Raw genomic sequence first — 121896 nt, 5'->3', positions numbered from 1 at the left:
CGTACTCATCAGATCAGAGACTCGGGAACCTGTCGTCGGAGAAAGTCGTCAAAGATGCGGGTGGTCGAGTTACGGAGATTAAGGAGATTTTGTCGATGCTGCTACGTTCTGAGTTTAGAATTATTTTAGCAAAGATTCCTTTTGCATTGGGCAGTATTTGCAAAACGTCAAAGTTCACGAGTTTTCGAGCTTTCCTAAATTTCCCATGAATGTCTCGTATACTTTTGATCGAATTTGGGACAGAATTCATTGGATTTCACCATTGACTGACAACTGATGAAGCTTACCATCAACAAAATTAGCTTCTCCGGTGTGGACTAAAAGAATCGATTTAAATTCCATCCACTTAAATTCTTTTCCGGGTGTCCCAAATCGAAGGCTCCTATTTTACCGTCAAGGCAGGATCAAATTTTTGTATTATTCGTCGATACACTGTAAAAAGCTTCTCATTCAAAATGGCGTTCTACGTTACCGACCGTTGAAATCCATCGGTACAGCAGCTTCGATAGACTGGAGATAACTCCTACAGTAAGCACGACTTTACTGGATGACGGTAGCATTAGTGACTATACCAACTAATGGTATGTTCATCTAAATTATCTTCCGAAGATAAAACAAATTTCTCATTTAACAGCCACCAGTTACTCAAATATTTTTTTTATCACCTGAATACAAATTCAGATAAACTCACTGCTCAACATGCGAAAATAATTCCACTTTTATTCACATTGTTCAACATTGGCAGGGATCCTCTCATAAAACTAGAGTTGTTATGAAACCTCGAAGTGAGAGTTATTTCTGAAGCTGCTATAGACGTATTTTGATTGGTTGTCAATGTCGTGCTCGACGTTCGTTCATGTGCGTATTTCATATCGTAGAAAAAAGGAGGAAACACTTGCAACACATTCGATCGCAATCGTGTCAAATAAATTTATTTAGCGACATAAGAGTGAAGTGATAGAGGAATTTAGTAAGAGTGACCTTACGCAATTACTATTCGAGTTCTGCTTTGTAGTTCAAGTCATTCAAAGGCAATATTTTCTTTGTGACTCAACGACTTTTAATTCTGTTTCCATCGTGATCTCTTCGGATCGACTTCGAAAGAAGCGAGTCAACTGGAAATCAACCAACGAAGGTTAAGTAATCAACAATAGATTCAGCTGTGTCCTGATGACATTTGGAAAATCAGTCGAATGAACTTGCGAAGTGGTTGTGTTGAGAGATTCGATATAATCTCGAGTTGACTGATACCAAAGTCGGTTAAGGTGATGCAGGAATGTCTTCCCCATAAACCTCGATCTGGATCCGCTCAAGTTTCCTCACTGACAACAAGAGTGCTTTACTCTGGGCTTTCTAGAGATTCCTGTTTTATCGACGTACAGATTCGCTTCGATGTTAAAACATAGTGTTGAAAGATCTCACGGAAAATAGCGCTAAATTTCGCATAGACCATTCTCATGTCATACGTACATCCGGATTCCTATTCGATTGCTACCAAGGAAAATATTTTTTTGTACCTCATCCCCGTGTCACTTGGGCACCAGCCTTTATTTTCTATCAGTTCATTCCAGTAGATGTCGTTATCATTGAAAAAAAGGTATATTGCTAGGTGTGGGGTTCGAACCCACGATCCCAAATGGGAACCAGAACTTAAGTCTGGCGCCTTAGACCGCTCGGCCAACCTAGCTGTGCCAATTTTTGAGATCAAAGTTGCAAATCAACATCACTGCCAATGTTGACATGTAGTTTGGGAACTAACTTTCAGTAATTTAACTCTAACTAGGTGAGTCACAAACGCGCGCTCCGCGCCCGTCATCTTCTTGCAAAGCGTAACTTTTTATTTATTTTTACCAGAATTCATTTACGTTTAATAATTCAATTCATTAATAACTACTGAACAACTATTGAAAGAATGTCCAATTCGAAGAATTTTCGAGAAATCGAGTCGAGCAAAACGATATCGACAAAATGTCAAATATGGTTTGAATTCCAAGCTGTTATTTTGACAGGACGAATGAACGTTGTTTTTTTTCGAATGAATTTAGCCCCACAATGGTCGTGTTTCAAGAACCAATCGAAATCGCGGAAAAGCGATGACAATGAAGAGCTAATTCACGCGTTACAACTTTACTCTATAAAAAGAGACAGTTATAAAGGTACGTTGAGAATTTTCTTGAACCTGCAGCTAACATTTGAAACGCTGCTTCATGATTTTTTGGCATTTCACACAATCCAGGATACTTAAAAATTTATATTCAGAACTCAGAACTCAAATTAGTAGCTTTTTGGAACTAAATTTTGAGTCGGAGTTACACAATGTTTGGGACCAATATTTTCAGTGACATTTATTCTGAAGAAATAGCGTGGAAGGGTTCCACGAGAAACTCGCAGCGAAAAGAGCGCGTGGACGTGAGATAAATAATGTTACATTGCTCAATGGAGATTACCGGTGATCAGCAGATGTTAATATGCTTTCGCGTCCCTTGGAAATACAATAGCCTTGTAAGGGGAATGGTGGCGGCATCCGAGTGGAGCTTTCATAAACCGAATTCGAATGGAGCCAACTTGATGGAAATCCTAGATCGTATCGTTATAGCTGTCAGGGGGTCTGACATCGGATTGCTCGTATCCAGCCTCGCCCTGCTTGTCATCATTCCCCTAAAACCCCCTTAGATTGCTATTCGAATGCGGTCCTCAGTGGCGCGATGTACTTCAAGTAAGAAGGGGGTGCATTTGAACTCTGGAAGATGGTAATAAAAAATGGCACTTACCAAACAAAAAAAAATTTATGTACAAAGTGAAAAATGATGCAAGGGTTAATAAAAACGAGCCGCCAATTATTTCCATTTTTTCTATCCCAGTCGAACGTTTCCCTGCGTTTCAACGATTTCCCTCCCAACCGAATACGAATCGAGTCAAATAACTAGTTGGTCATTACGAATATGGAAAAGACGTCTGCCTCCGATCACGTTACAACTTGTTATTGTGGCATAATAGAAGCCACACGAGTCACCGCCAAGGGGCAAATATGGGAATTTGCATTAGCGAAAGAGAAAAAAAGGTAAAGGACCGAGTGCTGCGCCCTACTGCGTAAAATAATTCTTACACGATTATTTTGTATCGTTCCCAGTTTCTTTGGAGCGTTTGTTCCGTGTAGCCGAGGCACGTGGCCTGCTTTTGCAGGGTTGTGAAGGCCGGCGACCCAACCAGCACGTGCCGACCAATCTAAATCTAATAACGCAAACAGCCTCACAATAACGTTGTTCCTTGCAGCATTTTATATCGCTGCTGCCAGAGGTAATACGACACCATGCGAACTAATCGCTCCGAAGTGGTACTCCAGTGAGAGCAAGAGAGAATGAGGGAGGGAGGGAGTATCCCGTTTCACTGGTTTCATTGGGGCCGCCCCCCGTTACACCCTCTCTCCACAGTTTTCTCACTAAAAACACTGGGAACACAAAATTTCGTTCATGGATTACCGTTTTTATTTACTTGTTTGCAGTTTTTTTTCCTGCACACAACGCTACCTACGTGTTATAGAAAAAATGTGTATACTTCGTGAGTGTACTCACCCGCCTTGACAAATAGATCATCCTGTCTAGATAATGTCACCACTAAGCCCAGCGATGACACACGCGATAAACTCGCGTGCATCCGTCAACAAAAATGATCCATTGAAAAGCCCGAATGTGAAGAATTCAAATCTAGAACGTTGTTTATCTGGTGGACAACAAATATCGCTAGTCAATTTCTCTCAGTATGAAAAATTCGGGAAAAACAAGAGTGAAGTCGTATGTAACAAACTCTCACAAAGGTGAGTGCGAATTATTTCGATTATTTTTAATGAGAAGGTCTTTTGAAATGGAAACTCTGCAGTTTGGATGAGAAGTTTTCAAGGAAAACTTCTTATTTTGATGAATTGACCTAAAACGAATTTTACTGTGATTTTGTTACTTTTTTCGGGCTCTAAAAAGCACGTAGTGGTCGTTTAGCGATGGGATTGGATAGTCTTTGGAAATAAAGAGAATAAAATCGATTAAATAATCAACAGGTTTTATGTTGTTTTTCTTTCTTTTTTAATTTTCAAAAATGTAAGTTTAATTTATATTAATATACATCGATGACTGGATGAGTGTGGGTATTTTTTTTTTTCGTTTTTTTTTCTCTCATTTAATTCATTTTTCATAGGTCTCGTGAAAAATAACGACACTAACAATAAGTAGTTGAGATTTCAACGGAAGAAATAATGAGAATCAGTTTTTGTTGGAGAACTGAACACGAACGAATGAATTGAATGTAATTTCGAGGCGTGAGGGAGCTCGTGGACAAACCGCGAGCACTCTCGAGCGTCGACGATCAGAGAAATAAAACCCCAAACAATGTTTACGTTCAATGATAGCTTTTTTCTCTTTCTATTTCTTATTTTTTCTTCTATTTCTTTTCGTCAACGAAATAAGAAAGTTTTGGTGCCTTTGGATTATCGCAACCACCCGGTATTATCATTCGCCGGGTGAATCTCACATTTCTTCATCGTATACTTTCGTGAATGATGGCGGGTAAATCCGATTCGAACCTGCTTGTCATACAATTCGATTTAACTACAGTTTAGATTCTCCTCAATTTTTACCACTTTTTGAAACCCGATATGCTTGGTGAAAAATTTGATCATAACGGTCGAGACAGAAGGGGCTCAAATGTTTGATGAACGAGCATCGTTCTTCGAACACTCAATTCAATTCAAATCATTCGACCTTCTAAATACAACCGTATTCGAATAAAAGCTACGGGCGCTCTAAGATTATTTACATCTCTGTATAATAACCGTTTAATCTACAATCCCTCTAAATTTTTTGTCCTCTTATCTCGTTCGTTTGTTCACCTTCTTTCGATGTGTTCCAACCCACAACAATACATTGCGCTCGTTCATCCTTCATTTCTTTTCATTTTGTTTTTTTTTTCTCATCTTTTGTACATCGCAACAATATTTACAAGTAATATACAAGTTACAATTCTTCATCCCTTACAGTTAAATACGATATTGGTTAGTCCCTTTTTATTAATCAGGGGGAAGGAGCAGGAGGGAGGGAAAGAGAGAGAAATAGAGGGAAAGGGGTTGGATGAAATGTGCGGAAAGTCTTGAAAAGTTAAGGTTCATTGAACACTTCTCTCCGGAATAACAATACAAGGAAGAATCATTACAGATTTTCATTTGTTTCGATAAAAGCGATATGTCCATCAAGTCTCCGAATTCCCACAATCCCCGATATGTATTAATTTCCTAATTTAACATTTCTTTGTAGACGGGAGACCTCCAACGGTCACTTTTGCACTTGTTTTTCGTTGGTGAGAAAACTCCGTAAAAAAATAAACAACGTGTTAAAACAGGGAAATAAAAAAAAAAACAATCACATTTTCAGAGTTAATCGATGAACATCGAAAGATGCACTCGCATTTAGCGTCCGTATATTGCGAAAACTCAAAGGAAGTTGCCCGTAGCATCATCTTCTTGAACAAAGATGACGGAAAGGAAAGGACACTCGAGGACCGTCATCCTCTTTTGTATTTTTGTTTTACCGTCTCTCGCATCAATGCTCGCCCCCATTGAATTGTTCACACGATTAGCAAAGTCGGTACGCGGAGTTTTTGGATCGCGCGCAGATTCACTGAAACTCGGACGAATACCGAATTCGCTAGGTTCTCGATGATCGATGAACGGTCGAAAGTTGAGGACGTTGATTGGTCGTTCATCCGAATTCGAACGAAGCTTACGTCTCGTAGTGGTGTTTCCCAGTTGATGCAAGCAGAGGACTCGAGGCGTCCGTGTAGCCCTGACTGCACGCTGGCAACATAAACGGGTTCACGTTGAACGACGTGTTGACGACGTCTCCTAACCCTGCAACATGGCCACTGTCGATTATACGGTTAGTTGTCGTCGTCCTTACGTGGTTTTACTGTAATCGCAACTATCGCTCAGACACATCAGCGAATCCCGATGAACAAAAACCCACACAGACACACTGACAAAATACGCGCACTCACACGCGAATAAAAGGTATTACAAAGCAAGGCTGGAAGATCGAACGAAAGGAGTGATGAAAAATGGAAGACATGTGATCCATGCACTTCTCTCCGGCTACAACACTATACGGGGCAAACCATAATCGTGGCATCGTCAATCGTTGTGTCCAGAGGGGCAACACGTGCCGGCTAAACGACTTATACACAACTCGCGCTCCTACTATACTCGGACAAGATGCAATTTACGACTATAACGACACTCATAGACGCGCAAAACGCTTTCGATCGAACGAGCGAGATCTCTAACGAGCGGAGATCACGTACCTATCATTCGTCCCCCTTTTTTTTCTTCGACTGTGTTAGAAACCGTTTTTGTCCGAGTGTTGTTCGTCCGCTCATGGAGCCCGGTAAAAAGATGTGACAAAAATTTACGCTCGGATTGAAAATCCCTTTCGTGCGATCGACCGAGCTCAGCCGGGAGAATGTAGCTCGTGCGGTTAAAAAAATCTGGACGTTCTATGGAACGCGATTCCCAGTTCTTCAATCCCGAAAACTAAGCAACGCTTCAAAGGTCAGCAAAATTAAATTCGTAAGTGAGAAAATTTCATTTTTTCTGCCATGACATCCAAAGGCAATGTTCGCACCGTCTATCCTCGGATTCGGATCATTTGGACGATTGTTCATAAGACTTTATGAGACTATGAACTGCGCGAGTCAGCTCGAACTTTGAACATGTTGGGTTTTTTTGAATTATTTCTAATTTTGAACTCCTTAAATTGACAAGCGACGATGGAACAGCAATTTTTAACAGTAAAACCAATCAGAATGCCACGCATAGATAACTCTCTGCACCAGCAACGAACGAAGTCAATTTTTCAACTCGACTAAATAGCACAAAATATCATTTGAAGCTGATAAACATTTTGAAATAATGGCAAAACACGAAGGGATCAAGCTTTTTTGACGTAAGTTCAAAAATTTGACTTCATCCACGTAACGAGTGCGTGAGCAAACGAAAAGATATACCTACATTCAGAAATCCGAAAGTCGTTGGCAAATTGTCGGATAATTCTTTAATCGCGGTACATTAAGGTGTTGGTGATATCGTGATGGTGATGATTGTGGTGGTAGTGGACGGTTAGCGGTTACTGGGCAGCTGTAGCGAGGTGGTGCTGTGTGGACCAGTGCGGTGGGACTGAGGTGGTCGGTGGTCGGACTACGGGGGCGAATGCGCTCCCGTCCCCGGACGAATAGAAAATGCCATATTGTTCGTGCGCTAAAACGTAAAGTAAAAACCACATGGGGCGATCGTAAGTGCGTGCAAACAAATAATGTATCGTTTCATCTAACAACGGAGTGTAACAAGAAGTAAGCTTCATGCGTGCTTCAGAATATCATGCCTTTGGAGGGTCGTTGAGATAACCAGAATATTTATTTACACTAAGATTGAGGGTAATTTAGACTTTCTACAATAATTGCAACGGTTCGTGTGACAGCGTCACAATATTTTAGAAAATTTGGTTTTTCAACGTTGGAGAACACACCCGAGCGAGACTTAACACCAAAAACACGTATCCCACTCGCAATATTTATCCAATCTGAGAATTTGTAAACTTACGTGATGTGTAAAGAGTCGGGCTTCCGGTATACGGATTCGCCGTAGAATAACTTCCATTCGTGCTATGACTGTGAGGCGTACTGGCTGAACTTCCGCAATAACCACCTCCGGTAACGACACCTCGCGGACTTGCGCTACTGCTTTGCCTGTAGACGTCATTGTTGCCACCGACGCTACCGTTACCTCCGTTTCCGCCGCCACCACCGCCGTTGCCTCCACCTCCGCCACCCGTTGTCACGGAACTACCGTCTAGAAATAGAAACCTGCCCGTCAGACGAACTCGTGAGTATCCGATCGCATTGAACCGAAAATTCACTATCATATGGCTAATGTCTTGCAATTTTCGTCGCTTCATAATCAACGTTTTACTACAAGCTTATTCGATTCAATAAAATTGAAACTGTCAATGCTGGTGTCTCCATCATCGCGCATTTAGAAAGTTTCGATTTCATTCGCAGCGGTTCTTGTAAAATGACTTTGCCCCTTTGGTATACAAATCGGAACTTCAACGAATACAAATCGAACGATTTTTCATTGCCCGGAAGATTGAGTGAAATTGCTGACGTACCGTCGGTCCATTTGGCCGCGCTGCCGTTCTCCTGCACAGTTACAGCAAGTTGACCCGTGTACGAATTAAATCCCGTTCCCGAACTCGACGTTGGTGGCGCTGTGGGATGACCCGAACCAGGACTACCCGGTGTACCCGATATGGACGTATTACCGCTCCTCGGCATGCTATAAAGTACCTCCGCCAAATCGGCTGCTCTTTTCAATATTATTTCTTTTGGTAGCTTTTCTGGATCGCCCGGATGCCGGGGGACCAGTTTTTGTAACCTCTGGAAACCGTAGTCGATCGTTGGTTCATTGAGTGCTGAACATGGACAGAAAAAAATGATTCGATTGAAACGTTCATCTTTGGCGGGAGCTCAGTGCTCGTGAAATTCTTTTGGGTCGTGAAAAAAACGTTTCTAAGAACGTGGACGATTCGTAAAAATGTAGTGTCAATTATTATTCTTTGAATAATCCTCACTGATAATAAATATTATTGTATCGTGGATTTTGCTATGTAAAGATGCTTCGGTACTTACAAACATAAACGAATCTCCCGGGTGAACCTTTGCAAAATTGTTTGGTCTTATAGGACAGCGTTACCTCGACGACTCCAGGTATTTGTCGAGGTGGTGTTTGAACTCTGATGGCATGATCGGTTATTAACTGGAGATAAAAGTTAGCCATTAGCATTAAATTTCTATCGCATTGCGAGAGGGTCCCTTCTTGGTCAGACCGTTTTGATCGTATTGGCCATTACGATTCTTGAACTTACCTCACTCCAGACAAGCATCGATCCGAAGACTACTTGCAGCCCGTCGAAAAAGTGTTCGCCGATGATAATTACGGTCGAGCCTCCGGACGTCCAACCCTCGCTTGGCGATATCGCTTTTATGCAGGGTGTTTGAAGGGGGAGTGCTGGATACAGGCCTGAAGAACATTTTTTCATAAGAATTTTTCCACCCAACGGAGGAGCAGACAATTTAGTGATGAGACGATTCAATTATTTATGTGTACGAAACACTTTTTAGGAACGTAGTTTAATACGATGAAATTAAAAAAAAAAAAACGACCAAAAACGAAATGCGCGTGAATTTATTGAAGTGTCAACGACATAAGTCGCAAGTTTATAAATAGTTTATCGTATCGAGGGACTCGCGGGTAAAAATCGAATTACTTCGGAGTGGGGAAAAAAATTGAATTTTCTTTGGAAAGCATAAGTGGAGGTGAACAGGATGAAGCACGAACGCGATGGAAGTAAAGAGGGTGGAGTGAAAAACGAGATGAAATCGCAGGAGCGTTTGTTCGAGCGTCCCGTGACTCTTCCGCAAACGGGATAGGGTGAAATTATCAGAATATTCTGTTTATTCGGTCGGGAAGCGAGAAAGTAAGGGAAAAGAGAGAGAGAGAGAGCGAGAGCATCAGCAGAGTGTGTGTGGCAAATATATTTTCTCTGAGGTGGCATGAGGCGAAAGGGTGCTTTTTGCGTTGAAACACGAAAGCGGTGCAGAATCAGAGGAAGCGAGAAAACGAGGTGGATGCCGGGAGAGAGTGAAGAAAATGGAACGAAAAGGAAGGATGGAAAGGAAAGCACATAAAGGCTGTTCAGAGGTGGTGTTCGCTCCACGATAGGAAATATAGTGCGAGATGTGTGTATATACAGGGTGAGAGTCAGAAAGCAGGAGGGAAGGGTTATAACAAGAAGGAGGGATGAAGAGGGTGAAAGAGGAGGGCAGCGATCGGGCCGCCAGTGTCTCTGCTTGGAATTTATAACCCAATGATATCATTTTGTACCCCGGCGAAGCCGGCAAGCCACCCCAGTAGTCAGCTCCCGCCTAGTGGAGCCAACCGAGAGCGGGAGAAAGAGAGAAAGGGAGAGAACCTACTAGCAGAGTGGCTGACATCATGGTATATTGCCTTCAGTGACGCTCAAACACTTTTCGCACACCATAGCGTATATATTTGCGCACTCACTAGGCAGTGAGAGAAAGAGAGTGAAGAGAGAGGGGAGTACGCGTTATACGTATACGAGAGGCTCTTGTGGAGCACAGCACAAGGCCAAATGTGGGTTCATAGGAAGGTGGGATGTGCGAATAAATCACGAGTGCTTAACGAAACCGAGTGAGACCCAACCGTTTGTCTCTCTTTCATCTCTTTTCATCCGACTGTCTCTTTTTCTCTTTATTTTGCCACAAGAAAATGAGAAAATATAGCCTTTCGGATCACATTACTCGTCAAGTTCAAAGCGAATTTTTACACTTGCTAAACGTTCGTTGTTCGATTGAAAGTTTGTGCGATAAGACTTTAACTCGTTTAAAATTACAATAACGAAATCAAGCTGTGTGCACAACTTTTACGAGTTATCGAAGAATCTTACACGAGTTTATTCCATTCGTTATGAAGAGATCATAAGAAACATTCTTATTTATTAGAATATAAACGCAGAGCGAGTGAAAAAGAGAAGTAGAAAACAGTCCCAAACGAACGCTCTGACGAATTACGATTGGTGGAGATGCCGCCACTCGATAAATATTCATTAAGCAGTCCAGGTTAAAGTCTCAATTGAGAAAAACAAAAACTAGTTTATTCAAATTCGAATCAATAATGATTTAGCATTTTTTGTTGTCTTCCAAAACTTACGACGATCCAGATAATATTTCGAATAAATTAATTTCATGCACTCGCCACGAGTTCGACCATCGTGTATTATTTGAAGCTTCGAATTTTCGCGTACACGCTCCAGACAATGGTAATAGAGCGCGGGAAAATCCCGAGGAGGTGTTGGAAGGGAAAATTTCGCGCACGCATCGCTCATTGGCATTCCCGATCGGGTGTTCCGGGGTTGAGAGTAGAAATTCTCGCTATATGTACGGGATGGTGAAACACGTCGAGTAGGGAAGTGCTCTGCTCAGTGGAGGAATAGAGATATAGTCAAATGTTGTGGGTTTCTCATCGTCACACCGCGCGTTGGTGGGTGCTTTTCTCTACCTTATATAATACGATGTACATTCATGGTATACAAGAAGACGAGGGATACGGAGAGGGTTGCAGGAGCTCGGGCCGCGAGATAGCTTAAACTTAGCATTCACAAACCAACGCCCGAGCAGTGGTGCGGTGTGTGCGACCGAGCGAAGGAAGTATAAAGTCATGGCAGAGATGATAGCAAAAGGGCTGTATACATTCGGAGTGGTGATAAGCAAATGGGCGTAAATGTCGTACCGGGTGGATGGTGGAACCGTGCGAATTGAGGCCTTATTTTGCTGCTAGTGCGAATAATATCTTTATACATATAGAGATGGGAAGCAAGGACGAGAACGCCTTGAAGGTTTAGCGAGGAGGGCCAATTTCGCGCCCGTTCTCTTGCGTCTTTGGGCACTCGTCGGTAGCAGCGAACCAGACAAAAGCAAGAGGAAAATGGAGAGAGAGAGAGAGAGAGAGAGAGAGAGAGAGAGAGAGAGAGAGAGAGAGAGAGAGAGAGAGAGAGAGAGAGAGAGAGAGAGAGAGAGAGAGAGAGAGAGTTAGGGCGAAAGGAAGATATAGAGGGATAGGAGACAGACTGAGGCAGGACCAGCGGGTAGAAATATAAGGGAGAGGAAAACCGTAGCTACGTGGACGAGAAAGAGAGAGAGAGAGAGAGAAAGAGAGAGTCAGGGTGAAAAGAAAGCACGGATCTCAGGCTCTGTCTTCTCTGCTACTTCTTCTTTAGCTCCTTCTTGTTTTTCTTCCACTCTTTTTCTCAACGTCCCCCGCACGCCCAGAAAGAGAATGGGACGGTGGGTCCTTCGTTTTCTACCGCCTCTTCCCATTGATTTACATCTTGTCTTGGTGGCAAGGAAGGGGTCGAAGGAAGAAGAGGAAACCTGGCTCTTGAGAAGGAAAAGCGAGTTCTCTTTCTCTGTATATGTGTGATGCCTGTACATATAGCTGGCGCTACTCTGCCTTGGAGCTGGAGAAAACGGCGAGCGATATCAGCCGTTTGTATGCGCGGCCGACGCCAAACTTTGCTGAATTGCCCTATGACTCTCCTTATACTCTCTCTATCTCTCCTTCTTCTCCTTACTCTACCTCAATCTCTGTGTCTCCCTTGCACACTCTTTCGTCCATGCAAAGAGATATATTCATCCCTTTCTCAAGCTTTCTTTGCTCCCTTTTAGCTTTTGAACGTGCACCATACAGACGCCCATCACATGGATATATTTACATATGGGGCGGTCCGACACAACCGAAATTCAGATAACAGGAATTCTATAAAACACCAGATACAAAGGAGCTTCGAGTAACTTGGAGGGCCACTTTCACTCGAGGTGATATCGGTTAGTCACTTTAATACCACGCAAAAGAAATGCTCTTTTTTTTCATTTACTCGGAATCACTAATTCGTTAGTCAAATGAAAACAAAGCAGCCTGATCGTGGATCCTTCTCACCTTGCTTTTTTTCAGCAGATTTTTTCCAAAATTTGTGTCATTCGAATAACCGAGCACGGAGCTTACCCAAGGAATCAGCTGTCATGCAATCAATTTCCTCCATCAAACATTACTCTGTCTGCTTTACACGAAGCGTCCCATAGAAATGGTCTCTCCCGTTTCTCGTAGTGGGTGGTTTTTTCTCGCTCCTAACATCGGCACAAGCGCTTCCACAGGCATACCCACACGAGCACACACATTCCGGTACGTTCACTCGTAACAGTCATAGCGAACAGCAGCTCACTCGGGTTTTATAGTGCAGCACGTGTGACACGAACCGTCCACGAAAGTATAGGGATAATGCTGGTGTGTTGAGAGATTACACGTACAACGATTGCTTCTACATAGGGAAAACGATGTTTCATTTTCACGTTGATTCACTTTGCTGTAGCTCCATTTACGTTACACGTATTTGGATTGTTTGAAATCGAGCCAATTCAGTTTATTTGGATGAATAATTTCTTATTGTTTCATTCATTGGGTTTTCAGATGTTCATCATTTCGACTGGAGACATGTTTACGAGGATTCAATATTCCTGGATAATTTGCTTTCACAATTAATTATTATAGCAAGGTTTTTCTCAACCTCGACTCCAAAGTTTGTGAGATCAAGTGGATATTGTGTTTCGTTTTTGGTGAGTTCTTTTTGGTGGTAAGTGCACAGCGTAATGACTCGTGATGCAATGTTTATTAAGGTACTTACTGTTGTATTCGCCATGGTCACTCGGGTCCAGTCTTTTTGCTCTCCTTCCATGTTTACTGTTGTTGTGAACGAACATGTTTTCCGAAATAGCCAGGTGGGGTCCTTCCACGCAAACTTGCGTCGATATTATAACCTGCGATGAGAGAATTTTCCATTGTTAATCAAGAGCACAGAAAAATATGCAGAGGCGGTACAAGACTGAGATTGTTTTGAAAAGGCTTTAGAATATTTTGAGTCAGGAAACGCTTTTCGCGGCTGTATCTCGCTTGAAAGTTTGGTCAAACTCATTTGAAAGAGCGAGACGAAAAGTGGTGCCGTTTGTATACGTCTGTAAAACCGCTGAGCTCTTTCGGCCCGTTGAATAACGCTTTGCCAACTTCACATCGTGTGCGAAAAAGTCAGTTGCTTAAAATGTGCGAGTGCCGCTCGCGTCCGTGCGCGTATATAGAGCGAGGCACACGTACACACTCTCAATTGAGGCTAAGAGCGTGATATTTGCGAGGCCGCCGGAGTGAAATTTTAATTCGGCAACTTTTGGCAATAAGCAATTCCGGAAGAGATTCGGAAGTGCGATAAATATTTTAATTTTTCGTCCGTGGTTTCAAGAGCGTGGCAAGGCAAGGACGTATACAGTATGTGAACGCGACGACTTGTTCTCGTTCTCTAAAAATACTATATTTTTGTCCGTCTGTGTGTGTACGTTATTGATGAACAAGAGGGCGTAAGTCAGAGAAGCCGACGCGTTTACGCGTGCGTGAATTCTGACCTTATTCTGGATTCAAAAAGGCCGTTTTTTTAGAATTGGGAGAGAGAGAGAGAGAGAGAGAGAGGACAGCGCTCCGTCCTGTATACGCCCACGCTCGGTGATTCTCAGCTTTTATCCTTTTTGGTAATTTATTTTTGAAATTCTGTCTTTCATTTCCGCGGCCATGCCAAAGTACCGCGTTCAAATACATCTATATAAAAATGTGTTGAACTTCGCTCCACAGAATAGTGGACCGAGGCATCTCCATCCCTCTCGCTCTTACTCTCACTATAATATAGCTGGAGCGATGAAACAGGATAGGGGGCAGAAGAGAGCACGGCCAATGCCGTTCCGCGCTAATTGCCAGCCCCTTGGATTACAAGTCTCTCCTCAGTTATACGCGGGATGGGGCTCTCAACTCCTCCACGAGAAACATTAACTGGGATCTGGATGACTATATACGTTGACTTCCACTGAATACTGGCCTGGATTCCGGTGCTGGGTTACAATTATTAGCCGATAAGTGTCTGCGCGATAGATATCGGCCGTTACGGCAAACTCAATAATGCGAATAGTATTTGATCGATACGATCAACCGTGTCAATTGATTTTCATGATCGTTTGATTCGTTATTAAACCGTTTCGAGTTAACTGGATCAATAGACGGTGGATAAGTATCACTCAGCTTACCTGGAATCGTCTCATGTCCCTTGGATTCCCGGCGTTTTTCAGACAGTTTTGATTGCACTTGAGGAAGAATTTGAGAAAAAATCTGCAAGCAAAAAAATGGTAAACACGAGATTAGTTTTCAGCGAGCATCGGTTCGGGGGGCTTAAACGGTTGACAAGGTGTGCTTAACACTGTTCAACGCCACGGGAAATTAATTAGAGACGCAACGCTAAAGAAAAAGGGAGTAAGATAAGGAAACTTGGAATGGTGGCTTGAATACTGCATAAGCCAATCGCCAAACCTACCCGCGCGCGCTTCTCACTCGACTCTCGGCTGCATTATTCAGCATTTCTCTAGATTAAACCCCGTTGCCACGTGTTTCTCGACCTTTATAGAGGACCGAACGATGTTGCATGGCATGTACACACCGTGTTTTGTACCGTGTGGTTCACAGTTAAAGTATTACACTTCAGTCCTCTTTGCAATACCAGACAAGAAATTGGTGGATTTATTTGAATCGAATACTCTATATTTTCTACATTTAATTAATGAATCCTGGATACTCAAAGCGTGTGCGTGTTGTAACAAATGATTCAAGATACTTTTCGTTTAAAAAAAGCTCATCGATCATAGAAAGTCGACGACGGTTTTCACGAAACGAGAGCACGAAAGCAGTTGACGACCGTATTCCATGTTCAGATCGAATAGATCTTCAGCCAAACTGTCAAAATTTTAACTCAACAGCTGACAATGAGTAAAAGAACGAAATGTAAAATATTTGCGAAGAAGTCAATCATGATGTGGGCCTTTCCAGAATTCACCAAGCGGACGGTGAACTGGTGTTTTTATCCTGATTGTATACCTGTGTCTATTTTTCGATCGACATGGCATCCGAAAAGGGGTGATTGCTATCGATATCGTACGATAAACTATGTAGAAAGAGCCTCGCACGTCAAATTCTAAAGAAAAACGGAAGTAACAGAAGATGTGAAGAAAATAGAGGATGAAGAGAGAAGGCGAAACAGAGAATAGCGATAGACGCGTCGATACGTGCGAATATAAAAGGAGGCAAGTGTAAGGTAAAAGAAGAGAAAGAGAGAAAAAGGAAGGGGGCGGGGAGGATGCGCACTTACGCGAAGCTCGTCTCGGAGAATCGAGGAAAAGCCGGCGGCTCAATTTTCATGAATTATGTAGAATATCGAGGTATATTGAATTCGGTGAATTTTACGGAGGGGTTGCAAGGGGGACGAGAAAAAGAGGCGAATGGAGAAGTACAGAGAACTGCGGGTGGGTGAACAGCAGCGAGGATGCGCGGAGGATAGTCAAAGCGGATGAGACCAGAGCAGAGCTCGAATGGATACAGACCGGGATATGTGTGCGAATGGAGAAAGCGAGACGAACGGAGAAAGCAGGGAGTGAGGGCTGGATTCGAGATGTGGCGGAGACGCGCGTTCGAAACAATCAGGAGGGCGGAAGAATCATGAAGAAACGGACGGAGTAGAAGAAAGAGAAAACGGAAGATCGACGTGCGTGCGTAAAATGAACCGGCCGAGAGAGGGGGGAAGAGAATGATGGGGTGAGAGTGAGTTGGTGATGAGAAAAAGGGAGAACGTGGAATGTATTTGGGGGTAGTTTTGGGGTGGTAGCTGTTGGTAGGCCTTCCTTCCCTCGGGACGCCATTGTCATTCCCCTGCGGAGTACGTCCGCGGCTTCGGGAGACGACTCCATGGAAAAAATCAAACGCGCATATACCTTCGAGTCACGTCGTTCCTCTTTTTATTTGTGTCGCGGAGTCTGCGTCGATCATACATACGTACAGACGAATCACTATACACTGTATTGACGTTCAACCCTTCATTCTCTCCTTCGACTGGAGAATCTTTCTTATTTAGATATTCCTTTTGTCAGGTAAACATTTGCACGGTCGTAAGTGTTTATACTTTCATGGATATGTCTATATTTACAGTCGCTGAATTTAATTTACTTTGAGGCCTGAATAAAGGACTTAAGATCCTATCCAACACAGATGCTGGAGATGAACTTACATTCGAGCTATTGTAAACGCGCTTATCGGAGTGGATGATCGGATTCTAAACACGGAAATCACCCTGAGCAGTCTCCCTGCTGCCTTCTCTTCCTCCCTTTCTCCACGACATTCTCGGCTTTATCGGAATCTTATAACACTGAGAGAAATCGTGGAACGTTGACTGTACTATTTTACACAACTTTACCCTTAATTCACGATAAAAGTGTGTTCAAAAGATTCAGTTATGCTGAGCAGCATATCTGTCATCAATATCTGAAATCTAAAATTATTGTTTTCACTGCTGAACATCGAAAACTCCATTTTCATGAAGCCACAAACCTCAAGATTCGTCAGTACGTGCTTTACGGTTTGTCTTTTTTATCTCTGTTTGGAAAGATATGATTTTGCTTTTAGAAACATGAATTTCCGGGAATTGGGAACCACTGCCATGGTATATGCAGGGCAAAGGAATATGTGGCATTGCTCTCGGGATTATTGTCTCACTCAAATGTCAAACTCAGCCTGACGTATAGAAATACTTTCATATGTGGGTATCGGCGAAGCACATTCATGAGAGTGAAAAGAGCTTGCAAGGTAGGATCGTTGAGAGATGAAAGGGATTCCTTGATGATCCAGTCTAAAGGATTGTTAGGATTGGACATCGGAAGGAAAGCTGAATGAGTGAGAGTGATTGAAAAATTGATTTAATGGCTGTATCGTTCGCTAATATTCGAAAAGACTTATTTGATTATTCTTCATGTGTTTCCAGGCTCATGTGAACCCACATTTTTGCGTATAGCGCAAAGCCTCGCGCCCGCGAAGCGGCAGGACTCTCTAATCATTTGTGACAAGTCTCCCTCGACGTCGCTTTCGTTGAATCGCACAAGTGAGAAAGATAAATATACACGCGCGTACGGAGATTCATATGCGTACTGAGACGCGCTTATACCGTGTCGTTTTCTCCATTCTTTACTCACGCGAATTCAGGATAGAAAAAGAGCACCGAAAGTATTGGCTGTTAGGGGCTAATGGATTGCGTTACAGGACTGATTCAAATGCGAACTGGATTTTATTCCATGAAACCCCATCATTCTCCTCCCGAGCACGGATCTACGACGGAGAGCTCGATGTTACCATATATCCGAGGCGATAGCTGAGAAGCACATGCTGATAGCATTTTTTTCTCGAACTAGTTTCTTAGAGGAGGGGCCCGAAACTCAATTTCGAATGTCTATTAGATTTTTCTCCTCCATGTACGCGAATACCATCGACACAGAGAATGATAGCGAGAGAGAGAGAGAGAGAGAGAGAGAGAGTTCGAATTCTCCAAGATCCCTTTTTTACGCTATACCCTGTTGAAAACCCCATCTCTGGTTTCGTGGGGTGATAAGAGTATAAGAGTCGTACGAAAAAGAGGATCTAACAAGTTTCACGTGACAACGTATTTAGGAAGCGAAAATACACGATGTTCAATAGTCGAGACAAAAATGTGAAGACAGACGCGAGGTGGGATGCGATTGAAAGTGATACTTTGAAAGGAATCACATTTCTGCGTGATGGAAAAATTGATTTTGAGCAAAAACTCGACAATGTCATTTTCCAAATTATACAGATCTGACTCCCCCTCGAAGTATACACTTGGCTTACGATAAGTGAATGTGCTAGAAAATAATGTTGGGAAACTAAGTGTCGATGAACGCCATTAATTAATTTTTTTTCCGCTCCCGTTACAATACAAGTTGAGAGATTTATGAGGAAATATCAGTTCCATTATTTCTCCGTGTATTTCCGTCCAATGTCGTTATATACAGAGCTCCGTCGAAGTGTATCGATGTGTTGATATCGATTGATACTTATTCGGCATCGTCGGCTGGAAACCGCAATGAAAAAAACATTGGAAAAAAAAAACGCAACAGCCAACTGCATGCTGGCGTGTATATGTTCAGCAGAGGGTTGAAACATAAAAAAAAGTGCGCGGAAGCGAAGTATAGAGAGGAAGTTTCCACACCCTCGCGAGTAACGCTAATTGGTACACGCTGGCGAACCAAACAAACGGGCGTGCGAGGGCCGATGATTTATTGCAAGGTTTGATTGAATTGGTTCGACTTCGTGTTTGCCCGCGCGCCTCTCGTCGATATTTAACTCCCTCTCCCTCCTTCTCTCTCGCTCTCGTCGTCCTGCAATTTGCCGGATCAAGGCACGCGCGTAATTTTTTTACTCTCCCTTCCTCCCCATGCTCCCCGTCTCCGTCTCTTTCTCTCTCGCTTTCGCTCTCTTTGCTTCTCCCTGTCTTCTATTCGCAACGTCGTTTACGTTCGTTTTTTTTCGTTAATATTTTTTTTCCCGCTGCTATTTTTTTCCACAGAGTTGGCTCGTTGCGAAATGGACCAATTCCGTAGCCTGTGCTTTTATTATCTGATCCTCGTTTTATATTTTCTATTCTGATACACTCCGAACACGCATGCGAATAAAATTTTGCACAAATGTACGTTTTCGTCTCATAGTACTCCGATAATGTTTCCTCGCTGCTGTTTATTACCCAGGAAATGTAGCGTCGTTTCCACAAGCAAAAAGTAGTATTCAGAACGCTGCAAATCCATCTTGATTTTCAGGGGATCTCGCCAACGTGAAAACTTGCCTCTTCGAATCTCACGATTCAATATTACTCTTAAGACAATAAAACAAAAATGGCTATAGATATGTGCATACATGTACAAATTTACCGCGAAAAAGGGCGAAAAATAGAGGTTATCGGATTCTCTGTTCTTCCCGGGATGGATAACTGTGGCTTAAGCCAAGGGACTTACGCGTAATAGTTCCAAATAGGGTGGCGTAACGTGGCTGGTTTGGTGCTACGTATCAGAAATCCATTTTCCCTGACGTTTCGTTCGAAAATCTTTAATCATGTTTTCAGCGAGCAATGTGGTGTGACAGAGCTATAGAGGAATCTACCCCCTTTATATACTTACTACGTATACGTCTACTGTGAGAATAACCCGGGGGTTTGGCGCGCGGGGATACATTTCGAAAGAAGCGACTTCGGCACAGGGATTTCTGAATCGTTCTTACTCGTCTCGCCACGGCATATTGCACGCTTTTCTTTGTTTTTGCGCCCCTTCGATGTGTAGCGAGGAAGCTTAGTATACTATGTTTATAGCCGGAGAAGAGGGCAAAAAAACTAAGAAAGATGCGAGCGAAAAGTATGAAAAAATCCAAGGGAGTGGGGCGGCCGTTGTCGCGCACCATTCGCGTGCGTAGATCGATATTTCCCATGCCCACTTTCCTCTCTTTCTCAGCCAAATTTTTTTGTCAAGAGACACATTTTATTCTCATGAAAACTCGAATATACTTGTATACTGCAAAGCATCACTGGATAAGGGTTAACGAAGGCCAGAAGGGAGTCAACATTTTTATGGGCTGGCAGGCAAAAAGCTGACTCCCGAAAGTAACCGAGTCAGCATTCAGCCGGAGCTTCGCGTTCGCGCTCGTGTCTGACGGAGTGGCCTAATCACCTATTAATCCGGTTAGAGTATCCGGCCTCTGTCTATTGATCGATTGATAATAATAATTCATCGTCTGTCCACAGCGCTCGTGAAATTTGTTCTGCGTTTCGGCCCTGGAATGATGTACGAGAAAGTAAGAGATTGAGAGGGAGAGAGAGAGACCGGGCCCGATGGAGGCCGCAGTGAAGAGGGATCAAGTTTGCAGGAAATTGCGAAATTCGATGAGAAACGAGTATATTAAATGCCTCTCGAAACGATCCAGCATATATCTGGAGGTCGTGGTCATATTGAAGTACGACATCACACACGGGAATAAGCCAGGAGGCCGAAATGCATAATATAGATGACCCAAGACGTCAATTAATAAGAATGTGTACGGAGGTCGGAACCGGCAAGCACAAGACTCAACAAGCTCCAATCCTATCACCATAACGCATACAGGCGCATATACATATATACATGCGCATTTATATGTATACCGTGATAATGTAACGGTATAGGCGAATCAACTCATTCCATCATACAATGTGTACCTTGCATATACCTTAACTGGGGTTAGTAAGGAGTTAGCGAGGTATCAGGGGATGCTTAATGTTTAACCAGCCTCCATTACGCCTCTTCGTGCTAGCCGGTATCGCGGATTCACTCTCATCGTCTTCTCCCCATACTTCTCAGACTCGCTCTCTTTCCCTTCCGGTATATCCTCGCCGCTCGTCTTCACCGTCGTCAGCTTCTTTAGCAGGAAGTATTATATAGATTGGGAAATGGCTAAGAGGGATCGGTTACATGTACTTCGCGAGGAAGGATCAAAGCTGAAGGCCTTAAGGCAGGAAATCAATTCTTTCCCGGTATCGAATTCCTCAAAGATTTTGTCATCGACCTTGCACTTGATCCTTGTGGAACGGAACTCCTCGATCATCCCTAGCATTTCCCAATGCTTCTTAATTCTTCCTGGCTCTCGTTCGGGGCTACAGGTGATTAGTAGTTTCTCAGCTTTCTCAGCTGAGTTGCCTCCGTCTCAGTGTCTTACGTTTCACCAAATGTGATTCGAGCTCGTTCGATCTTTCTCAGGATTCAGTGTCCTCGAACTTTTATATTACGAAATTAGAGCGCAAGTTACGGAACTACATTGATGGAATGAAATTCGAAGTTTCTGCATATTCCAAGCAAGATAATGTACGAGTTTACGCGACAAACGAATACGTGGTTGGGGATGATTTTACTGGTGTTTTTATTTTTCATTAAAACATTTTTTTTACTTTATTTTTTTTCATTAAAGCTTGAGGAGAAAGGTAGAACCCACGTTTCCCTCTGAGGATGGTTGTTTGACCTCCTCTCACCGTGAGGCCCGACGTAAATATTATCCGGGTAGCGGGACGGGAGAAAATGGCGAGGGGGAATGAGATAGAAGGAGAGAGGCAGGAGGAGTATCTGAGAGTAGGGTTCAGGGGGAAGGGAGCAGAAAGATGGAATAAATTTGAGCTTGGCCGTGTATATACACATGTATAGACACAGATGTATAGAGCTGAAACGGGTTCCAGTGTCTCCGACACTTTTAAGGAAAACCTCGTTTAGCCGAGTCGCTGGGATAGCGGCGTGGTATTCGTAAGAGAGATACAATCAGCCCGGCGATTTCTTCATTCAGTTCAAATTCTCTTTTCGTTGTTGCTCGCGGTGCGCCGTACTTCTTTTCTCGCGTATACGTGAAAGTGGACACGTGTGTGTGCGCGCGGTATTAGCATTTGTATCATTTGTATCCAGATTTCTGAGAAATCTTGAAAGTTTGTCGCACGTTGCAGTTTTCTCGACATCCGATTAAACGGGGAAACGGTTAGTTGTTTAAATTCATTGTAGCAGATGTAAAAAAGGTGATCGAATTCGCAAAACTTTGGTCCTACAGGCCACGCATGATACTCAAAGGCATTTTATACACATCGGAGAAACTCATGTGCGATGGGGAAATAGAAACGAAAAGAATACTAAACACGTTATCACTGAGTAACAAAAAAGAGAGGCGAAAAGTATTTTGCCTAAGTCCTTGAGACAGGCTACGCAGGAAGGGTCGAATTCTTGATGCTTGCCAACTTCGTTCGAGAATTCTCTCTCGTTCTCTTCCCTCCCCTCTGCTTCCTTACTCCTCTCATGCTTTTGTTAGCATATGCTTTCTCGAAGAGAGCCACTACTAAGACGCTACATAATTCATAGTCGAGTAATACGTCTTAGGCGAGGCGAGAGAGGAAGGTGCATGCTTCAAACGGTTCGTATTTCTCTACTGTGTTCTCTCTGTGTAGGCTGAAGCTCAGACCTTCATGATGTGTAACTAGTCCAACCAGCAGTCTCGAGTAATACTCATATCTATATACGGCGAATCCTTGCATGGGCTTGCACTGGGGTATCTTCATCGTCCTTGCTACATTTGCCACCCGTATATCCCCCTTTAATGGTAGTTTATCACGTAAGCCACGAGATGTGTGAGAGCCTTGTGACTAAACCGGAGATCGTCCGGCTAACTAGGTTTGCCCTGCGATTCATCGTGGCGTGAACAGGACGATTACCTCATTCCACAGATACCTCGTACTTGGATCTCTATCTCGGTAAGTTGATGAAGGAATGCTCGATTTTTCGAGAAACTTTAACGAAAGCTCCAAATAAAGTGGCTTCGAAGCTCTTACGATTGACGCAGATCTCATCGTGAGAGTATCATCAGGACTCGAGTGTGGTGAAACTCACCTCTGGATACAATTATTTTCCCAAAATGTTAGGGTATAATAAAAAAAAAGGCTGTTCGAAGGCCCAACATGTCGACGCGACGATTTATTCCAGATATGCGAGTCTTATCACAGTTTCACGTTTATACATCTTGCGTCCTCGGGTCGAACTGACGAGAGCGTTTCCTCGTCGTTAATCCTCACTCGAATCGGAGCAATACTCCTTCTTTCGATGTTTACCACTCGGTATTTTTACGAATGCCAATACGATCAAACACACTCTCACACATACGTAAATTCACATCACAAAATATTAGTAGATTCAACGAAGGATTGAAGAATTGTACGATTTCCTCTGCGGCGCTACTTTTCGGATGATTTCAATCGATCCGTTTGTGTACTTTTTGCGTATACGATGGGAACTCGCGTCGTTCGATTTACAGGTTGTAAATTACGTCACGAGGCGAAGTGGATGCGGCTCTGAAGGCTCGGCTTCGGCCATTTTTTTTCAAGCTATTTGAAGGAATGGAAAAACGGGCAAAGAAAATGTCACGATTCCTCCGAGTTTCTCGTCCTCGTAGAGGCTCGTGAAACCTTCGTGTTCGGTAGCATTAATACGAGAGAGCAGTAAAGCGTCGAGGATATGTCCCTGTAAGGGTGTTTTGCCAGCAGGCCGGGCAGGACTGCCAGCTCGCCCTTCTCTCTCTTTCAGTCTTGCGGCCTCCCTCGTGTTAGTTCCTCGAGACACACACACACACACACACACATACACAGAAATGTTGGATGAAATTTTGCGTTTCCACAACGGATATACGGGATACGTGACGTGTAGGAGGAGGCGAGCGCATGCATTTCCGTACCGAGGCGGTTGCTTGCCGCGGAAAATTGCTAAATTGCGACGGTCGAATTATCTCGACGCCTTGGGCCACGTAGCATTCTCTCAGTCCGTATACGAGCCGCGTATGTGTAAGCCGAAGCCTCGCGGCTTTCCTCCGTCCACGAATGCACCCTCGGACATTCTCTGGTCCATTTCCATAAACGCATCGGTAACCAACTACCCGACACCGTAGTACACCGTGTAAATTAACTTACAAACGTCGAGACGTGTGCGCGAGAATTGTTCAGCATGTTGCCCAATGTTCGATCCTCCAATGGACCAACCGCATATCTATACTCGTCTACATTCTACATATCCATGCATGCTCTACATACGTGCACATATAATACACATAATATGTATAGCAGCGTCACACATACGTATGTAATGTAATAGGTAAACGAAAACGTATATGTCGTCTCGAGTTTCGAACACATACGTATATATTTTATGTACGCAGTTGAATACTCCGTACCGTGAACGATTTATTAATGTCTGCATTTAGATACGGCAAACCCCTGGGGGGGCCTCGGGGACCGCTAGAACAAATCCCCTCTTCGACTTGGTCCTCGCTCTCCTTATTCGAATGCTATACACACGACGCTTCGTACAAAAAACAAGACTGTTTTTAACGTACCAGCGGCACACACGACGAAGCTGCTACGTACGTATCACGTCGGACGGACCGACAGATGTGTTTCTCGAGTCAAGCCGTAATACACATTTGTCGGGACTAATGGGACCTCGTAATTAAGCCCGACTCCAAACATCCTACATGACTTCTTGTTTTCTACAACAGTTAATATGCTTTATCGGGCCACGATTTCTGGGAGCTGAACATTTTTGGGATATGAAAATGGGAGGAGCTTAGCATTCCTAGGACAGCTGAAATGAGCGCGTGCGAAGTCGAATTGGCTTTGAGAGAGAAAGCTGCTTCCGGTTTAAGGGAGGAAACGGTAAATAACGAGACGAGTTTTAATGGGAAGTGAAATTTTTTCATTTGGCGAATATTTCGTTAGCGAAATTTGACTACGGGTTTTGACTACTGACCTGAATATATCATTGATTTTTAATAATTTGCTACTATTCATTTGCGGGAACGTGAATATATTCTGTTTTTATTAAAATATGAAAATGCGGTGTTCTAAAGGCAACTTGGAAGGATTTAAAGAGAAAATATGAACGGTAACGCGAGCATCAAGCGTTTAAGTCAATCTATTATATGTTAGAAAGCTGTCGTGTTGGCCCGTTGTGGGTCGGCATCTCACTAATAAGTTACGAGTTCGTTGACGCAAGCTCACTTAATCCCAGCTAACTTTGTTGCCTCATAACCCCCAAGCAAGCCTCCTGCTTTCGTCTTCCCTCCCCCGTCGTCGCATCGTGAGTTTGTCGAGCGAGGCTAAAATGTGATTTTAATAATTCGCAGCTCCTTTGAGGCGAACTTTGGGGAGTCGCTAACTGGCTTACTCGAACTCTCGCCCGCGTATACAGACTACAGTTCTCGCGAACGTTTCTTGCTCCTTGCACACACCGCGAACCCTCAACTCGCGTTTCCCCATACATAACCGCTTTCAACTGCTCCGCGAAATGCGGGACTGCGAGCAGGAAATTTGTACAGACACAGCTTACCCAGTTCGAAACTCGGTAAAATCCGTGACTATCTCTGAGGAAAGTACACATCCGCACGAAATACTTTGTGTCTATGTGTACGCGTTTACTCGTCCGGTTTATTCTTTCCTCTTCGACTTGGCCTTCGCCGTACTTCTGGAATGTTCACGTATCGCGCTATGTATCACGATTTCTTTGAAAAACTTTTTCTCAAGACTCTGTTTTAGAATCGCTTTGTAAGAGTTCGATCAGCTCAATTGATTTTTCTATCCCTCAGCAGCAACGGCCCGCCAAAAGAGCTGAAAGAGTTGGTTCATTTTATTATTTTTTGCGCGCTCTACGTATCGAGGGAGCAACCGATTCAACTGGTGAACGTTTGGAAAGCATTCGTTTGTGGGGATTCATTAAAAAAAATGTGCTTCCTTTTATTTGGGAATTCATGACTTTATTATTGTACTTTTTCGTAACTTTATTCTCTTTCTCTTACGCCATCAATTTATATGGAAAAAAGCAAAAACAGAAGACAGATTCCGCCCATGCATGGCGGACGCGTGGTAACAGTGAAGACAAGAAGCACACGCCGGACAAATGGTCCGCTCAACTTTTTTCTCCTTTTTCACTCTCTTATTCACTCTCGTTCTCTCGGCTTGCCATGTAATATTAATTCTTTTATCCGGATGAAAAATTCGTGGTTCCGCCAGCAGAAGTGACGGGGAGGGACGGGAAAAGCGGAACAAAGTGAAGGATAAGATGGAATACGGAGCGAGGAAATTTCTCTCATGTGGAAATCGATAGAGTCCGCGCGCAACCTAGTTCCTGGTGTACAAACTCACCGACGTTTCATCGCTGTTATCCCCCTTTTTTGCCCTTTAAGTCTTGCTCTTCGAATCAAGCATTGTTATCGAGAACGACATTTCAGGTCTATAAACGAATTAAATCAATTTACCTTGGACAGATATTCAATCACCACGAATATATTTCCTCACTTCAAAAATAGAATATGAATTTCTGCTTAAAGATGCCGTACTTCGTATATCAACTTTTCGTTCCGAATGAGGATTTTTCCATCACAAGAATCATCGAGTCTCAGTAGTTTCGTTTGTATCCTGGAATTCATCCAATTCTACTTTTTTTCCATGACACACGAAATTGGTGTTTCCCACCAAGAACGTTTCGGAGTTTTTATTCCCCGAACAAACATGCCTCACGTATTTCGAAGCCTCCGCGTTCAAATCCGTTGATCTATTATTTTATTTAGTTCCGGATTCGAAGTACATTTACAAAGAAAGTTTTGTCTTCGATCTTTCAAAACGTACTCGCAGCTCCAATTCCGGGTCGCTCCATGACGGAACTTTCGTTTCATATTGTTTTCCGTATTACTATGAAAGTTGATTATTGCAACGGGAAGATTTTTAGGGACGTTGTAACGTCAAGAATTTTCATGATTGGCCAAGAAGAATATAGACAGTTTTAGGAGGTAGCAGTTAGGGCGAGAGAAACTCCGAGCATAGTCGCCATGCTAGTCACACATTGAGAGAGGAAGAGAATGTATTGAAGAGAGGATCAGGACGGAGAGCGGGACAGAATACCGTTGGCGGGCCTTGAGTTCCTCGGGGGTTGCCATGGTGATATCATGGGGAGAGGGCGTTCGCCCTCTCACGCGCAACCCTCACGAGATGATAATGCTACCGCCGCGTGCTTTCTACCGATGTTGCTGCTGGTCCTGCTACGAGCAAGAAAGCAAGCAAGCAGCATCGCGCGGCCACACCGAGAACATCGTCGCGATATCAGAAACCCCAGCAATAAAGGAAGCGTGCAGAAAAGCTTCTCGTTCTCGGGCGCACGCGTGTGCGAACGAGCCAGCAGGATAAGGGATGAAAGTCAAAGTGAGAATGGAAGACTGAGCGAGGGACGGGAGGGAGCTAGAGAGAAGTAGCTTCGAAAAAAAACAAGATGGAAAAAAGCGGGCCAACATTTTATGCGAAAGCGATTACTGGGAGAAAACAATTTTATCGAAAAGTCTTTTTCTCAAGCACATTTTCCAAAAAATCTTTTCATTCAATAAATTATTTCTGTAAAAGTTTTCCTCAATGTTAAGTGATAAAGTTGTACGAAAAGGATCACGCAAAGTACGTGCCACATTATGATTTCCCTTCAGTTTATGCAATCACATAATTAATTTTCTTTTTATGGAAACGCATTTTTATTTGTTGGGGTAACTCTGCTCCCATTTATGTGGTTTCCTTATCGCTGTTTACGTATCTGTCAGTTTTTTTCGTTTCAATGAATACCAGTCCGGGCTCGTTGGTCCTTTTTTTCTCAAGCGGAGTCGAGGGTCGTAAGTCACGATGGAAATTTATATCGCGTCTCTCTCTTCCGCCCCACTTGCGAGGTGGGCAAAAAAATGAAACACGGAAAATCGAGATGTTTACGACGTTCGTTCTCGTCCGCTCTTTTTTTCTCTCACGTGCGAGTAAGTCAGGCCCGTTCGACGAAGTGTCGTCGTATTTTCGGTTTACGGCGTCGGAAGATCCACGACGCGTCTATACACAAACTCCAACGCAATGGGGTTGCCCAACTCGCTTTCGTCTAGGATTCTCATAGTGGAAAAAGACGAGTCTAATACCTGAACGCCTCACCGACCTCGCAGCCAAAGGACGATGCTTTGCGCAGGCAGCCGCCAGCAAGGGCGAGTGAGAAGAGCGAAGGACACCGAGAGAAGCTGCGAAGCTGCTGGTCTACCGGGCTACGATCCTGCTGCTATCCAGTCCCAGAGGTGTCGTTACAATTAGACATCGCTGCCAACTGGGTATAGCCTCAACCGCTAAATAACTTACCGGTGCTGACAACCCAACCGCACACTATTATACGTTTCACTGCCACTACTGCTCGTTCACTCTACGTAACACCTACTCGTCTCGTCTCCGCATGCCTAACTAACGTGTCTAAACGCTACTTGCAAAGTGTCTCGTGGAAACAGTCTTGTCACGTCCTCAAGCTTCAGGGCTTTTTCCATCTCTCGTGTCTCGCGTGAATTCCCGTTTCGTCTATGCTAATGCAGACGATGATGAATCATATTACGATCAATTAGAGGGCTCAGGATTGCGTGAAAGTGTAGTGATGAGTCAATCTCTTACTGTCCCTGTTGAGAGATAATGAGCTCGATTGATGGATTGATGGAATGCAGAAATTTGTTTCTTACATAGAGGTCACGTGGCCAAAAATTGAAAATTCAGTGGCAAACTGAGCGCAGTAAATAAATCTTTTGAAAAGCATCGTCGATCATGACCGAATGAGCGTTATCAGCCGCGTGTATTTAATTTACTTTCAATTTTCGAGTTCTTGTTCCGCTTTCGGAGCAAGCCGGAGTTTGACGTGAGTAGATTAACGAGCACTAAGCGCCTCGGATCGTATAAATTCAACTAAGTAGTACAAGCGCTTCAAGTCAGACGGGGATGCGCATGCTCGTAGCTTTTGCCGCTGTACCTGAACCGGGATACGCGTCTCTCGCGTTTCTTTCCATTACAACGCAGCACTATGGGAAAAAACAGTAAATTATCCGACCTCATTCGTTATTCGCATCCTTCGCGAAGCGCGTTCAACAAAAACAACAATCTGAATACCCCGAAGGTTTTCAAATCACTTTTCTAGTGGCACAACCCGAAGTAAATACCAATGAATCAAGCAGTAAATCTGAATGTTCGAAAAGCTTCGTCGAATGTTATTTCTCGTTAGGATTTCCAGCGGATTGTTTATCGTTCAAAGATTTTATTCGTCCAGACGAGATATAAAGCTCCGAAATAAATTCTAAGTTAGTGTCATTATGATATACACATCCATGCGGAGCGTTGAGATAAAAGTGAGCTCGACGGTGTGAACAGAGTGTGTAAGTTTTTCACTTGGAGGCTGAAGTGTTTAGGCGTCGGGAAGCGAAAAGGAAGTAAGAAAGATGAGGAAGAAAAGGGACTATCCTAGGAAATACTGTATACAAGAGTGGAAGCAGCAAAGTATTAGTAATAGCCGTAGTAGTTGCAGCGGTAGTATAATAGTAGTAGAACTAGTAGTATAGGCACGGCGTCCCTGGAGTATTGACGCGTCCCGTGGGACCTGAGAGGCGATAGTCCCCTGGGATTCGCTGTCTCACTTTAACCAGTGGGCCCCTTAACGCCTTGTCGTGTGCTCCTACTTTGGTTCTTCGCTACAGGGAGCTCTCCTCTCTCCCTTCCTTCCTTTTTCTCTGTCTCTCTTGCCCCTCCCCTGTCCCTCACTTCCACCCTTCTTCCCTCTTCATCTTTGCTCCTCTCAATATCCACCTCTCACTCTTTCATTTCTCTCGATATACCCCCTGCTCTGTCTCCTTTCCTCCTCTTTTTCCCTCTCGTCGCACCGTCTTAGCAAAGCTTTGTTTCTCCTTTGCGTCCTCGGCTGAAGCAATGGACTCCGCGCAGCACGATATCGTACGACCCGCCTCTGCCTCTTACGAGGGACAGAGTTGCTGGGGGAATAGCTGAAAGAGGGTGAAAGAAAGAGAGGGAAGAGAAAGCGCGAGCGATTGAGACAGCGAATGCCGCGGAGCCTACCAGCTTTCGAGAGAAATGGAGATAATACAGAGAATGTGAGCGAAAGTGTTTCGTGACAAGGTAGAAGAGAGACGAGACCAAAGGATGGAGGGAAAAGTAGAAGTGAGAAACCAAACTTCACTCCTGGTTGAAAGAAGCGACCCCGCACAACTCGTAGCAAGCGAGTTTCGCCAAGATTGTACGAAATTATACGCCTTGTATTGCAACCCAGTGAGCACAACCCAAACTCACCCTCATTCTCCCTCAGCTTACTGCTGTTTCTCCTCCCACTCGCCTACACTCTCCCCTTCCTTGGAGCAATGGGTAATGCGGGTCAATCAAGCCGAAATTCATGGTGGAAGAAAAAATTTACCTTCATTTTATTTAATGAGCTGAAACTTCAGAGGGGATTTTCTCATCACATAAAATCACAGCAAATTTTTCAATCAATTATTGCTGCAGCATGCTCTGAGTTAATAGTTTTTTCATTCGTTGATAAAACCTTCAACGCGATTCACTGGGTACGGTGGAGACGAAAAGTCGATAATTAATTAATTAAAAATTGGCCTCTATTTGGTGTTGTTACTAACTTACGATTAAGAAAATATTAAGTCAATGTCATCAGAAAGGGCCATGGAATCCATATGAAATTTCGAACATCTGACTTACTTATTGTGCTAATAAATAATTTGAATATTTGGGCTGCGTCGAGTTAATCGTGTAAGAGTATGGCAAATCTGCAAATTCGAAGCGATCGTCCTGCTAACTTTATTGCAGTCTTGATACGAGCGAGCGAAATAGAGCACATTGATAGATTCATGGAAGCAAATTTGAAAAAAATAAAACTGCAGTTGATCGGCTTGTTCAGGAAGTTCTAATAATACTGAAATACGATCATGCATACAAAATTTAATATTCAATATCGGAAGACACGAAACTGATATTTTAAAAATAATCAACAGATTGTAAAATTTAGTAGTGCGTATTTTTGAATTTCACATATTTTTCATCACAATTTTTAATTTTCATAATGAAGCTGACTCGCATTATCCTCATTCTAGTATTTAACAAGCATCTCCTTGTCGAGTTTTGTCGAGTTTCCTTCTCGCTTTCTCTCTCATTTTTCCTACTGGTATTTCTACTATTATTCGAATCTTTATAGCTATAGAGTGAAGTTTGCCTCACTTTCCGCCTGTTATGCTTCGCTTCCGAGGGAATTATCCACGGGAAACTTAGGGCCCCCCACTTGTTTCCCATTTCCATATTTGCCCCTTGGTTTTTCACTCTCGAAAAACTCGGACGGGTCTTTCTCGACCGTGTAAAACGCCTGCGCCCCACATCCACGTTTTCTCATGCATACATGTATACACAGTCGTTGAGTTGTACGCCAAAAGACTGAGAGAGGGAAAAAGAAAATGAAAGTGAATCTTGAAAGGTTATTCGGTACACGCGGGTAGCTCTTGCTCTCCAAAGCACGGCGCGACGTTTTAAATAATTAAGGACCTCACCGCGCTCCTACGCGCCCTTTTCGTCGTCGAGAAAAACGAAACTGTAACATCGAATATGATATTCGAAACGCACGTGGCACATGCCTTAAAACGCGTGCCATCAGGAACTTGTCATTCTCATTTATATTTATCGAAAAACCAAAGAGTTTTGAGAGACAATTTATTTTTTGTATTTTTATATTATATTCAAAAATTACGTATTTTCGCCTAAATTTCAGATTTGTTAATAATTTGCAGACGCAATTAGTTGAAAAACTCGTTCGTTTTCACTACCAAATATATTCAGACGAATTATCAGTATTGAAGCAAACCGTTCCGAGCTTTTTATCGTCAGATCTATCGTACGAGTTCAAAAGAAAGCAATTTCAAGTGATAAACTTAAAAAATTGATTTGCCGATAAAATAACTAATAAGACGAGCCCTTTAAAAATTGTTATGCGGCGTGTCAGTCGACAGCCCATTTAAATTCTCTTTAAATTTCAAGACTTTCTCAAGAAAATTGTTTTGTGCATGAGCTACCTTAATCCGTAATCAATTTCTGTGTAATTTATGTCTTTTGGAGGTACACGTTAAAAATCACAAGATCCATAGGTGCATGAAGAAAATGAGAAGCATGTTATCGAAGCAGAGAGAACAGCGTAAGTTGCGAGCAGGCCTCAACGAAAAATCGAAAGCCATGACGCGTTCGATATTCGTATGTGCGACCACGTTTATACGTTCAGATATTGGCGAGAATAGGTGTAGAGCGGATGTACAAATGTATTCATGGCTGGCCAATAAAAGGGCCCAACTGACGTGAGATTATGCGTTATGTCAGGGTAGATTGGTCCTTTTGTTGGATAACTAGATGTATAAATGCGCGCGTGAGGCTGCGCGAGTGCCTATTTGAGATGAGTTTGAGAGGAAGGAAAAGAGCGAGGAAAGTGAGAGTGAACGAGCGTAGCATAGGGCGACCCACGTGCGTGTATGTTTATACTCACCTACACGAACACGCAAACGTACAAATATACAGGCACAGAGTTATATAAAAGTTATGTGTGTCTATATATATTGAATAGTGAGAGCGTTAGAGGAGAGGATAAGGGTGGTTCACTGGTCTCGAAACGGAGTGCACGACCCTCCGTAGGATCACTCGGTCGGCCAGCAACCCCCCTGAAGCCAGGTCCACGCTCTCACTTTCTCCTCTCCGTGCTACACATACGCGTAGACTGATTCCCTCGCATTTGCAACTTGGCGAGTTTCTATCCTCATTTGAAAGTAACTTGAAAACATTCTACTTCCGGTAATCAGTTGTTACGGAGATGACGCACGAAAAGCAGTGAAGAATTGTAGTTTTTTCTCATCTTCCGATGCTGCGGGGGAAGATTGTTGCAGTAAAAGTATCGTCCGAACGACCCTCCAGGCTGGACCGACGTGCTTTCGCACGAGCCAGGCACACACATAGGTCGCGTTGTAGCTCGAAGGCGGTATTGAGTGAGATGTATAGTTATAAGCCCGATGGGAAATGCGTCGTGTGTGGGAGGGAGAGAGAGAGCAAAGCTTCGGAGTCTCATGAGACTTCCATTTTGACTCTGGGGATTAGGCGTGACTCCGCCCACCTACGGCAAAAGTTTTGTCAGGGTTATATGTACAAGAGAAGAAAGAAAAGAGAGAGAATCCGAGTGAGGGTAAAAGTCTGTGTGCGTCGCTATGTATAGGAGTGTGTCTTCTCGTCTTGTGTGTAGTGCTTTTTCCCTACAGCCTAAGCTTCGTGGTAGTCGCCGTCGTCGTCGTCGTGGGTACTACGATGGCCAGAAGCGAAAGCCACGAGATATTGATGACTTCTTTCTCCGTCGAGTAGTGGAAGGGTGCGGGCAGCGATGGTGGGTTCACGGGGAGCTGGCGAAAGACGACGGCGGGGCGAGGGTGGATTCGGAGAGGCCGAGAGAAGGAACGGCCGGAGATGGTCGTCGATGGTTGTTCCTCCCTGTCCTTCGCTCCTTCGCTCCCTCTCTTGCTCGTACTCATTTCTTCTGTGTCTTGGAAAGCTGCGTAGTTTCTTTGCTTTTTTCCCAATACTTGTAGGCTACGCTACACAAAGGTTACTGCTGTTACTATCGGTTGCAGCCCCTCGATCTTTTTTACTCGCAACTAGCCATTCCAACGTTCTGACTCCGAGTCGAAAGTGTGCGCGCGATGGTGAAGAATATAGGGGAACGGAAAATATATGAACTCTTCTATCCGGAAAAATTACTAATCATATCAATCAGTACTGCGATGAAGAACTTCCAGTTGACAAAAATGAAATTTACATTTTTCAGTACTCGTCCATATCTGGGTTGAAAAGTAGCCAATCGGGCTCGCAGCTCCGATGGGAAAGCTCGAGCGTCGTTGCTCGTAGGAGTCAAGATGTCTTCAAACTCCCAAGGCTCGTCCTTGGATCCTACGACAAAATCGTTTCTCCGCAATACCATAAACCATTTAGACATCTGTACGGATCCGGTGAAGGAAGGAATCTCGTTGGTGCAATTTAGCTCAAACGTGAGCGTTTCTCCCCCTCTCCTTTCCACTGCTTTTTCTTTTTTATTTCCAGAACCAGGCGATTCGGATATTTTTTTGCACGTACACAAAAGGCCTGTGTACAGCGCGTGTACGAGATAAGTGGGGCGAGAGAATGACGTATATGTGTACACAATAAATAGACGAGATTCGGTACGTATAGTCGGTGGTTGGTTGGCGGACAACGCGACATCACAAGTCGAGAGAGTGGTTTGAGGGCTGAGGGGTGGCCATGCTTACCAGTCGTCGTCGTAGCCGAGCTAGTGGTAGTAGAGCGGGTTTGGGGTGGTGAAACTCCCTGGAGGCGGCAGACTAAATATATCCACCCCCGACAACCCCCGAGGGAGAATGTCAAGACAACATGGCCGACGCCGCCCGTCATTCTGCTATAGCCCCTGTGGTATAGCGAAAACGGCAAGCCAGTGGCAACCCTATGTGTACACTAGTGATGTTCGACCGCCACCACCACTACCAACACACGACGAACAACCCTCTGTTTCCCTTACAAGACTTCCAAAGACAACGTGGCAAAACCACAAGAAGGAAGCTCACACTGTATGGACGCTATCTTCTTATACACTTACATGGACCCAACCTATTAAGGTTCGTGTACTGACACGTGGACGAGAAAACAATACAACGGTAGGTGCGTGTATGGCTGAGGGTGTCGGAATGAAAAAAAGCATCAAGTGACAACAACTATTTTGGAAGCATCGCACAGGATAAAGGGCCGCAAGTGTAGATCCGATGGGCGAACATGTTGCTTGGCTTACTTTTCTTTTTTGTCGAATTAATATTCTCCCTGTTTTTGAAAATATTCGGTTTTATTTTTTGTAAATCACACTTTGGATGGGGAAGGGGAGCAAAGGGAGGTGATTATAAATTCCACAGCGTGCCCCGGCATAAATTTTTCTTCTACGTGATTCGATCGTCCTTATATTGGATTCGGAGCAATCCGTGTACGTGTCCTCGTGGGGGCTGCCTCGAGGAAAGAACGAATAAAACGGGCAAAAAAACGAAAGAACAATCTTGGTGTGTCGCTATAGCGGAAAAAACGAATAAGAAGGAGGAAAAAAAGAAAGCAAATTAAAAGTCGTAGTAGGCCAACGCGCTCGCCAACGAAAGTACTCCAGAGCCACCAGAGAACGCGGAGAGGGGCTGCTGCTCGTGGGATCGCTTGAAATTAGCCACCCTCAAGATTACCGTGAATTAACAAATTGAAAAAAAGTCCACTTCCCCTCGAGCTCTGCAACGTTTCTCCAAGGGTACGTTTCTTCAACTCTCCAACGTTTCTTCGACTTCATTTTATCCCTTCGACCCCACTCCAACCATTTCAGGTACTTTCTTTCCTCCCTTCCTTTCTTCCTTCTTTCTTTCTTTCCCATCCTCGACGACTCCGCAGCTCAATGCTATCCAACCTTTGTGAAAATATTGGGAGAAACGAATTTCATGCAAATGTTAGTGGCCACCAGCAAACTCGCTCGATTTTCGGGCTGGATTGAGATAACACAAAAATTCATACCAACGGAAGGGACGTTTCCTGACTATTTTCATTCATAATCTCGAAAATGTTGATTTCCTCGATCCTTTTAAACTTTGTTGGAATATAAAAACAAGTTTATTTGCCTCACGGACGAATTCATGATAAAGAATAATGCATCGTTATTCGATCGCAATGCTTCCAGGACAACGAATCACATTCCACGCAAACTTATGGGCCCTCCGACAAACGAACCATTTTCCCAGGATAAATGCATCTGCAAAAAACCGTTCGTTTCCTTCAAAGATCGATGTCCCTGTTGCAAACTTGCTTCAAAGTTGAAACGTCAGTGGGATAGTTGTGACAAGTTTTGTAAGACTTTGGTCGCGTGGCCAATTGCATGTGAAGCATTCAATTTCATTGAATACGAGAGAAAACTGAAAGTCTCTCATGCAAGCTGCGGTCTCTTTCTTCCCCTCGATATCGTTTCATCTCTCTCATTGTAATCGACAATCGAGGCTTCGAAGCATCGAAAGCTACGTGCCAGGACTCTGAAATCTTTTAGCTCTCACTACAATATGATATAGACATTTCATACTCCTAAGGAAAGTCGACATGAAATAACTGCAACGGTGAATTGTCTCCATAAAATATTCAGCGGACAGCAACCGGGTGGGACACCGAAGTAATCCTTGTACGTTGCTTCAAATTCTGGGGTCTGATCGTAGCTACCACAAATACTACGGAGCTCGTGTATATAATCGTTTGAATCATGAGCCTTCTGAACCTGAACCTTAGTCATTTCGTTTTTTCTTCGTCGTCGTAAGGTCTCGAACTCTGACCTTCAAAAAAATCGTTACAAGCTCCCTACACAACTGTGGCGAGTTTTATGAGTGGAGTTTTCTCGAAAAACTATTCTCAAGCCATCGATCTATCACCAGTTCATAATAAATTGAGACGTTTATGCTTATATAACCGTGACCCGGAGTGCGATGCTGTGTTAGAAATCACTGAATAAATTGATTGATCTGAAGCTTGATGTGCGAACCGACACACACAAAATTTATGAATTCTCCATATGAAGATTGAACTCTAATAATACAAGTATAAAAATAAACCACCATAAACATGAATATTACAATAGAAATCTCAACGTTTTTGAAATATCATTTCTTTCATAAGTGGAAAGCTCTCTCAAGCTTGCATTCTTTTCCATTTCAGAGGAATTTTGCGTCCAGGGAAGCGGTCTATAAGCGAGCCAGCGTAGCGATTTTAAATTTTAGTGGTTGAACTTGACGTCGCTTTTGATAGGGTCACCGAGAAAGAGTGAGGAATATCGGCGAAAGTGTGCTCTGACAGAGAAGAGATAGCAGATATGTGTCTATGTTGTATGCAGAGATCGCGAGTACGAGGGTGATGGAGGAACAGAAAGAGAGAGAAAGAGAGAGAGACGTAGTGAAATGGGTGAGTGGCCGTAAACTCCGGTGTCGTTTGCGTTTTCTATTTAGCCATTTGAGTTTGTCCGCCCGTATATGGAGAACGCAAAAGAGGAGAGAGGGTCGTGCACCAGGATGTTATATACAAGTGTATAGCTTTTCTATGGTGTCGCGTACTCTCACGGCTTGCACAATAGGCGGGACTCGATTCGAATTGAATTCTATACGATTCGGGTAGTTGGATTTACATCCTCGAATGCAAGAGATCTTTCTACGGTGCACAGCGAACGATCGTGTATTTTTTTTCTTCTCCTTTTTTTTTTACTCATGTCGACGAAGGATCCGAAAAACATTTTAAGTCGCTGTTTCAAATCTATGAAAGTGAGAAAACGACTCACAAATTACGTTTTAGCAATACGAAATCACATGAAATATTTTCATACTTTCGGAATGTGTCTTCAATCAGGTTTTTTTCATAAACGTAACTAGTTTTTTGAGCACTCTCGTCGAGGGGTCCGTTTCTGTGTATTGGAAATGCTCGTAGCATGTATGGAGTGACAGAAAAGCGTGGGCACATTTATATTGAGGGTTTCCTTCGATGAGTCAAAAAACCGTCTTGTCGAAAATTCTCATGAGTGGATAAAGCTCCGTTTCAATTCAATTCTATTCTACACAATGTAATACTATTCTACGACAAAATTAATTATTGTTCACAGAATTGTCTTTCGACTTTGCTGATATCCGACTAGCTTTAATCCAGAAAAATAATCATCGAACAACTTCGAATCTTTCGATTAACTGTCCATTGAACTCTGGCAAAAATCCCGAACATATTTCAACGCTTCATCAAATTTTTAGCGGAGCAACTCTATATCGCGATTCTTACTCAATATCACATTTTCGGAAAAGTGATAATTTCAGAAATCGATGAAACTTATAGAGACTGAGGGAAAAGCTGTCAGAATGACTCTCCCTTGGCCGAACCTCATAAAACGAAAGAATTCTCTGTAATGCGTTCAGCAACATTTCGGGAAACTATCTCGGCAATCTGCAGCAAATTGTTCGGCGGAAGACCTTTCCTGACAATTCTTCAATGTCGGTCTACATGTCAGAGATCGAAGTTTCGACTCGCCTCGATTCACTATCGCGAATCTTGATGAAAAAATCTGGAAACTCGAGACTCCACAGCTAAATACAATTCCAGTTTATGAACAAAAAAATGTCTCGTTTCGATCTAGTCATCACGCCTGTTCGATATGCAGCATTCCAGAAAGTCGAGTCGTGGCGCTCGAGGCGGAAGACTTTTGGACTTTGTCTGGAATGCCCGATGCAATGCACGAAATGAGAACCTACGGAGTTCGTACATGTTATGTACACATCCATGTATATACGTATTTCTCCATGTATATATTTATATAGGTATGAAGTGTACGTACAAGGGTGTCTATCGGAAACGCCGTTTGCTGTACATTTATTGCCTCTCTTGTGCTCTTCGTCTCCAGAGCGTACGCGCGGGCATCCCGGGTTACGACGTTATATTTGATATTGGATAGACTCCATATACGTATCATTGATGTCGTAAACCCAGCCGTAAATAATATTAAATAAATGTAATACCTTCGGCAAAATGCCGTTTAGCCGATATCGTTTTCGTACTCTCATGGAATATGTATTGTGTGTCGTATTATATTATTTATGTTCATACATGCATATTTATGTCGTCGAGAAAGCGAAATGTGAGTTTTTTTAGTACCACCAAATTCAGTATCGATCCATTACGATATTATTGAAAAATATTATGTGAATGAAAGCACTCAAGCTATGATGAGAGTAACGAACTAACGAATATAATTGGCTTTTATAATTCGCTCCTGAAGTTTTACTTGGGCCTTAACGTCGTCGATTTGATCTTCATCACTGTCCCCGTATCGAGCAATCGTATTAAGTGTTCTGATATTCTCTATGACATTGCGCTCTTCCAGTATAAAATCTAACGAATGAAAAGGATTTTAAAAGTCGTCGAAGCAGAATAATTCCGATGCACTATTTCGTCGATGCATTTGTACGAGATATTCAACATATTGTTACGTCGCAGTGTGCCAGTCATAAACCATGCTCTTATCCAGTCACCGCGCACAGAAGATATCTTGGTCCTCGTATCAGTTTGGCTACGTCACAAGTGTTCTGCTTTTAAGGCCATGGAGCTAGCCACGGTGACGTACGTCGCTATATAGCGGCGTATGTAACGTATATCTTGATGCAATAAATTGAAATAAAAAGAATCGTGTGTTGACTGCTCGAATCTGCTGCTGTTGGTGCTGCGTACGGGAGAACTCTCGAGAAGGAAAGCCTCGCTAAGTTTCCTTGTAAATACATCTGTCCTGAATACCGGTATTCGCATACAGTTCCGAGGAAGGCTGTTGCCTCCACTGCGGTTCTCTTCTGCCAGTAGTACTTACGCTCATAATGACCAGATTTTTGTACATCTATATTTATGTATTCACTTATATATAGGCGATATTCCTTGAGGCCCGTTTCGTTAATTGGGTGTATAATTTGTAATTCGAGAGTCTCTGAGAATCGTTGATGATGAGAAAAGGAAGCGAGAGAAATGGAAAACGAACGGAGTTCGGAAGAGAGCGGGCCGCGGTCAGCCGCTTCGCGCTGAAGGCAACGTGCATGCCGCTCGGACTCTCGCACACGTCGCCGCGCACATCCCAAGAAAGGAAATGTCTTTTGGAGGAGGGTGCGAGACACTCGATACAGAAATAAGAGATACTGCGAGACGTGCGACGAAAAACAGAAGCACGTTGAGGTGTCGAACGTCGAACGCCAAGGCGCCTGGCGTTTTCCTTCCATATTTTTTTTCTCTATACTGTAAACCTTCAATGATCCGCTGACCTCAAGTTCTTACCAGATATAGATTTGAAGAAAAAACCGAGAGGCACATACTCACATTTGTCAGCGAGCGTCACAACTTGGCCGTTCTCGTGTTAATTCGTTGCCCCGCATAAGCGAGAAAAACGGACCCGGAAAATTAGTCGTCAAGTGTTTTATGCATCCTGTTTCGAAAACACGCGTGGCCATGTGTGAACCGTTTTGGATATGCGTGTATATCTATATTTATCTGTAGGTACATTCATCACGAGTCTTATAGCGTGCGAACGATCTCATCAGTTTTATCAATACCGCAATAATGTACGTATTTAAATGTAGTCGATAAACATTTTTTTATCGGACGACCTTTTTTTGCTTGCCCTATGTTAAATTGTATCGTCCAAAAGAGAAGAGAGATATCGAATAAGGGAGAAAACAAAAAAAGAGAGAGAGAGAGAGGAACAGAGCGGGTGAGGACGGGCCAGATGCCGAAGTACCGAATCGGCCCACTCCGATAAGAGCACGTAATCAGCAGCAGACTAACGCGTATCTTTTTATTGATCACAATAAAATTCAGACCAAAGAGATTTTGGGAAAGATGAAAAAAATTGGTTGCATTTGGGTTATAATAACATTTTGATTTTCAATCGGATGTTAATCTTCGTTCAAAAAAAGTTGTAATAAAAGCCTTTAAAAAAATGCCTCAGAAAGGAGCATGTGCAGAGCTTGTGCAGAAAAGAAACAAATTTAATGTGAAAGATCAGCCATGCAAATGAAAATAAAACTAATAATACAGTTTCTTTTCGACCTCTGATCAATGCCAAATACAATTTAGTCGAATGAAAGTAAAACGTAATCGGACTAACGATATATTTCTTGCACCAATTTTTGTAATTGGAATCGATACAACTTTTTCACAGTTCACGTATGATTCTCACATACGGCATGCGAGCAACGTATATTGTAACCTTCTCGTCTCGTCTCGTCTCACTCGTCGCGAGCTTAAATGCCTCATAACTAACTCAATCCAGGCTTCTCCTAATTAAATATCTATCGTTTAATTAAGAATGATTTACCGTCGGCAGTCAGTGCAGAGAACGAGCCAGCCAGGCCGGTAGTAGTACTATACACAGGAGTCACATTGAGCGAGAGAGCATTGAAGCGCTCGTAACCACTCGATGCTCTCGGCAATCAATGCAGGAATTATCCTCATTAGGTCGATTCGCAGTCTGCTGTTGCTGGCTCGTCGGCTTCACCGTGAGCACGCTTGTGCTCTCTTTCTGTGTATCTCTCTTTCCCTTATTCTCTCCAAGTGTGTGTGTGTGTGTGTGTGTGTGCACATTTTACACAAATTTACTATTGATGGGAGATCGAGAGAGAGCGAGTATAATAAGACCGATGAATTTCACGAACGCGCTGAAAATGTAATAGAACGAGAAGAAAAATACAGTAGAAACCCAAGTAAATTGATAGCAGTCAAAGTCTGGTGGTAAGGGAAAGTCTTCGTAGTGATTTTTTTGTTAAAGTGGATAATGGGTAATTGGGTTCTCAATGTAATTGATTATTAACATGGAGAAAAGCAAATATAATTGGGAATTCTCTTGCATGCCTTTTTCCCCGCAATTGGAATTGAATACCGAATGTTAAAACGAGAGAAAAAAACCTCAAAGGAGAAGAAAAATAGTGATAAGTACCGCGGTTTCTCGATGCGAGGAGAAGACAATTTGCAGTGAGCAAGAAAGGGTAGGGATGACTTTGTCTCCCTGCAAGCTGCATGTATTTGTAACTTATGGATGTTCGACTGTAATGTGATTGCTGTGCCGGAGAAGGCGCAACCAGAGCGACGACAACAGCGACGGGAGGAAGAAACGGAAGAGAATGAGCGAGAAATAAGCGTTGGTGAAAGATGGAAGGAGAGCAACCTGGCGAGGTCCGCGCGGAGAACCCGAGAGCTATTAGATCGTGAAGCTGGTTGCGTGTGCTTGCTCGGTGAGCACGAGAAAAACTGGAATCCGCGCGGGCTTCTGACCGGGTCCTCGGCTATCCCAAGGGGTAACCAAAGAAAGAGCGAGAGAGAAAGGGAGAGAGAGTTTCTGGACGTCTTCTACCTGTGGAAGGGCCCCTTCTCCCCCTTGCTTTTGAAATTTCTTCTTTCTCTTTCTCACTCTCCCGTAAACTCCTTACTACGTACGTGAATCCTCGCGTTTCTTTCTCTCCCTCTCATCCTCTTATTCACCAACGATTTTACTCGTCTCAGCGAGACAAAAAGGAGTCGCTGACTTCGAGTGACAACTTAGCGAGCCAGAGCTCACCTCGCCCCGTCAGTCTTCGAGGCCACACACAGATCGCCCCGCACATGTGCCTCCGTTGCCTAGATGTTCATCGATAATTAATATCGCGCGACCCTCAGTCCGCATATCGATCTACATTTAAGAATGTGCTGCTGAGGTTATTACGATGCAGCATAATCTTTAAATATAGACGTATACATGATTGTCCTCCTGGGACCAAAGAAGTTTCAACTAAAGCGAAGAAAAGTGCAGACGCGAATAATGAAAATGATTAATTCCCCTCGATATATTCCACATACCCGCACTATTTATCGATACGAAACTCTCATCTTCGGTCGATAGTAAAAGGAAGATAATTGTCTCCCAATTACGAATGCACAGTTGCTCATCATGTGACGTACTCGCGATTCCTATTGCACGTAATATAGCGATGGGTGATCCGATTCCGGATGAATTATAATGACGAGAGTGGAAAAAGAGAGACTCCGAGCATTATATATTCGTCATACGAGAACTATCGTCATATGGTAGGAAAAAAATACTCACACACACGCACAAATCCACGCTCACATATGCTTTACTACAGTGATATAGATTTACTCCCTTTTACAGAGTATAAGAGTAGCTAATACGGCCATATGTCGAGCTGTACGCGCATATATATACAGCAGCGTAGTACACGCTGAGAAACTACGTTCGCCTGGCTGCTTTGCGCGTTATACCAGTCGCCCCGGGCGACAAGGGTGGCAGGAAGCACACAGCTAGGCAAACTACCCCTCCCCGAACACGCTTTATCCGTCCCTGAATTTTCGACTCTAACGTTGCTCTTCCTACCACCCTCACTCCTTTCTGCCTCCTCCTCGCTCTCTCTCTCTCTCTCTCTCTCTCTCTCTCGGTTTTTACACTCCGCGCTAACTGTATATATGCTGCACTACAAGAGCCACGGATAATGCTATTTCGATTTACATACATAGGTATCACGTGCTCGCTCGCCAACGATATTTCTTTTTCTCTTATTTCTCCGAGCCCAACCGAAATACATGCGGTGTAAATGGCACAAAAAAATCGTACAGACTTTATACCCATGAAATTTAGATTTCATACTTGATTGTACTCGTAACGTGGAGAAAATAATGCTTTTATTTTGGAAAACTGTGAAAAAACCATTTGTGCAATTAACATATGCAGGATTAATTTTTCGGTTAGAATAGAGTTGGAATTTTCACTGGGACTCATTTTTCGATCAAGTTTTCGAAAAGTAACGATATTTTTGGGAATGATTGATTAGAATACTCATTACTTCAAACTAAGTAAAACTCTTTTCATGCTTATCTATGAAATACCGATACATAAGAATTGTTCCATGGTAAAAAAAGACCAATACCCATACCTCTTATTCAAAAGACTCGAGAGTTTTTTTCTCTCTAAGCATAGTAAAAAATGTTTTCAGTCACTTGAAATGTTTATATTGTAAAGTATGCTCGGGCAACTTTACACATGTGATGCATAACACTCGAAAACAAAACGAAATACAGTTCTCAAGTGCATTACTTTTCGCTATCCACGTAAAATTAAAAAAATACTATTCTGTTTGTAATCGGTGCCTAAATACTTAGGAAATTCTTGAAAAATAATATATTCCTGACTATAAAAAACGAATTCATTTTCTCCGTGTACAGAATTTTCGAAATACTCAACTTCACATAAATTTCTAACTCTCGCATCGAACTCACGAAAAATTAACCAAGTCGTGTTTGCTCCTTAATTAAAAACCGATAGGATTATATTGAATGGTAACTTTTAATAGAAATCTACTTCGTCTAAACTAATCCTTTTTTCACAAAGCGTTGCCAGATACCGAATAATCGAATAACTCCTGAAAGTAAATGAGAAGAAAGTGGATATTAATCAGGAACAATCAAAAGTTAAAGACGGGATCGAGCTCGCGCTAAACTAACGAGGGAGACACCGAGTGGAGTCTTTTTTGTAGTGGGTACGAAAGACCGAGGGATATCCAAGTCCCGGCGCCAATACCACTGTGGCTTACCAGATGGGATTCTGGTTACGTTTATCCGGACTAAGTCCATAGTCCGCACAGCAGGACGAAGGGTGAAGCCGAGCTCACACATTCAATATTCTGACGGTATATGTACGACGTACATGTGCTTCGTACATGCGAAATGTTTCGTAATTGATAGCAAGAGCACAACAGGCTCGATGAGCCGTAGAAAAATAATAAGCCATCGCATATAGTAGCTGAGCTGTAGTGGGTAACACATCTGTACATGTGCATGTGTGTGTGTGTGTGCATAAATATTCGTATACTAACGTATTTATGTATGGATTTGATATTATTGGCCACTGTACCCGATGCTCTTTCTCTAAATCAACACGTCGACCCTCAAGATATGGAGGAACTTCACAATGTGAGGGACTCCACAGTACAAAAAGAGTTCCAGAATGCTGAACTATCAGGGCAGACTTCCTACACAGTTTAAACTGTCAAAATTTTGTTAATATTTTTGTAAAATTTTCTATAAAAAATCATCAAAGAATACGAAAGACTGACTTCTCATTGCTGGGACTGAGTGTGACTGGGCGAATTGTAGAAACGCAAATGTAGGCTTTGAGAGCAGAGGAAACTCGATGCATGTTCATGGTTTATGGACTATCGATGAAATAGACTGATACCACGTTTTGGTATACCGGGAATTTATTTCTCACAATTTATTCGATGGGAGGGTCGAGTGTTGGCAAATTGCGAATAGTTCGTTACAACAAATAATTTTCTATTCACTTTTACTCCTTTGCCATAAGACCTCACACTCGATTACAGTAATTTACTCATGTTTCTCGAGTCGAATGATGCTTCCTTTCTGAAGAAGAAACTCCCGAATGAAAAGCATATCGGCTGGCTTTCACAAAATATACGTGACACTTAATCAAATCTCAGTCCGAGGTTATAGCACGTTCGTCGAGGCTTTATAGATAGAGATGAAGTTGGTACATATAGGAGAGCGATGATGCGCCGGGAAGTCCCGTTGCCTCGCCGATTAGATTAGGGTGGATTAGCCAATCAAAAACTACAATACTCTCGGTGAGCGCGAATCGAACTTTCCGTCTCTCTCTCTCTCTCTCTCTCTCTCTCGACCCTTGTCGGACGTTCGTCCGAAGCAGTAAAGCACCTCCCGCAGCCCCACAGTGACATTCGATGCTGCAGGCGTTCTATATTGGATTTGCGCCGTCGCTAACGCGATCCGGAATCGAATGATTCGTAGCTTTCTCTCTCACCCTCGCGCTCGTCGGCTAACAAAACGTTGAACCATTGCTGCGCGAACTCGCTCACTCCGCGTTCGTTCGAACACTCGTTTATCCGCGAGACACAACGAGAGATCGCGATTTAGAAAAAAGGAAAAAATAAATATTTCGGTGTCATTTCCCATCATGAATTGCGTGACCTCGAAAACCGTCGAGGGCGATTTTACGTATCAAAAGTTCCGAGGAAATCCCGATCCCTTCATTCGACACAATTTTTTTTTCAAACATCGTGCACAAACGCTTTCACAGTTACGTTGATGAGAGAAAATGTATTGTCAACTTGATCGACGTGATGCTCAGAAAATGATAAAACTCCAAACTCCACAATGGAAAGCGAGAATGAATCCGTGCCATCTGGGAAGTTTAGCCCAGTAGTATCAAAACATTAACGCATCTTTGTCAGTCGATGTTTACAACTGGCCGGATAAAACAGCTCGAACGCTGCTTTGCAGCCCATGAAATTGTGGGAGTTACGCCTTTCTCTTTGTAAACGCTCCATTTCAAAAATACATCGCAGTCTTTTGCGATCGCTCGCACACGTCCATCGCTCTTTTGGCCTCGGACATGTGTACTCCGAAACATGATCCTATTCTCAAAGATACTCTATACCGATGGATGCAAACCCCCTGCGGGAAAGACCTACGAACCCAGGGATACATGTGTAGTCACACACACCTCGAAATGTACACACACATGCCACTGACGTGGTCGCATGGCAGGGCAAAGGCGATAGCTCGATGCCCTCTAGTAAAATGCGTTTCTCCTGTGACAAAACTTTCACGTCATTTAGACGGTAAGACCTTTCGGTGCAACCCCAACCCTAGCCCCACAGACGAAGGAACAATTAAACGAATTTGCATTGTATCTCTATCAAATTACCAGATTCGTATTATCGATAAAATTGGCAATTTAGGGGTGGGCGGACAGTGGCCCAGGGTAAGAGAATGGGGAAGTATGAAGAGAGGAAAAACGATAGGAGACTGAAGAAAAAAAGAGATGGAATTTTTTTTGTTGAACGGAGGGCGAAATTGTGCGATCCAGAGACACGAGAACGAATCTTCGTCCAATCGTACATATTTAATCACCCTCGTACTATTTTTGGTGTTCACACAGGAGCTATTCCAGTTTTATAGCTCGCTTATGTATCAGGGCCGCGCAGATTACAATGTTTTTGTTTTGATAAATTTTCGTGATTCTCCACTGGAAAATACAATCAAATGCTACAACGAGTCTCGTGTTTCGATAACTCGTAGTTTATGCAGGCAAATTATCATTGTTGAAAAAAATCTCTGACGTTCGATTGGATTACGTTGAATTTCAGTGGAACGGTATTCAATTGCATTCGATTCGAATGCATTGAATTGATATGGAATAAAAGCACGTTGTGCGGAAAAAGTCTGGACCAATGAGCTACTTTTATCAACGTCCTATTGTGGAATTTCGATGCACAACAAAGTGCTTTCACTGCACTCGAACCACAAATGACTACAAATGAAAATTGATAAAAATATAAAACTGAGAAACTTATACGATCGTGAAAGACTATCAAAAGAAAATAAAGCATTTTCTCAGAATAGCTCAGAATCTTCTTCCAATGTTTTGGGGTGCGTCCCTGAAGCAGTTGCAAAGTCCGATAGACACAGCATCCCGAACTGAGTATGTGAAGGGTGACAGGACGATTGTACTGTCACTGGCTCGTACAGCTTATTCTCGTCTTCTCTTTCCCTCTTTCTCTCTTTCTGCTTCTCCCTTTTCTCTGTCTCTTTCTCTCTTCTCTCATACAGACACCCATTGTAACTTGACACTCAGGGTGTATACGCCCCTTTCGAACACGTTTCGTATCGCAAATGCTATCTCGAGCCTGTCGACCGGGTTTCTTCGTATCCGTGCATGCATGTCGGGCTTTCGTCACAAAACTCTGCCACCGCTATCCTCCATATAAATTAGTCACAGAGCAACAGTAATAAGCGATAACAAAATACGAAATCGTGTGTAGTCATCATTATTACGTGCGTCTCACAACGAGAAAGTGCGTCGTCGCAAAATTATCATTAAGCTCTAGTGAAGGGACATCGTCGTTATTATTATCAGTGATCCGCCATTTGGTCAGCGTTCTCGTAATACAAAATTGCAAGGGTCTCTCTTCCCACATTAGCATTAAAAGTGTAGCACGATTGATATCTCTATGGATGAACTAAAGGCTGACGTGCACCGTGATTAATTAGTGACTCCGTTCTATACGCCCGACTGTGAAAACTCCATTTGAAAGAGTCCAAAAAAGTTTAGATCTCTATAAAGATACGATTGTTTCATAATCTCCAGCTCAGTTAGACTTTTTAACTCAGTAGTCGATTACATTAATCGCTATTCGAACTTAAGGTAATCTTATCGCTTCAGTCTTCTCGTACCACTGCTAATACTTGAGATTTGTAGTAATCAATAATATTGACATAGAACAAAAATTATTTCTAATGACTAAAATTTTCCATATGTCATCCTTTAAATGAATGTTCGCAATGAATTATAAAAATGAAAAGAAAGTCGGTCCAATGATTCGCGTACTATCCCAAGGTTCGGCAACATTTCTCCGTCTTTTTCTACTCGACCACTCGTGAATGACCTCTTTTCCGTTGATCTGTCAAATTGAGGTTAGGTCTACATTCGGCTCCAGCCTTACTGTCGCGTCTCTTTATCGTAGCGAGTTCATAGGAAATCCAATGCTGGAAGTTCGAATTAAACTTAAAATTCCATAAAAAATAGGCCGATAAGTGCAATTTTTTTTGGATATTAAGTACGCGAATTGCAGTTTCATGGATTTTATGCAAATATTTCCTTTTATAGCAACCGGAAGTTAGGCTTTTGTGTACCGTTTTGAAGTCCCTTCACGAAAACCACCCAATTTTAATAATTAATTTCTCTGAAATCAGGTCCATAACCGATCCTGAAATTTTACTCAGCCCTTTATTAAAAGTTTAAGTGCCGCGTAAAATTTTTTTTTTCAAATCTTATGAACTGAGCCTGGTGATAGGATTACCTTAATCGGATTTGAAATCGTTCTGGCACAATTTTCAGATTTCAAACTCTGAATAAAACCACAGCATATCCATCCACTGGTATAATTATCCTATGAGATTGGATGTAAAATAAAAATGTTCATGAGCACTCAACGAAACAAAGTATTTTTGTGTATTATAGAAATCTGGACCATTTTTGTCAAGAAACTTCCACGACTAGCAACAGGCCCTCCAGTCACTGTGCTTCCATCGTCCATCCAACGTCCACGTATACCGATATAGACGAGTCTGCAAACACGGTACACATTACCGATAATGTATTCGTACAAAGCGTGCGCGGTGGACAACAAATGCCGCGTAAACGGTAATGCAATCCACGTGGTTCTCGTTCCGTCGAAGCAAGCCATATATACGTATACATAGAGATATTTACTATATATAAGGGCACAGATGGTCGCCCCGGGCACTTACCAGTTACCACCCTGTGCCAACGTGGTCGGAGTAGCAACGCGCGAGCTCTTCTATCATGAAACCCGCCCGTAGCCTCACGGTCAAAGGAATCTTTAAGCCTTGCCGGCATCTAACCGTATTTATTCACGATACCAGAGACTAGTTAAACGTGTACTTTGGCTTGAGATCTTGTTGAAATCCACGTGGTAGAAATGTACAGCGAATGATAGCAGAAATACCCCAAGGGTTCATGAAAATGGGCAGCTCCAAGATTCCTTAAAACTCCAACTGTTTTTTTTATTTATTGTTGTTTTCACATTATATTGGCACGTTTTATCTGGATACGAATAGCGTGTCTGCTTCTGCGATTTTTCAGAAAATCATTCCTCTCGTAAAACTCATGGTACGACACGAGCGTCGAGGCTTCTGGGGACTTGATTATTTCTTTTAACTACATTGCAATAAAATTGATTGTATGAATTGAGCGTAATATGGAAAGAAGAATGAGTTTATCAAATTATTTTTATTGGTGTTATTATTATTGATATTATTGAGAGAAAATATTCAAGTAAATGAAACTTTTGAAAAGCCTGTACTTCGTAATTTCATTCATAATATTTTGGACCCAATGAATGGATAGACGAATGAATGAATGAATGGCTTGAGCGTTTTCACTCGCGCATATGGACCGACGGTGCACTTGAACTAACTTAAACTGCTTAATTAATCACTGATTAATGGAAAATGTACTTGAGCAATTAGCTTTCGGCTGGGATCAACCGCCGGTGAAGTGTTTGTTCATTTCGTCATCGTTTTATTCATGCAAACATAAACGCTCAATCATAATAAACCGTAACGTTTAATACCATTGAAATTTGTATGGTCGATATAAAATGAAGTATATCCGTTCGTTACACACTCTTCACTGTGGCCTCCCATCGAGGGCAACTCTATCGCGTCCTGGTTAGCCTCTCGAATGAATAATGGCCAGATCAACAGCAAGTGCTACGAGAGCAACAGATAAGTGTGATTTATTTTAATTTCTCAGTGAAGCAGCAAAGAGGGGGAAGAACCGTCAGTTATGTATATATGAGAGAAAAGTGCGGAAGAGGGCTGAAGTGGAGCGAGCGAGATTTTCACCGGGGAGTAGGAAAACCGAATGAATTATACCGCCAAGTTATTTTCAAGTTCGACCTGATTTACTGCCGCTGGGCTTTCCCACGAGGCCCAGGTATCAACCTCGCGCTCTAGTTACTCGCTCTATTTTAATGCCAAACATGTCAACTGTAGAATTTTTATCGAAAAAGAACCAACAATCCGTGCAATTTTTATCCGTTCTTGAAATGCTTAAATATAATTAAAACACTAAGATCCTATGAAATTTAATGTCCATCGAGTAAATTAAAATTTACATTAATAATGATAGTAGTTTACACCATCAGAACTTGAAGAGCTTTTAGAAGCTTATAGAAGTCAATTTCGTCGATTAAATGTTACATAATCATGCAATTATTGATCGAAAAAGCATCACTATGAGCTTACCAGGGAGACTCGTGGTCTCCTGAATCCAGAAGAGCCTCCAGGGCTTCGATGACTATTGGCTCGTGCAACGACGGAGAGTTCTTCGAAGCTTGCAGATTGTTTGGGTTACAAAGTTTTACGTGTACCCGTGCAACTTAGTGTGAGTCACCAGGCAGTTTCGTGGTCAGCTTCCACGCGAGGTCAGCTCCACCAGATTTGCCAAGGTGAAGGTTTTGTTTCAGTGATAACACTGACGGCTTACAATGGCCACCGACTTTATCAGTGTTTCGAACATTAATCATGAAATCACGGAGCCCGGCCTTCCCCTTCCTTACCCTCTCACCCTTTCTAGTTTGTTCAAAAGTTACCCCACCGGTCAGTAGTCTGGCATTCGACGAAGCGAGATTGTAGCATTTAGTTGGGAAGAGCTTATTATACACGGGAATATTGGGCCAAGAAGTTCATGTCAGGGTACGTGTGTAAGATATTTTGGTCAGTTACCAGATAACTGATGATACATTTACGAAACGACTCGTGTCTTTAACGATAGATTTATGCTGAAATGGGAGCTCGAGGTTTCGAAAGAGTGTGTGCGTTCAAGAACTGATCACGAAGAGAAATGGAGTCAACGAAAGTTTAAGCTCTCTATCGAATTCTCGAAAAACCTCTGAAATTATCAGAGGCTGAAGTACAGGAAAGCATAAGCTCTCGACGTATTAACTCTTTAGTACGAATTACCATTCACTCGATTTTGGGCTCGAAGAGCTCGAGTCTACCTCATGTAACAAGATTCCCCATAATGGTGGTGCACGGCTCATTGGGAGTTGCCAAGTTCAAAGTTCGGGACGAAGCGAATGTTGGAGTTGCCATAGATATATCGGGGGTGAGTTCGGAGCTCTGTTTTGGTTTAACCGAAAGTTACAGCCGATCTATTAGGCGTTCGAGTAAAGCCAGTTTCTGGGCCGTAAAAGACTAGTTCCGTGACGCGTGAGGCGGGTATTAAGCACGTCCACACCTAAGGCTCATATATCAAGGCTGAAACGAAGCACGTAAATTTTATGCAGAATCTTATATATAAAACACTTTTATTCTCCAATAGGACTCAAGAAGTGCAAACAAAAACATGCGGGGCCGAGGGAATGAGCACAGAATTCCGCATGCACTCCAATGCACATTCAATAGCTTAATTTATAATTCCTGAGACGAGTCTCGAGGGCGGTAAGAAGATGAAGAAGAAAGCAATAGGTAGAAGAAGTTGGATACGTTGAGAAGACGAAGAGAAAGAGAGAGAGAGAGAGAGAGAGAGAGAGAAAACAAGAAGACGCGCGCGGTTCTGGCGACAACCGCGGGAAGTAAGAAGAAGAGTCAGAAGAACGCGAATAAAGGAAAGAGGAGGTGGAGGATCTCGGCGATATCGCGCGCGGCGGCAATGCCCCACGGAGAGAGGAACCTACTGAAATCGTCGAATGCCGCCGCCGCCGCCACATTGCACAGCCGCGAATGCCGCGATGGAAACGCGCGCGGGCTCCGACAATGCAGCCGCCTGCTCGGTAGCTTTATATGGAGCGTCGTCCCCGTGGGTGGTCCTCCCTTGGATGTCGTCGAGGGCGTCATCCTGGTTAAGGTCCCGCCGGGATATCGCGGATCCCTGCAACGATCACAATCACTTGAGAACCGCTGTTGGGATTCTCTCTGATCTGACGGGAGCCCATCTCTCCTCGCGCCCGTCAATAGTCTCTCTTTTCATCTATCTTTCTTTCCTAACTCTTTGAGCTCTCTTTCTATCGTTCATGTTGCTCTGCCTTTCTCGCTTTCTCTATAACCATCCGGAACCTTCACTTTCTTTCAGTCTCTTCCTCTCCCCTCTTTTGTAGCTGGAGTGCCATCATTCCCGCATCTCACACCACCGATCGATTTTCTCTCTTTCTGGAAAGCCAGAAGGCCCACAGCGAGAGATGCCCCCTCGAGCCGGGACCGAGATCGAAAGGGCCGGGCGACAGACGCGCACTGAATCACTCATCGCGCATCCTTCTCCTCTTTGTATCTGTCGTTGTCGTCGTTGTCCTTCTCTCCTCCTCTCGATGATAGTCACTATAGAGTCCTGCTCCGAAGAACCAAGCTATTAACTCGCTCGCGAGCACCGCTCTACTGTTAGACATTCTACAAGGTTACATTATTTACTACACTTCTCCTACCCTCTTTCCGACAGTCTACGCAAACTTATTATGTGACCTGCTGCTTACTTCTAGCTTCTACTCTGCTGCTTTTCCCAGCTTGATCCCAACTTCTGTCGAACCTTCTAGACAACGAGTACACGCGACCATAGCGTTCCCGGTGGACGTTTTTCGTTCATATCCTCCTAACATTTGTACTGTGCAAACACGCTCCTTATTCTTGCGTATAAAAATCCATATGCCAGGTTTATTCCGTGCGTTGTATTGCGTACACACGCGACATTTATCGAAGAAGGATTCCCTGTTCTTGCCATAAACGAAAATCTTGAACAAATCTCACAGACTCTATTTTCTATCATCTCGAATATGTTTGCTAGATTACAGATACGCCTTGTTTGGTCTGCAGAAATAACCGTTGATTCAACCTGAATGTGCGTGTGCTTGTCAGCAGATTATTATGGCATTTTTGTCGTAACGATCCACCGATCAACTGGTCCGGTTAATCAACTCTCAAATTCATTTTTATTTTATCGCGAAGATTGAAGAGCATAGGCTGAGCGCAGGAGCAATGATCCGATTGATAATTGCTATCATAGTTATTTCCGCATACAGGAAGGAGCGCAACTGAGAGAAAGACGGTGCGACCAAGTTCTCGGCGCTCCGTAAAACCGGCCTTCAAGTAATTCCACTCGCTGACTTTATTATACTTTTTTCCCATCCCTTTTACTCTCGATCATGCCGGGGACCCTCTATATGCTGCTTATTTTATTCCTTATTTTCTTTCGGTTCTCTCTGTCTTTGCTTCTACTTATGTGTGCACGAGTCTGGTGGTTTTTCCGTCGAGCTTCAGAAGTAGAAAGAACCGAACGCCCGAGTAAAAGTACACAAGCGCGCGCACACACGCGCACATGTACAAGCTTATCTTTATACATGCTTGCAGGTATATAGAAGGTGGACTGGCCGAGGCTCGCCGGCCCGACCCCATCCTCTGAAAATCCAGCGATTCTTTCGGGAGTCTTCGGAGATGATATTTTCTCGGATCAATCCATATGGTCGCCATAGTAACCGGTCAGCCTTTGGCTTGTCCACCCTCACCCCACATGTCTATACACTCGTGTATGATTCTATATCCATCTGTGCACACACATACACACACACACACACACACACACACACACACACACACACACACACACACACACACACACACACACACACACACACACACACACACACGTTTAGGTTATGTGTGGAAATTGGAACGTGTGTAACAGGGGTTGGGGACTGGAAGACGCTCCAGAGCAGATCTTCGCATGGGTGTCAGATCTTGCGTCCATGGAATAGTCCCATGCATTAAGCAAAATGCTCAGGAAAATCCAGCACCGAACTTTGTGTACGTAAACTTGTACTGCAGATTATGGTCGTCGAATACTAGGGATAGGAAACAAAAAGTATTATGTCATCTTGATCAGACTGTTCGAAAGCTCCAATGCAGACCAACTTTTGTCGAGCCGTAGTTGCCTAGACGAGAGTTTCTTCATGTAGTCTGGAGATTGTTGAGAATCGGAGTGTTATGTACACGCAGTGTGAAGAATACGAATATTTTTATAGTGAATATTTGTTTTTATTTGAAAAAACAAAAAGCATCGTTCGGGAGCATCTCTGACTTATCTCAACTGCCCGCAAGTTTATTTTCTCTTCGAGCTGTGTTCATTCTTTTATTCGAAATGGCTTTCATTCTGTCTGTGTTTCAACGAAGGAGATGAAGACAGCGATGGAAACGGTGACAACGACGAGACGACGAGGTGGGTGGAACCGATCGTTTTTTCCCCCTATCTTTTTGTCTTTTTTATCACTTCTCTCGTGGAGCGTCCCACAGACCGAGAAACTACGAGGGCCTCGTCGTCGTAACAACCCGGGAAACGCGCCCGTGCGCACGCAAACAATCGTACCTGCGGACACGACCGACCGCGATTGACTCGTCGAGTGTTCGTTGTATGTGTTGGCTGTAGTGCGAACATCATTCGATCCTACGCGCTCAACAAACGCGAAGTCGAACCATCACGCCCTCATTCAATGTCCTGTTGTTCACACCGAGAGCACAAATTGCCGCGGACATTTCCAATGAATTATCATTTCGTTGAAATATTTGTATTTGTAAAAACGCCTGCTGGCACAGTATTTAAATGTGCGTTGAAGTAAACTCGATTCGATGTCATATTTCCAATGCACAAAATGTTCTGTCTGCTGCCTAAGATGTTGAAAGAGTACGTGGCCACTTTTTCCCATTTTCTTCACAGCTGGTCTATCTACCATTTTTTCTTTTGCCGCGTTGACCAAAAGTAGTTTGTTTTTTCTTCCAGTTCTTCATTTTCCTTCTTTCCAGTTCACTTTCTCGTGTCGTCTTCTCACCCTGATGTGCGTCACTGTCCTCCCGTACGTCACTCCATCCCTCTTGTGGAAACCTTTACCCGTATTCTACATGCAAATTTATAGAGATCCTTCGGACACAGCCACGTTACTCTCCTCCGTAGCTGTAGCTAGGGGGATGTGTATTCTCCAGGGAAAACGGATCCACCAGGGCTAAAAGCGCTTCCTTGTACTGTCACTTCTCTACGTTCAAATCAATCGCATAAATTTCAGCGACACAAGTATATATGTAACGACGCACACATACCACACACTATATATATTGCGTATAGTATAAAATATCACAGGTATATGATGCTTGCATTGTAGAAATTGGCAAGAAAGAACCAAAGTTATTTATTTGGGCTGAAGCATATATTTTTGTACTCAAGATGGTATGAAAAGTGTGAATAATATAAGCATGACAACTAGACTTCCTGACCTCGGACTGAGTGCTATTTTAGATAACGACAAATACAAATTAGCAATAGAACAAAGAAGCTGAGTTTGAAATCGACCTATTAAATTCGAATAACGTCTTAGAGTTTCAAATATTTCCAAATATTATTGAGCCATAAAGAAAACGTGAATTTATCCATCAACGTGAAATTGTTCATTCGTAATCGTGAGTTCACTAATTTTCCTTAAGATCTATCCCCTACGACAGCCCCAACCAAAGTTATGTACCGTTAAGAGGGTTGATAATTCGTTCGGATCGTAATCAATAACTTTGTAAAGACCCTATATACGTACTCGGTGCCAGCAGATATAGCACAAATATCATTTGCTTTCGTAAAATTTATTCTAAAAGTATTTTTGATCTGACATCGCGAGTAAATTTTTTGACGGAACTATCCGGGCTACGCTTCAACACACAGAAAAGGTTGCCGATACAGACGACATTCGCTTGTTCGCGTGCAAAATATATCGTACGCAGCCTAAACCTTCGTACTTCTCGAGACTAAGTCTGTCAAACTAGATGGTCAATCACCTTGATTTTTTTTCACAATATCTATGATACCCTGCTCTAGCTCCTCCTCGTTTTTTATAAACTTCCTAATTTTAGTACTAACGGTAGAATTAATAATGTGCTGTTTGCCTATGCATGGTCCATATGTTACGTGTTAATCGAGTCGACTTCAATTACATACATATATCTCGGGTTCGGGATGGTGAAACTTGTTAAAATTTTATAGAGGTGTTGTTCATATGTTAAACAAAACGTATGCCAAATTTAAATAATTTCCTAATTTAACTGTCTCGTGGAGGAACCACCTTAATGGAAGGCTGTGTGAAGTCACATTGGACTAATCGTTTGGTGAAGTTCCTACCGCTTGAACACAACCGGTATCGTTAAATTTCTGCTTATTTTCATTCTTACACAATGCATTAAATCACCTTTGAAAGATTCTCGCGGGTATGTGGGACGATGAACAGTTGCAGTATCTAAGGAGAAGAGTGCGCGAGAGAATAAGGAAGAGAGTCGTGCCTCGGGAAGGAGAAAAGTGCTCGTTGGAGCGAGAGGCCTTAGCAGCTACTCGATCCACCTCGGAGATAGAGCAGTGGATCATCATTAACCGGAGTGGTACAAAACCCTGGACGTCTGATTGACAGGTGCGCAAAGACTTCCCGTTTTTCCTAAGCCCTTCGCTCTCAACGAGTTGCACAGAGTTCCTCGTACCAGGCGGAACCTTCTGCTCATGGTCTTGGTTGTCGTCGGAGTAGAATGAGCGAAAGAAAGAGCGCGTTGATCAGCTTCGTTCTGAGATCTGGTGCAAGAGAAGAAGAGAGAGAGAGATACGCAAAACTGATGGAAGAAATGAAGAAAGAGAGAGGGATGAAGACAGGACGGAGGGAACGCCAACGAGCCACGACGATGGATCTCGCCACTGGCTGATGGACAGCCGTGAGGCGCCAAGCTATGCCAGCTATTTGGCTCTCATTTTATACACGCTCACCGTTCTCGAAGAGCCAAGAGCCCGCGGTCGCGTCCACGTGCCGCAGAATCATTCGATGTGCATTGTCGAGACGAAGACAAACGCAGAGGAACATATCTCCGCATTTAGCCCGTCCCCGGGCTCTATCACGTCTTCGAGCGAGTATTTCTCTTGTGCATTCCCTCCTCGGGATGACGGGGGAGAAACGGTTGGACCACCGCGATAACCACGCCGAATACCGAGATGTCAATCTCTCCGGCTCTCCATGCAGCGTTGTGTATCAAGTACCCCGGTAAGTACACACCAAGTGTGTACTTCAGTTTAGTGTTGCAAGGTCCCCCGAGCAGGATAGACGAGTTATATTGACGGCATATAACACGCGGACGACGCCAAGTGATTGAACGAACGGATGAGAGAAATGTCGTGGTTTCTCGCAGAATCGGTGATCGACGCTTCTCGACATCCCGGATGACGTGTCCAGCGTATTCAAGAGATTCGCTAACTCTTGTTACCTTGCACTACAGGATTCCTCGACCAATTTCATGCTTCGACTTTTGCGATTGTTTATGGCTGATGTCTCGGTGCCGAGCATGTTGTTGCGCATGCAAGGAGTTCCTTGAAGCTCTGTGCACGTGAGCGAACGCGGAAAAAAGTAAGGAAAGAGAATTTAGACGCGTTTTTCGTCACCGAACAATTGGAACCGGTTGTTCGTCATTGATCTTAGAGCGGTTTAGCCTCGCGAAGATAATTTTGTGCCGTGTCATGTATAATCAGAGAAGAACTAGTCATCCTTATCAATAGAGTTAATATAAACACGCGATATTCTCATTACCGTTAAAATATTATTTTCGAAAAATCCTTGTCATTTGTTCAGCAAGATTGGAAAGTCATACTGAGATTAAAAACATTGCGATAAAAAATAAAATGTTCACAGTCCATTTGTATTGTTCATATCAGAATTTGAGCTGGATCCCTCCGTCGAAGTGGGAGCTGAATTAGTGCATCGCCGCTGCGACTGATGCCGAAGGTTCCTACCGCCTCTAAAATTTCTAATTCAAGGGAGAGCGCCCCATCAAATTAAATTTTTTGTATTGGAGGCTCGATATCTCTGCACCTCGCAACGTGCGGACTGTTTGCACTGTGTAAACACACGTAACTCTGTGCACAGATGATCGGACAACTGTCGGAACAACAGAGTAGAAAATAGCACACAGTGCCTATGAGCCTTAAGGGATGATATCGAAGTGAATCGTCGTCTGTCTCGCGTGAACAATACGACGACACGCTCCCGCGGATTCTAAGTGAATGCATTGAAGAAACAGCATGCGTTTTGCAGGCTCTTAGAATGCCTAAACTTTTATAATGTTCTCGTATAGCTACGTGCATGCGGTACGCATAAATGGTGCGTGTGTGCCGAGCCACGAGCATTAGTGCGTGCAACGTGTTTTGAAGCTCTAGAAAGTAATTGAGTTGGCCACGCGACTCTTCAAGTGGCCCCCTGCCAACACTCGATGAACGTTCGGACCTCCCATTCTCTGGCTCTTTCTTTCTCGTTCTACCTATTTCGCGATCCCTGTCGCACACGCAGTCCTGGTAACCACCTGTTTCGAGTGGAATCACCCACTCTTTGCCGCAGGAAAAACACTCGCTCACGCTCAACACGGCCACCTACAGCACACACAGTGTGCGGAGAGCTCGCATAAAAACATGAGCGTGAAGTGATAGAGGGATGTGCCGTGCATCTCTACGCTTTCAAATGAAAATGCTCATGAAGCGATTGACATACGGCCAACGAGGAAAACAACCGGCTCGCGGGAGGCTGTGTTTACTCGTCTCATTTACGAGGGGGATTTTTTTTCGTCAATATGTTTGTATTTCTCCTTTGTGAAAATAAATAACGAACGAGATGAGCCACTGCCCCTGGGTACATGTTCAATCGTATGATATATCGTAGCGTAGGTAGATTTGTAGAATTAACTCAAGCATTCGTTAAATCGATCAATCAGCAGAAGCAAAAAAGTTAGAGGAGCTGTTTTTACGTTGTGTCAATCCTCACTTTCATTTTAGCATATTTCATCGACTTGACCATCCATTTTCCATCACTACTCTCATCCGAATTGACTCATCAGCTTTTCCCGCTCAGTACATTTACGAGTAGCCATTCGTTTATTACGGAAAAATCTTCTGAAGAAATCGAGTCTTTTCTTCACACCCCGACGACAGCAGACCTTTTGTTCCGCCCGAGTAAAAACTCATTTTTCTAAACTCACTCTAAAGTCAAGTCCTTTTTTCAATTACCATTTCTGCCGAAAACATTTGCGCGAAGGGTTGTAACACCAAGGACTGTTACAGAGATGGTACCGCATCGATTTCTTGCGATCGCGAGACACATAGCGAGCCAGAGGAAAAGAGAAAGCGAGGCAGCGAGCAAGAGGAAAGGACTAAGCGCCATTTAGAGTCATCCACCGTGTCTCAATCTGGAGGCACCCTTCAAGCCGTCGTCGAGCCGTGACGCTTGGCATCTGTTCGCTCGCGGGAACACACACCCCAAACTATCTTCTTCTCCCTCTCTCGAGCCAGTGTCATATCCGAGCGTCACATAGCACGCGCTCGCTCGACGGTAACGAGAAATGCTAAGAGAGAAGAGACGACATCGGCCTCCTTGCGTCGTGGATACAATGATATCGAGCGTACAGAACTTATCTGTATACACGTATCGATGGCTGTATACCATCGCTGGTATAATGTTGCTGGTATACGCGATAGCACTCCGTACAAAATGCCAAGGGTCGTGTGCTGCCACCGTCGCCTCAATAAGGGGACGGAAGATAGCAGTCCTCGAAGCCGGTGCACCCACCGATACACAGGCTGGTGGGAAGCTCAGGAGAAGTCACTTTCCAAACGATTTCATTCGTTAACCAGCCGGAAACACTCGGATACTCTTGGTCTCTCGCCTCCCAAAATTTTCCACCGAACTCGGTCAAGTGATTTGACGCGATGGTATCTAGATGGTTTTCAACCTAATTGCCACTTCGCATTTACGACCGATTTGTTGGGAATAACCGTGATTCGGTAATGGGGATTGAACAAAGGACCATCATTTTATGACTGGGGAAATGGATGAACCGGTGCAGGAATTTCTACGCGATGCTGCCAAAATGTACTTGGGATCTCTTACATGGAAATGAAGAAACCGAAGCTTCGTTAGAAGTCTTCACTATCGGGAGTTCTTTGGAAACTTCATGGTCGAACTCTGGAATATTTCTTGTGAAAATATGTAAAAAAAAACGCCTGATTCACAATTGATGATGAGCCAGGGAAATTCACCGTGAAATTATCGACCTCCAATCAATGCTACGTCAGATAATTTACTTCCTGTAATAGGTTCTCATAAAATTGGTGAATGCTGCTTCAGGGAAAATATATTTTCGGAGAGGCCCTCTGAAAAGCCTGCGAGAGTAGACAGCAGAGAATCCGGATGTCGGGCCTTCTATCTCATATAAGTAGGAGGCGAGGGGTCGGTAGATCGATGGCGATTTTTCACTCACTTAGCTAGGAGCGCATCAATATGCATTAAGCTGATCGGTTCTCCCTATTGGGTTCTTTTTGTGCTGGCTACAGAGGAAAGTGCGCAGAAGAAGGCGCGGACTGAGGAATGGAAAGAGAGATGAGCAAGCTGCTCTTGGATCGGAGATATATAGAAGGGAAAACGATAAAAAAAGAAGGAGAAAAAAGACGAGATCAAAAAAGTTCCTCATACCGACTCTCTTCTTTTACCCCTTCTTTCTACAATGGCTAAGGCTTGCCAGAGATTTCACTGATTTAGCCGTGTATACGTGTGTAGGCGTTTCCTCGTCTGTGCATTGGCTATGTATATTAGGCGAGTATATACTGCAAAATAAAAGTTCCGCGACTCTCCTGTGGCTGTTAAGATATTCTTTGAAAATAAGGATACTCGTATCGCGGGGTAATTCTCGGTGGGAAATAACCGTAAGGAAATCGCGGATGGGAGGCAAGAGCCGAGCTGCTTCTCCCGGGCTTGGAGTACCGCTAAGATTCTCATGCCGCTTCTAAGAGACTCTCTCGGGTGTCTTTGGGAATCTGCTAAAGATGCTCAAGCAGACTACCGGAAGTCGCGTTAGATGGCGAGACTTTGCGAAGGACGCGAGAAAAGTGTGAACCACTGACGACGATTCTCTCTCATTCTCCTCCATTCTACCATTAAGCTTCACATATTCAACGGACAGGTGAAATAAAAAATTCCAAGTCTACCTCGTCCCTAGAGAAACACCCAGAAATACCGTTTGGCTAGCATGAAATCTGGGCACGTTAGGTGCAGCCGAGAAGAACGCACTAAAAGTATATTTGTCATTTCTCGTGGAAGCTTCGATGTATCAGGACTAATATTGAATTTAATAGGGGAAAACGATGAATTGATTCAAAGCGGAAACACACCCTGCGAGGACTTCAAGAAAGTCCGAAAAGTTAACGCAGTTTTTTATACACGCGAATCAGCTTCGTATCCAAGGCTCGAGAGTGCCGAGTGAGGGTAAGCCTGAAAATGATTTTCATGGTTTTTAAATATATTTCTAGAACTGACACTTTACTGAAAATCTCCAGCTACTTGTCATCGATGCCTCAATGGGCATAACACGGATTTCTTATCGATTCTCTCCGTCAGCATCGCCCTCCCATTCCCTCTTTTTCTCCCTCACTAACTTTGTCCTATTCCGTTAACATAACTTTTCCATTAGCGATATTGGACTGATCCAGACATCCGATAAAATCCAATTCCAATGGGCATGTATTCCCGAACGATTTAAGATTGTAGTTTCGGGGGTGAGACCACAATTTTAATCTCCTTCGCTCTCACATATATCTCAAACATTATGTTTACGAATACACAACAACATGAGCACATAAACACTAAGTAACCGATGTACTTGGATTTCAATGTATTTCTTTGGCGAACGAATAATCAGCGAACCAATTTTTTGGTCGTTCGACTAATTGGAAGAATTTACGAGGAGATCCCCGGGATTTCTCGATCCCGAATAGTACGAAGCCTCAGCTCCGCCTCTTAATGGACTCACCGGAACTCTTCAGAATTTCTAAATTTTATCGAGCGATCACATAAAAAAGAGATGAAAAAAGATCAGCAGAGCTCGCGGAACCCTGGGACACGAACGGTCAGTTATGTATATGTACTAATGTACAGATCAGTGAAGAAAGCAGGCCTGCATTCGTATATATAGTATGTGTAGTATAACGTGATAAATTATACGACCGCGAATCACTCGGACCCATCAAAAGCACAGACAAGCAAGAAATAACGAGGAAGGAATACTCGCTCGCGTTCGTCATCCTTCGCTTTTCTCTTGCGATGGCATTCGTCAATCGCAAGAAATACGGAATTATATAATCGGCTAAGTCGACCAAGACGTCAATTGGTTCGTAAATTTGTCCGTGATATATTGACGCTACATAAATATAGACATCATCGCGGAGGATTCTCAGTTTTGCGATTGAAATCATACGAATTTTATTTCTTTTATAATATTCGATTGAACCGCGCAGTCGAAAGTATAATGCTGAAACTCTCTGTATAATCGTGCTCTATACCGACCCAAATTCAAGATTACCAAAACCGAAAATAATTAGTAACGCAAACACTGGGCTATTTATCCTTCGATTTCCCGCTTCAGCGATCCGCTGTCAGAGGCCTCTCATTCTCCCTCGCTCTCTCTCTCTCTCGTTTTTCTTTTCGTTTTCATACTCAATGTAAAGATTACTTTTTTCTTTCTCGCTCATGCCCGTGCCCAGAGCTTTACCCTCTTACACAAACACCAGCAGCCGAAAAAGAGGGGGCCATAACTGGTAGTTTGTGTATACTGGCCTGCAGGAGAGATCGGGTCCATTTATTTTTGGGGTACGTCAAGGAAGAAGGGTGTGACACCCCACCGAGAGGGTCCCATATGTTTCCTACGAGAGAACACCACGAGAGGGGTTTAAGGGGTGGCAAGAGTGTGTTTTGATTTGCCTAATAGACGCGTCAGAAAATACTGCAAACGGGCACTGGGGCAATAAGTTTCTCTGGAAAAAGCTCGATAATGCCTGTTTCGAAATACACACTGAATAAAAAAAAACTTTGTTTCTCGAACACAATGAAATTTTATTTTACAATTGAATAGAATTTTCCTCGATAAATACATTGCCCTCGTAGCCCGAATCTATGTATTCGGAGTTCTTAAAATGCTGTGCTCTACATCCAAGAATAATCTGACTAAATGTATCGAAAAAAAAAAAAAAAAAAAAAAACAATAAAATTATAATGATTCGTTAATAACACATGGAGCGTAAAAGTGCACCGAAAAACCTGCTACTGAGAGCAAAACACAAATTCGTGCCAATTTTTCTTCGCACTTTCGCTGGATGATTTCAACCCTGATTTATTTCGAATTCCAGTTTGGTTGCCGAAAACTTGAGTACGAAGCTCCGGAGAATCGTTTATTCCAAACGAAATGAGGTTCTCGATTTTTTAGGCGATTACAGAAACGAAACATTCGTCATCGATCTGTGTCATCCGGCGCAATTGAGCTCTTCCGAACTCCTCATTACATCGCCCCTAAATTGGCCTATCGTGTCGACGATTTTCATCGAAAACGAAGAGGGCGAGCCCCGATATAATAGGGACTTGAATATAATAGTTCTGTAATAAGAATGCGTGTCGTTACGCGAAGTAACGTTATTACAAACACACGTTCGGTACAATAATGTGTACAGGGAGCCCCAAGTTACTCTGTTTTTTCGAACGCGTTCACTTTTTTCTACTTTGATATTCTACTCTGTGGTACTCCACTTGAAAAAGTGGCAGCAGTAGTTCGAGTCTTTACGAAAAATTTAGATTAAAATTTGACAACTATTTAGCAAAACGAAAGTTTTACAAGTTGATTTTGAATGCCCCGTATAGAGAGTAGAAGTCTGTACATATGCAGATATATGCTGCTTCGCGCTTATTACTGACCACACTTTTCCTTGATTAGTCTGCGTGACCACAAGGCCACGGTCTACTATGCTTTCAACGTTATCATCACTTGTTATTCAGCGATATGACATCGTCCTGAGTATATCCCTAATTACTGCACTATACATTATTGCAATTACTCAACCTGAGACATGATCTTTTCGTTCCCTGCTTTTTCCATCAGTTTTCATAATCATTGAACAAAAAGGAACGCCCTGTTGTCGATTAATCACATTTTACGAATAAAATTTATGTGGAATTTATTTATGAAGAGGCGACGTTTCAACTAACGGAGTTTACAGAATGGAAGAGCTTCTCAAATATTTCTATTACATTACTTCGTTCACTAAAGTAAAGATTCACTGTATTCGCTTTATTCCGTGCAGAGATATCATCAAATGTGCAACGTAAAATGTTTTTCTTTGTTATTCGAAAATCATTACTCCCTAGAATTCTCTCGAGACTAGACGATTGCAGTCGCTGTTCACATGATTTTTTTTCCACAAGAATTTCACCCCAACGATCCGCGGCATCGCGTAAATTCGCACATGCAGCACAGTTATGAAACAGCATTGAATCGAACAACGATCGAACGAGAATGGCGCCAGGGTATAGCCCAGGGAACACAGAATATATGCCCCCCCCCCCCTCCCTCCGCCCCCAAAATTTGCATTAATTAACGCCACAAGCGCGACTGATTGACAATCCAGGCCTCATTGTGACGTCAGTCATAACGGGACGAGCCTGTCGGTATGTTGACGACAACGAGCATACCAGCTGCATTTACAATCAATTGATTTGACGATTGATTGTTGCTGGGGTGCGAATTCACTCATGCAATTCTGAAACGAAAATATTTCGGATGGCAAAAACAGGTGTAATGTCATTGATGAATTCAGATGTGTGGACGAGTGTCATTCATTTAAAAAAAAAGACGTTTGCAAGAGTTCTATAATTGTTTCAATGTAAAACTCGAGAGAAAATATAATCCACTATAAACTGTGAACAATTGAAATGAAATCCTGAAGGAAAAAAACTGGTATTTGGACATAACTCGTTTTTTTCAATTACTGTAATACTGATTAAAAGAATGCTCTGTCCTGAATGGACATGAAAAATAAAAGTGTTACCAAGTACATTGAATTCCCTGGTGGTATGAAAAAATGATGAAATGCGATACTTTTGCGTCGTTCGAACGCGTGATTCTTATGCCACGCTTGGAAAATATTCTACTCTCTGACCATGTGTTTATTCTGTCACGATACTGGAAAGTACTGCGAAATTGCTTCTTCGAATTCATACAGTTAAAAGTATTAAAACTCTTTAAATGTTACGAGTGAAGTTTTTTTTCATGTAAATGAAGATAATTCAGGATAAAACGAGTAGTCGCAGTAACGGAAGTTCGAGGATACTGTTCACTTCAGGACTATCATGTACGATGCGGAACAAGAATTTCGTGATGGTGGAATATCGAGACAGAGAGAAACAGGGATGGAAAGCAGAAACGGTTCGATATATAGGCGATGGCTGGGGGTTATGGTGGCATTCCATCGAAGGGGAAGGTAGAAGCGGTGCAGAGACTATGATCGATGCTGAAATTAAGGGCTTGATCGATGCAGGACGAAACAAAGTTAACCAATCACGGTGGCGGATCGACCATTCTACCTTTATTGGCTCGGTCATTCCGGCTTCGTCACGTCCAATGCTTGTCCGAATTCTTTTTCCCCTTTTCTATTTTCATCGGTATTCTTGCCGGGAAAAAGTTTTTTTTTCTCGAATCGGTGGCTTTAACTCTTGACTTTGATATCCGGTGTAGATTTACTGAGAAAAAAGCGTGCAACTTTTCCATGGAAAATGCGAGTACTGCCTCGGATATTGAAAAATGAAATGCAAAAATGTTTGAGCCAAATATCCAGTGGATCGGAACTGTATGCTTAAATTTGCTGACCCGAGTATACTCTATTGAAAACTCAAGCAGAAGCAGGTCGAGCAGACTTTGTTGTTCGTAAAATGAGTAGAAAATCTCGAAAACAAGCATCGTCGAATAAAATCCGTTGGCAGAGTGACTACGAGCTAAGTGTGGCAACGACGATGCGGATAAGAACAACCTCATGCGACAGACACTGCGCACACTGAGATCGAACGGAGCATTGAGTCCCACACTTGTTCATATTTCCATATGGAGTTTGATCAGAGGGAGAAGCTTGAGGGAAAAAAAATGGCACGATCACAGCGAGCGAAGAGAAACGCGAGTTCTCTTTTGTTTCTCTCCAGTCAGTCGCTCCTCGTCCCCCGATATGATTTTTTTCTCATCTCTTTTTACCTCAGGTGGCCGACGCATTCTCCTCGGATTGACGTTGTACTTTCCGGCACAGTCGAATGAGCATGTCACAATCGACGTGGACCGCCTCAATCAAAAAGTGGCATTGATACCCTCCTCCCTCCCCCCCCCCCTTCCCCCCTCCTCCCTCTTCTCTCCCACCGGGTTAAAAGAGTCCACGTTTCTCTATTGTGGTTTAGCGGCGGAGACCGAAAATCTATTAGCTTCCCGACGATATTTCTCTCGTCTGGCTAGAAGAGTAGGGACAAACGATTGCGAGGGGAAAAGCGAGGATATGAAAGCATGGAAGGCGAAAGCTGTACGTCTGTGTGTGTGTGTCGTCACGACAGATATACTCTCACTCACACGTACGTCTTTCGAATACATACAAATATAGATATATATATATAAATGTAGCGATGGCGATGGTCTATATATAAAAACCAATAACAGCCAATAAGATGAAGCTTGTCGCGTGGGAGCAGCGCGTAGGTCCAGGGGACATAAAAGTCTCTATGTTTATAGTTATATAAAGCTGCATACGTTGCAAGATACCATACAGAGTAGCGCAGTATTATATGCCGCATAAAGTGCGAGGGTAAACAGCAGAGAAGAGCATGATCGGGAGGTACGGGAGCTTTCGCGATAAGCAATAGGCGGGATAGCAATACCGTGATCGACCTCGGCACAGGAAGCGTGTCTACGAAATGAAGCCAGAGGGGATTGCTCGACGTGACACGCGACCGAACAACCTCCTGTTTCCCCCCGCGCCCTCGTGTGATTCGCCCACCTCAAACCCTCAACTTTACGTATATGTGTACTTAAATATGGAGTATTCCATGCTAAACTCATCCACGCCGATTGAAGAATAATTGAAACGTTACATGAAAGAAATCTATTGTCATGGAGGAATGACTTATTTTTACTGCAATCTTGTTCGGTGGAGGAAATCAATTTGCGTCCTATTCGTAGCCGAGGGATACTAATTTTATTGAACTTCGTTGTGGATTCGTATAATTATGGGTTCTGGGATTCAGACATTTTATTCTTTGGTAGTTCGACGTGGATCTGCCGGCACGAATTCTCGTGAGTTCATTCAATCGATATCGTTTGGTCACGTGCACTCGTGAAAGTCCGTAAACCAAAGAATTTCGTTAATTCAAAGTACGAATGTAAATTTTTCGCTCAACCCTCAGCAGGTCGCACGACTGTTGCTGTTACTTCAAAGTTCGAAAGTCTGTTTGGGTTTGTCTATGAAAGGTGTAAATTTGTTTCGAATATTCTTTGGATCAAAGTCCTTCTTCGTTTAGAAATTGCGGTTCAGATTGTTAGCTATGCTGGCATCGAACGTCTTGCATAATTTTATTCCTATGACGTCTGCAATGCGAGGGCACGCATCGCGCAGTCACATTACAATCCAACGTGACAAAGTGTCTCGATCCACCTTCGTACCACGTCCGTTCTGCCATGGCTACACCCCCGAAGTTACGTACACTTAGGTGCGTGTCATCCTCCCCTCTCCCTCTAACTTTTTCAATGTAATTCTTTATCTTTCCTTTTCCCATCGCTCCCTTCCTCGTCGTTCTTTCTCGTGGTCACTCTCATTTAGTGATTAATTTTTCTATCGTGCGGGATGATCGGGGGGGTGTACGAGGGGACGTGCGCGTATCGGATGCTTGCGCGTGATTGCTGCCGAAGGTTTCGACGCGTCCGAGCTAATGAGTACCTACGTGCATTCCCCGCAACTTTTTTGTCGTATCATTGACCTTTCAGTGCTACCAACAAAAGTAATGAGTCGAAGGAGAACGACAAGATTTACTGCAACACATTGCACGACCGATTCTTGAGTACGGACTTTGAATCTTTTTCCTCATCCGCGTCAAGCGTTCGTAAGTGAGAGGACTTGGAAAGAAGACGTTTTTTTTTAATTGATATTCTTCAAGTTCCACTGTGATGGAATACAATCTTTTTTCCAAAGTATCAATGATTTACACTATAATTTTGCTCGAAAATAATTTACCTCACAAAATTCTAGGAAAAATGTAAATCGTTTCTCAATATATTTCTCTCCCTTCAGTAGCTAGAAGCCATCGAACGATTGGACAAAATTGAAAAAAATACTTTTTGATAAATTGAGAGTTCGAATGCGTCATTCGCTGGTACTTGTTTTCTCGTTATACACTGGCGCGAGATGCATGCACCTGACGTTTTTGAATCGAATCAAACGAGGTTGAGCATCTCTGCCCACAAGATGTCCTCCTGAAGACTATCTCGGCCGGGTCGTCCCGCGGGGAACGCTCTTCCTTCGTACCGTTTCTCCTATCTCAGGATTCTCTATAGCCTATTCAGATATCAGGCTCACTCTCCACAGTGTATACACGTAGGTACGCTCTCACATACGTCCATACACACAACACACATTTCGGATGAACATGAATGTGGAAGTCCAGGTGAATTGTGTGTCGTGGACGTATATGTGTATCATTCGTTTTACGTTAGACGAGAGCAGTCGTACAGAGAACGAAAGGAAAATGCTGTACCGGAGCGAGAGAACCGTTGTGTATTTTCGCGAGGAAGAACCGGCCCTCGGCGTGGACTTTGTTTGCGATGAGTGCGCGACATAAATACATTTATATTTACGTATATTCCATAAACCTACAGACTCAGTCGACCCTTTCACTCCCTCGGAACATCACCCTACTAGACATTCTTCCAGACCCCCACTGAAAACTTAATATACAGTCCCTGAACATTTCCGTGCCAGTTTGCATAAGAAGCGCAACTCCTATGTTGCAATTTATTGTAAAGGATTGTGGAGAATAGTGATTAATTGGAACTGATTCTTGAAGAAACTCACCGATCGATGATAACCGGATCACTGGGCGTCTCGTTCCGATTTCCGCAACTTTTTTTATCACAGCAACGACTGAAAATATCAATATCCATGTACGTTTGGTATGCTGAGTGAAGATTAATAGAAAAATCAATGGATGTCGATATAAATTAAATTTTTCAAGTTCCGGGTAATTTTTCAGTACGAATTTGTGAACTGATTTTTGAAATTGTTCATTTTTCGTTCCCATACTCGAAATAGTTAACCGCGCATATTAAGAATTCTTTTTTTTATGACGAAGAACACTCGTAACGAAATTGTGATTTATAAACTTTATTGTACAACGAGAACAAATGCAGAAGCAAACAATAAAATATTAATAAATAAATTCAAACGAAATAAGGGTTGATTGTAAAACTGTCAACAATGTTTACATAAAAAATTTATGAAACAAACGGTAAGTCGATGCACGTCATCATTCTATTAATGCATAAATGATTAAATTTAAGTGCGTACTGAAAATAATACGACTCGTTCCAATAATAGTTTATTTATGAAATCCATGGCGAAGTAAAAAGGAGGAGAAAGATGAGACGAATGTGTATGAACTTGATGCATTTGGGGGTTATGGAAGAAAACGTCAGAAGTTTCGAGTCGCTAAAAAAAAAGTCTATTGCCACCCCATGTGAGTGCACGATTGCCCTTGGGGATTTTTGGAGAGGGTAGTTGGAAGTCCCATGGGCCAGTGAGTCAGCTATATAGCTGTTACTGCGAAGCACCCCTCCTCGTATGAAACACGAGAGTACGTATAGTCGCGACTCTATATATACACCGCCCCTGGTATGCCTCGTTACGTTTATGGTTTACTACCGCAAAGGGTGGAACGACGTGTGATGAAGTATGAATCTACGCATAGGCACGCGTTCACCATGCTACGCAATCTACAACGAAAAAGCCCTTTCTACACTTTGCCGCAGTCTGATTCAAGTTTATCAAAACCAAGAACCTCATGGGACGACTTTTGACTCACCTGCACATAACCTCGTGGGTCAATAGGACACGGCACATTTCCGGGTTCTTATCCTGCCCCTCGTACATTATCGCCTGTAAACACACGAAACAGATTTTTTTTTACACGCTGCCAATCGACGTTCCAACATATGAAACGAATTTTTAGTTCAATCACTATACAACAATCAAATTTGAGTATGCAAAATACCAAGGAAATCCATTTTCTCAATGATTGATAGTCTGGGAAGGAAAAGTATTTGGCTGATTCAACTTTCAACAGAAGAGACAATAATTATTGGCACGTGCTACACGCTTCTCCGCGTACAGTGTCCCATTTATGCAGAATTTCGGAGTGAAAAATTCTGATGTGAGGAATTAAATATACCTGGTACAAGATATTTTTAAATATTTATGTATACATGAACTCTGATAAACGTGTTTTTGGAACGACGATCTGTAAATTTGTTGGCTTCCCTTAGGGAGCGGTTGATGAGCATGTTTCTATTCATTGAATTTTACAGCTTGAGCATATTTATCGGGGAGATAAAAACTTAGGGATTTTGGGAAGGATAGTAATGGGCGGAGCGGCGAAGAAGACCCACGTGGAAAATCGCAATTTCGTTTAGGTCGTCGGAAACGGAGTGTATGCGGGCCGAAAGTGTTGGTCCGTGAACGTGTATAGTTTAGCGAAGTACTGGGAGAAGGGATGCGCACAGATCACAACGTATCCCGGAGTCCGAAGGGCTAAGCCGTGGGCGGTGCAAGCAAATCCGTTAAGCCTCCTTCACGACCTCCCGATTGATTTTTATTTAATGACAACACGTCGTACGCTCCTTGTATTCATGTATTTATGTATGAAGCATATAGCCCCGTTGAGAGTAGCTGGGATTACCACGGGAATAATAGCCGTACACAACGTCTCCGACAAAACGAACGATCACATTTTACTTTAGCTTTGATCTGATGCAGCGAGGAGAGTGAAAAGAAAACTCATGTGAGGGAAAGCTGGTTAAAGATCGACGCTCGGATGAAAGGACAAAAAGAAAAAAGACCAGCCCTGTGAGTTTTGAGGATTCCTTTATTTTTTGAAACATTAACGTCCGACTTGCGTGACACGAAGCCATAAATGCGGCTTCTGTACACACGAACGTGTCGAGAGCGCTTAACCTCGAGCACTTACTTTCGATTGACTTTTGTTTCATTGTTTTTCTACACCCTTCGTACGAGAAATCATTATGAATTGTTATCCGTCGTAATAATTACTAACTATTATTTTTCATACGTCAATTATAAAAATTTGTCGAATTTTTATATTGCATACTCATTCGATACTTTTGCTGTTTGTAATTTTATGTTTATTGCTGTTTCGATGAATGACCAATTATGTTTCGTTTCTTATTTTATAGGACCTCTGGGCTTTTTAGTGTGCAGTAAAGTATGAATTAAAGCGCGTAGAATATCCAGCGTCGTTTCAACTCGATGAACTTTGTGCATTGATAAGCTATATTGAAAATGATGAATTAATAATAATCGCACAATTAGTAATGTGAACTGCATGAGTTTAAATAAGAGGAATTTATAGAAAGTTTTTCGGGGAACGGAACATGAAAAATTGGAAATACGATGATTGTATGGCGAAAAAAACTCGCGAAAACTAAGAAACAGGGATCGTGCCAAAACTCGTAGGATTACGTCTCGCAGCGATGAAACCTGTGGCCGGAAAGCGGGTGCAAAGTGTGTACGCTACCTTTGGATGATTTTAAAACACCACGGGGCCCAACAGTCGCGATTTACCCGTGAGAATGTACTACCGCATGAAATATTTATGTGCCTGGAAATAAGTGAATTGCAGCACAAACGAAGCCTCGCTCGGTTATATTTTCTCTCGGAGTGTATACAGCAGACGTTGGTGGTAGGTAAATCAAGGCGTGAAAGAGGGATGAGAAGTTGGGGGTACACCGAATATACAGCAGTTAAAGGGAAAGAACTGATGAAGGGACCAAAGTATAAAACAAGAAAAAAGAAGGGAGAAGAAAAAAGTGAGATGCCGAGTCAAGGGGTGAAAATTTTTTCTTCCACGTGGATGAGTCCGTTATTTCAATACGTGCGGCGACAAAAATGCCGATAAACTAATTTGGATTCAATCTAGAGTCGCGGTAGCGACTCTGAGACGAGTACATTTATGTATGGCGAGTCGCTTCCAGAGAGTCTTTACAGGAGCGAGTGTTTTTCAGCAGTTTTCTATAACTTTCAAAATTTATTTCGTTAATAATTAAATAATTACAGTATTTCAGAGAATCCTGCAAGTTGACGTATTTTTTATTTAGGCATTTTCGATCAAACGAAAGTGCGCATTTAATTTGATTCTTAAGCATATTGAGCAACTCGCCTTACGATAAATCAGTTGCTACCGTAAACGATGTGCTGTCTTCCCATTTGAAGGTTTTTCATCATCACGAATTATGGTCTCGACATCCATGTATTTAAAACAAAGATAACATCGAAAAGAACATTTTTTTTGAAGTGGCAAACCTAATGGATAGGTTCTCAGTGTGTACTCGACGTTTTTATGATCCAAATTACAGAACTTTGTTTCTGTCCACGTGTACACGAGACAAGAAAAATGGAGTATGAAGGAAGCCAGGAATGGTTCGTCTGTATGCACATTATTATCCGTGTCATCACTGCCGTGGTGTGTTGAGAGCCGCCTTGTAATCGGTACTTGTTAAACATGTAAGTGAAGCGAAGGAGTGGTGCGATGAAGCAATACGACCTTTGTAGCACCTGCAAAGCGCTGCGGCATGCTACCATTGTTTGTGCAGGGTCTACACCGACGGCGAATTACTACTGTTTTGTTGACCCACCGTTTCTTAGCACTTTGGAACAATTTGAAGCAATTATCCATCGGGTCCGTTATTTGTTTATAGACGTCTGAATTTTTTATGATTTCTAGGAATTCCCATTGGATACTGCAGCCCTGAAATAGTATTTGCTTGACGAATGAGTGTGCGAATGTTGAATGATAGCAGAATGAGCAGAGATTGAGCTCCAGCGAAAGTTTTTGTGAGACTCGAGAGGAGGCTCACGTTCACAGGCAAGCCTGAGGAATCATTTCTATCGAGAACCGAAATCCCAAAAGAGATTCTTCGGATGTTAGCAGACTTGGCAACAGAGAACGGTACTCTCGAATATTTCACAGCGTTATATAGAACGAGCGTCGTCGCACTTGAGTGTTTTCTTTCTCTGTCGTTCTCTCCTACATAATACACATTCGCCGATGGATATCGCGGGGTGGTTATGTCGTTGTGGGTCTCGGAGGAGATGCCAAGGACTCCGAGGGTCGGCATCAAGGGTCCCCGAGAAGCGCACGTTGTAGCGGTTTCCTTGTCGTAGAGGATGACGTCGTCGACGACGACGACGACGATGCCAGAGGTCAGGGACACGCGGGAGGGATACGGGAGAAGAGCGTCCTGAGGGTGCGACCAGTCAGCACCGGCCCCACGGGGGCCTTCCTTCGTTTTCTCAGAGTCCCACAAGGAGAGCACATACACTTTTGGTAATATTACTCTTAAACCCCCTTCGTTCCCAATTCCCACGGGAATTACTTGCGAAGGACTAATAAAGACCGGACTCGCGCCGGTCCCCGAGCCTATCGTTATGCGATTTATTCCATTTCGAGTGACACCCTCACCGCAGCTCACACTCGATTTTTCAGTTAAATCCCTGTGAGGTAAAAAATGTTGAGTGTATGCGAGAAAGAGGAACGCGATCGAATCTCACGTCTCAATTATCTTCAACGATCTTACTACTTCCTTCGATGTGTGTGTGTGTATGTGTGTGTGCAAAAGAATAAAGGGACTCCAAGGGTTCCGTGCTGCGAGTTAGGTCAGGAGTGAAAAAAGTCTTTAGCAATAAAACTGAGTTATCGTCATCCTCATGGGCATATATTTATGCGTATTTACATCTGTCTTATCGCATGAGCTGCTGCTACTTTGCTTCATAAACACACAAGGCTACATAAAGAAGAAACAAGTATTTTCACATCCGTGAGAGAGTCCAACCGGGAAACAAGCTTTTCTTCAGAGACAAGAGCGAAGATCAGCTCTAAGATAGTCATTCAAATCTCCAGTAATGATTTCCATCCCGAATCGATTTTCAAAGTCCCCTGGGAGAATGTTCTTCTCGCATCGACACACAGACACAAGGGATATTTTCACCAGGGCGGTGGATACACGCCGCTGAACAACATAGGCCCGCACACACGACTCGCATCCCCCTCGTCGCAGTACCGCACCAGCCCTTCTATTTTCATCCCCTCCCCTGCGCATTATAAGGCGGCTCTTTTTCTCTTCTCTGCTCTTATCTATCGGGGATTAAGCTATCTCGGGCTTATTATTTCCCTGATCCACGGTTAAATACTCATATTTCAGTATTAAGGGACAGGACCCCAAAGGGAAACGCATATCCTGCCCTTCGCCTACGCTCCTCGTGCACATGTGTGCACGTATGCATCGCTAGGTTATTCGACTCGCCGTCGCTCACCGAGGATCCTACTTTCGTCGAGCTCCGTCACAACAACCCTGCTTGCAGACGATCTTGGAGTTCTCATGGTTTTTTAAAACCCGGACAATGAGGATCCGCATAAAAATGCTTCTGTAACGAATTCAATCGATAACTTAATCGTCTCTGATAATCATCGGTGTCTTCGGGATATAAATCGCGGCAAGGCTTACCGCTGAACGATTTATTCGCGAATGATCGATCATTCCTGCGCGTATTCATACTGCGGTAATTTTTGTTGATTATTTGGAAGGTTACTCAACCGTGGAATTGATAAATTTTGACATTCGCGAAGATACTTCAAACTAAAATCCTTCAACTTTGTTCTTGTATTACGCTGAAACATAAAAAAACTCGCGCTTTTAATAACTCTGGTCACGCGGTGTTCGGTCTCAAAGGGAAAAAAGGCTGTAACAAGGTTTCACAATTAGAGGAAATTTCATGTTGTTCATTCATTTAGAATAACGACGCTGAATGAGCATATCGTAAATGAAAGTCTCCGGTGAGTGGTTCAAGCGGATCTTCGCACTCCGTCTTTCTCTTTCCGCGAGGGGCTCCCGCGGTACCGTTTCGTATATATACTGGCGCAACAATTTTCCTAGAGCCGCGAACGAGGCAGATAAATGTTCGCCCTCCGGAACTAATTAGCATTTAGCATTTTTAATTCTGCAGAGAAAAGCCAGCAGGATAGCCCGCCGGATATGCCAAGCCTTTTATCTATCTATATTTTCGAAAGATTCGGTGCGTTGGCCCGCGCACATGCGATTTACCGTAGTTGTTATATAATAAAACGGCGAAACCGGAAGTCTCTCGCGTTTCTCATTTCTACCTTTCTATCTCCTTCGTTTTTTATGATTCCTCAATTTTTCTTTTTTCACCGGAGTGATGCGCACGTTAAACTGAAAAACTGCCTTCCTCCATGCATCACACGAATGCATGCAGTTATCCTACGTCCACGAAAATTCAACGGCTTGTTAATACACACGCTCGTACGTCCACCATACTGACATGTATGTTCTTACAAATCTATAGGCATGTATACATGGGTATGTGAAGATACACATGCACGAAATCTATGTACAGGTACATGGACGTAGCTACAGGAATGGAAACGTAGAAAAGGTTGGTGGGGTATTGGCGAGTGAACGGATGACTCGGGAAATGGTGGAAGAAGGAATAAAATGGAGAGAGGATCGCGAGAGCTTCGATTCAGGTTGCGAGAGCCGACGATCGAGCCAATTATAACAGATTTATAACCTGCCCTTGCCATGTACGCGGGTGATTCAACCTTTCGACCTGACCCCACCGAAGCAGTCGGTGCGACTTGAATAAATTCTGTATTTTTTCCTCCACCGTCCTCGCTCCCTCAACGTTCAAATGCATTTTCGATTTGGTCAACGAGTTCGATCGTACCTTTATCACCGGAACAGCTAGAATAGGATGGAATGGCTTCGGAAATCACTGTATGGATTTCGAGAGACGAAGTGCTCTGCCAGCAGCATACGTGTCGTCGGCAGTCATACGTGTCGTAAAAAAATGTTTCTTATCAGAAAAAAAAGGAAAATAGTTTTTCGTCAAGATTAAACAATTTCGATTCTAAAAGTCTGCCAATTGAAGGGTTTTAGTTTTTGCTATATTTATTCGAACGAGACTTTTTCAAGTCCAAGCATGTTTAAAATTTATCGATCACACCACAAGGAATCGATTAAGGTACTTCAAATAACATTGTCGATTAACCGTGCATAATACGATAATGGCGGCGTCGTTGAACGAAGAGAGAAACTGCCGGACTCTGATCGCGCAAGGGCACAGTGGCTTAGTAATTTAATCAGCTAAAACTAACATCGCTCGCTGTTTCGCCGCGACGAACCCTCCTGCATACGGTAAAGTAGCCTCGCACAATACCTATATATTTAATCAAACTCACGACCACTAGCCTCGCGCGCAAGATGATTTAATCTGCTAAAACGTCGCGCGACCGCGCTTTCCCTTACCTATAGGCACTTGGACAAGTCTTCAGGATCCTATATATAGCACCGCGTACAAGACACAAAATAATTTAAGAAAGTAGATACGTCTTTGTGACCCGAGTACACGACGAGGATGATGACCAAAGACTTTCGTCTGCACCCCTTTTTCTGGGTATGTGTGTCTCTTATATTATTCAAATATCTATACACAGAGTCGAGGTTCGCTTTTGTCGGTCACAATGCAACACACACGCCAAATCAGTGTGGATCACGCAAATATACGGCAAGAGTTTTCAGCCGGGTTCTTCATTCTCGTAATAAAAACATTGAATTTTTCTAGCAATCCGAGCTATTTAATTAATTAATTTAAAAAAAATTTACTTTCCTCGACATCGCTCATGAAATTTCTTCGGTTTTTTTGCTCAATCTTACTTCATGTAATTTCAGGAATACTTCCGAAAACCATAACTTTTATGAAAAATACGACACTGTGTTTGTTTAGTACTTTTTTTGAATTTTTTTAGAAAACTTGGTAAAATCTCAGACAGATCTGCCTCAAGGTAGTTATGACAACACAGAAAAGCAAAAATATTTATTCGAATCACACATCAATTCTGACTAATCGAATGTGCAGTAATCCAGAATCCCTGACAAGAATTTCAAGGTTGACAAAGCCTTTTTACAGATTAATGAGACGAAAAAGGCGATAAACCAAAGGTCTGCTTCAAAGATTTTCGAACTGAGAATTTGAGCTGACCTTGGAATAAAGTTTTCCGTGCTACCGCAATGAAGAAATAACTTAAACGGTTTGCAAAACCTGCGAGAAAACGTAGTAGCAACTTTTATCAGGTTTCTCAATCCGCCAGTTCGAGCTGCTAAAGAAGGTGACGATCTTCCTTTTGGTAACGGAGGGTACGCGTGTCTATTTTGTTTGTGTCTCGTATCGATGGCTGAGGATCTATGAAATGCTGAAAAGCGATGGTGCCGTGCGAGGTCGTCGGACCCGGGGTTTCAGGCATGTTTGTCTAGGAGTGTGAGGGGTGCATATAACACGTGGTTGGCGAGAGTCGGAGCGGTGTATGTACGGAAACGTTGGAGGGTTCTCCGGGAGCCACGTGGCTCAGATAACGGGATGGGACATTGCCACGACTGGAGCGCATTGTCAGCGAAGTAGGGGCTTTTTGGGCTCTTGGAAAGCAACCCCCCGGAAAATTAAGTGCTTGTAACGTGTGCGATAACGTGTGCAAACGATCTTTTGCTCCGTTTTATCTGTGCGCAGTTACTTGGGACTTGGGACAGCAGATTGATTCGATCAAGCAAATGTTCAATGACGAATTCCATTTCACCGACTCGAAGTTCGAATAATAACAAACTTTATCAAGAACAATATTTACTGCCAAGTTTACTGTCTTTACCGTTATGAAGCATCGTAAAAAATAACGGAAACGTCAATAATTAATGAAAAACATGCTCACCTGTTTCGTCGAGGAGTCGATGAGCCTCACGAAAATGTCCTGTTCCTGTCTGAGACCTGAAAAACAGAATAATCTTGACTCAGTCTTGTACCAACTCTCATTCGACGTATTTAACGTTTTTTTCATCAATTGCGCTGTACGGAGTTTGTAAGCGGCCCGTGCGCATCAAAAATCGTGAAATATAGTCAGGGCAAAGAAGCGTGGAGGGAAAAGGAACGGGCGGAGTGAAAAAGTGGCATATTAAAAAGTGTTTTCGATCGAGCAGGAGGAAAGAGCGGACGCGGAGTGCAGATTGTCCGGCGGTTGTCGATCCCTGCATCTTCTCTTTCCTCCTGGGACATATGCACAATCTCCGTTGTTCTCTCCCCCCTGTGTATTTCTGCCCTCGAAGCCTCTTCAACGCAGTCTTGTAGCTTTTGTACGTGTATATATTGCACCGCGTACGTAAGAAGGCCTCGATGAGCCAGGTAAGTGAGTATCGGTACAACCTGTCTCGGTGTGCCTTTAACTTGGCCGAAAATTCCCGTGGGAGAAAAACGGGCTCGACCCCCTTCCTCGATCCATGACCCCCTGGCTACATGGCAAAATAACAGCAAAAGCATCATGCCATATACTCCTCTTCACAGTTTTATCTCATTTCTTAGTGCATGAGCTGCCAAGCGCGTACGGTTTATGGCCGCGCTTTACAGTTTTTTTCCTCCTCTCGCATGATACTTGAGCTTTCCGCGTGTAGCGTCAACCTATTTATTTTGAGAAAGGATCTCTTACGATCTACATACTCAGGAGCCTTTGAGAAGGAGCCAAAAATGACAGCATGACACCCTTTTTTCATAATAATGCCAACTTTTATGTTCGGTGTTTTCAGATAGCAACTAAGTTGATAGTTTCTACCTTATGGAATATGATACTTTGTTCTTAACGATGCTCCACCAAGGTATAAAGATAGCAAGAGCTCACTCGTGGAAGACTTTTCTACTGCTATTTTTTAAGCTCATTGTTTAACTTGTAAACTGCGTACACGGAGAGAATTGAACGGTTATTTTTGGCGTGAAATTCACTGTAATATTTACCGGATATATTTGACTCCGGGGACAAGTTAAGAAAAAATATTTACTCCAGTAACGCACTGTAAAATTTTCAATATTTATTTTTCAAATTTCTTTCCCCTAACGTAGGTATCGGTCACTCGTTTCCGAATTTCGTAGCACACTGAAACGCTGATTTACACACTTCAACAAAGGACTGAACATATAAAAACTGTGGGGAAATAGGTCGGAATAGCGACAAGATACATCCTTGTCCCCAATGTAGCCGCATCCTAACGTAAACATTCGTACGGAAATTTCTATAGTGCAGCGCGGTAAAATTCACCGTGATTTCAAAATTTACTAAATATTCCGCTAAAACTTTCTACTGCGAACAATGAATATTATTTTTTTTATTAGCAAAATTCAATTTCTTCAATTCCCATAATATTCCCATTGATCGTTTTGGGCTCATTTGAAAAAGATTTTAAAAATTAGTGTCCAAACCAGTTTTCCCTTTCGTAGCTCGTCACCACACTATCGTTACTGGACGGTAATTTTTCAAATTTAATTCTCCCCGTGTATTTAATTGAAAAACAAATTTTCAGAAAAGTCATCCTCATTGAAATTTTTACTGTTTATCTCATCATCAAATCGAGCGATTGTATCATGTGATCAGACTCCGGATATCACGTATCTACACTACGTTTGAACAAAAAAAAATCAAAAAACCTTTTTTATGACATTTTTTGGGTCGAAGAAAAGAGAGCCCGAGAGATTCAGCCTGGAATAGTCTATGCCGGTAAGTTTCGAATCTATAAAGACTGTGTAAGGGAGCATCGGAGAGTGCCACAACGAGAGGAAAACCCTACTCGTTCCTTTTGGTTGTATCCAGTCGTGTGTCCAGCATAAGCCAAGTAATCCCGATATAAGACTGCAGAGGCTGCTGCTGCTGCTGCGGCAACTGAGGCAGACTAGCTGCTAGTCTTCTCCCCTAGCATAGATATATTTATATATGTATTTATGTATCTTTATCTTTGAATATATATATCTATAAGCATACAAGGATCACATAACGTTACCGTGGATTACGATACTTCGGGCCAAAACTAGCTCACAAATTACCTCGAGAAAGCGTCGTGGCTTACCGGAAGTAACTTACTCGCATGGCTCCGAGGTCTCACATACGGCTAGCCGTGTACCGCGAGATAACTAAACCGTGAGATATATATGTATGTGTTTTATCCACGTCATCGTACGTAAAGATGGAACTCTAAGTACAGAATTCGTTTTATTAATATATCTGTACAAACAACCGATTCTAAATACTGGATTAAGTTATATTAAGATTAAGAATATAGACGACACGTCCAAACGTTTCATTCCTTGCAGCTACCGGAATGCTCAATACTTACAAAAGCAGAGGCATCGAGACTTTGGAATGATTTACTCTACGAGCGGAGTTTTCAATGTTGAACCAAGTGTTAACACACATCGGATCTTTGTCGGAGTAAGAAAAAGATGCACGAAAAACTGTATCTCACCTGAAGGTAAAGGGAGCGGAAAAAAGTGACGTGGCTAAGAAAGAAAAGAAAAAGACTCGATCGATCAGACTGCGGTCCGGTGGAACTCAAAAGCGTATCGATTTTCTCTTAACACGAATCTCTTTCGATCGGTACACGTGCTGGTTGGATCGATGGCATTTCTGTGATATCGTTCATGGGTTCGAGTATTAGCATAACTAGGAAATTCACTTGCAGGGTGGTCAGTGACCAGTCACGACGAGAGGCGAGACTGATGGATGACGACGGAGCGTGTGTACAGCGCCGGGCTGCTAGGTGATCCGCTGATTGCGTGCTTATACTTCGATTCTCGAATAATGACGAGGATGCTCGTTTCCCATAATTGGTATTGCTCTTATTACTCAAAGCGTATACCCAACACAGTATGCCGAAGAGTAGCAGCAGTTTATATATCTCTGCTGTTTTTTCTACGTCACTCCTTCTGGCATTTGTTGCTGTTGCTTTGTTTTTTTGTCCCGTGGAAGATATATATGAAGCGAGGTATATTACCGGTGGTGACGATCCTACGCTGAAAGCCCTCGCAACAGGAGAATCAAATGTGTACAAGCGTGGAATAGCTACGCTGCTATACACGGAGTCGAATAGGTGAATCTGCCTCGGTGTGAGAGACAACGAAAAAGGGACAAGGGAGCAGAGGATGATAGCCGCGAGAGAGTCACGACGGTGAGTCGATCCGATGACAAAAAGGGGTAGGACCCGATATGGGAGGAGACTTTGCTCGTCACTCGACGAACGCGCCCGGGGAACGCTCCTTATTTATTATTTAATTATAGATTTATTGCTCTGGACGGGTGATCGGTGACGCGATGACGCGGAGCACCGAGACACCTGATGGGGAGTCGCGCGCCCGAGTTTGTTCTTTTCTGTCCGTGTGCGTATCCGCTGTAAACGCTCCTCCGTATTCGTGAGCGGTGCACGTACAGCGGAGAATCGGGGCTTGCTTCTGCCGATCATCGTGTGCAACTCGAACGACAACCGAACGAGACTACGTAGCGTGTGCTCTTCTCGCACCTCAATTTGTCTTGGCGACCAGTCGAGCGGTGCGAAGACGGGGCAAAGGAGACGGGGAAAACCTTCGCTTGTGCCGAATGAAACGTGCCACCGGCCACGCAGAATTTTGGGGATGAAACTTTTATTAAAGACGAGATGAAAAAATATGGAATAGCGAACATACTATCGAATGGAGATCAACCAAAGGATTTTCTGAGTCGCAACAAGCGAGTCCACTTTAAAGGGAAATTAACGAGAACTCAGAACTATAAACACTGTGCCCAATCCTCGTGGATGTGTTTGAACGCTTTAGAAGCAAAAAGAATATTCGATTACTGAGGCCCAACAGTTGCTCCGTCAAGAATATATTTTCAATTGAGAACTAGTTAAATATCATTTTACCGAGACATAAGTACGACATACTTTTAGAAAAAAACAATCCTTCAGATTGGCCAACAGATCGTCAGCCTATTAGGATTAATTAATCTTTCATTTCCTTTTCGTATCTCGCATTTCCAGCTGCTCGCAATCTCAGTGGCAAAACGATTGCTAGCATTTGAAACACTGCTATCCTTCGATCGGGATAAAAAGACTCGAATCTCAAAGGTGCAGTCGATCATGCAAACACTGGCGTGTATACTCGGAAACAAAAAGGAAGCCCAGTGAACGATCACAAGCAATTTACACCCTTAACGTGAATAATGGAACGGTAGAAAATCATGACGAGACTTTGATTTCAATCCGGTATTCGTATAATAGTAGAACGATATCCTGGGGAGCGATCTCTCGCGCGCGGTTCTCGCTCTCGCCTCTCCGGTATTCGCTTACTTTGCGACAGTTAGTTGTTTCTTGTTCGCGATGTTTGCAACACGTTTCAGCGTCCATAGATGGCTCTCGGGCGGTCCTGCCTCACTCGCGTCAGCCACGCAGAGGAAGAAAGGAAGAGAACGAGGCAAGGGAAAAGAGCGAGAAAGTGGAGAGGCCTTCGATCGTCGCTGACATGGTGAAAATCTTGCATTGATTGATCGGCTTCTGGCATCATAAGCAAAAAAACGATTGTGTATTATGTGTATCCGTATACTGGGCATATATGTTCACTTGTACTAGAGTAAACACATGGAAGTGTTTACAGGTACTACATGAAAGTTATCAACGCTGCCTCCTCGTAAAGGGTACGGACAGAGGAAGCAAAAGCAAAGATGATGCCTCTTGACTTTCCTTCCTTTCCTCCACCATAGACGAAAGAGAAAAGATCTGATGGAACATGGAGACTAAAGGGAAAAAAGCAACGGGGGATATCGTAGAGACAAGAACCAAGCAAGAAGATGAAGAAGGGAAAAACCGGGGAATGGAGAGAAAGAGGAGAGGGAAAGGGAAAGAGCTTCGAGGACGAAAAAGATTGAAGGGATTACTGGGTAAGGAACTCACCGAACTCGCGTATATGGAGTGAAAAATTGCTGGCACGGGCTCAACCGACGGAAGGCACATTTTACTGCTCTACTTCTCTTCTCTGCGTTCCGGCTTTCTCTCTGTCTCTCTGTTTATTTGCTTTTTCATGACAACGAGTACTTAAAAATGTGCCAGCACTAGGCTCGATTTCACACAAATCTCTGTTTTTTATATGCATCAGTCCAAGCTCATTTGACGCCTGGCAAGAGGCAATGACGGTAATGATTTTCTGGCCACTACGACTCAAAAGTTGCAAAAACATTTCGATATGAGAGGCTTTAATCCATGATAAAACGGCGCGCGTAAAGACGAAGTGAAAACTTTCAGAGAAAAACGTGCGGATTGGAAGCTTGCGCTATTAATCATTCTCGTCACATGACATTGCGCCAAATTCACAGTGACTCGCCGGGGAAAAAAACATTCTGTATGCATACGAGAATTTGAGGAACGTGAAATATGTCTCTGTCATGGTCCGACTTTGTTCCATACGGAGCGAGCAAAAACGCACTTGGACTGGCAAAAGACTGGTGGATTGCATTTGTGCGCATTCTGGCGGGTGTTAGTAAGTGCACGAAGACTGGCCGAAGTGTCTTGTGCGCTCATTCAACGTGTTCATAAAAGTTTCCTCGCAATGCAGAAGCTGCACAATGTTGCTGCTGGCGTGATTATCGTCAATTTTCTTATATCGTCTTTAGATTCGTGATTGTTTTTCGCACAGGCGCTACCGGTTTTCATCGGAGCTGTATAAGAATTAAGTCCTGCATGCGTGAGGCTGCACACGTGTATATATGAGATTTTATAAAAGAGCCAAAAAGCGCGGGTGCACGTTTCGCGCGTTCTAAGTCTCAGCGGCCGTTGAAGCGTCTCTTTTTGCAATACCGGGGGTCGCGAGAGAAAGAGACGCCGAAGAGGAGAGATGCGAGAGGAAGAGAATGCGAGAGAGGAAGGTGCAGCAGTGGCGGTAGGCGAGTGACGTAAAATATGTCTCTGTTGCGCGGGAGCTCATGCTCTTGTGGCTTTTCTCTCTGGACGACGCGACTCGCGCCTCCTCTTGCTTCCTCTCTCGCTTTCGGACTGGACGGACGTCTTGCGTCTTGGCGAGTGTTCGTCTCGCGATCGAGAGCTTTTTAGCTGCCCTAAGAGACCAGCGCCGGGTGTCCGCACGGAATGTTGATGGCCCGTCATCGTCGCTTCGCACGGTCCATTATAAAAGGATCCAGCAGGACCTGCGCGGCACACTCTGCGACAGAAGCAGCCTCGAAAATATCGCTTCTTCTCTCTCAATCTTTCTCTCCTTTCTTATGCTCTCTCATTTTCATCTTCTCGCTCCAACGAGCCCGGACAACAGCTTGAAAACATAACTATATGTGCAGCTTACTTACAGCGGGCAGTCGCGAGCCCACCCGCCGACACCGCGCGATCGTTTATAGATCGATTGCGATCCTCGGCATTCTCTCTTTTCCCTTCCCCCCTCGCTCTTTTTTCCCTCGACTTCCTCTTATTCTCGCACTCCTTCTCCAACATGAGAAGATATACGGGCAAGAAAATACCGACCGATGTTTTGTTGACGTTTTAAGAAAGCAAGTAAGATTCTCACTGTGTATAGCCTTTCGTCCGACCGAAATTCCATTTTTACTTTTATACGCACATTTTTAATCGAGTGTTGCGTATATCTGTATAGGATACTTATATCAAAAGCCATTTACTTTGTCCTTCATCTCGATCGGGAACATAAATAATTCTTCAACTCACCATTGGCGTAGAGCAGCTGGAGCCTGTATTGGATTCCGTTGTTGGTTTTTTGACCCTCGGATTCCTGCAATATCACGAACGTATGCAATTTTATTATCAGGACAAAACATGCTAATAAACACACAACGAATTTTCACAAGTTTTTTTTCCATAGCCCAATATCGCAAATCTGCAATATTGTAACATCTGAATTCTTCCAACCTGTAGTAAGTTAATTGCCATGATTGCACTCATTATCATGAATAAAAATCTCGAAAAGAAATTTCAAGTTTCTGGTTATCTAACAACTCCCACAGCCATTTGAGTACGACGAACCCATCATGACCGCGAATCAACGTTACAGATACACATTAATTAAATGCATTAAAAACTAATGATGGGGCTGATATGATAGGTTTTACATCGAGATACGCATGTAACGTGTTCACTCCATCTCACGCTAATTATTAATTTCTTGATGCGTCTCGCGCGCCACCGCTAAAAGTGGAGTGCCATTACATAAATATCCATATATCGTGTTCTCTTCTTCATGGCGTGCCATGCATAATTATCGGATGGCTCGGCGCGTTGACGAGTCATGCGTGTGTTGCATCGCGCCATATGCATGACAGGCCATGGGTAATGCATTTTCAACTAGGCATCCCCTTGTTCGTCCACCCTCAATCACCAGTATTTATTCGCTTTGTTTTTCATGTTAGAACGAAGCACGACGTGGTCTAACGCACTCTCGTTCGAGGTGAATTAAGAAAAACCGTAAACGAATCTATCGATGATTGATGACCACGTGGTAGAGCGACGTAATCACTTGGATTTTCTAGACTCAACGTGCCTTAAAAAGGTAGAAACATCATTCGAAATTGTCAAGCAGCTTTGTTTGGAACTGAAATCTGAGAGTTTTCGGATCTCTAGAAACTCTGAAGATTCTCGAGAATTTAAAGGGCGGAAGCACATGCCCGTTGATTTTCCTAGCACATCGACGCGTCGATGTCGACGAGTAGTCGTTTCCCTGATGTTTACGAACATCAGGGCTATTTCCGGAAATGTGCTACCCTCACATGGTGTGTACATGGTAAGTAAGCTCCAGGGAAGAATAACCTACATAACCTACGAGGAGAGACGATTAACAGTGCTTTTATGACGACTTCCTGCATGTTAAACTTCCTTGTCATACAATGGTTTTATGTTCGCATTTGTTAACTTGGAAATACACCGACTCAACGTTTCCCTTGATGGCTGAAAAAAATATAAAATATATGTGAAAAACTCAGTTTTGGAATACAGCCGAATCTTCAACATTTCGTCCTTGAAACTGCCTTATTTTTCTTTTAACAATACTTTCAAGAGTTTTTCTGACGTTTTGTGTTGCATAGCAGCTGTCGCCGAAATTTATCGACCGAATGGCAGCATAGTTGACGAAGTAACGAATTCACTTACACTCCGCACTGCAAAGCAGCAGTCTTAAGGAGTCACTCACTAGACATTGATAAGTCCGAAGAACCAGCAAATATTCTCACAGAGAAACGGCACATCACTGTGCACATTGAATGTACAGTTTTAGTACAATTTCTGTTGAAACATTTCCGGAGCATTCTACGCGAATTGTAGGAAGCAAGTTGGCTCAGTATTAGGTACTTTATGTGTGTACACCCAGGCTTCTAAACGTCAGATACTGTGCCAGGCCTCCGTATTCTCTAAGCTCCCTTCCGCCGGAGAAACACCCGCGTGGCGCTCGCACTGGCCAGAGGTTGATGTATGCCCGCGGTGCATGACCCTAATTAATAGGAAGGCCACGCGATGCAACTGTCCAGTTCGTGTGAGTTATACGTACATGGTATTATGTATGAAGCGTTATGTCGGCTGAGCAAGAGAGAGAGAGAGCGACAGAGGGAGTGCGAAGTCGGAAGAGGATTAGCCAGGGAGTTGAGACAGTCGAGCAAGAGGCGCGGAATAATCAAGGTGTGAGGAACCGAGAGGGGAACAGGAAATACATGTTCATGTGGAACATGCATGGTCAACATTACATGGCAAACGTGAACATATTCATTTACCTCTGCCCACGTGTGCAGTTATGTGCCTACGAAGGGACACTTAGCTGAGGCTTTAAACGTATGAATGGAGTGTATATAAAGTGTAAGTGGATTGAGGCTTCCAAAAGTCACGATGTAAACAGGAGCGCGTGGCAGGACGTGTAATTAGTTGAGTTGACTGACCTTCGTATTAAATAATCAAGAACAAGTGAGAGTTATTTTTGTTTAACGTAAGTCGTTGCTACTTTTTCCACGTGTGCCACGATTCTTCGAGCGTTTCCTCGCGCAAAACTCATTTACACATGCACTCGTATATAACCCCCTCATGATCAGCTCCGACATTGAGAATCTATGTTCGTGTCAGTTACAAAATTCGATAACGTTGTCTCGTTGTATAAACCAGGCCTATATAAAGTGGTGCGAATTCGCCCTTTTACCTTCGCCACACGGTGCATTATCGGGTTCTCCTGGATTTATGACCGGGTGATTTATCGTCCTACTGGGCTGGGCTACGCGTGTGTGTTCCTACCCAAGGAAAGTTGAAATATCGCTAGATAGAACCGTATAACAAGTGCCCTCTAGAGTAGATGTTACATTTAATGCGCTATATTTATATTACATGTGCGCATGTGTAGGTACACCAACACTGTCTGCTCCAGCTGATAAATATATGGAGTTTCATTTCTAAATATGAAACACTATATAAACGAAGATACTTTTCTGCTTCTACGTGATTTTCGACAAGAATTCTCACTTGAGCAATGAACGAAGCAAGGCGAATCCTATCATTTTGGCTGATGATGCATGAATTCAGGAAGCTCACGAGAATCTAATGGAAATCGAGAATTCTCACTTTGAGAGTTGAAATTTGGAACTATGCTTAAAATATACACCGTGCATCTATTCCTGGAATTATTATAGGATCTTCGGTCTAGTTGAGATAACAATTAACGAAAATCCCATTTTTTGAAGGGTTAAACGCAGGCTCTTATGGCTGGCACACTTCCTGTGCGACCATTTAAATTTAATGAAATAGGATCCTCCCAACTTTTAAGAGCCGAAAATGAGAATAAGAAAATATAATGTTTTTAGATATCAATGATGTCTTGAGAAAGCTTTGTTATCGGTGAAAATAATTTGATAACGGGAAAAGAAAAACACTTGTTTGAAGTTAACGAGTAATAACGACTAAACGGAGGAAGGTTTAACAACACCATGAGCCAGCTGGTTTAAAATATAGATATGCATACGCATATAAATAGAAAATGGTTGTTGTCACATTTTGCTCGACGATTTTACTACGAAAGTATTTTAACCGCTATCATTAAATTAAAAATTTATCAATCTCAACGAATAAGTTACACGTGTTAATTGCGAGAATAAATTTTAATCGTTTCTTTGATCACGAAAAGAGCAAAAAAGTTCAATTGCTTTTCTGAATCGCAAATAACGCATGATCTTCCTGAAGTATAGTGTTATGACTATCTCAGTATGTTTTCAATCGTTTGTGAAACGGCGATTTTTTTTTACAGAAACGACATTCAAACGTCAATTATCGAGAAAACTCTACAGAATACTAGTTCCGAGCACCACATTCGTGTTGTATTAATAATAATAGTAATTGTGAAATTGAAATCAGTCTCGAAATCACGAGAATAAGTTATGGCGTGGAAAATACTTTACACTTGCATTGTGAATAAAGTAACTCCTCCATTTGTTGGATCGAAACATTGTACAAGTTGCTGTCAATTGAAAAAGCATAATCTATAAGCAACATTGGCTTTGAATAAGTAAACTCGTGCCTTTTATTTTCTTCCATGTCTGCTACTTCCTGACGCTATCGCTCCGGTAAAGAGTCGCTGGCAGCAAAACTCGTCATGACATAAATGTACTTGTCTCCGAGTTGCTGCCGCGACTCTAGGTTAATAACTATTTCGAGCGACAATAATCTTCCATCATTTTTTGACATTTTGACGAAGAATCTTCAGCAGTGATAAATCGCCTCACCGAAACCTGACGAGCTTTCCTCTGTCCTCAATATTTATCCGTCGATGCGTTATAAACGTAATAGAAATCGCAGTTTTACGAATGTGAAAGTAGCTCGAATTAGTGTCACCCCAGTAACCACGCGAGACAATATCGTGGATATTTTTTTATCGCGATCATCCTACCCGACACGGAAAATGAACAAACACAGACGGGATGTGCGTGTGTATGGGGCCGGGGAGTAATGTTTACGTGTTCATCGATTTATAATCGTACATAAAGCGACAATTAATACTTGGACATCACCTCCTGCTCCCCGTCCCCTTCCCCCTCCCTCGCCCGATCACTCTTCGGTCAACTCTTCTGCTCTTTTTTCCACTGTTCGTGGAAAAAGCGATTATGGAATGAACGAGCGAATCTAGACACGGAGTCCGAGCCAATATTTATCGCGACTGATTCGTTGAATTCCGTAAAAATGAGCTGCTCTCTTCGCTCCAATTCGAACATATTTTAACGAAACGTTCTGTACTTCGTTTGCCTCGCGTGAATATGCATTTTTCAATGGCGTAATTTCATTTTCCAATCCGGTTAACGGTTACAGTAAATTTCTTCTTTTTCACTCGGAAAGTGTCAAGTACGAATCAAAATAAAATAAAGTTTGGAATGCTGATAAATCATTCGGTAGACGGGACCCAAGAGGAAGCGTTTCGTGAATTTTGGTTAATCGCTTTTTTAAGTTTCTTGGCAAACGCGATCGACCAGGGCTAATTAACATATGTAAAAATGATCCGCGTTATAGACAAGAGTTGAATGAAATCAACCGGATCGTCGTTCGGTGTCGTGTGTGTTCCAATTCGCGACTGTCACTTTTTCCTCTCATCCCAGTGTGCGCACACGAAATCGAAAAAAGGGATAGACGCGCGGCGAGAGCGATCGATTCAACGAAGTTCTTTTTCACCTCGAACGTACAAATTTCTCTTTTCATGAATTTCAAATATTTCAGTGCCGATTGAATCGGTGTAAGTTCGTGTTCCAACGGTTGGTAAATATATATATTTATGTAATGTATCTGTGCATTGGTACACACTTGACTCACTTGATCCTTCTCAACGAAACCAATGAAGGCTGTTCTCTCGATCTCGATCGGTTGACCAACCCTGTCGTAAAGCGCGATCACGAAGTGGAAGAAATTGCTCTTCCTCAGATTGCTCGGTGGCTGCTTCTCAAAATGTGCTTTGCCGATTCCAACTCTGAAACAAAAAATTAATAAAATTCTGTAATTCCTCAGAAACTTTATTGAATTCCGAATCATTATCGTGAAAAGCTTTTTGCCCAAGGCATCCTCGTTATATAGAAAAAACTCTCCACATTTTTAACAATTCCACGATATTCTCGTTTAGGGAATTCGTATATTATTTTTCTATCGTGATTTTTAGTTTGCCTACTGAAAAAGCACTCGCCTGTAACTTTGCGAGGTGGCAAAATTTTCTTTATTTCTTATCGTTAGAAAAAACATTGCTGTTAAGATAGCTGTATAAGAATAATCCAGTTTCCGTCCTAAAAATCTTTCTCTCTCAGGTCTATCCTTATGTACAGATATACGTAAGCCCATCCTTGGCGAGTGTCCAGTTTTAGGGAAGCGGTGGGACACAAGAAAGACAAATGAGGTCAGGAGAGAGGTCTTTCGCTTTCCGTAGGGGTGAGGAAACCGAGCTCAGGTGGACCGCGACGCCTTAAAATCCCATTAAGGGCTCATGTGTAGAGATTAGGACCGCCCGACCGCCTGGCTTTTGTGTGCATGCACTTGGCGTCTTTATGTTACGGTGGTGGTGAATCATTTCTTTCTGCTCAACTATTCGCAGGTAACGACACAATTTTAATTTTCAATCCAACCCCCCTTCGCCCTGAATCGAAACTCCAATGTCAAAACTCGATTTAAAATGATTATTTCTTGAAAAGATAATATTTATTTTTTTAGAAAAAACTCAATATCGACTGCAATCAGAAGGCCCGGATTGAGCATGGATATAAAAAGATATATTTATGTCACCGAAGGCGAGAAACGAAGGAACGCATGTGCAGGAACAAACGTTTCAACAACTTTGAGAAACTGTATCCCCAGTGCCCACGGATATTTCCGGGCCTGTTGGCACAAATAGGTAGAACGAGTGTGCGCGCGCGCATAGGGAAACGCAAGACGGGAGATTCACAGAGATCTCTCGGGACCGGCCATCCCTCAACTTCGAGATCTCCGTACCTTCGTAGTGCTTCCTTCGCTTTGAGGGCGGTTCGTGAATGCAGTTGTTCGGTCTTCCATACAAGAGATCGTATAAGCGTATATATACTTATACGAGAATTCTGGATGGAGGACACGACGTACGGCAGATCGAGAGACACACACGTATAAATATAGGAGTGAGGGAAAAGCTCGGAAGACGCTTCATAACTGAGAAACAATTTGGCGACAATTTTTCAAGCTGTCAAAATAGCATGGGGGTGATCCCAGGGGAGTATTTTGGTCAGTAGCCCGCCGCTACTTTTCCTATCACTGTGTAACACCGACGACTCTTTCCTTTCTATTTTCCACACGGACCTATCTGCCAACTAAGTTATGCTGCAAACCACCGAAGCAATAATATTTCCGGAGCGCAAATATAAATCACGGAGCACTGCAAATTTCACCTTTAGGTAGACACGAAAATATTTTGCTTCTCAAAAATGATGAAAGGCTGCACAACGTGGGTGAGTTGAACTGCAGCTTCGATGCTGTAAAAATCATTTTCAATCTGCAATTGCAATGGAGGCCTCTTGGAAAATCGATATTCTGCAAAATTATTGTTTTTTGAGATAAACATAGCTCGGTAAAAAAGCCTCGAGTAACTGCGAAGTTTTATTCGAAGATTATTTTGACTTGATAAACGAACGATGTACGTTATGAATTCAGCTATTTTTGAAGAGATATTTTTGCAGAGCATCGAATAATATTTCAGTCACGAGATTTACAAAAAGAATCACACTGTTTACATAACTTGAAACCTCTCTTATTATGAATGATCCGTCAAAAATGGGACTCGTTGAGAATAAAATTCATTGACATATGTATCCGCTCGAACGGAGAGCAGTTTATTTTTGAAAATTTTCTCAACTCTTCTCGAATTTGTATCTTTATAAAGTGAAAGAATAAATGAAGCAACTGAAAGCGAAATTTCAATTTTCAACTCTGTTCAAAATAGTGTCTTTAATAACAAATTGATCGATCGAACTACGTGACGATTAGTTAATACCTGTAAAGTTGTATGCTGTACTTTACTTTTTCATTATCTTCTCACATGACTAACTCAAAGTGCATGACTATTTAATGAGTTTGAAGCCGGTATAAAACGAGAGAGCAGGAGAACTTTGATTATGAGAGTTTTCTGCTCTCAGGGGATACGGCATAGGCGGGATTTTGTCACCTCACTTTTACCCGCAATTAAGCCGACACCCTGAATAATTAACCTAGTCCAAACTAACGCACCGACATTAACGCTTTTCCACGGGAATATTGAGAGAAGAATTGCTCGCGATGGGGGAGGGAAGCCCAACGTGTCTCTATTGTAAGGACGAGACTACGTCAAGTTGGAGTGCTGAGACGATCGTACTTTTTCCCCATGACAAAAGCGTACAGTGTAAACGTTAGCAAGCCTCAAATTTCGCCTTTGCCGACCAGGTCGTTCGGCCATTCTCACCGACGTGCGAAAGCCGTTATGTTCTCTCGTTATTTTTAACTCCCCCGAAAAAGCAAAAAGGGACTGCGGTGTTGGATAAACGAGAAAGCTGGCACTCGACGAAGCTGTGAAGCTCCCTCTTCTTCGTGGCTGGAAAGTATGCTCATGAATGTTAAAAATGAATTGTCTCTTATTTGAGACGAATCCCAAGAGCGTTGACCATGCAATGGAGATTGAAAAAAGAGCGGCATATAATACTGCGCTTGAAATGACTTTCATCGGTCCGGCGCATAAGAAAAGCCTGAAAAATCATGTGCAAGGTCTTAATAATCAATCGATTTGTAGTTAATATCGTACAGAGCTGAATGACTATATTTTTGGATTACGAGTACGTAGCATTGACGTTTGTGCATATTTAGCGAATATCGGTCTCTGGAGGATAGCGTCGATGCTTGTACACACATTATAGTTATAACGTATATCGCTTTCAATTCGAGTTCGCGTTTCGAGTACTCGGCCTGAGCGGATGAAGGGAAAGGGAAAGGGTCGAGTACTTTTGCCAGTGACGTTCGGCGGTTAAAAATCCACCGAGCATAGAAATTGCATTATCGTGGGGGCGTGCGGCGACGATAAACCAAAGCCGCAGTCGCGGGAAACACGGGATGCGCGGGGTAACATTGTCTATATATTACGAATATACAAACATATGTACAGATCGAGAAGAGAAAGTTCGAGAGTGCGGGGCGAGAGGGGGCACGAATTTTACGGGGGGGTGAGAGAGAGAGAGGAGCAGTGCTGCTGGTCGCGAAGCTTTCCGAGCGGAAAACTGAATCGACTGCCTCGAAAATGAATAGCGGCAGTTTTGCAGCACATTTGCGAAATAAATGATGGTATCGGCGGTGCGTTTGTCACGCCAACGTAGACCTGGGTGGGATATGCCCATCGCTCGACCAACCCCTCCACGTTGTGTGTTCTCTCGCAACCGCACATGCCTGGCAAGGCTGTGTTGCGGGGGTTGGACGCAAGAAGAGGACAGAATATGCATATACATGCAGCGACAGAGAGACAGAGAGAGAGAGAGAGAGAGCGTGATGGTCGAGGGTCGAACAGGTCTACACATTTGAGAATGAACGGTGTTGCCGGGGCGCGGGGGGTTGTGAGCACAGGGGATGAAACCAGGAGCTCCGTATACGAGAGCAAGCGGTTAAGGGGGAGGGAGCTGAGCGAGGATACCGAAGGGTTGGGGGTGATGTACTGCCCGTGTCGATAATTATCGGTGGCTGATTAACCGGCCGCTGGTTCGCGCCCCATAACTCTCGACGTCCGATTATTTTGCACCGTTTGCCATGCACCAATTCCTATAACGTAACGTGGTTACAGAGTGTACGCTATAGAGTAGCAGTTGCTACAACGAGAGTATGGAATTATGTAGCGCAAGCAGCACACCAAGCACACACAAGATCAGTGTATTGTCGGATAAGCCAAAAAGCGTCTGTATATACCTCGGGGCTGGTACAATCAACCTCGTTTCACAGTGTGTTTGTCCAATCGTAGTTTACCCTCTTTGCCTATTTACTACACGAAAAGTCTGTTGCTGGGTTACGAATTTCTGTGGTAAGAAAAAAACTTGGTACGTCAAGAGATTTTCCTCGTTGTTTCCACACTCGAGTCCATCTGCTCGGGTAAATCGAACGCAACTCTTCAGGAAAATTATTCGAGCGCAATGAGTGCTCCATTTTCCTTCGAATTTAGACTGTCAACTGTTTACGCTATGCTCGAACTCTCACTGGCAGTGGGATCTGTAATTCGGTGAAAATGTCGCACTACACTGAGAACAGATTATTCGAAGCAGAGCATGATGGGATAAAGAGCTACGGTAGGCGCGCAACGCCTGAGCTGTTTTCAAAATCACAAGAACCACGAAATGTCCACGTCCCAATGTCCAGCACCGCTCGGCTCTCTTATACTCGAATATCCGGTTGTTTCGTATACGCGTACGCACCTTTAATTTCGGAGTGTTACGAACAGAAGTTTTTATGGAGAAAAATAGACGAGTTATTCAACGGCGATAGGTTCGAATGCACGGAAGAGCAGGAGCGAGAGACCGAACATGTGGGAAATAAGCTGGAAAAGAGATACGCGTAAAGAGCATACAACAGTGATACGAGAGACGAAACAGCGACTGCGAGTCCAGAAGCGGGGGGCAGGTAGTGGAAGGCTCCAAAGTAGAATTTGGTGTGTACGCACGAGCGAGCGAGAGCAGGCGAGAGAGGCAATTTAGCAGCTCCGAATAATTATAATCACGCGGCCGGAGAGCACTTCCCGCCAATATTCCTCTATTAAGCGGCTATTTTTCGCGTCATTTCGTTCTTCCTCCCATTCGAGAGGCTTTCAGGGCTATCGGACGCTTCTCTCTCTCTCTCTCTCTCTCTCTCTCTCTCTCTCTCTCTCTCTCTCTCTCTCTCTCTCGCAGCGCATCCCCCCATCAACGAACCCGAGCGAACGAACGAAACAACGAACCACCCTGCCTCGCATACGCACCGTATAGTGACCCGTGCGTTGTTACAGTTATCGTTTTCTCCTCGTACTCACATGCTACCATTTTCGGTACTTGGCTATACAATCCAATATTTCGCGTGTATGAGGAACTCACGTTTCACCGCATACTTGTGTCGGTACAACGGACCCGTCACACAAAGATTCACGCGCGCACATCCACACAGGAGCACACTTGTGTTTGCTGTTTCAGTAGGGACCTATGGAGCTCTCCTTCCTCTCGGAGAGCCTCGCCATGCCGAGGTGATAATTACATGCTCGATCCGCGTTTATCGTATAATTTGCCACGTGTACGGTTTTCATAGCCGATAACGATATTCGCCGTCGGATACACGGATGCCCTATCCCGGGACATTTATATATTCACCGATACCTATACGACGATGTTTACATTCATAGGCGAATACGGACGGGCGCGATGCTCTGCTCTCCCTTCAACTCTTTCGCGGTATTTTTGATCTTGCAAGCATTTTCTCCACACGGATAACTCCACAGGGAGAGACTTTTATACGAAAAATTACTATGTTTTTATAGCAACGTCGGACCATATCGATATTACAATAATCATCGATACGGAGTGTGTCAAATAATGCAAAACGTTTGGGGAACCATTAGCACAGTCCACAAAAATGGAGACTGAGCGAATCTTGATTAAAAAGATAGTAAACAATGAAATGATTTGACGAAAATTTAGGTGATAACTTAGCAATCGTTTCTCCGTGCTACACGGAAAATTGTAGTTTCGTATTTTTCTTTTTACCGCACTGAATTTCACTCGATAACATAGCAAACTCATGCGCCCACCAAATTTATGAGGTATTGCGAGTATAAACATGAAAAAATTGACCAGTGGCACATAGTAAAATTTCAAGCAGTCACTTCCCTCATGAGAGAACTTTGTCAAGTAAATCTTTGTCGAAAATAACATTTACTTCTTCTCGGACGGTGCGACTCAACAATACAAAAATTAAAGACATTTCACCAATTTGTCTAGTCCAATTCACCGATTTAAAACATTTTGCCAAGTATAAGAATGTCACAGACCTACATTTTGCCCGTCCTACATAGTTAAATTTGAGAGAACTGCTCCCGGCACCAAAATTACTATGCATTTTCGTGAAATTTGATAGACCAGCGATATAGAGCAGCGCTACTACATAAGATAGCAAATATTTTCATGTAATTATCTCAAATATTCATATAAAAGTCTCTCCGTGCACTCACTCTACTTCCTGTTACACTCGCACGTTTCTCCATCAAGAATTCACACAAAGATGACGAATCGAAGCTAAAATTATTCGGAGAATGGTAAATTTCATGCTTTTTTCCCAGTTCACTGTACTTGGGATAACGTTCCAGTATTGTCGCCTAAAAAATCGCGACACGCAGCGGGCTTCTTCTCTTTATGGCTTCACATCAGTCTAATTCAGTAGGTTAGAAATTTCCTCGAGTATTCACTCATGTGTTAATATGTTTTGGAGCAAATGTTAAAAGCTTCGAGGATATCGATCACTAGAAAATATAATAAACGACATTTACGACGTATAGATATGTGTTCATGGGAATATCGTTAGCGTTCTCTGTATACGGAAAATCCGCGCATCGATGCCATTAGCTTTTTGAAACCATCGGGCATTTTCGTGTGCAGCGTTCGAAGCGAGGCCGTAGGGGCCGACGAGAGAGTCGCCATTTACGCGTTCTGAATTATGCCCGAACGCATGCACACCCCTTTCGTGTATAAACACATGTAAAATACAAGGCTGTTTGATGTATAGACCCGCGCCCACGCACACACACACGCAGGTACGCAGTTGCGAGGGCAGAGCAATCGCGAAAGCGCAGAATTACAATAAATCCGTAGGTAATGCACGAGAGTGTCGGTGTTAGTTATTACGAGAGTTGGTTCAGAAAGCTCGCAAAGGGTGGACCATTATATACCGTGGCAGTTGTAATAACTACGACTGAAGCCGCATAGTGTTTACCAATCTCGCTTTCCGAACCGGGGGTGCGATAATTCGTAAATTCATTATTTATTCACAGCTGATAATGAGCAATGTGTAATACGTTCTGGTTTATATTCCTACGAAATATTGAGAATAAAGTCACCGAACGAGAATTTCTCTCAATTATAAATTCAAATCTAGTCGCTTCTCGTTTGTGAGCACAATACAGGAAAATATTCTGTTTCGTTCGGTGAAAACTTGTCGTTGATAAAGTGTAGCAGCGCACTTTTCTCAAAAGTCTGAAAATTTTTATAAGGTTTATCCAAAAGTTACGTTATATCCGGTTAAGTTAAGAGTTTTATAACGGCCTTGGGGGGAGACGAAGTAAAAGTGGAGAAGCTGAGCTCCGTTGCGCTCTCGCCGAACCACGAACGCGCGAAAGAGTCTCTCACCCGATAACGTTGTGCGGTAGGGTCAGGCAAAATGCCAGCGTCTTTGTCGTTTTCCACAAACACACACACGCGCCTTCTATGCTTTGCTGTTTCTCTCTGAAGCTCTTCCCGTTTGTAGGTTACACTCACTGACGTTCCCTTCAGAAAGAAACTTCACGGTAAAATCTTGGCGACGCTTCTTCGAGTCACTTCAATGTGATAACGCGCGGGAGCTGTCGGAGAACTTAGCAGTTCCGAGATAGGTCGTAAGCGAGATTCTTTCTCCTCGCTTTTATTCAGCGCTCGTTGAGCAAAAAAATTTTCAATGTTTTTTGTTTGCTTTTATTTCAACTCACGGAGTAAACGCTCCGAGAGCTTGCACGATGAAAAAGTTTCTCGGATATTCAATTATCGTGGGTCAAAGTGATATATCGAAGATACCAAGGAGGAATAAAAATTGTACGATATGAATGCTTTGCGCTGAGTTGAATTGACTCTTCCAGCAAATGTAAAATTTTCTGTATTTATGAAAAATAATCATTGATTTTGGCTCTTCCGGAAGAGTGAAATTCTACTGAATCTTCGATGGAAGGAAACGTCGGTGAAAATTAGCCTAAAATAAGGAAAAAAGTCGCCTCCGAAACGGAGCTCGTTGACGAGCCAAGAGCGCTAAAATTCTCAATTACATTAATTCGATTCCGGTTTTGGTTAGTCCCCGGCATGTCGCGATATACCTCGACACGAGGGGTTGGTTAAAGGGAACCGCTATTGGATTAAAGGACCGTGAGCTGGCGCACACACCACCTCTCTCTCGGGTGGTGCGATCGTGGCTTTACCTTCGGCTCGCGCTCGACTCGCTCACCCTGTCTGCCACCCCCGCCAGCCCGTTCGTTCGCTCTCGCCCGTATCTGCACCTTTCGTCGTTTGCACGTCGTACAAATCCGTTAAGCGTGGCTGCAATAAACCGCGGGTTTATTGTTCGCCGGTGTGACTTCATGTGTTAGGTACGTACTTCTGTTCTCATGTATAGATGCATATAGACCGTATACGCTATCCGTTACAGCGTCGTCACTTTTAGCAGGTTCTATCGCTCGATGAAAATGGAGCATGAGAATGAAGTCTCGTAACCCAGTTTCAGGCTTTTCTGTGATTTTTCAATCTTAAATATTGGCAATCTCGAGTTTTAATACTATAACTGGTGACTGATTAGCATCTTTGTGAGTACCAATTCCCACGACTTATCTATAATAATGTATTTTTAAGCTGAGAAATGTGGAACAGCCTAATGGCAGGAATTTCAACACTGACGTATATTTAAAAACCATGTTTATTCTTTGGCCACGTGTATACAGTTTTCGGAATAAACATTTAAAAGTTTACCACCAAAATACGGTCGTTGTGACTCATATTAGAAGTTTCTTACGAATTTTCATATCTGCTCAAAATCTTCGGTCAATGTCTCATGCATTTTTGTCAGAAGACTTCATCGCGTCGGGCTGCCTCGTATCTACTCTCAAGAGACGTAATATTTTGCGTCCGTCGGCGATAAACGGTCCAAGATCGTTGAGGCCTAACAGCGCATCTATTCGGTCTCCTATGCTAAGGAGGAATAAAGGAACTTGTGTATATACTCACGATGCATTGTCAGCTAGCGTTGGCTGAGGCCAAGCACGGGGCACCGGTTCCTCCTTGAGTATTTGTCGCATGTCCTGGGGCGCAAAAACTAGGGGTGCTCGTGGATGATGATGAGGCGGGGGCGGAGGTGGTGCGACGCTCGCACCATACAACTTTCTGCCCCAGTGTCCCTCGAGCTCGACGGGGCTGCCCCCACCTCCGGTGGCACCGGTTCCACCGCCGGCACCAAGTCCCAGCCATGGTGACCCCCCAGCACCCACGATAGTGGAGCTGGGCAGGAGACCGCTCCACTCGTCGGAACGCGTGGTGAGGCCGTAAGAACCCTCCTGGGGCAACAGGCTTCGTCCTTCGTGCCGCTGCTGCCACCAGCAAACTGAATCCCGCAAGTAGTCTCCCACTATTATTTTAAAACTACCAATCTAAGTGGACTCGCGGCGGACACGCTTCAAGTGACATCTGATGAATATTATCGACGCGACACTACCACCCACTTGTCTCTGATTTCGTATTAGTAACGCGAGCTCACTATTCCGTAGCTGCCGACACCTGGCGGTCGTGACACGTTGCCTCCACCTTCAAGGTCGGTCATCTATCGACTTCCTCGTGAACGTTCCTCTATGAGCCACATGCAGTTGCGCTTATTCTTCGATAGCACTGTGATTCTTCTAAAGTCGAACTACGAAGATTTTAATAACGCAGACACAAAGTTTTTCCAAGCGCCTCTTTTGCGTTTACCGATGTAACTATTGCCGGAAAGTCTGCTTCTCCGTTTCCTCTGGTATAATAAAACTGATAAACAGGACTGTTTATTCCAATCACACGATTCACTGGCCGTACAATACCTTGACGGTCCTCGAACACTGATAAATTTTCACAATCACCCTCCTCGTCGTATCACTCACGCACTGCTCCAAGAAAATCCCTTACACGCGGTCCCTGTCATGGAAGCTCCTCAAACCATGACTGTGGAGAAGTCGCTGGTGGATCTGGCGGGAAATATTGCCACGATTCCAGTCGGCTGCCATGAGACGAGACTCGTTTCTGCGTTCGAGCTTGCACTGGAAGATCCGAGGAAAGCACGTCGCTGGTTGGGTGCTTCCTCGACAGCTCGTCGAAGATTGTTAAGCCGAGACTCCGAAGGCGACTCTACAAAAGGGCCACTCGAGTGTCGTTAGTTTCGTATTCGATACAAACGAGCGAAGTAATCTCCTCGTTGCTCTACGATCGTCTTCGTCTTCGTAGCAAAGTGCCGATGTAACACTCAACGTTGTGTCTGTCGACGTTTACAACGAGGATGAAGCAGTAGTTGGGAGAGTGATTTCTGGTGGTGAGGAGGCGAGGTCCTGCCAAGTCCCCAGCCGCGCGTTGCTTCCCGTTACGGCGCCGCTTGTCGAATGTGTCACGGCCAGCCAGAACGGCGTGCACGGGAGTCCCACGGGGTCGGGAATCTGCACAATGGGCGGCACCAAAACCTTGTCCGCGCATTATCCGAGTCCTGCGATGCGACGAACCGGTCACGTCCTCCGCCCAATCGACCAATAGAAATCCTCCGGTTCAACCAATGGCGTGAGTGGGCTGTGCAACGTCGTACGCCCACACCGGACGTCAGGGACGGTGGCGCCCGAACGGCAACATTACGAGACTTTCATTACGGCGACAGCCGCTCGAGCGGTAGGACGCTTTGCGTCGATGCTCCACGAAAATCATCGCGATTTTTGCAATTAGTTGACGGATTAATAATGTCGAAAATTCACATTTTCTGGAAGGTTGTTTGTCGACGTTTTAAAGCCCAATTAATTATAAATTTGACATTTATTATTGCATGGATGCATGTATATGGTCGGGCGGGGCATACATAAATTGGGTGCATCATTCGATTATTGTATCAACTTCAAAATTTCGCGAGTAACGATTTTTAGTAATATTGACCCTGTATTGTTACAATTCCCTGGATAATTTATCTTCACCATCAAACGGTTGATTCGTTTGCTCTTCTCTTAGGGTTGTAAACTCGTTTGGTAAAACAACACATAGAGTTTGAGAAAGTCTCATATTTTTACTGAAGTTCCGACCTTTTATTTATTTCGTGATCCACGAGGAATGGACTGAACCCTCACAGAACATTCCCTTAAGTCATATTTTTTCGCGAGATGATAATTTCTCATGGAAACGCACATTGGAAGCCGCTATCGTCGCGTCAGCATTTTTCATATTTTTCAAGACCCAATGGAGCCTTGATTAAATTCATTATTGTATGCAAGTCGGATTACGTTCATGGAATTGGTTCTTTTTTGAGGAATAAACATTTTCAGTTGCTCTTACACAATGAAGAGCCTTTCCCGGTGATTTTCCTTGTTAGATTTTGTACTTTTACTCGTTCAAGTACAAGTATCGAATCATACAAAAATAATGTAGAATTCACAAAAAAATATCGACAAGCACATCTGTCGTATTAGCGGAGTTCGGATCTCCCGTCAATCCTATAAGGAATGCAACTTGTCTGCGATTCGTAGATCCACTGTTTAGCACAGGGTCGAAGATATGAGTTTTTCACAGCGTTCTGGGCTCAATGCAATTTTTTTACACTATGATTACTCGGACTAGTGAGATGCGTCAACGAGCTACACGAGTCGTCGAGCTTCATGAGCCTCCTTGTCCTTTACTGCGATTTACGACTGGTAGGTGTGTCACGTATCGCCAAAGAAACACCTTACTCTTCGTACCGACCAGCACCTAGTCTACCTCACTTTTTTCCTGGTGTAATCAGCTACCAGGAACTCGCTTGATCTCTCCCTCAGGACGACAGCCCAGAGACTACGAGCAGTGCGAACTTTTCCAGATTTCCTTCACGAGATCATTATGATTTTTGATCGTGCCGTTTTTTTATAACGAATATTACGTCGCTGCTCCCCTGGTTCTGTTTTAAGATATTTTCCTATGGAGCAAAGTTGATACACTGTGGAAGCTGCTTCGTATTTCGGAAGTTTGGATGGAAATAGGTATCAGAAAAACTGTTTGGAAAACAACTTACTCGGGGTCGGACAAAAGTATTTACGATTCCGTGGTTCCAAGATTTCTGGAATACAATAAATCCAACACTGTTCGAGTTTTTTTTTTTTAAATTGATACTCCAACACGCACGAATTGGAAAAAATGAAAAACTGCGGAAAATTTCTGTCAAAATTATGATTTCGAAATGAGCGATTACAATATGTCGGTGTCTCATTGGCTGGTTGAGTGGAAATTTGAAATAAATCGACAATGAATCATTTTTTAGCGACGGTACCAGAATTAAGTCGAAAGGATTTTTACTATTTACTCCAACAAAAGCATCCTCCCTGGAGTTATTTTTCATGGAACCTCAAAAAACTTCGTAACTACTTTTTGAACACGTCCACCTAAGGAATTCTCGACGTCTCCATATAACTTTAAAAAAAGCGATCTTCATGCTCTACGGAGACTGACACAGTACCAACAACCGAGAAATTGGTCACGGATGGTCTTTCTTTCTGCTGCGCTGATGCCGAAATGGTCGGGGTAGCATCTCAATAAAAATGCTAAAAGCTCACGAACTTGAGGCGGGAGTGAGACTAATAAATCTCACGGGTGACTCCGCGGACCCGAAAAAGTAATTATAGAATTTGTTTGAATAAATTTATGGTGTGGTGGCGGGGTTGAAGCTCGAAATCGGAACTTCGGGACGAGAGAAAAAGAAACGGTGATCAGGGTCTCTCAACTCCGTTAACGAGGCAGCTCTACAAAGGAGCATAAAATCTTACTTCGAATTCCCCCAGTCACTGAAGTAACGGAGAGAACCCCTGATGGACGGAAAGGTGGTCGTGCTCGGAGCCTATCAAGTAGAGATAATGCGTTCTGTGCCGGGTAATTTGACCCTTCTTTCTTTACTTCTTATCCAAATCAAGTAAATCTACCGGAGAGAATAGTACGAAGATAAGAATATTCTTTGTAGGTTCGATCAATTCACAAAGAAAAAAATCGTGAAAACATTCTTTGTTCCGCAGACCAAACTCATGACTGCATTAACGATATTTATTTTCATTTTGAAAAAATTTTCAAAATTCCAGTGAAAGAGGTTCGTCAAAATATTCTACAAATAAATGAATTTTAGCAGATTCACGCAATAATGATTTCGTCATCTATTGATGACACCACGACCTCTCAATGTTTGCGAAGTTTCCGAATCTTTCATCACTCCCGTGCTAAACCGGTTGCATCTCCTTTTTTTTGTTTTGTTTCATGAATTGTAATATTTATCTTCAGGCTCCGAGCCATGGCATACCTTTGAGTTTTTCTATCCCCTCATTCGGCTGGAGAGTCCTGTGATTCATGGACTCTCTGGACTACCCAACGTCCCGTAACATTGTAGCCTTATGGCAGAGAAAAGCGTTTTGTGCCAGGGGTAGGAACGAAAGCCATTCAGAAGGACGACGACGAGCAGCGAAAAGAGGTCCTGCCACTCAGTGTCAAGACCGTTGTACAAATGGCATACATTTGCTGTGGAATAACAAGACGGTATTGTGAGTATTGATATTCGTCGAGAGAGAAAATATTTTGGAAAGAATGTTAAAGAGACGAGAGAAAGATATTTTGGTACCGAGGGTATTTCATCCACGTTTACTTATCCGGAATTGCGAACAGAAGGTGCTCGCTGCTCAAATGCTTTATCAGCTTGGTAAACGTTCATTAAACATTTGATCAATCCAACGTGAATTGAACACGGTGCCCCGAATGCTAAAGCGCTTCGGCGTTAAATGTCCCAATGATGTCAAATGAACATCGTAACCCAGTTGACGACCGAAATCCAATTACGACTGAAGGGGATCGGTGAGCGCTTCTCAATGTGTTGTACACTGGACTAAGCACGGCGCGCCTGGTAATCAGACAACGGTATCCCGTGACATGCTGGTGCTACTGTACTTCGGTGCTGAATCAAACATAGCTTTTAAGCCTATTACCGTGGGGAACCGCACCATAATATTCGGATTTCGTGGCATTTCTATTTGTACTGTTGCCAGAGCAGCGTAGGCACTGCCTCCATATGTCAATTTAAAGACCCTCACTTTCCGGTACAATTGTCGACGCCCATTTATTCCTCCAAGAAAATTGTTTGTATATGAAGTTTGAAGGGCTTGCACTAATTGTTTTATCGGAATGAATGTTGTGCCCAATGGAGCTGAGGTATCGATTATGTCGTTGATTTTTCTTATCTTGTGGACCTGTTTTTTCAATTGAATCCGTTCACTCCTATTCGAAAAATTTTCGTCTTCATTAATCTTCCATGGTTTGAACAGGAGAATTTTCTGACAAGTCGAAAGGCCTCACTTCGAGATATTTTCAGATGCGACTTTTCTGTCTAAAAAAAGAAAATTTATTCATCAAACCGATGTGATTTGATGTTATCATTAAATCAATTTCTTGAATCGTAGCGTTTCATGACAGAATATGGAGTGAAAATAAAATTTTGTTTTAAACTTCTAAACCATCGCTGTTCCAAAAAACGTCCAATTACATAATGTATGTGGTTTTTATAACCTAGTCACCAACTGCAGCCACCATACTCAGCGCCTCTTTCAACCTGTAGCAGTTTTAACTGTAAACCAAAATTGGTAAACCATGATTCTTTCTATGCCTTAGACACAATTGAATGTTGGAAGTTTACAATTTGAAGTATCAGTAGTAACGAGGGAAGTTGAAAGTAGACGGGCGTGTCGTAGGATAAAACGAGCCGCACTTGTCCCATTGTAACATTATCAGTAGCCAAAGTCCGCTTTCCCTGCCACGTGCATATAGACCAATATCAGAGCAGGATGGCCGAATCGAGATTCAGGGCTGTACAACACACATGCCCTTGTATACCGTGCAGGAAGTAAACATTTGGCACGACAATACTGCTGATCAGCGCATCGGTGCTCGATTATAATGATAATGGGACGAGGGCCGTGTATCGGGGCTGCTCGAGAAGGGCGCGAGGACCGCTCTTCCTGGATGGCGGCGCTTGGCTTTGAGGGGTGCTCGAGAGAGCTTTTGCTAGTCAACATATAGGTGTAGCGAACCCGGTTGGGGGTATATAGTATGTTTAATGTTCTACGCAGATGTGTTACGAGACAAGACCTATTTATCAGGAGAAAACGAGCGGGCTGCTCTCGTTTGCACATTAAAAAGAAAACGCTCGCGAACAACAGGTTGCCGGTCTCCAGCTCATTCGAGCCTTCGCCGAGGTCATTGTTTTGGCGTTTTTCTCGTTACTCCAGTTCCCTGTACTAAGGTAGCCTGAAATTTTGCCTCCTGCTCGTGGATAACATCCATGGAAATAGTGGACAATTTTAGCGATCAGTATACGCTCAATACGCCATTTCGTGAATCCAACTATCCTCGTTTTCGTCCTGTAGAAATATAGAAAACGATATGTCCTGCTACATTTCTTAGATATATCGTCGGTGGAGGACGGAGGCATGCGAAAATTGGGATGGTGTGTCACGTCTGTTTCCATAAACCAAATTATTTTTATATCCCAGGATCTGCGTCTTCTGAATTAATGATAAGTTCGAGAACGGTCACTTCGCCACCCCGACTGAAGTCCGACCCTGCGCCGACCTTCACTCTAACCCTCCGGGATCTTTCTATGTATTCTACTAGCTACAGATATGCCGCATATTTGAGGGAAGACCGTCATAACCCCTGCCCCGGATCTCCAACGGATCTCTAACAAAATATATACGAAGGAGATTTGTTTGTCGTTTTTCACTTGACCAGTAATCTTACTTCGACGTATACTTTGTTTGTCCGGTCGCATTGATACATGAGAAAATCGAATTTACCCAATGGATGGCTCCTCGTAAATTAGTCCGGCTTGCTCAAAATTTGAGAATTCGAAACACTAAGGAAGCTCGTGACAGAAGCAGAGGTTAACATTTGCAGTTTTTTATGCACAAGTATATAGTGAGATATTAGCATATCCGGGTAAGTAACGACACTTTGTACAGGGCACACTTAAGGTCAACAAGATAAATGTGATTTTAATGCGAATAATCAACTGTGCCATAGTTTTTTTGTATGGCTAACGCAACCATCGGTGCATGTCCTTCTATTGATGAATAAGGAATAATTCATTTATCCGAATCACTGAATTTTTGTTTATGTGAATTAACTGAACGAGTGAAAGCAAATCTTTCGTTCGAAGAACTCGAAACATTTGTTTATTTCTACTTAATTCACATATATTTTTATGACATATTTATTTGAATATCAAGTACTAAGTATCTAAACGGTTTTATTGAATGTATTAAATATTCTGTTGAAATGTATTATTATATTAGCCAACATGATTCGTGAAAAATAACAAATAATTTTGATAGCCGGATTTTTTCGTCGTGTCGCTTAACTAAATCTTATCGATGACGAACCAAATCAATCGTATATGTACAAATGTCTACCTCGAAAGAAAGTTCAGTATATTTTATGTACAATTTAGTTAAATGGATTTGCTTATTTCTCAACTTAAGTTTCTGCCTGATGAAATACTTGATTTTCTTTATTTCAATTCTTCAGTGTAATCGATTTTTTTTTCAAAGTGATGGGAAGTTGAAAAATTTTTTGGACTTAAAATCGGCAATTCAAATTGTGCGATTAGTTTTAATTCAATATTTACAGAGATTTTACTTCATTTACGAAAAATGTGATGAAAAATTCTTAAGATGTGATAAAACTGATAGAATTTTTTCTGCAAATTTGTATTTAACGAGATCTAAAAACTGCATGAAAATAAATAAACGAATGAAAATAGGCTATTTGAATGTTTAGCATTCAAAGGGGGGGGGGGGGGGATTAAATATGGATGAATCAGAAGATGCGGATCCGCGAAAAAGTGCTGTTGAGAGTAATGGCAATAACACATGCTCTGTTGGAACATTAATGGGTATGAAAATGTTATGGGCTATAGTGAATGTATGGGATGTCGCAACGGCATTTTGTACGCACGAGATATCGTGCTATCGCCATCATCAGGAATGCGAGGGTGGATCGTGGGTGGGTCAAATGCGTGCGTCCGCTCGTTAGCCAAACGTTTTGGGAAAGAAATTGGGGGTATTCGGCCAGTTAACTAAAGTGTAACGATGCAGCGAGCTAGTCAAAGAATCGGCCTTCTCTGGCCGGAGGAGGCTGAACGGAAGACAGGCAGAACGAGAGATGTAGGAAAAGAGAATTAAGAAAAGAGTGAGAAGAAGAACTCCGCGAAACGGTGAGAGTCTTTTTTCTACAAGATCGAAGAAAGAATGCGATGAGCTTAGGTTGGTAGAGGCGAGAGGATAGAGGATATGGGGTGGCTTTTCGTAGCATGGTGCTGCTTTGCGAGGACTCACGGATAGAGCACCCTTGAGGGCCATAGAGGCGGTACGACTCGGGCTTTTGCACGCACGACAACGACCACACAGCTCTATCTTACCCACTGACGTAAATGTTACTTATTTTCGCGCAGGCTGACTCGTAAGTTAGATGCTATACTCAATGCTGATGCTGTATGGATATCTCGAGGCAAGCAGAAGCTCCTCCAGCTTCTTTCATTTTCATGAACGTTCAAGCTCCGCATTTATTTTTGTACGCCATTGAAAATGAGGCAAAGATTTAGCTACATAATTTAAAATCACTTTTGCATTCTCTTTCACTACTCAATAAAAGTAAACTTCGTTTTTCTGTGCTCCAATTGAAGTTTTTTACTTAAAAAAACGTCAAAAGTACGTTTTGGGATCATGCTCTGAGATTTTGTAGAGACTAGGAAGCTTCCTGCAGCTGAAACCTAAAAATGTTCCGTTTAAATGAAGATTACTCCATGTCAATAATTGGGCCATGAAATGTCCTTAGTTTACGTTCCACTGTAACAAGGAATTCAATAAGTTATCATGTTCTGTATCACATTTCCAACCAGTGTCTGAAACACACAGGGAGAATGTGTAAACGCCGTTGACCGCTCGTTGTAGGTTCGATAAATGCGTAGCATAGAAGCCCGTTGCATCGAAGTCATCAGGGGATTATCGGGCATTTGAATTATTTAATCCAGTCGAGCATGTACCTCGTGGCTTGCTGTTGCCACTGTTCGTTGCTTCAGCTATTGCTTCTGCTTGCTGTTCCGTTATATGTGAACCTGCTGCTTCCGGTGGTCTCGGCGGTAAGGTCTAATGACTTAACCAGATTAGTGGGCTGACGGGCTAATGCCTGCAGACAGGTGCCACGATCCCCGTTCGTAAAGCGTCCATCCAAGACTTCGACGATCTTGTACACAAAATATAAATAAACACGAATTCAAGTGCGATCGATTTCAGAGTACGACGGTGCGGATCATGACACGATGCGGTACGGAACACTTACTTTTCCCGGTAGAAAAAACTCTTGCCTGCCTGCACGGGCAAAAACACTGAAGACAGTGGGTCTCGTAGGATCGCATGATTGTGAACAAAAAAAATCCTCATGAGAGCAAGAAGGCCCAAGGATTTTTTCACATAATTCAAAACTGACATTTCACTACTCACGATCTCCATAACAAGCGATATTTCGATGCAGCCACGTGCATGCACATTGGCAAAACAAAGCAATTGAACTCAACTCTCAGAAATGTTGAAAAACAAAAGACAGCAACTGCGACTCGTCACAGTCGGCGTGACGGACTTCGCGTCATTGCGGGTTGCTCGGAACTTTGCCAGATGCCTGCGTCCACATTTTCTGGTAACCATGATTTCTACTTTTTCAATATTTCGTGAACGACTATTCACCACGTCAAGTATAACTGACGAGATGTTGGTGTATAATTAAATACGAAAGTCGAGCACGTCATCCTCCTAATGCCTGAGAATGTCGCAGCTATGAATTCAGCACTAAATCACCACGGCAGATCTAAGGATGAGTGTGCTTTCGCTCGGTTGTATACGTACATGCGAATGATCCGTATAATGTATGTGCTTTGAGTCGACGTGTTTCTTGTACACTCGAGACTTGCGGATCTGATGTTGCTGTCACCGATGTGTTTAGTTCGGGATACGTACATACGCCCTTCACTGTATACGCTCCTCAGTACGCTGCATTTTGAGTAACACACGAGGGGCCAATGCGAAACGTGGGTTAACCACGCAGAGAAACCACCACAAAGAAGAGGCGAGCACAGGCACAGAGGAAGAGCACGTGAGAGAGGCGAAGAGAGGGAGAGAGATGGACAAATAGATGGAGGAAAGGGTGAACGAGAAAGCTTTCCCGTCTTCGTCGCCATCGTCGTCGTCGACAACGACGAAACGTGTATATCCGCTGGATTGCGGACTCGTTCATGGAACTCTCGCGGGACGACGCCATTTTGTATATCTCGTCTTTCTCCCCCTCTCTTTTCGTTTTCTCGAAACCCGTATCCGTTCACTTCTCTTCTTAGCATACTGCTGGCCATCACTCGAACCATCCCTGTTACATCTTCCCACCCTCCAGCGCTTCCTCCGACCTCCTTAAAATCTGTATGCCCGTACCCTTATCCTCTTTGCATAAACTTACGAACAAACGGCGACAACAGCACCGCATTACCGTGACGACGAACTCGATCGAGTCACGTAACATCGACTTTTTTTCGATTCTACTGCACTCCGATCGAGCCTCCCTCAGGAGAAAAAGAAATCATTATTTTCCACGTTTTCCATTCAATTTATGATCACCCGGTTCGAGTCCAACGATACATCGTCGTTAATACGTTTCGGTAACTCTGCAAACTGTGGATTGAGAATTATATTTAATTTGGCGACAGCGATAAATATCATTTAATTCATACGAAAAACTGGACTGTGTTAATAATCATTATATTAACCGGCGTGAAATGTACTCGCGTGAATAATCCAGTCGGGATGCTTACACGAGACACTCTACCTGCGAACAAAACTCACGAAGGGTCATCCGCCTAATTCATCGTTGGGGTACATATAGATTGGCTTATAATATTATGGATTTTCGTCACAGTTAGCCGCCGGATGCTCATTCGACTATGACCATTCATCCGCACGGATTTTCATTTCCTCTTATTGCACTTGGCGATCTGCATAGCTATATTCCCTCTTCAGTAATGACACATCGTTTTAATAATAACTGAACAACTAATATGAAATATAGTGATACATTAAACGAGATTCGTAATAAAAACGAGTTACCCCAATTTATGGATTCACTCGTTTACGTATCATTCCAATAAAAAATAACTGCTAATTAATGTTTCGCATATGGACAAAAAAAAACACCATTTTTCCTATGGGACTGCACTTTGAGAAGGGTGTTTGGAAAAAAGGCAATGACGAGTGAATTTGTCGTTTAATTCATTTTTCATCTCTAGCGTCACCGAATATATTGTCTCGAAGCTTTGGTCGATTGGGTCTGTGAATGTAAGTGAAGTTCAAGTCACCAGTTGTGCTAATACCACTACTTGTCAGATATTGAATATGAGAAAAAAGCGAAGACTTCAGATGATATTTACAGAGTTTTCGAATCTATTGAATTTTTTATTTTCATGTTTTCCGTTAGACTCACGAGCCATGACGTTACCGCAAAGCTTGTGATTGTTCCAATATTGGAAGCGCGCGGTGAGTGGGCGAATGAGATCGTGAGGATTCGTGTGTATTTCTCACATTAGTCTGTTTGAACAGGATCGGCTCGGGCGGAGCGGCCAGCGGGTGACACATTGCGTGCAATATCCTTTGTTTGTTTCACGGCTCGGTTAATTCTCTTCTAGTCGGCAGTTATACAGAACATGTGTATTCACTGTAAATCCATTACGGTGGCTCGTGGCAATGTTGAATTTTGGGTAGGCAATCATCGCTTCGAAATGGAAAAAGACTGCAAAATCAACATGGACGCGATGGAATCGAGGCAAGTCAAATTTTCACAACGCAATAATCCTGTTTGAGGAAGCTTCCTCTCATACTCACTGCGGGACGCATTGTAGAATGGAGTTTGTACAGTCCGATGATATGCTCTAGGTCTGCAATCACAGCGGCCGCGGGGTACATGTAACAGAAGGAATGTAGTAACGACGCAATCTCGGGTAAGTAGCAATTATACGTGTACGAGAAGTAAGGCTAGTTTGTAGCGTGCACCCTGGAAATGTGTATATACATATATGCGTCCGCACATATTGTTAATGCGGAGATGCTAGTTGTGGAAATGCGGTGGTCAGTTTGAGTCGGTTGGACGCCGCAGGCCAGCACGGATAGTGGTAATTCCGTCACGCTATAAAGGTTGCTTTTTATCGGTGTTGCTGTAGCCGAGGCCCTTCTTCCGCCAGAATTTGTACAGGTTATTCCAGAGCGAAGGTATTTTCTCGCGGGAATTGTATCGCCTATTTTACGCGAGAAGTCGTGATACCACATTTTCCTGAATCACGCGGTATATATTTAGTGGTAGTCCTGGAGAATGACTCTACTTGTACAGCTACGAAGCCACACACAGACACACACGCTCGCTCGTCACTTTTATATCCCTTTTTTCCTATTTTCACGTTCTCCTTAGCCGAGCGAGGGTGACTTGATTGTTGCACGTTTTATTATCACTTTCTCCATTCCGCGGGTACAACGGCCATCTTCTCGCTGCGCCGTCATTATCCACCATTCCGTTTTGCGATCAGCGCGATGTCATATCCAAAAAGACATCCAAAGGACGTGGACAGTCCGAAAGCTCGCTCGCAATAACTGTAAAACACAAGTTTCACCCTATTTTCATTAAGCTAAGTGCGTTAAGGAGGAAAAAAGCAACAGCGGCGCGAGATTAAAGCATCCGCTGCATCGCGATCCTCGCGAATTCGAAACCCCGCTCGGTGCATATGTGTGCACACGTACACATACTCCCTCGGAAGAGCCCCCTGTGCACCTACCAGCACCAAAGGTAGAAACATTTCGACGTGGAATTTTCACGTGAACCAAATGAAATTAGCGGCCGCGCCGGGCGCGTTCCTACTGGCCTCGGTGGAGTGTTACAGAGTGTGTACGCTGAGAGAGCGAGACATATAATATGGGTTCGTTGGATTTTTGCGAAAGTATTAATACCCATGCCCGCAACCGGAAACGGACTATGATCGGGCTTGTAATGCAGCCCTTGGGGCCAGTGTGATATGATACATTTGCTTTGCATACGAGAAAGCTCTCCACTGTCCGCTCCGGAAGAGTGTATAAGTATATATGTATAAAATATATATCCATGTAAATGGGAAACAGAGGCCGATGAACATTGAGCACGCGGAGGATCGAGAGAGGAAGCCTCATTATTGCAATTCGCGAGTGAATGGGACAACGCGATCGAGAACTAGCTCTCGCAGATTCACAAACCAACGCGCGGCTACAGCGGTTTTCGTGCATTTACGTATAACGAGCTACAAATACTCCACGAAATACAAGCCAGTTACTATGGTGTGGCCAACTATTCCAACGAGGGATCGCCTCATGTTTGTCGCTTTGCGTAAACGCTAGACGATATACACACTCCGCCAATTATGTCTGTTTATCGTTGTGGTCGCGGCGACAATGCTACTGTGAAACAATTGTTTGCATCTGTCACACACAACGATACTTCCCTTCGTTATTGAACCTGCCATTAGTTTGCTTTCGAATTCGTTTCATACGCAAATTCTATTGAAAATTCGACTGTTTACAATTATTATTTTGTAGTACTCGGTAGACCACACCAGTTTAAATCTTCGCGACTGGCTTATGCAAATATCACACCTTCACGCTTCAATAATATATCCTCTGTTACTTTTATGAACATTATGAGGAGGGATTCAAAATTCTGAAATGATAGAACAATGTAAAATTCATCGCTTTTTGCATACATTGAATTCTCATATAATTAAATAAATGCACGGAAAATTTTTCACACATCATGAATATGCATCTCACCCTCTCGAATGAATTTTCAAAGACATTACCACATCGTTTACCGGGGCATATTTCACGCAAAATACAACAAAACAATTGAAAAAAAATCTTCCTTCCCATTTTTGCTAAGGAAGTTCATCTGGTACCGAGTTAGTGAAAAAAACTTAGTCTCCGGTTTCAGAAAGCGCACGGCTGCAACGTTGCCATTGTGGAAGTAACATATGGGCAAATCTCCCAATAATCACTATTTTTCGAGAAAAAAATGATTAATTGTTAACTTTATAAGTATTGAATGGATTTTACGAAGCTGTAAACATATCCCTCAATTATTTTGCTATCACTTATAGAAGTTTCTGCAAGAACACTGTTAGTCAATGGCCGCAAATTTCATATATGAAAATGGGAATACCACTGAAACACGTAAGAGACCGTGTTAGTTTGGAGAATCCGTTTTAATTTTTTTCTCACGAACAAACTATCCTCGGGCCTTGAAATTTTGACAGGACATTTTTTTATTATTCATTACCGTATGGAAATTTTTTAAAATCGAAATCTCTATTAGTTTTTGTTACTTTATTCATGGTTTATAATATCGATGGATTATTAAGCCCACGGTGAACGCTTATTCCAAACGTTCTGAGTTGGTTCGACGAAATAAGTCGTGAGTAATCATACTGAACTTTAATCGAATTTGTTTTTTGTTCCTGATGATGTCAGTCGACTTTTCATAGAAAATACTCTCTATTGTGACTATTAATTTGTCGAGGCAAAATACCTCTTGAAAGTGAGCACGATGATTCCGAGCAAGTATGGGCGATGGAGGGGAAGATGTGTGTTTTCAAACAAATAAATGACTGGTCGATCGAGAATACGAATAGGAGAAGAGACACAACAAAACGATAGCGATTGCTCAGTGAGCATTTGATGCCAGGTGCCTTTAAGCCCGCACCTCGATCCTGAAGTGTCCTTCGCTTCTGGTATGTATATATGTATATTGATGCGGTGCAGCGCGTGCAGTATATTCGAAGGGTTCGTACAATGGCTCCGGATCGATGATCCCGGACAATGGTACTTGTTACGGAGCCAACGAGATGTCACCGAGCATGAATTAGCGACGTGGTCGAACTTCTGGATTTCGATGGAAGCCAAGCTAAGGGTGCGAGAGTACACATACAAACAAATGTCCCGGGAAGGGTTGTCACAGAAATAAGAATGAGAGTTGGAGAGGTAAAAAAAACGCGTTGGATGTTATTACGAGTTATGGGACGATTCTTAAACGCAATCGGTGCAGATGTATGTTGCTCCGGGCCCACATGTGCCTCAAGAACCAATGGACCAGGCGCCAAATTTTATATTTATTTACTTACACCCCCTCTCGCTTTTTCGCTCGTTTCTCCCACCGCTCAGCCTCGTGGGTGCTTTTGCAAAATTCTCCACCCGAAACAAGTTTTTTCTCCATCATTTTTGTTGCCGTATGAATCTCAACTTGGCGCAAGTTTTATGAAGTTTACTATCAAGCTCGTAATTTACCCTTCGAATCGCACATGGCTGATGCACGCCAATGGATTTGGTTACCTCGCGATTCAACCTCGACCGATTGGAGCATCATCGAGACTCCCCTTTCGAGGTAATTCGATATGGTTTATGGGCTTTTTTCATGCAAGTGCAGTGGATTGTGTTTCGAATCGTACAGCCTGACACGAGAATTGCTCGAAGGATTAGGCGCTTTAAGTTTTAATTCTACGTGCTCCTCTTTAATGGAAAATTCGAGTTTATTCGTTTTCATAATACATTCAAAGACTCAAATTTTCTGAATTAATAAAACGTAAACAGTACTTCGTAATTCGTTAATCGCAATACGTAAAAAATTTTTTAGCTGCTCCTCTGAGCCACCGGTACTGGCAGGACATGGACACATGGTAAATGGTTACGGTGGAACGAATAAGCGGTTACCCTCTGTTTGGATCAAGGCCTCACGCTGGGCTTGAACCACCGTCGTCTCTACAAACACTGAGAATACGAAGATGACACGTATAAAGGGTGAGTCACGCAGGATTGGAAGCACGAGAAACTTGAACTGTTTTGATTTCCATTTCGTTGCAGTGCGAATATGAAACATTTTAACAAAAATTTCAATCCTGTGAAAAAAAAACGTCATTCGAATCGTTTATAGCAAAACAATCAAATAGAAAACGAACACCAGGTGAGTTTAGGATTGAACGTTCATGAAATTGCTTCCAGTGAGTTTAGTTCGGAGACAAAAGTGACTTCTCGAGTGTGAAAATTGGATAAAAATGTCGACTTTCTAAAACAGCTCAATCTCCCTGTCTCTGTATAGAAAAATGCTACGAGCAGCTATTATAATAAACTTTAACCATACGGCAAACACGGAGAGAGCGCAGCCCCGTGCCTGGCGAAGGGGAAAGAGAGCCATCACGCTTTCGCGACCGCTATGACAGATTGAGAGGGCACAGATAGATGTGCCAAACATACAGAAGGAGACCTGGTGAAAGAGCCCGGGCTTGCTCGTGGAGACGTGTCCTTTGGTGACCAACGAGGCGTCACGATGTCACCCTATGATTCTCTCAGCCCCGGCGCTCGCTCTCCAACGACACAAAGGAAACTGCCCCTTCCATGGTTTTACCACTCACTCTACAATGATCCTCGAATGTGGCTCGCGAGCCATGCCACACCACCGATGCGGATCTGGCGATAAAAAATCTTCCGATCACCAACTTTAATGTTTTCCTCCGTTTTCCTCAATAGTAGAATTCTCTTTGCCATCAACTCGTAGCAAAAAAATTTGAAAATTATGAAATCGTACCATGCTTGCTGTACAAATTCACGAAATTCTCGGACTCACCTAATCACTTTTTCGCTTGTCTCAAATCTAATTAATTTCCGAAAATATCGAACTCGAGTGAGAATTCTATAAAAATCAATCCCATTCGTACGGTTCCATGTTTCCGGGCTCGAATGCTCTGTAATCGTAGCCAGCACGACCTTGCGGATGCATGCACTTCGTCAATCACTCGAATATACTTATCCAAGGCTTTAAGTAGCTCGAACGCCGCGGTGTGTTCAAAGGGAGTCAAGGAGTAGCCAGGAAATAAAAGATCTTCAATGACGAAGCGGCTTTAACGGCGAATTTTGATGGTTGGTAATAAGGACGACTATTTCGGATAACCGAATATTGTGTTGAGGATGTTCAACGAAATTGTCCGTAGTTGTAACATTACGATATCGCTGGAAGGGACAAAAACGCGTCGTTGAAAGATACCCGTAGATGACAATGGCCTCAACAGTGCACCCAAATCGCACGTTAGTGCCATCTAACTGTTCTACCTTATTGAAACGTCATTTCGGACTTGGCTGTATCGTATGTCGCAACCGCGTGGTTGTAGGTCTGTTCTATGGTCGTTGGCGTTTATCCATAACGCGAAATTACATCGGGGACAATTCTCAGAGATGCCCGTCTCTCGAACGGACTATTACCTTTTGTTCTCATGTTGAAGCAATAACGACTTTTGCGGCTTTGAATGGGCTTTGTCGCTGCAGTGTTTCCTCCTCTTTCTGATTTCTCTTCGTAATAAGCATAGGAGAAAATTGAAAAAAATATTCGAAAAATCGTCTCGGAAATCCCGGTGTCGTATTCGAGTGTCTCCGTCAACGAATTGCGAGGTTTCGTAATCGAATTTTCATTTCACAGCCGTGTGATTTTCGTCCCGTTTGCTTGTTCTATCGTAATCTGTTGTGAGCACGCAAGAATGACCGCTATAAAAGTTTCAGTGAATCAAGCCACTCGTTTCAATTGCAAACAGATGTGGCCACCGCAGTCTCTCTGTACATCACAAACTCTCCCGCTTGAAGAAGGGCCATCGCTCAAACCAACTCGTCCTAGCAGGGAGAGAGATAGAAAGAGAGAAAGAAAAAAATAAAATATAGACCCGGAGCACGAGGATCCACTTTGCAGGGTAACGGGCGAGAGCCCATCATCCCTCGTTGTCATCCTGTCGAGGGGAAAACAGTCGGTGCTTCGTTTACTACCGGATCTCGAATGAGAAAGCGTCAGATTTTAGACCGCAGCAATAGCAGGTCAGACAAGTGCACGAGCACAGAATCGTACCCACTCGATCTTGCCATTATAGTATCTACGATATATACGAGGAGATAGAGATACCTACTCGGCTTACTTCGATGGGAAACGAGCCGTGAAGACCTCGTCATATGTGCATCTCCGGTTACTCATATCATTCGCTGCAGTACTGTCCGGATGAATCAACTGGGGCTCTTAGGTTCATCTGCTCTATCATAAACTCTTACGTTTTTTATTTTGATTTTTTATTATTATTTTGCTGTTACCATGTGTTATTCAAAGCGTAAATCTAGTTCGATTCTATTATGAGAAACCTCGCACTATTTATCGTGATACTTTTTATGTGCTACAATAAAAAAAACTTTCTCTTCCATTTCTGAGATTTCGGGTTCATGTTCAATAAGGATTATGACACTTTGGTAGTTGGCAATGATTTTTGGAAGAAAATACACTCTATGTGAATAAGACATTATGATTTACTTTTCCTTTCAACGTTTTCAGGCTGCTCTTAAGAAAAATATAAAAAACTTTTGTTGAGAAACTAAAATTATTTCTCGAGCCTACTGAAAAAACAAGAATCTTAAAAATCCTTCCAATGGGCCAGAGATCATTATCTTCTTCTAGAATTAGCAAAAAAAATTTTCCCAAGGTAGTTCATGCACGAAACGATTTTCGAAAAAAGCCTTGAAATTTACACAGTTTCAATGGGTAGTCGACTGACACGCACATCAAATTTTAAGGAGTTCATCTTATTGATTATTTAGATAAACGTGTTTAAATATGAAAAAAAAAATTACAGAGAGGTTATAGAAACTGCGTAAAAAATAGTTTATCTTTCCATATAACGAATGAACGCTTTTTACAAAGTTTATGATAAAGTATACAATAACAATGAAGTGTATAACGAAGATCTGGGAAAAAATTCGAGACGGTTGTCGTGCTAGTAATAAATTGGTAAAATATGAGCACTCGTAACTTCACATTTGCTTATTTCGTCATTTTGTTTCTTCTTGTCGTAAAAAATAAGTTGGAAAAATGTATTTATAATTTTGAATTAATAACTCTGACATTAATTCAGAGTTATAATATCTTTAATTAGGAAGTAAAATCGACCCAATTTAGACACCCATAAAATACGATCCTACGGGCACGATTTACCTTAAGTTTATTTTTTTGTTTATTATTATGATTCTATTTTGTTTGTGGAGAAGATGGTGAAACTCAACGTTCAGTGAAAATAGGAATAAAATATGAAAAAAATATATATATATATAATCGACGCTGAAAAGAAATCCAGTAATTTTTGTCTCCATTCATGAGAAGTCGTCAATAAAACCGGAGTAATGTATACAAATTATGGTTCAGGTCACCTGCTCACATAATTGGATGATCCTCCATTCGGAGGATAATCTGGAGATGAACACGCTCAGCAAGGTTTGCTCACACTTCGTGTCCGAGCTGCGACTTTTTGGTAAAACCCGCCCACTCTTCCTGACATCGCATCTTTCGACAAATTTTGTAGTTTGGGTTTAGGCGTTTCAAACGACCTGGTGAACGCCACCAACTAGCAAGCTGAAAAGGGACAGAAGCTAACAGAAGGTAGGTACGAACGAACCTTTCAAGGAGTCTCGCGGGGATCGAGGCATGGAGAAAAACGAGAAAATATACTTTCGAACCATCGCTGTCCAACGGGACAACCACGCCCTCTCTTCTAACAGCCAAATAATGTCGCGTTGTACTTACAATGCCAGAAAATCATGAACCCTAATACCTTTACGACCGCACATAAGTCAATTTTCATGGTGCTTTATGACGTTGTGGTTTTGCATTTTCTATGTGTGTATATGCGACAATAGCATGGATCTATAAATTTTACTTACTCAGCAAGGCACAAACTTTCTTGGGGTGAAACATCCCAACGTGTATAGAAAGCACCGTTACACATGATCTACAGAATTTTACTTTTTTATTGAAACAACTCGTGAACCCAATTATGAAAATTGTAACTTATATGAAGAATATAAACCGCTCATGTACAAGGATAAAATGTCGGAATAGATTTTGTTCAAAGTATATGTCTGGATCGATAGTTTATCACCTTTTTTTTATGTGATTTCGTTTTAGTTAAACTGCACATTCCTTCGAAAGGCAGGGGCTGATTCTTTTTTCGAACCTTGTATGTTTCAAAAAAATTCCGGACATTGCGCGAGTCGTTGATTTAAACAAAAGAAGCTGTGAAGTTTTCTGCAACGGGAAGGAGGTGAAAAATTCATAAATCAAAAACCTCTCGATGAGGCTCTTTGACCATCGAAACTTAACGGGCAAATAATGTGACTTTGTTAAGAAACCGCAGAGACATCATGCAGCCTAATACTTTAACAGTCAGGAAAAAATAATTTTTCAAAACATTTTGCGACAGCGTCGGAAGCAAATTTATAGGCTATGATCGTATAGGTGTGTAGGAACGCATTTGTATTTCGTTTGGCAAGGAAGATCGACGGAACTTTACGACCGGAACGAATCGCTCGTTGCGCCCACCTTTTTCCCGTCTCTTCATTCGTCTCGGTCAACTCTTCAACAACATATCCCTGGAAGTGAAGACACCCCCGAGAATCGCCATAGCAAACATAACAAGCCTGGTGAGCACGTGGATTATCGCATTTTTCCTCGAGAAGCAGGCTTCTCAAAAGATAGAAAACAAAATAAAAGTATTCAAATCTTTCCTACGATTTGCTCCTTTCTTTCCATTCTCGAGAGAAAAATATTTGTTTTTCTTTTTTGACTAACGATGCAACCCGAGGGAACATGGGATTATTGAAATACCGTTGTAGTTTACCGAAAGTCGATTATTGCTCATTATATGGCAAATAATCAATACGAAAATAATATTTGAGCTGGTAATTTATAGCTTGTTGCTGTCCAAGACAATTTTTTCTAGCAACGAATCAACCAACAACATTTTTCCTCGAGCTGCAGCAACGATACCCTAACTTCTCTGAACCTCGAAATATAATTTGTACAATCTGTCTCATTCTTCAACACCATGGGAAGCTCCAATTTCGACTCTCGACCTTAGCATATTCTGACAATTAAAACCCTGGTATAAATCTCTTCGGGACTCTCAACCAACGCTTTAGCATATTCTGGCAATTAAAGCAGGACTTTCTACTGCTGTTAGTCACTTCATTTTATGTCCCAACTTTTTTCAAGATTCTTCCTTCAACTGGAATGAGTGAATATCCAAGCCCGAAATATTATACTACAAGCTTTTGTTCTTTCTGTTATCCACCTGATTACACGCGAACCTTTGGATCGTTGACAGACAAACTTTTCTAACAACAACAGCAAAAATGAGTACCGTGCGTTCAGTTTTTTTCGTCGACAGACGTTTTTCAGTAATTACATAATTTCCAAAAAAAGAAAAACAAAAACAAGTGAATTAGAGTCTATCAATTATAAACAATTAAATGTTGTTTATTTACTGAGTAGTAAAAACTGAATTGTCAAAATTCGAAAAATATAGCCAGCACGACGTAATGTAAAAAGAAAGGTGTAGCGCTAAAAGAGACACGCAGAGGGGTCGAAGCTTCCGGAAAGAAGAGGTTTAGGGTAGATAGGGGCGAAAGTCAGCGCACAGCCCCTTCGGGGGCCACTAGTCGCCTTCGTGCCTTTCTACCACTTCAAGAACTCGTGTTGCCGACTCTGCTGAAAGCTGCTCAGAGGGAAAGAGAGAAACAGAACCATCAACGTATATCTTGACTCGCACGGTCCACACCCTTGTCCTCAAACGCTGCTCTCACCTTTCCACCCCCGCGCAACCTTCCACGTACTATTTTCTGCCACAATGTCCACCCTCTGTACCCTTTGCGAGCTCTTCTGCGAAACGAAATACCTAAACACGTTTTATAAGCCTTTTGGATTGAATTATATTCATGAATATTTCGTGGGTCAGAAAACAAAAATTTCTTCTGCGCATGAGCTTCCTGACATTGCCTTTTTTCGTACTATTTCGACAATGCAATTTTTCAAGCTAAGCTTTAGTCTCAAAAAATGATAAAACAAAGCTGGGAGCTTAATGTTTTCTGAGTATTTTGAAAAATCGAATAAATTCCTTGTCAATTTGCGTTGTACGCCGAGCTATGAGTCTCAGCTTATTCATAACCGTACCGAAAGTTGGACACCTGCCACTAACTTTAGTTGAAGATAGTTCTTACCAGAATTCTGGTAGCTCACTATGACTCTGTTTTCATAGTGGATCGGTCGAGTCCTCTGACGTTGGGAGCGAAGGATATCCTGGTACACGGGCTACAAAAGCAACACCGTCAGACTGGAATCTCTCAGGGGCACAGAGCTATTGTGCTCGCTCACAGAGTTTGCAAGTCCTTCAGGATTCATTCGTATCTCTGGGCAAACTCTCGTTTGGCAGATACGAAATAACTGTGCGTGAACTTAGTTCAATGAGCAAAGAGGAACGGGCACATTTATGTGAACGGTGATAAAAACGATCGACAAGAATTCAAGGAGCTTGAGGAATTTAAGGAGATTTTTTAATAATGTTTTGCCTCGTCTTCATAAATCTGATGCTCCAAAAATAAAAAATCACAGCCCTAATGTCCTGAGTTTGC

At 43.0% G+C, this 121896-nt stretch overlaps 1 protein-coding gene and 1 non-coding gene across 7 annotated transcripts; both read right to left on the bottom strand.

Moving 5' to 3' along the window:
* Nucleotides 1–1603: 1603 nt before the first annotated feature.
* Nucleotides 1604–1687, bottom strand: TRNAL-UAA (transfer RNA leucine (anticodon UAA)). Its single transcript has one exon. It is a non-coding gene; the product is annotated as a tRNA-Leu (tRNA).
* A 2365-nt stretch (nt 1688–4052) lies between these two features.
* kn (EBF transcription factor knot) lies at nt 4053–100622 on the bottom strand. Of its 6 annotated transcripts, none has more exons than XR_006260005.1 (14): nt 99278–100622; nt 90093–90255; nt 84993–85056; nt 78194–78249; nt 70208–70281; nt 69202–69270; nt 14788–14869; nt 13353–13485; nt 8961–9115; nt 8725–8851; nt 8205–8507; nt 7637–7885; nt 7049–7294; nt 5781–5893 (listed from the first exon to the last, which is right to left on the bottom strand). XR_006260005.1 is itself a non-coding variant. In XM_043412058.1 (13 exons), exons 1-13 carry the CDS (start codon nt 99346–99348, stop codon nt 5766–5768), a joined length of 1674 nt encoding a protein of 557 aa, XP_043267993.1. In that variant the 5' UTR covers nt 99349–100622; the 3' UTR covers nt 4053–5765. The 6 variants fall into 6 exon arrangements, 3 of the variants coding, with proteins under 3 accessions (XP_043267993.1, XP_043267994.1, XP_043267995.1); XR_006260007.1 differs by having other exon boundaries at nt 90102–90255; XR_006260006.1 differs by having other exon boundaries at nt 5817–5907.
* Nucleotides 100623–121896: the final 21274 nt, after the last annotated feature.

The sequence above is a fragment of the Venturia canescens genome, chromosome 2 (genome assembly GCF_019457755.1).
Source record: "Venturia canescens isolate UGA chromosome 2, ASM1945775v1, whole genome shotgun sequence".
NCBI lineage: Eukaryota > Metazoa > Arthropoda > Insecta > Hymenoptera > Ichneumonidae > Venturia > Venturia canescens.
The sequence above is the reverse complement of the archived record's forward strand: the minus strand, read 5'-3'. Positions and strand labels throughout refer to the sequence as shown.

Excerpts from the sequence above, each read along its gene's own strand:
- kn (XM_043412058.1), bottom strand. The coding sequence starts at position 99,348 with ATGCGACAAATACTCAAGGAGGAACCGGTGCCCCGTGCTTGGCCTCAG. Across the intron at positions 90,256-99,277 it reads ACGCTAGCTGACAATGCATC|AGTTGGAATCGGCAAAGCAC; the intron begins GTGAGTATATAC and ends TTTTTGTTTCAG. Across the intron at positions 70,282-78,193 it reads TCGACTCCTCGACGAAACAG|GCGATAATGTACGAGGGGCA; the intron begins GTGAGCATGTTT and ends GTGTGTTTACAG.